We start from the raw sequence: 104,736 nt of genomic DNA on the forward strand, positions 1-104,736 counted from the left end.
TTATATTTAAAAAGTGAAATTGTGGGTGGAACTCCCCTTTAAGTAATGAGAGAAACACAATAAAGCATTAGGAAGCAATTTGGTATGTACACAGCTAGGATCAGAGAGTAATTGGAGGCAGACTACAGATAGAGATACATTTGGAAATGACTCCTGTGGGAGAGGGTCAGTTATGGGAAACGCTGAAATTAGATGAGTTGAAGTGAGTGGTGTCTAATCTCTGAACAACAGACCAGTTAGACTAATTGGGGGTGATAGCCTCTTAGGAAAGAGTGATAAATTTAGGCGCGATAGAAAATAAGTGGGGAGTAGAAGGAAAGAGAAAGTATGGGGGAGAAGGTGTCAGAGATATAGGGAAAGTCGCAGAGAGGAAGGGAGGGAGTAGGGGGAGGGAGGATGCAGGTCCGGTACCTATGAGCGGTCAGGGGTGGAGAGAAGGTGATTTAGGGGAGAAGTAGAGAGTTTTCAAAGTCTGAGGGTAGGAAGTGATCAACCCAGGGTTACCATAAGCGTTCATATTTTTTTTACCTTGTCAAGCAATACAGCTTCAACCTTAGCATGTATCATTGCTCTGGTAATTCTATTCTAGGTTTCCATAGTATTAAGTTGGGTACTTTTCCAGGCCTTTGCAATTGTTTGCTTTGTGACAGTTGTAACCTGCAGGAGCAGTTTGAATTGGGGTCTGGTTCTATCAGGTTTTTTTTTATTGAGTAAGGCAATGAATGGGTCTGGATCTAGAGTGCTGCCAACACGGGTAGAAATAATGCAGAAGATTTTAATCCAGAATGATTGGGCTATTGGGCAATTACACCAAATATGGAGGTGAGAGCCATTGTCTGTACAATCACAAAAGCAGTTAGGAATATAGGATGGGAGATGTTTGTCAATCCAGGTAGGGACCAAGTAGCAGCACATTAATTAGAAATTAGATGAGTTGCAGGGTCTGGTGGTATACAGTGAATGAGTGGTGTCTAATCTCTGAACAACAGACCAGTTAGAATAATCTGTTAATAATATAATATATAATAATTATATAATTTGTTTCAGAGGCCACAACATTCCGGGAAGCCGATTTGGTTGCAATCTTGGTTGCAATCTTTCAGCTGGAAGCCAGAGGCCTTGTCGATTTCCCATTTCACTATGTATTGGAGGAATGAAGGGGGGGGGGGGTGCAACAAATTGTTTATAGAAAGTAGAAATTAAATTCTGTGAATGGGGATCGTTTTTACAGTTGCGTTCAAAGGCAGTCAGATCAGGAAGGAAGGGATTGGTGCGTAGGCATGGGGTATGGAGGTGTTTAAGGTAAAGGTTGTGGAAAATTTGAGAGTCAGGGATTCCGTACTTTGTAAATATTTTTTATCTGTATTTATTATTTTTAAAATAAACTTAATATATTTAGTCAGGTAAAAATGAACTAGTGCAAAACACAAAATTCAGGCTCCAACCAAATAAATATAGTGCATAAATCAATGTGCAAAATAGATATAGTGTAAAATTGAATCAACTTACAAAGAACGAAAACACTAAAAAACAAATATATCATCAACAATCACATTTTAAAGTCCATAAAAAATATGTGTTTTTCCATCCAAGAGCTTTTTTTAAAACCACTGTGAGGAATAAGTAAACACTTCTTTCTTCATACATGTAAAAGTGTTTTTACTGAACACCACTTAGTGATGTTACCCTCAGGCAAACAAATTCTCCTAATTGGAGAAAATAAGAAGGTCAAACAGTGCTTAATTTATTCTCTCCATACCTAATGAAGGTAATATGGTATTCTTTTGCATGTGTGACATTGGGCATGCATCATACAGAGGAAAAAAGAGAGTTTTAAATAACATAAAATTGGGATTTTATTTTAGTTTATTTAAACACAGTGCTCGGCCCAGCTCCATCACTGATGTATACAGCCACACCCCAATGCATGCGGATGTCCCAATGCTTCGCTGCACCCAATGCATTTTGTCTCAGGAAGACTGCATGTAGGAGCGGTCTAAGCATAGTTTCTCCATGGCAACTGAAGCACCTTCTATAATTCCTTTTTTAATCACAAAAAAATTATCAAATATTGTAGAATTTATGGACACAGTAATAATAAAAAGGTGTTTTACTAAATACAGTGTATTGAGACATTTTAAAGAAGTCCACCATATGGATCTGGGTTGTCTTAATAAGGGTACTTTAGTTGCCATAGAGAAATTACATATTAACCGTTTCTGACAAAGTTTTCCTGAGGCAAAACATTTCGGGTGGGAGCTAAGCATCTTGACATCAACACAAATTGAGGGGCAGTCGAGGCAAACTATGAGTTGTGCAGCATCCTGAGAGAGACTGAGCACATCATACCTGGTGCTGGCTTGGGCACTAGATGCACAGGAAGATGGAAGGGAGAAAGTGCAACTTTTTTCTATTATGAACTTTAAGGATGAATTGTAGTGGCTTTAACTATAGAGGTCATTGAGGGTGTATTTCCATGTGTATTTCGTTTTTGATAAGAATATGTAAAGCAGCTTGGTCACTTCCCTGCCTCTAGTTTGTCTTTGGACAAAAAAAGAGCAATAGACTGAGATCAATGCCCTGCCCAGTGTATTTCACCTGTCAGCTAGGGATCTGCCTGGGTTTGGTTTCTGGACAGTTCCATCAATCTTTTTTGAAGTTTGCAAACTTAGCCTCGAACCCCATTAAAGTTGGGGGGCGGGGAGTATCTTTTTAATTCTGCCCATTGTAAGGGGTTAGCTCGGTATCAGGGGTGTGTGACCTCCTGAGTGGGTTCACTACACACTGAATTATACAGAGAGGCAGCCGTGGGTGGTTGAAAAACAAGGGTTATGGTTTATTCTTCCATATTGCTGGAAACAAGTGCAAGCATCCAAACAGCATAAACAAAACATAAAATAAACCCTGGCCACTGGGGCCGTCTACCTTCACAACACAGGAACCTACCTATGGAGTCTGGCACAGCCTACTGCATGGCAGACACTGCTGGTCTTCCAGCAGAAAACAATAGTCATTTTTGATTTTTTATCACACAGCAAAAATATCAACAACCACTTCACTTTCAGAAGTCTTCCTTAGCTCACTGCTCTCCTTAACTCAACAAGCCTCAGGATGCAGCATTCAGTAGTAATCATCTGGACAACTTATAGAGGCCTTAATTTTTCCATTCTGAACAGCTGAAGCTATCCAACGTCCTTAAACCTTTCTGGCTACCTCTGCAGCCGACACCTGATAGTAATTGGTGAATTTTCTAACAAGGCAGAAATGTATCTCCCGTCTGTGACAACACCCCCAGATTTACCTGACTTCCTGTCACACCGTTTATAGGACTAATGAGCAAGCTATTGTCAACAGTGTCATCTTAAGAGCATTATAGGCCCCCGGGCAATACAGTGGACAGGGGCCCTGTCTACACAATCACGCACGAGAATTTACTGACAAAAATCATAACATTTACTGGCAGAACCACATTTTTTACTGCCAGTGCAAAAAAAAGTACCTAAAATTACAGTTTTCAGTGCCGAACAATGCAAATGTCAGTATTTAAACTATAAACATATACGGTAGCTAGTGCTATTAGCAATGTGTTTAAGTTAAACAAAAGTAAAAAAAAAAATCTTCATTGACATGAAGGTCAGGTTACTATAACCCAGCCAGCACAGAGTTTCCTCTTACATCAGAGTCTGCAGGATTCCCCCTTACAGTGAAAGGGAACTCTTATGTAAAGGGGAACACTGCAGATCATAATCTAAGGAGGGAACTCTGATGTAGAGGGGGGCTCTGGTCACCAGTGACCACCTTATATCAGAGTCCACTGCTTTCTCTTTCCCACTTACATCAGGGTCCGCAGACTGAGTTCCCCCTTGCATTGTAAGGGGGAAACCTGCAGACTCTGATGTAAAGGGGAACTCTGATGTGGGGGGCACTCTGGTGAGTAAATACACTAAGGTAATGGGGGTCACTAATATAGGAGGGGGAACCTTTATATCAGTGCCCCCTTACATTTTTTTACATCAGCAACCCCCCACACTCGTGGAGGACCGGATCTTCTCTGTGATTTCCGCAAACTGGGCATGGGCAGTTCTAACCCGTCACTCTCCACAATTTTTTACTGGAGTTGCTGGGCAGCTGGTGGGGCCCCCCAGGCAAGCGGGGCCCCCGGGCAACTGCCCAGCGTGCTTAATGGAAAAGATGGCCCTGATTATCAAACACAAGGAAGCTGGCAACTTATATACATTAAAAAAACATAGAATAAAAAATTATATCAATTTGGCTACAGAGAGTTTTTAACTCTCCCTAACAGCTTCACCATACACTATCAACATTTGCTATACACAGTGCCGGCCCAAGACATTGTGCTGCCTGGGACCAGAAAAAAAATCACGCCAACCAAAAGGCCCCCACATTCATTATTTTATATCATGATAACTAAAGGGGACCCGTCATGGCTCTATACATGTATAAAGGAGTATAAAGAGGACCTGTCATTGCTCTATACATGTATAGGAGTATAAAGAGGACCTGTCATGGCTCTATACATGTATATAGTGGACCTGTCATTACTCTTTACATGTAAAGAAATATCAAGAGGACCTGTCATGGCTCTATAAATGTATATAGGACTATAAAGAGTACTTGACATGGCTCTATACATGTATAAAGGAGTATAACGAGGGCCTGTCATGGCTCTATAGATGTATGAAGAGAACCTGTCATGGCTCTATACATGTATAAAGAAGTATAAAGAGGACCTGTCATGGCTCTATACATGTATATAGAGGACCTGTTGAGACTCTTTACATGTAAAGGAATATAAAGAGGACAAAGAGGACCTGTCATGGCTTTATACATGTATAAATGAGTATAACGAGGGCCTGTCATGGCTCTATAGATGTATAAAAAGGGCCTGTCATGGCTCTATACATGCATATAGGCGTATAAAAGGACCTGCCATGAGCTCTATACATGTATCCAGGAGTATAAAGGGACCTGTGAATTGCCGGCGGCCACAATGTCTTTTGCACAAACTAATCAATGTACGCTAATTGTGGGGTTTTTTTGGTACCAAAAATATGTAGAAGAATACATATTGGCCTAAACTGAAAAAAATTGTTTATTTTTCTAAATTTTGGGGATATTTATTATAGCAAAAAGTTAAAAAATATATATATTTATAGCACAAAAAAAAAAACCGCAGAGGTGATCAAATATCACCAAAAGAAAGCTCTATTTGTGGGAAAAAAAGGACATCAATTTTATTTGGGTAGCGGAGCTGGCGGAACGGGCTGGCGGGCATCAGTATGCTGCCCCCCTAAAAGTGCTGCCTGGTACCCATGGTACCACCCGGTCCCATCATAGGGCCGGCCCTGGCTATACACCACCCGTAATAGAAAGGTGGCTGGGTTGTCTCTTCCTTGAAATTGTTGACTCTTGTGACTTAGCTGACTAGGGGCAATGGATATGATCTGCATTATACGCTGTTCCTTATTTCTGGAGGCACACCTATGAAGTTTTTAGAAAAATGTTTGTGATTTGTAAAATTTGCCAATTCCAAGGATTTGCAGGGATTTTCTACTGTCTGCATGTTTCTTTTCAGTGTGTTGACATGAAGCACACCCTGAATAGCTTCTTGTGCTGCCCCTTCCTTTTACTTACAATAGTACTGTATATATATATTTGTTTACTTATTACAGGTATTTAAATAGTGCTGACAATTTATGTAGCACTTTACATATCGTACATTCACATTAGTTAGTCCCTGCAAACAAGGGGCTTACAATCTAAATAGCTGCATGTTAAAATACATTGTTGTACAACTGTGTTGGTTTGTGGTGGTATTATATCTGCCTGGAGTTCAGTTCATCTAATGGACCGTTTTCATCAGACCAAACCAATCGTGTGTGGGCCCCATCGGTTATTTATCCATAGGTTAAAAAAATAGGAGCTTGTTTTAAAATTATCTGATGGATAAAAAACCTATAAAAAAAACAATCGTCTGTAGGTACGTCCATCGGTTAAAAATCCATGCATGCTCAGAATCAAGTAAACGCATGCTTGGAAGCATTGAACTTCATTTTTTTCAGCACGTCGTTGTGTTTTACGCCACTGCGTTCTGACACGATCGTTTTTTTAACTGATGGTGTGTAGGCACGCCTGATCATCAGTCAGCTTCATCGGATAACTGATGGAAAAATCCATCAGACCGTTTTCATCAGACTAACCTATCGTGTGTACAGGGCATTCGATTATTCAGCTGGATGCAGTGACTTCTGTTGCTTTAGAAAGGATAGTTCTGAATCTAACAATATATTCCTACACCTCCCAGATGCCACATCTCCTACACAGTTGCTCATTGTAGCAGGCAGCAGCTGCATATAGTAAAAGTAGACTCAGCAGTTTTTAAAATGTTAACAGATTTATCTTAAACAAGAGGATTATTTAACCTAGTAATTCATTTCTCGGTACAGAAAACAATTTTCTGCTTTAAAATGAATGAAGCTGAAACGTAGGACACATCAAGGTCACACTGAAAAACAGCCTATTTGTATTAAAAGCTATTACTGCTATTATTAGAAAAATGTGGGTTTTTACACTCACAGACGCTTGTTTTTTAGTAGACCAATTATTTGGCAATGTGCAACCCACATAAAGTTTCATAAAGGAGATGCAGCATTGAATTTGCCTCCAGAATGCACGAATACAACAGCCAAATCTACAAGCCAAGCACAGCACAAACATTCTTCCAGAGATCAAAGAAGCCAATACGAACATGAAGCACGCAGAGGAAATGAGTTGTACATCTCTTTGACAGTTTCTGCATTTATAAACTTCAGTTCTTCTGCTACCGATTTTCTTTTAACCACTTCAGCCCCGGACCATTTTGGTGGTCAAAGACCAGGCCACTTTTTGCGATTCGGCACTGCGTCGCTTTAACTGACAATTGCTCGGCCATACAACGTGGCTCCCAAAGAAAGTTGACGTCCTTTTTTTCACACAAATAGAGCTTTCTTTTGGTGGTATTTGATCACCTCTGCGATTATTATTTTCTGCGCTATAAACAAAACAAGAGCGACAATTATGAAAAAATGCAATATTTTTTACTTTTTGCTATAATAAATATCCCCAAAAATATCTAAATATTTTTTTCCCACAGTTTAGGCCGATACGTATTCTTCTACATATTTTTGGTAAAAAAAATCGCAATAAGCGTTTATTGATTGCTTTGAGCAAAAGTTATAGCTTCTACAAAATAGGCGTTTTATGGCATTTTTATTAATATTTTTTTTTCTAGTTATAGAGGCGATCAGCAATTTTTATCGTGACTGCGACATTATGGCGGAAACATCTGACAATTTTGACACCATTTTGGGACCATTGTCATTTTTACAGCGATCAGTACTGTAAAAATGACACTGGCAGTGAAGGTGTTAACCACTAGGTGGCGCTGTATGGGTTAAGTGTTCCCTAGGGAGTGATTCTTACTGTTAGGGGGCATTGCTACATGTCACTGATGACCGTTCCCGATCACAGGCTGCCTCTTATACACACTGAAGCCCCCCGCTGACAGCTCAGCCTGGAGCCAGACTGGAGAAGCTGCAAAATAGTTAAGTGTAGCAATCTTTTCTTTACAGGGCTAGATAGATTAGGCTTAGAATGCAAGTGGGAGTATGTTTAGACTTTATTGCAGCAGATGAAAGACACATCATGCTTACTTCCCTTTGACATCGGAAGATGTCAAGCAATGCCATCAGCACTGGGAACCAGAAGTCTGACCAAAAGTGGCCTCTGACATGGAAACAAGACTGAGCAACTCAACTATGCACAAACACATTGAAACTGGAGTGCAGAAAATTGGCAGCTTATGCTCTGGACTGATGAGTCAAAATTTTCAATATTTGTCTGTAGCAGAAGGCAGTTGGTTCACTGGGCAGCGGTACAATAATGAGTGTCTGAAGTGAAGTGAACTGCAAATGGAGTTGGAGATTTTGTCAGGATCAATGGTGTCCTCAATGTTGAGAAATACGCACAGATGCCTATCTATCATGCCATAACACCAGGGAGGCATGTGATTGGCCCCAAATGTATTCTTCAGCAAGACAACAACCCCAAACTTACGGCCAATGTCATTAAGAACTATCTTCAGTGTAAATAAGAACAAGGAGTCCCGGAAGTGATGGTTTGACCCCATAGAGCCCGGATATCAACACCATTGAGCCTGTCGAGGATTACATGAAGAGACAGAAGGTTCTAAGGCAACTTACATTTACAGAAGATCTGTGGTTAGTTCTCCAAGATGTTTTAAAACAACCTACTACAAGGTTTGATCAAAAACTGTGTGCAAGTGTACCTAGAAGAATTGATGCTGTTTTGAAGGCAAAAGGGTGGTCACACCAAATTGATTTGATTTAGATTTTGCTTCTATTCATTTATTTTTCATTTTGTTAATTGATAAAAAATAAATTATTACCACTTCTATTTCTGAAAGGTTTCTTAATTCACAGTATTTTTCACACCTGCCTTAAACGTTTGCACACTTGTCAGAGAACCAACCATAGAAGAATTAACAGACCTGTCCTGCACGGACCAACGAGCAGACGCGCACTTGCGCACGCATGCGCAAGTACGCGCATAAGCGCGCACACGAGCAACAACTCTGTGAATTCAGTATTCTTCACTGCACATGCGCGCGCACCAGTACGCACGCAATGCGGGCGGGACTTCTGGCGTCAGTGCCCTATTTAATGCTTGCTGCAGCAGTGACCAACTGCTGCATGATCTTCAGCCTTTGTGTGATCTTGAACTCTTGTTCCTGTTTTCCTGTGTACCTGTTGATGACCCGGCTTGCCTGACCAGACTTCTCCGTGCATGACCCCCGGCTTGTCCCTCGGCTTATCCTTTGTCCTGTTCCTGTCTGCTTGTTCCAGTGTATGACCTTGGCTTGCCTTCTGACCTGCTCCAGTTACTTCCTGCTTCCTGTGTATGACTACCGGCTCGGCTCCTGACTCCGCCCCTGGGTTTTCCTGCCAGTCCACCTCATCTGGTACTTCCGTGGTACCCCTGCCTGACTACGTATCCTGGTCTACAGCTGATCTCCAACATCTACTCAGCAAGTCGCAGCTGGCAACCCCTGCATCTCTGGGCATAGCACCCCCTGTGTCACCTCCAGGGGCGTTCTGCACTTAGTCGCAAGGGAAGCCCTCTCAGCACTTCGGCCTCTGGTAAGGTGTACTAGTGTACTTTTGACCCAAATTGTGTGATTGCATAGCTGGTACCTCTGATTATCTTGTGGGAAATATAAGAAATTAAGTATCAGTCATTCACTTATATATATATATAAATAAATAAAATTCTGCGCATACCCAAAATAATATGTGATAAATTGTGTAAATGTGTGAATGCTGCTACTCGAGAATCTAAATACTAGTTCAAACAATATACACACACACAAATAAGTGCGCAATCACAGACAATGAATAATAACAAGAAAAAGGTGAAAGAAGGCGATTCAGTTCGCATGCGTTGCTTTATACAAGTCATTCATTCATTCATTCATTCAGAAGGTCCACATATACTATTAAAAAGTGTCCTCTGAAAATAATAAAATTAGTCCATAGGCGTCCTAATATGGAATCTTGAAAATCTATGCTATTATACAGTATATAACAAACAAAGCCTCTTACCAGAAAAGATGGATCCCAGATTATAGGGATCAAAAGCACTTTATTTGATTATGATCAGCTGCCGTACTCCTCTCCTTCACCTCCGTCAGGAGACCTGGTAATGTTGGTTTGTCTGGGTATGGAATTACTTCCAATAAATCCCCAAAATGCTCCGAACTCCAACGGTATCCCGGCTGAGTGCTCACCAGCACGAGGAGATATCAAGAAGGGAGAGACTCCATAGTGCAGTACGTTATAAGAACATTTATTGAGCAGTTCCATTGCACTTTATAAATTAAATGAAAGACTTCAGCTAAAAACAGCCGCAGACCTTGTCCTGCAGGTTAGAGCATGATGACGTCACAGAAAGTAGCTCCATCTGACGCATTTCCCTGTAAGAAGTTCCACTGGGACCAGAGACACTCACTTGCATAGACATGATTATTCTTTACAAAGATATATAAGCTCTATTTAGCTAATTTGCTCGGATAGAAATAAAGAGCTGAAAATAACTTGGGGCATTGTATACACAAAACAATTATTGGTAAATTGTTGACTAACTCTTCTTCTTACTCTTTCTCACTGTTAATCAATACATGCACCTTTTGACTTTACCTTTATTGTGCAAATTATAACTTTGCAATATTCTAAAAACCTTAGATATTTGTCATTTCCTACATAAAACCAAGATAAGTTACTTCACACCTCTTAGCAAAGGCAGTGGCCAGATGACAGTGGGTTTCCAGGCCTGACTCATACAACAAAACTCCCTGTTCAGCATTTTTCAGTATGGTGGTTAACACCTGCCTTGTCACAGGAGAAATTGTGAAACCTAGAGACCTAACAAATCACCTAACAAAAACTGTCATGTTTTACTTTTCTAAAGAAAGAATACCAGAATGTTTATTTTAATCCGTTATATAAAGCTTGCTAATTAAATAGTGTTTTACTTTTTTCTAATTGAGAGGAATCACTTTTATCCATCAGGGTAATATATTTTTTTTACAGTTGTAACAGTTGTATTTTGGAGTCAGACCAAGCTAAAATGAATGATAGATAGATAGATAGATAGATAGATAGATAGATAGATAGATAGATAGATAGATAGATAGATAGATAGATAGATAGATAGATAGATATGCATTTTGTAAAGTAGAACTAAAAGTCCTAACTTATTGCAGCAAGTATACCTTGTCTGCCAGACCTGTTGAATCAAGAAATCACATAAATAGAAGCTGTCTGACAAAGTGAAGCAAGCTAACGGATCACAAAAAGCCACACATCATGCCACAATCTAAAAAAAAAAAACGAAAACAGATTAGAAACAAAGTAATATACAAGTATCGGTCTCAGAAGGGTTTCAAAGCCATTTCTAAGACTTTGGAACTCCAGTGAACCATGGGGAGAGCCAGATAATGCAGATAACTTGGAACAGGGGTGAACCTTCCTAGGAGTGGCCAGCCTACAAAAATTACTCCAAGAGCATGACGACAACTCATCCAGGAGGTCATAAAAGAACCCAGAACAACATCTAAAGAACTGCAGACCCCACTTGCCTCAGGTAAGATCAGTGTTCACGATTCAACAATAAGAAAGAGACTGGGCAAAAATGGCATCCATGGGAGAGTTCCAAGGCCAAAGTTACTGCTGACCAGAAAGAACACAAAGGCTCATTTCACATTTACCAAAAAACATCTTGATTATCCCCAAGACTTTGAGGCAAATATTTTGTGAACTGATGAGACAAACATTTAACTTTGGAAGGTGTGCTTACCGTTACATCTGTCATAAAACGAATACAGCATTTCATAACAAGAACATCATACCAACAGTCAGACATGGTGGTGGTAGCGTGATGGTCTGGGGCTGCTTTGCAGCTTCAGGATTTGGACGACTTACCATAATTGATGGAACTATGAATTCTGAGCTCTACCAGAAAATCCTAAAGGGGAATGTCCAGCCATCAGTTTGGGATCTCAAGCTCAAGTGCACTTGGGTTATGCAGCAGGACAATGACCTGAAACGCAAAAGCAAGTTCACATCCAAATGGTTCAAACAAAGCTAAATTTAGGTTTTGGAGTGGCCTAGTCAAAGCCTGGACTTAAATTCAATTGAGATACTGTATCATGACTTTACGCAGGCCGTTCATGCTGGAAAACCCTCCAATGTGGCTGAATTTAAACAGTTCTGCAAAGAACAGTGGGCCAAAATGACTCCACGGCAATGTGAAAGACTAATTTCCAGTCAACGCTTGATTGTAGTTGTTCCCGCCAAGGGTGGTTATTAGGTTTAGGGGGCAATAACTTTTTCACATAAAACTAAGCAGGTTTTGACAGCTTTTTTGCCTTAATAAATGAAACATCATTTAAAAGCTGCATTTTGTATTTACTTGGGTTATCTTTGTATAATAAAAAAAAAAATGATGATCTCAGTCATTTAAGTGTGACAAATACGCAAACAAAAACAAAAATGAGAAAAGGGGCAAATACTTTTTCACACAACTGTATATAGACAGTGGGCCAGATTCACATACAATGGCGCATCTTTAGAACGGCGTAGCGCATCTTTTTTCCGCTACGCCGGTCCAGCGTGGAGAGGCAGGTAGCGTATTCACAAATCTTTTTCTCCCCCAAATGGCCCAGCGGGGCGGATGTTAGATGGCGTAAGGCGGCGTAAATCAAAGTGGGCGTCACCCTATGCAAATCAAGCCCTTTTACCGCGCATGCGCAGTGACCTAGATGGGGGTAAATGCCCCAATCTGCACATGCTCAGAACTGCGCCCCGGCATGACCCTTAAGATACGCCGGCCCATTGCCTCCGCCCAAACCATAAATACGCCCAGACATCTGCCCTACAAGTGCAAAAGTACCCAATCATTTTTGGTTTGTGCTCTTGTTTGTTGGGGGAATAATGGCTGCTGGTGAATCATCAGGTGAGTGGAGGATGAGCAATTTCAGTCCTGAGGAGAGGGCTGTAATCATAGAGGGCCTCTCCCAACATGGGGCCCGCCTCTATGGGGCACAGAGTGGCCACACTGGCAAAACTGACAAAGCCCGCATATATGCGGAAATCACCAACCAGGCGAATGCTTTAGGGGTGGCGGAGAGGGAGCCAAAGCACATCCGCAAGAAAATAAATGACTTGCGGAGACTGGTCAAAGAGAAATTGGTGGCCAGAAAAAAACATGTCAATGGGACAGGTGGAGGACCAGCCACCAGGATCACCCTGACACCGGAGGATATGGTTGTGGCCAGGTTCCTTGATAGAGAGCTTGTGGAGGGCCTGGATGGATTTGATTCTGGTGAACAGCCCTTGAGGACAGGTAAGTGTGTTTTATCTTCTTTCGGGTGTGTTGCATGTGTGTGTGGGGGGGGGGACATGTGACAAGTGTGTGGGTCCACCAACATGTGAATGTTTTGTGTCATCCACAGATGTGCAGGATGGAGCTGGGCCATCATCCTCTGCAGGGCGACCCACCCCATCCATGGTGGAGACCTACCTCTGTGCTGGAGGAAGTGGAGGAGGAGCATGTCGGGGTAGAGGAGGATACTATTTATTTGTTGGTGGAGACCCCCATTCCTGCCCCCTCCCAAACCACCCCCCTCATGAGAGTTATCCCCTCAGGGCTCTCAATCTGGGACACCAGCCCCTCCAGGGACACCAGCCCCTCCAGGGACACCAGCTGTTCAGAGTGAGGCAATTAAAGGCCTCTATAAGAAGTCCAAAGGATTACCACTAATTGGCTGCATCACTCCTAAGGCTGTGTGGGTAGGAGAGCAGTGCCAGAAGGTCTTCTGTGGAGGTGAGGAGAGGATTGATTTTTTCTGTGTGAAACAAAATCAAAAGACTATTGTTTTGTGCTATATGACCAGCACTGTCTACCCAGCAGTAGGCTGCGTTAGACTTCATAGATAGGTTCCTGTGTGGAAGGTAGACTGCCAGAGTGGCTAGGATTTATTTTATGTTTGATTTTGTTTATGCTGTTTGGATGCTTGCAATTGTTTTCCAGCAAGATGGAAAAATAAACCAGAAACTTTGTTTTCAACCGTCTTCGACTGCCAGTCTGTAGAAATTCAGTGTGTGGTGAACCCATCCAAGGGGTCACACACCCCGCTACCGAGCTAACCCCTCACAATAAGTACAAACATATGATATGACAGTGCACACAATACATGTCAATATTATCCAAACAGACATCCTGTTATACATCATCATTAAAAAAAACTTCCAACCTTTAAAGTGTTTGTAAACCTAAAAAAAACAAAAAAATGAAGGTCGTGCTCTTTTAAGGCATGAATAACAGCACAGTGCTTGTGCTGTGCAATTCTTCTCTTCCTAACTGGTAATAAACCTGGTTGATCCTGCCAGTTCCTGAGTCCCCCTGCCTCTGCTGACCACAATAATCATGGCTGCTGAGCCCAGACTACAGTGGTCAGTTTACGTGCCTTGTCATCAGCAGCCCTACTCTCTCTCCTAACAGTCTCTCCCCCCTCCCTCTCTGTTATCATGAGATTGCTTTCCTCCCCACCCCTACTGCCTCTATTTAGGTGCATAATGCAGCACATAGGAAACTAATCCCATGCAGATATGCTGCCATTAACAAAAGTGTAAGTGTTTGCTAGAAATTAACAGGGGAAATACCTTTTCTGACACTGCAGCTGTGTGATCACATGATTTCCCTGTGCTGGCCAGCCTCGCTCTATGGAGGGGCGGAGATTACCCTGTGAGATCAGCCGGCTAGCAGAGGGAAATCTTGGCCCCTCCCATTTTTCTGCAAAGATCGAGGCTGGTCAGCACAGGGGGATCATGTGACTGCACAGCTGCAGTTTCAAAAAAGGTATTTCCCCTGTTCATTTCTAGCAAACAATTACACTTTCATTAAGGCCGGGATATATCTGCATGAAATACATGTAAAGTCACTTTAAGTTTTTCAGAAGAAAACACTGACTAAAAATTTCCCAGTGGGGATCCTGAATGGAATATTAAACTTCTCCAAAAATCACAAATTGTTGTCTAAACTGCTTTGCTTGCTATGCTGCTGAAATGTACTATTTAATTTTATGCCACGCACACACGGTCGGAATTTCCGACAACAAATGTTTGAGAGCTGGTTCTCAATTTTTCCGACAACAAAAGTTCTTATCGGAAATTCCGATCGTCTGTAGCCAATTCCGATACACAAAAATCCTACGCATGCTCGGAAGCAATTTGATGCATGCTCGGATTTTCTGAACTTCATTTTTCTCAGCTCGTCGCAGTGTTGTACGTGACCACGTTCTTGACGTTCAGAATTTCTGACAACATTTGTGTGACCGTGTGTATGCAAGACAAGTTTAAGCGAACAATCTGTCGGGAAAAAATCCACGGTTTTGATGTCGGAATGTCCAATCGTGTGTATGTGACATTACAGTTGTTAGTTTGTTACCACTGGAATAGATGAAGATTCACAACAATGTTATGCAATGCATATTAGCACATTAAAGTATGTTTTCTCCTGCATACAGTAAATCCTGCGGAAGTCGATACACTGTATGATGCCAAGGTATTTATTATTAACAATTTGTCTTGTGTGTCCCTTGAGAGGAAAATAATAAGGCATGCCTTTGACAAACATCAGATATACAGTAATAACAAATCAAAGGTTCTTGCCTTTAGATATGCTGCATTTTACACATCCATGTAACAGCTACCTGCATATTCATATTTTTACTCCGTTTTCAAATGTTAAGGCCCCTTTCACACTGGGGCATTTTTCGAGCGTTATTCAAGCGTTTTCCGAGCGTTTTTCGAGCGTTATTCGAGCGTTATTCGAGCGAAGCCTCATCTGCAATCCCAATGTGCTGGTAAAGCACCGCTAAGACCCTAACATTTTAGGGCGTTTTTGCAGTGCCTCAGTGTGAAAGGATAAGGCCTTGTACACACGGTCGGATAAAACCGATGAGAATGGTCCGACGGGCCATTTCCATCAGGTTCACCGCTGAAGTGGCCTGATGGTCTGATGTGCGTACACACCATCGTTCCAAAAACCGATCGGGTCAGAACGCGGTGACGTCAAACACACAACATGCTGAATAAAACGAAGTTCAATGCTTCATAGCATGCGTCGACTTGATTCTGAGCATGCGCTGGTTTTAAAACGATGCTTTCTGTACTAACCATCGGTTTGGACCGATCAGGCAGCGGGCCATCGGTTCGATTTTTGAAGCATGTTTTAAAATTTTGGACCAAAGGACAACAGACCGATGGGCTATACACACGGTCAGTTTGGACCGATGAAACTGAACCTCGGTCCATTCTCATCGGTTTTGTCCGACCGTGTGTACGCGGCCTAAGGCGTTTTTTTTTACAGCACTTTCAATTCATTTCAATGGAGAGGGGCGTTTTTGGAGTGTTTTTTTCAGCGCCCAAAAGCTGCTCCAAAGATGCTGCTTGCAGGACTCAGTGTGAAAGGGTCCATTGAGATGCATGCAGAGCGTTTTATGAGCGCTTTAATAGCGCTATTTTTAACGCTAAAACGCTGTAAAAACGCTTCAGTGTGAAAGGGGTCTTAAAGTAAATATTCTGCCAAAAAGCAGACACCACACTATGCTGGGTTTTACCCAGAAAAGCTTCACCTGTGCCCCTCTGATTTATTTTTACTCTGTTACTGGGGCCTGACTTCAATTGACTTTATGGTTAAAGGGGTTGTAAAGGTTTGTCTTTTATTTTCTAAATTGGTTACTTTAAGTTAGTGCATTGTTGGTTCACTTACCTTTTCCTTCCATTTCCCTTCTAAATGTTTTTTTTCTTTGTTTGAATTTCTCACTTCCTGTTTCTCCTGAGAAAGCTTTCCACCATCATCCGAGCGAACAGCTAAGGCCACGTACACACGGTCGTTCCAAACCGATGAGAATGGTCCGACGGGCCATTTCCATTGGTTCACCGCTGAAGTGGCCTGATGGTCTGATGTGCGTACACACCATCGTTCCAAAAACTGATCGGGTCAGAACGCGGTGACATCAAACACACGACATGCTGAATAAAACTAAGTTCAATGCTTGATTCTGAGCATGCGTGGGTTTTGAACCGATGCTTTCTGTACTAACCATCGGGCCGATCGGGCAGCAGGCCATCGGTTCGATTTTAAAGCATGATTTACAATTTTGGACTGAAGGACAACAGACCGATGGGCTATACACACGGTCGGTTTGGACCGATGAAACTGAACCTCGGTCCATTCTCATCGGTTTTGTCCGACCGTGTGTACGCGGCCTTACTGAACACCTTACTGAGGAGGAACAGGAAGTGAGAAATTCAGACAAAGAAAAAAAACATTTAGAAGGGAAATCGAAGGAAACGGTAAGTGAACCAACAATGCACTAGCTTAACCTGCCTGGCGGTATCCCCGAGCGTGACTCGGGTGGTTTTTTCATGCTGCGATCGATCACGCTCGGGGTAGCTGTGCAGAGTGTGCAGCGGCGCGGCTTACCTGCTCGCAGCATCCACAGACAAGTTACTCACCTTGTCCCTGGATCCTGCGATGCATCCCCGCTGTGTGAGCGAGCGGGTCCTCCTCGCTCGATTCACAGTGTCCCCGTGTGCCGCCGATCTCCGTTCCCTGCGACGTTACGACGCATGGGGGCGGAGAACGGCGCCAAATTCAAAAAAGTAAACAAACACTATACATACAGTATAATGTAATCTTATAGATTACAGTACTGTATGTAAAAAATACACACCCCTCCTTGTCCCTAGTGGTCTGCCCAGTGCCCTACATGTACTTTTATATAATAAAAACTATTCTTTCTGCCTGGAAACTGTAGATTGTCCAAAAGTGTCCCTTTATGTCAAAAATGGTTTTAGAGCAGCTAGAAAACAGCGATAATAAATTATAATCACTTGCAGAATTGTGCGATAGCGATTTGTGGGGAAATACATAATAAAAAAATAAAAGTAATGACAGCGACAATTCTGCAACTGAGCAAATTTCAGTGATTTCGAGTTGGTTACATTATTGAATAATTTTTATTATAATTATATTATTATTTGTTATAATTATTTATAATTATTTATTATTTTATAATTTATAATTTTGTTTTAAAAAAAAATCATACCCGGGATGCCTACAAGACTCTTGTTTGGTCAGATTTAAGTGAGTTATTCCTAAAAATTACAGACCTACAGTATAAAACGCTAAATTTCCTTGCAAAATAATTGTACCGCTTTTGGTACGTAATTCCAGACAGAATCATACCGCCAGGGAGGTTAAAGGAACCTATTTAGAAAATAAAAAACGAACCTTTACAACCCCTTTAAGCCCAGTCAACTGCCATTGCAGTGTTCAATGCTTCAACAAGGTAACATTAATAAAAAGCATGAGAATTTCCCTTGCCATATAACTACATGTAGCAGTATTGGAGTATAAGTATCTAGGTATCGGCGTGCGCCATAAGGCAAAGAGGGTCAACAACATCTGGTGAGTAGGGATCATTACTTGACCTTCTTTAATGTGCGTACCCATTGGGAAGGAACACCTTGTTTTATCATCAGCTATTGCGGTCACACGCATTAAAGGCTATTTGTGTACCTGAGAGATTTTTTATATACAGGATCACGGAGATTACAATATTTGCTATTTGGACTTCACCTTTTCCATCTTAGTTTTTGTTTTGGTTCACGTCACAATATTTGATATATGGTTTGTCACTTAATTGTTAATCACTATTTTGATGGACACAATTAGCAAGTGCTGTTAAACACGGAGCTTTTCTCTAGTGCAATATATATCACAGTTTAACCCATAGGTTTGCAACAGCAGCTGCTCTTAATCACAGCACGCATTTGAAGATAAATATTTGTAGATTAATATATCATTTTTTGTCGCGGTGTATATATACATTAGTATATATAATTTTTAATAATATTTGTATATTGATATAATTAATGATTTACTAATATATGACGTGCATTGGAATCCGTTTTTTTTTTTTAAATATGAACAATATTAACCCCTTCCCGACCAGCCGCCGCAGTTAAACTGCGGCAGGTTGGCTCCCCTGGTCGTAGCTGTATGTCGGCCCTTTAAGACGCTGCAGCAGGCGCGCACCCGATACGTTTTCCCGCAGCCAATGCGTGTGCCCGGCGGGCACAATCGCTCGTTCACAAGCGAGAACCGGGATCTGTTTGTCTAAACACACAAATCCCGGTTCTGTCAGGGGAGAGGAGACAGATTGTGTATTCCTACTAAGTAGGGAACAAGGATCTGTCTCCTCCTCTAGTCAGCCACATTCTTCCCACAGAACACATCTAGGGAACACAGTTAACCCCTTGGTCGCCCCCTAGTGTTAACCCCTTCCCTGCCAGTGACATTTATACAGTAATCAGTGGCTATTTTTAGCTCTGATCGCTGTATAAATGTCAATGGTCCCAAAAAAGTGTCAAAAGTGTCCGATCTGCCCACCACAATGATTTCAAAAAGAAGAGGGAGGAAAAAGAAAAGGGAAGGGGAGAGTTACGAAAAAAAGAGAGAGGGAGAAAAAAGCAAGTGAAAATAAAAGGGGGAAGAGAAAGTAGAAACGTACGGAAAGCACTCACATGGGCCACATCTGTAATGTGGCCCATGTGTAGACAATAAAGGAGGTAGAATCACTCTCCCTAGTGAAACATACAAACCCAAAGTTTCTAGCTGTGCATAACCAAGCATTAGATACACTGAGTAAAAACTCAGAAGTAATTATCAAACCATCCGATAAGGGTGGAAACATAGTGCTGATGAATGACCTACAGTACAGAAATATGTGCTGGGACATTCTAAAAAAACGCACTTGGTATTTGCCAATCAACAAAGAGATAATTACCAAGTTTAATCAGCAATTTGATGATTTATTACAGCTAGCACTGTTCGTTGGATCTATTACCAGAGCCATCTTTGATGGTATTCAGGTTCCACACCCCAGAATTCCCACTTTTTATGCCCTACCAAAAACGCACAAGAACCTAACACATCCACCGGGCCGCCCTATAATATCAGGAGTTGGCTCCAAAACTGAAAGAGTGAGTGTGTTTATCGATCAATATCTCAGACCTCACGTGACATCATTGCCCTCCTATATCCAAGACACGCCTGATTTACTTAGAACTATTGATGGACTCACAGTACCTACTGGTTGCTTGCTAGTCTCAATAGACGTGGAAGCCCTTTATTCATCAATACCGCATACAAAGGGTCTTCAAATTATTTCTACTTTCCTTGCTGAAAAAGGACCCAAAATGGATAAACTTAATTGCTTCGTATTGAAATCTCTTTCTCATATCCTCACAAAAAATGTGTTTTCTTTTGATGGGTCCCACCTCCTCCAGGTACAGGGAGTCGCTATGGGCACCTCGTGTGCCCCTAGTTACGCGAACCTGTACCTGGGGGGGTGGGAGCGAAAAAAAAATTTCGTCTGATTCTAATGTTTATCTTTTGTCGTTTATATTAAGTTGGTTTTGCTACATCGATGATGTGCTGATGGACGGGTACAGTAGAGGACTTACATGCATTTATGAGATTTCTGAATTGCAATGAATTTAATTTAAACTTCACTATGAATCATAGTGATTCAGCTATTGCCTTTTTAGACATTTTGATTTATGTCGACGAGGCCAATAGCATACAAACATCCTTGTACCGTAAACCCACTGCGGGTAATACCCTCCTACACGCAGCAAGTGCCCATCCGGCTCCACTATTACGGAGCATACCGTACAGCCAATACCTCCGACTACGTCGCAACTGTTCAGACGATAGGAGATTCAAAAGTGAATCGGACAAGCTATACACCAGACTAACCATGAGAGGGTATAGTAGATCCTGCTTGAAAAAAGCATACAATCGGGCTGCAGGACGAGAAAGAGTAAGCACTTTGCTTGAAAGCAATGTCAACAAGAAAAATTCTGAAAATGCTGTGATGCGATTCATCACAACATTCTCGGACCAACATATTCAAATCCGTCAGCTTATTCAAAAACACTGGCACTTAATCACCGCAGATGCAACCTTGTCTAAGTATGTGGCTAAAAATCCCAGTATCACATTCAGACGCTCAGACGCAGAGATCGTCTAGCAAAGAGCAATTACTGCAAACCCACAATGGGTTTACCAGAAATACCAGGCCTTTTTAGATGTGGGCACTGCAATTTTTGTCATTTAATAAAAGAAGGTCAGACTATCCATCTCCCCAATGGGGAAATACATAAATTGCACATACATATTACGTGCCAAACACAAGGGGTCATATACATTATTTTATGCACATGTGGTTGTTTCTATGTGGGTAAAACCATCCGCCCCTTATGGAAACGGGTCAAAGACCACATGTATTACATCACTAATGGTCTGCTTAACAAGACCATGGGATATCATGTCGCCTTTGCACATAAATATGTAATTCCCTTAATAGAGTTTGCGGTTCTTGATTGCGTGACCGAGGACCCTAGAGGTGGGAATTACGACCAGAGGGTCTTACAGCGTGAAACTCAATTGATCTATCGCCTTAAGGCAAATTGTTGGCCAGGGCTTAATGACTCATTGAGTTTTAAATCATTTCTTAATGTATGATAGGTCACTTATTCTGCCATCTGGCAATTTCATTGGCCCTTGCCATGCACTCTGCTGCAAGGTTGACGCAAAGAAACCCTGCATTCACAAAATATCTTTGATAACCTCCCCTACTTATTTTAACTAGGAGAGAGAAAGCTTATATTCGTTGTAGATTGGTGCTAGGCTTAGCCCCAATGTAAACAACGACTGGAAGGACTATAGATAATAATATTAGTGTTTTTGTCTATGTGATAGTCTTCTATTTTTCAATCAATAAAATGTATATTGTCAAATTAACACAACGGAATGGGATTACCATACCAACATAGGAAGTACTGTGTAACCATGTGGTTTTGTACACATATATATACTTTTTGTACTAATATTTTAAATTAAATGATGTTTCTTTTTTGATATTGCCTGACTACATGGCCCTTCACGGATGCATGAGGGGATGATGTGATTAGCACAACCCCCTTTGTAGGGATCCGTCTTTTTAGGGTACATCAATAGACGAGCAAATGGTATATATAAACAACTCTTTCAAGAGCCGTTCCTGTGGAACTATTTTGAATTTATTTTATTTTATTTTCGCATGCAATACCCACTGTTTTCTCTGTGTGGACATACTCCTTCTCTTCCCTTCTTTTCTAGGACTTTTATCTTCTATTTCCCTACCAGATACGTCTATATAAATTATTCTCCTGGATTTGTTTTAAGCCAAATAGATTTATGCTAAACATTAGGACTTATCAATGGATATTTTCCATACATTGGCATAGGATGCATTTCCTCTTTTTGCCCACTAGATGGCAAACCAATGCCAAACTACTGTTGATCTATGTCTGCTTGTGTTTTGTGTTTCTCCATGTACCCGCCCCCTGTTGCACGTGAGGCCTCAAGTTGGGGCTTGTTGTTTTTTATGGGATGTTGCCTTGTGATGGCATAGGGCTCTATTTGCGTCCCTGTTGTCTGGTGTTGGACCTATTTTGATTGTCATTTGCGGGGCGGTATGTCCCGATACACCATCGAGGTCCGGGGTCTGTTTATGCGCCGCCTGATTGACAGGGCGAACACCAATGACGTAACACGTCAGGCGCTGACGCGGCAACGTCGGCCATTTAAGCCAGACGCAGCTGCAGTAACAGTGTGTTACACCGTGTACACCCTGGGACACAGACGTGAGTGACGCATCTTGCCTGATGGTAAGTTAACAATGCCCATCTCCTTTCAGCTTTTCCTATTTGCTTGTTCTGGCTATAATGGGGTCATCTCTACTACATCTTTAATGCTCTGCCATCTACAGGCCTACAGATGGATCTCAACACTGTTGCTTACAGACAGCGCTGTTAATTAAGGCTTCCCTAGTCTGGATCTATATGTCTTTGCTACTCTGCCATTGTCTGCTGTCCCAGTAAGCTCAAGACCATTTAAAATAGGTAAATTCAGCCCCCTATTCTTGGACATTCCTATGTTGGATGGGAATGGTTGTTAATAATTGGTTCTTGTTTTTGTCTTTGTTTTTGTTTATGATTATAGTTCGCCTAAGCTATATAAATTGGTTGGTGTGCTTAATTCTCAAATCCACGGACCAGTGCTTTGACCTTTATTGGCCACTTTAAGGTGACTATTGTGGTGGAATATTACGATCGTTATTTCTCATCAGTATCCCCTGAGCTGACCTATCTGGTCTTTTCTCCCCTTTTTTCTGATCATAAACTAATATGCTTCAATTTTTATTTTATATTTTCTGTCTATTTCCCTCCTTCTTTTCTCTTTTTTCTTGTCCTTACCTGGCTATATGTTTCCACGCATTGATAATAGTGGATACCATGCGATTATGGGCTCACTTAGTGTATGTTTATATATGCTTTTTTCAACTAGATCACTGGCCTTTTTGAAAACTAATATGCAAGCTCGTCGCTGACTTTGCTTCTATTTGCTTCTACTTTTACCATATATGCCTCATGGATGTATCCGTTGAAGGACCATTTGCCATGTAAATATACATCAAGACACTCATTTATTTTAATTTATTTTCTTATATGTTTATGTTATTAATTTTCCACACTGTATCATTACAGATGAATTTCTGTTTCACTGCTAAACATGCTTTCCTCGTCTTCGTCCTGAAGAAGCCCCACGGCGAAACGTGCGTTGGCGACTTCTGAGGAATATACAGTGGTCAATTTTTTGTAAAAATTATATTGTATTATCATTTGTGTATTTATATGCTATTAAATATATTTTTTTAAAACATACTTCCCTGGCCTGAAAGTCTGACCATCAATGTCCACTTGCTAGATATTGCTTCCTTTCTGCCCACCACAATGTCCCAGTCCCGATAAAAAGATCAACACCATTACTAGTAAAAAAAATAATAATAATAAAAATGCCATATTAATCTATCCCTTATTTTGTAGACAATATAACTTATGTACAAACCAATCAATATACGCTAATTGCAATTTTTTTTTTTAAATATAAAATATGTGGAATAATACATATCAGCCTAAACTGAGGAAGAAATTTGTTTTTTTTTTTTAATTTGGAGGATATTTATTATAGTAAAAAGTAAAAAGAATATATATATATTTTTCGAAATTGTCACTTTGTTTTGTTTATAGTGCAAAAAATAAAAATCGTAGAGGTGATCAAATACCACCAAAAGAAAGCTCTATGCGTGAGAAAAAAAGGCCGTCAATTTTGTTTTTGTACAATTTCGAATGACCGCGCGATTGCCAGTAAAAACGATGCAGTGTCGTATCGCAAAAAATGGCCTGGTCATTAAGGGGCCAAATCTTCCGGGACTTTTTCAGTGCAGGAAAATGCAACATGCTCACTCAACTGTCCCTTTCCCTCCAGCTGCATAAACTTACTTTACTGTTTTTTTTCAAAACAATAAATAAGATCCCTAGGCAATTTATTTGGAATACAAAATGTCCTAGAATCTCTCACACAATACTAATTTGACTAGATAATATTATATTGCTTCTCTATTGATTAGACCTATAGATTGGCTGATAAAAAAAAAAAAAAAAAAAACAGGTTACTATGGAGAAATCTCTAATGCCGTGTACACACGATCGGTCAAACCAATGAGAACGGTCTGATGGACCGTTTTCATCGGACCAACCCGATCGTGTGGGCCATCGGTTATTTATCCATAGGTTAAAAAAAAGCAATCTTGTTTTAAATTTAACCGATGGATACCTAACCGATAGAACAAAACCAATCGTTTGTAGGCACGTCCATCGGTTAAAAATCCAGGAATGCTCAGAATCAAGTCGACGCATGCTTGGAAGCATTGAACTTCGTTTTTTTCAGCACGTCGTTGTGTTTTACGTCACCACGTTCTGACACGATCGTTTTTTTAACCGATGGTGTGTAGGCACGACTGACCATCAGTCAGCTTCATCGGTTAACCGATGAAAACGGTCCATCAGACCGTTCTCATCGGTTTGACCGGTCGTGTGTACGCAGCATCAGTTAAATAGACCTCTCAGAACACTTTTAGTTATTTTTTATAGAAAGCTATGCCCCAATCTCTTTCCAGTTACACTTTTGGTCTTACATCAGTGGGATGCCCCCCATAAGAAATTCTTTCTTTTCTTTTCCAAGAATTTTATTAGGTTTTTGTAATGAAATACAAAGAGGTAAAGCAATATCATCATGTATAGAATGGTGCAACATTTCCAAAATTATCTTATTCATTGCGAATAATAAACAAAACTGTTAACTCTGTATGACATTAAACTTGTTTCAGTATCGCCCATAACTGGGCAGGTAAACTAACTGTAAGTCCAGTCGTATAGAATGAAAGAGCCCAGTGAGTATTACATATGTTGTCTGACATCTGTTTCTACAGGTGAATTGATACAGCTCTTGTGCAATTGCATCTCGTTAGGGTATTGGTGTCGAAGTATCAAGTTAAGCGGCCGTAATTAGGTCAAGGTTATCTATACGGAAATAGAGTGAATAGAAAGAGTCGAAGGGAAGGTATGGGAATGGGGAAACTGCAAAGAAGAGATTCAAATTAAATTACATATAGAGTGAACTCTCATGATGGGATCTTTAAGGCACTGGGTCAAAAGTAGGTGAGTAGAAAAGAAAGGGTTGAAAAAGGTTTTAAAAATTTACAAGTTCTTTATTTTTACACAAAAATACAAAACAAATAACAATAAATGTTAAAAATGAACTAGGTACTGGGACTAGATACAATGAGCTAGATTCAGGTAGCTCGGCGCATTTTTTGGCCGGCGTAGCGCATCTCATATGCGCTACGCCGACGTAAAATAGGGAGCCCAGAATAGTATTCACAAAGATCTGGCGCTGTACGTTGCACCAGCGTAGTGTAAATAGGCCGGCGTAAGCCCGCCTAATTCAAAATAGGCAGGTAGGGGGCGTGCTTCATTTAAATTAGCCATGATCCCATATAAATGAATGGCCGTTTGTACGGCGCATGCGCGCGCATGCTCAGAATCACGTTGCATATACTCCCTAAGAAATGTCGGCTCAATGCTTTCGACGTGAACGTAACCTACGCACAGCCCCATTCATGTAACACTTACGTAAACGACGTAAAATTTGACGGCTGTTCCGACGTCCATACCTTAACATTGGCTGCGCCTCATATAGCAGGGGTAACGTTACGCCGGACGTAAGCCTTACGTAAACGGCGTAGCGGGCGCAAGTACGTTTGTGAATCGGCGTATCTAGCTCATTTACATATTCTACGCGTAAATCTACTGAAGGGCCCCTAGTGGCCAGCGTAAATATGCACCCCAGATACGACGGCGTACTAAGACTTACGGATGAAGCAGGAATTCAGGCGTATCTAGTTCCCTGAATAGCACGCATAGATACGACGGCGCATCTTTCAACTTACGCGGCGTATCAATAGATACGCCGACGTAAACTCTTTGTGAATCTAGCTCAATATGTTATAGCAAAATGTCACCAGACAAGAAATGATGATGAAAGACAAATAACAATAACAAATAGGCTGAAAATTGTCCACTGAGTGTCATAAGAAGGCGCCAGGAGTCAGTGATCCAAGGAGGTCGTGTGGTTTGAATAAAAAATAAATATTGTATGTGCAAAATCTGGAGTGTCGATGCGGAGCCAGCAATACTTGGGGGATGCTTCCATTACAGGGTCACCAAAATATAATAAAGATTTTTTATTGTATAACATTTGGATTTTTTGCATTATCTGTATGCTGTTTCCATACAGTTAGAAGTCATGTAGTAATCATGATATATTTGTCCATAAAGATATGAGCTCACATTTATAGGTAGACAGATCAATGGAAGCGGAATCTGTCCCAGGGTAATTTCTCCAAAGACTGGAATCTTGAATTGCATTCATGTATGTGGCTGTATGTGCAGAGGGCAGCTGGTAAATCAAATGAAATTAAAGTTCACCACTAATGCATATTACTGGGCATAGTATGTTTTCTCCATGACTAAAGCATTTTAATTTTTTTAAGATGGACATGGGACCCACACTGTATTTACATTCCTTTTTAATGGTCACTCGCTGCTATCATTAGCAGATTTAAGGGGAAAGTCAGGGAGATAGTGGTTCTAAATCCTGTAAAGGTTCTCTTAGTAGTTCCTGAACATCCTGATCAAGCTCTATCTTGAACGCATCCTGCTATTTTGAAATTAGAGACACCAAGGTTTCCTTTTACCTGGTTATTTAGAAAATGGGAAAGGGATTTAGGCACTACTTTAACTAATTAAACAAACTCAAGATCTTAGTGTTATGTCATACTTTTTATATAAGTGCAACATTTGAGAACCTATTCTTGTTGAGCATGGCATCCATTTCCACAGCTTACTTAACCAAGTGTTGGAAACGATACGATATAGAAGGGGCCATTGCACACACAGTATGAGGTGGTTCAGTCCATTTATTCAAACATATTGGTCCAGAGTAGCAAAGGATAATCTAAGATTTCTGATCGAGCTGTACCCTTAGACCCTTGAGTATATTTATTCAAAGGCTCTAACCTCTCATATAAAAACTACTGTAATAGCTTAATCCCATACTTAATAATTTCTTAAAGAACAATGTGTGTTTGCATTGGAAGTCATTGTTAGTCCTGATTATATCATATTTTCTTTATAAACAAACCAGCTCTATACCCTCACTGTATTCCATAATGCTATAAAACCACTCTATCAAAAATATATCAATAATATCAGTGAACAAAGTGCAATAAATTCCCACATCCCAACCAGTGTGTGCATACCTTATAAACAACATATTCCATCAAACGTATAATAAGTCCATAAACCACTGGGGACAATCTTCAAAGTCCATCATCACTGTGACAAATAGGCAATCTTTCCTCCACGTGTACAGTACATGAACATTCAAAAGGCTCTCCCGTTTTATATGACCTGTTATTTTTAAGTGAGTCATAAAATGCAAGATAAATAACCAAGGCATATGAAGGTCCCTCTCTTCTATCCTGCTTCTCCTTCAATTAAGGGTCAGTGATGTAGCTTCCCTCTCCACTCATCACCATATGCCATGCAATTAAAAACAGACAATCTCCATAGTGCAGTATGTTAAAAGAGATTTTATTTATTTCAAAATGCTCACTCACACAACAACTCCTAATAAATGCTCCTTGTCACAGAACCCCGTCGCACTCCGCTTGAGTGCTTCCATTCCTCCAATCTGGACATCAGAGATCAGATATTACAGCCAAACGTACAACACTAGCTGACACTAGCTTGCAGGAACATTGAAGGATTTATTGGAGAAGTATAAAGCCTTTTGATACACTTGAAAAGTATGTCAGTCCCTACATACACAATAACACAAATATTTACCCAAAACATCACACAATGGTTTAGCTGACGAGGTAGGACTGACCCATGCTAATTCCATCCACCTGGATGACTCGGATGTCACATTGCAGACGAGCGTTGCTTGACTTCAAGCTAACTGCAGACAATACACATTATTATAAGCATAAACACAGCAAGCCTTCAAACAATAGCAGAAGTCCCTGGTAGCAGACTGTCCGGCTCCAGAGGCCAAGGTGACCAGCTCATTCAATTAACATGTATAGTTCAAAATTAAACAAACCAGGAATAGTCTTATATATATTTCCAGGGAGATATTGTGGATAAATATTACTGTTCCATTTTAAGTAATCCAAACCACTTTCTTAATGTCCATTATGTTCTTGGTCACCCTGTGCCCCTAATAGAGACAGGGTGTCTTAGACATAGGAGTTGCATGGGGAGCTGAAGCAAGGGTTTTCCCAACCTCTCCAAGGGATTCTGGGTTCCACCAGCCCCCCGTCCAAAGTGACTCTAGTCACACTCCTGTACCTGACAAGTGTTATCCTATATACAAATCTCTGGGGTACCCTAGCATCTGATGTCACATCAGCCTCAACATGTTTTGTCACAGTGACTTCCTCAGGAGATACTTATATGGTCGATGTTATAGAATTATGGAATAGCAGTGTGGGTATGCATAGCACTGGTTTATTTGTAAAGATTTGTTTGCAATATCTAGGTTAATAATTATTTTTCTACCTGCTTGGATAGAGGGGAGGGAAAAATGTAATGACCTCCGTCCCTTTTTTTTAAATATATTTTCTTAATATACCAATATGTTCTCTGCTTAAAGTTGCTGTGTCATTTTACATTACAGAACTACAGTATAATGTTAAGATTTTAGATGGAAACAGAGAATGATTTTTTTTGGTGATTATTTTGTTGATCTGGGAAATCTTCTCTTCTAATCAAAATGTAATAAAAAATAAGGAGAAATACAAATCTGTTAGCAGGTAAAACAGCTTTTCATTTATGTATATTTAGGATTTAATCAGGGTTTCTTCTCTTCACTTCCACAGACGAAAGGAGCAATGTGATAGTTTTGTTTAGAGAACATGTTGCTTTGTCCAGCATGAGCAAAGCACAAAGCACTTTAACCACTTCAGCCCCGGATCATTTTGCTGGTCAATGACCGGGCCACTTTTTGCAATTCGGGACTGCGTCACTTTAACTGACATTTGCGCGGTCGTGCGACGTGGCTCCCAAACAAAATTGGCGTATTTTTTTCCCACAAATAGAGCTTTCTTTTGGTGGTATTTGATCACCTCTGCGGTTTTTATTTTTTGCACTATAAACAAAAATAGAGCGACAATTTTGAAAAAAAATGAAAATGTTTTACTTTTTGCTGTAATAAATATCCCCCAAAAATATATAAAAAAACAATTTTTTTCCTTAGTTTAGGCCGATACTTATTCTTCTACATATTTCTAAAAAAAAATCGCAATAAGCGTTTATTGATTGGTTTTCTCAAAAGTTATAGCGTCTACAAATAAGGGGATAGTTTTATGGCATTTTTATTAATATATATATTTTTTTTACTAGTAATGGCGGCGATCAGTGATTTTTATCGGTACTGCGACCTTATGGTGGACACTTCTGATACTTTTGACACATTTTTGGGACCATTGGCATTTTTATAGCGATCAGTGCTATAAAAATGCATTGATTACTGTAAAAATTTCACTGGCAGGGAAGGGGTTAACACAAGGGGGTGAGGAAGGGGTTAATTATGTTCCCTAGGTGTGTTCTAACTGAAGGGGTTTGGGACTAACTAGGGGAAATGACAGATCGCTGTTCATACATTGTAGGAACAGACGGACAGTCATTTCTCCCCCTAACAGGACCGGGAGCTGTGTGTTTACACACACAGCTCCCGGTTCTCACTCTGTAATGAGCGATCACGGGTGCCAGGCACGCACGTCGACACCAGGGGCAAGCAGGGGGGCGTGCTCGCGCGCCTCTGGCGGTGCGCACGCTCCCCTAATGGCTGAAATGCAAAATTACGTATAATTACGTGATTTCGCGCAGCCGAGCCGACCTGCCGCCATATAACTGCGGCGGCTGGTCGGCTAGTGGTTAATGTAGACAACAGCAAGTGCATCCTCTTCACTCTCCCACTCTTTCCTTAGTTGTAAAAAAAGAAAATGGAAAGTTCTATGTAAGTTGGTATTTCCTTTGGCCCCCAAGTGCGGAAGAGAGTTTTGCTGTGACCGTGATGTATGTGTACAACCCTGAGATATGGGTACAGCTATTTAAGCTATACATCATCCGTAGGTCACTGGAGTGCAACTCGCCCTGCACTCATGTGACTCATGTCTAGGCTAGGCTAAGGCCTGCTGTGGACAAAAGAAGAGACCAATTTCCTGCATTCAAGAGAAGTGCATGGGCAAGTCAATATATAGTCTTCGGCTAATCCAATATAAACATAGTAAAGTGACGCCAGAAATAGACAGAGTAGTCTATCGAGTCTGCCCATTTTTCTTTTTCTTTTTTGTTGTTTTTATTTTTGTTTTATTGTGTTTTGTTTTTTCCCATAACTTTGTGTTTTGACTATAGAGCTATGTTTATCCCAAGCATGTTTGAAGCCATTTATTGCCGAGTCATCTTTGTTACTGACTTTGCTGCCCCCTAAAGGGTCAGGGAAACCCAGAAGAAATACTGCATAAACAAGGAACAGAGGATGCACCAATCAACCTTTGTGATAGCTTTATTAATGTAAAAAGAGCAGATGTATACTCACAAACATCAGCAGCAATAAGGCACATCAAAGTCCACAATGTAATTAAAGAGGAAGTAAACCCTTTTTTTTTTCTTAAACACCCTGCAAGGCTTGAGATTAAAGCCCCCGCAGCGGTGCTCACCTCCTCCGTTGCCGCCATCTCTGCATGATTCACTTCCGCATTTTGCCACGGGTGCCGCCACTAACGGCATGATCGCCGCTAGTAACGGCACGCTCAGTGTGCCTGCACGCCGTTGTCTACAGCGCATGCACCGTAGACATCGGTGTCTTTCTTTTGCAAATATCTCCTAAACCGTGTAGGTTTAGGAGATATTTGTTGCACCTACAGATAAGCCTTAATCTAGGCTTACCTGTAGGTTAAAGTGGTCTGTAAAAGTTTACAACCACTTTAAAATGGCCTGGTCACCTAGACAAGTCCCAAGTGAGAGAAACCTTTCCTAAAGGCTGAGGTGTTTTGAGTGGGGATCAACTCTGCCTCAGAGCCAATTTTGGATGATGCATAACTGATCTCTAAATAGTGACTGGATGTGTCAGATGATGTCACACGATGCCCCAAATTGGCTCCTTCCATCTATGGGTGGGTATAATAAACAGGAATCTGACCTCAAAATGTAATAATACTTTTAAAACAAGTATAAACATAAATGTTATATCTTTCAACCTATATAATGTGCAACAGGTGTTAGTATAAATATTACCTTAATCGCTCCAGATATCACGGAGTATGATGAAAACAAGGACATATAAAATACATAAAATGTAAACAAAATAACGGTTTGTGACCATAACATACCAATAAAGTTCTGAAGTGTTGGGGCATTGCAAAGCAGGGCTGTCACATACACATATATAAAAAGCAGAAAATCACAGATAGATGCAAATCTGACCCATCTGGCCATGAAGAGAATCCAAAATGGATGGCATTGCTTTGGAACACACGCCAGTCAAAAACCAGCAGTGTGGCTCAGCTGTGCATTCCAGCCGTTGCTTCCAGTAATTCATAAACATCACTTCCAGTATTGCAGGCTGCACATCATTTCTATTGCTGGGTGATAGAAGACACCCAGAAGTGGCTGCTACACAGGGACCCTGGAATATTGCGGATGATATTCAGCTCAATCTTTACTGACAGTGCAATAGCAGGCATCTGGGATCCACCCACATGCCTGGACTGGCAGCTAGATCAGCCTCTCAGTAAACCTCTGAGAACCTGAGACAGAAGCTCCCTCCCCTCCACAGCCGACACTCCAGTGAGTGCTGGAGGGGCAGAGCAGAAAGCAGAAAGCCGATGACTAATAGTCACTGGCTTTCTGATCACTGAAGACTGATTTTAGCAGTCTTTGAATGCTCAGTTCTTGGTCTTGGAATCGGCAGGGGACAGATGTAGCATTGGATTGATGCTGCATCCACCAGTGAATATAAAGGATTTTTTTTCCTGAAACCAGTACTTCTCTTTTAATAGGAGTAAGGCCCCATACACACGAGAGGATCCATCTGCTGGAATTGATCCGGATAGATCCCCTGGTGTGTACAATCCAGCGGATCTGTTTCCGCGTATTTTTATCCCCTAAGATGAATTTCCAGCGGATAAAAATTTGAAGACATGCTTTCAAATCTATCCGCTTGAATCCATCCCAACGGATTGATCCGCTGGTCTGTACAGACTCACCGGATCAATCCGTCCGAATCAATCCCCCACATGCGTCGTAATGATTCGACGCATGCGTGGAATTCCTTATATGACAGCGTCGCGCACGTCGCCGCGTCATCATCGCGGCGACGGGGCGACACGTCATCGCGATGGGATTTCGGCGCGGATTTCGATCCGATGGTGAGTACACTCCATCGGATCAAAATCCTCGAAAATCCTCGAGAGGATTTATCTGCGGAAACGGTCCGGTGGACCGTATCCGCGGATAAATCATCTCGTGTGTATGGGGCCTAAGCTAGAAATAATTCAAATTCAATGTCAAAGTGATTAAAAGATTTAACATTTTGTTCATAGATACACTTTAAGTTTGAGAAGCAAATAGTTCAAGATAGGCTTAAATGGAGATTGGAAAAAAAACATCACCAGCCAGTTTGTTGTCAAATTCTCAGGGCTTCTCTTTTTTATTCAGTGCATGAGCCTTTTGCTCTATTTTCCATAATTGGTGGTTACTTTTTTATACATTGTATAAAAATATGATAATAATTACCATGCAAAGTGTACAAAATACAAAGGCAAAAAAAGTAGAATACAAGGATAATAACTGTGATTGGATTCCAAGTGGGTAACATGTACCAATTGACTGTGCACTGATACGTATCCACATAATTCAAGTAGTGAAAGGGATAGATAATGAGTTATTGACTTAAAATGTGATTTTGTATAAGAACCACAGTAAATTAATGTTTATTTTTATCAGGAGGTTTTGCCATTATCCTTTCTCTATACAGAGGACAAAAGTACAAAAGAAATACAGCTAATTCTAAGGTAAAAGCATATTAAAATACACAGAACACACAGAAGACCCAGAGCATGATGCAGAAAACAGGGGGTATTGAACTTTTGTTTAAATTCACATTATTATTTTAACAAATTTGACTAATTAATTGCTCATAGCTTAATTACCTAGGAAGCCAGTGTCTTTACTTATAGGTTTTAACAGATTAATTAGTATTAGCTGCATGCATTAGGTATATTGCAATTGAAGTCTTCATTTACATAATTCTACACAAATGTTACACGCAACTTCTGTATGTGAGATTTAACCTCATACTGCCAAGTATTTTAACATTGTGAATCAGTTTTGAGAACAGCCCATGGAGTGTAAATATTCAGTGTCACATTATAATAATTGTACAGTCTTACTAATAAAAATTGTATATTTGGCCACTTTCTAGCTTTATACATTTTAGCTCTGAATCTTAAAGTGGTTGTAAACCTCACACATGAAATATGAACAAAGCATAGCCCTCTATAATATGTACTTGTCTCAGTTAAGAGCACCAAGTGTCATTACTGTCTGCTGCCCATTTACTCTGCTATCAGCATGAATCACTCCTGACAAGTATTCCTGACACCAAGAGAAAAAAGTGACAGGGGAGGGAGCTCCAGCTGATTGACACCTTTAGGTTTGTTCTTGTGTGCTGTGTGAATGGGGTGTGTCCATTCCCTCCAATCAGCTTTCATCCCTCCTCACTGAGCCCTGCAGAGTGTAGCTTCAGCTCTCCACCCCTGACAGCTCAGACACACTTTATAAATTCTGCAATTAGAATGGATGTAGAGAAGAGAATACTGCAGATAAACAGGTACAGGTCACTCACTTCACTGGGTATTTGTAAAAGTTTACAACCAGCTTGAGTCAGGAGGCAAGATGTCTCTGATGTCTGGCAATTCCATCTCTGTCACCTGCTTGAACTCAAATTGTTCCCTGACTTTTATTAGTGTACGTTGCGCCAGTCCCATGCACACTTACATAATGACTTCTGCCAGCCAGACCACAGTGTTTCCTGCTTTTATGCTATGTGAATGCTCAGTAATCCTTGAGAGTTTCATGCTTGGCCATGGTTTAGCAATGACACATAACCTAACTGTACTCCAGACCATCCCTTTCAAGCATGCAAACACATCATATGCTGAACCGTACCCACACATGGACACACTGTTCAAATGAACTGCACTTTGGGGGTCAAATGTGCCTAGGGCATGCTAAATACCCTAGACATCATTGACTAAATATGGTCATTTCCATGTACGGTAATGTGGTCATCTTGCCATTCAGTGGCAGGCAAGTGAATGGGCCATAAAACAGGAAGAAGTTCTGGACAGCCGCACTCCAAAAAGTGCTTAGTCACTGTTTATTAGAGTAAAACGCATCAGCTCTTCTGTCCGCTCTGCTGTGGCATGTATTTTTTATTTCATTTTTTGAATAAAAGTCAAAAACTTTTTTGAAGTGTGGCTGTCCAGAACTTCTTCCTGTTTTATTGCTACATGCACCTTTGTTTGACCCACCTAGAGCGGTGATGTCCCCTTCCCTAAGTGAATACACCAGATGTGTCTCTGCAGCAGTGTTTTTTTTTTCTTTTTGCAGGTCGGAGGGCATTGTGATTAACATGAAATTACATGGATGTCATGATTGCCCATGTATTTAATCATGGAAACTTTATTTTCCTATTAAAGAACTTGTCAAAAACTGTATGTATGTTTTTTTTTTACTGTTTACATTTTTCTTTATGTGCATGAGTAGGGTAAAAGTAATTCACATGGGAAGGGGGTGATGTCTGGGTGCCCTCTTATTGTTAAAACAGATTGCAAAAACCCCCTTCCTACAGACCCCCACAACTACTTGGCCAAGGTTGTGGGGAAGAGGCCCTTGTCCTAATCAACATGAGGACAATGTGCTTTGCCAGGGGGGTCATGGATCTTTCATGGAAATAAAAGCTTATTCGTAATTGCAACGTTAAAATGTCACTGTATAATTACATGTTATTGTTATGTGTTTAATTAGTGAGTGAAGTGAGATTTTTCTTTTCTTGAATAGGGTCATTATCTTTTGCAAAAAGGATGATACAGGAAGTTAAATACCAAATTAAAAATAGAAATCAGTACCAACTAACGTAAATAGGTGATTTCTTTTTCTTACTAGTGAGGGATTTCAACTTTCAACTTTCTGACTATCATTAACTGAACATTAATAGCAGTTGCTGCAAATGATGTGACTGCCAACAATTGGTTACATTTCTAAGTAGATAGAGATTAAAATCACCCATGTAGCAATAACCTTGAAATACATTTCTGGATCCAGCTATAGAAAAAATCGAACAAAAGCTGAAGTCTGTAGCTAATACAGATGAGTCTGTGTGACGATTCTCCCATTTTATAGAAGTGTCTCTATTTTAATTTTAAGTTATGTAACTTGTTTTCAAATATATAAACCATTAGGATCCACTTAATTTATTAATACTTAACTTTGCTGAATTAAATTGGCTATTGCAAAAATAACTGACCTCTTAGTATAGTTGATATGCAAAAAATGGTATTTACACATTGTAGACATAGTAGTAGTAACACGTACAGTAAAATAAATATTAACATTTATAGGAAAAAATGTACATTCCCATTTCCTTCTACTTTTTCATTTAGAGCTAATAAGTCATTTAAAAAAATCATATAACTTTGTTATAGATGATTCAATGATGTTGTGGGTGAAATGATAATATTTGCCAACTGTAATGCCGTGTACACACAATTGGAAATTCCGACAAGAAAACCGTGGATTTTTTGTGACGGAATGTTGGCCCAAACTTGTGTTGCATACACACGGTCACACAAATCTTGTCAGAAACTCCAACCGTCAAGAACGCAGTGACGTACAAGACGTACAACAAACCGAGACCAATGAAGTTCAATAGGCAGTTCGGCTCTTCTGCTTGATTTTTGCGTGTCGAAATTGCATACAGACGAGCGGATTTTACGATAGGAACTTCTTCCATTGGAAAAATAGTGAACCTGCTCTCAATCTTTTGTTGGCGGAAATTCCGACAGCAAAAGTTTGATGGAGCATACACACGGTCAGAATTTCTGATCAAAAGCTCACATCGGACTTTTCTTGTCAGAATTTTCTTGTTGGGATTTCAATCCCGCATGTGTGTAAGGGGCATTAGAAATCCACTCAATGAAGACAGAGACCAGAAATAATTTTAAACCATATACCCTCTATCCACAACTAAAATAAGACGGTTTTGGTTGGAGTTCAACTTTAATATGATTTAAGTACAGTTGAATTGATTGAGAATTCTTGTTTTTTTCTAAATCTTGTATGGAAATCAGAAATTCCTCTTCCATTTCTTGACATTCCAGATAATAGAAACTGCAAGCATGTCATATTTGGAAATCTTTATGTAGCCTCTCCCTATTTTAGTCAAAAAGTTAATTTTCAGGTCTTCAACTAGCTGTATGAAGAAACCTATCATTGTTCAGGTATGATCAACATGTTTTGAGATCACAAAGGTCAGACAATATTTTACCAGCTCTGAAATAATCTCTGGTTGACTGTGATTGAAACCTAGTAAATCTCCTAATGTCTGAGACTTTACAAAACAATAACACCAATTCATTCACTGAAATGCCTAGTACACACAAGCGATTTTTCCGTCGGATGAAAATCCGATGGTTTTCCCGACAGAATTTCTCTCAGGCTGCCTTGCATACACACGCTCAGACCAAAAGTCCACCCGTCCAAAGCGCGGTGATATACAACACGTACAACGGGCACTATAAAGGGAAAGTTCAAATGGCGCCACCCTTTGGGCTGCTTTTGCTGCTCTCGTGTTACTGCGTGTTAGTAAAAGTTTGGTGAGAGACGATTCGCGCTTTTCAGTCTTTGTGCTTTTCAGTCCGTTACAGCGTGATGAATGTGCTATCTCCATTACGAACGCTTGTTTTACCAGAAAGAGTGCTCCCGTCTCATACTTGATTCTGAGCAGGCACGGTTTTCTGCCAGTCTGAAAACCATGCAGGCGGACAGTTTTCCCGCTTGGATTTTTGGCCTGACAGAAAAAAGAGATCCTGATCTTTTTTTTTGTCCGGCAGTTTACCCGTCGGAAAAACTGCGATAGAGCATACACACGGCCGGGATTCCCGACGAAAAGCTCTCATAGCAGTTTTCCCATCGGAAAAAACGGTCGTGTGTACGAGGCTGAAGAGTATCCAAATGGTTCAATGTCCAATATTTTATGTATTTTTATTTATTTAAAATCGGTGGAAATTCTGGATTAGGATTTTAGGGAAAAATGCCATGCTTATGTGTGTTTCCTATAGAGGTTCCGTTAAAGCAAACTTGTAACAATGTAATGTAAATCATACTAATGGAAAAAGCCAACATCTTCTGTCATCACAGTTTACCTTTACAATACTTACATCTTCTAACTCCCAACAAGCCCCTACAGCCCTCTATTATAAAATAATCTGTAGAGTATGGGGCAACCATGCTGATTTCTTCCACCATCCTGCAGTGCAATGCTTGTTGCCTGAGAAACCTATCCTTGTGACAATGCACTGTCACATGCGGTAACCTGAAGATCAATCCAATAGGTTTTCTTTGTCATCTTCTGAATAATATTGTTTTTGAGGTCATAGTCTCTTTTCGTTAGTGCACTATAAAGTTATTTAGAACCGCCTAAAATACACAAGCTGCTAAAAAGTTACAGTGTAAAACGAGTTATTTAAATATTTTAATGACTGCTAAGAAAAAAATACTGCCGATATGGACATAAATGGAAATTCCTAAGTGGAAATTACACTTGGTGGATTATTTCAATCACTTTTCATCACACAATCAATTTCCATAGAAAAAATGCACATGGAAAATGTTCTTTGAGAATGTGTGGAATCTAACTGAAATACTCTAAGATGATACAACTTTACATACGTCACACAGTGTAAGATGCAGAACAGTTATTCCAGGAAGTCTGTAGAACTTTGAAGAAGCATCTACCTGCAGTCTTAAAGCATCATCATCTCTATTATTGTACATTGTTTCAGATTGCAAGAAGAAGACATAACTTCCATGTCATAGCATGATCAACACCTTCAACCAGAGCCCTCCAATGTATCCGACACAACAAGGGTCTCCCCTCTCAATCGTTAAACTCACTTTATGGATTTTTGCTGTTTGTGTTCTTGGACAGATTATTGGGACCTGTGTTTTTGGTGTATATTTTCATACAAAACTAGATAAGGTAAGCCAGATGAGCTAAAAGCTCTGAACATTTTTTTTTTTTTTATGGTTCATTTTAAAACAGTGTGAAATGTTATATTCTGTACTCTGTACCTTTAAAAACAAATTTGTTCTGGTAAAATATTTAATTCATATAAGTGAAAATTTTAATTCTGTATGACCTAAGGAAAGTGTTTGAGTTGAAAAAGTTCACATCATTAATTAAATCAAAGGAAACATTTCTAGCGTTTGAACATTACAAATAATATAAAAGTCACATGCAAGACATATAAAAGAAGTTTGAAATGCTGTTAAATGTTGGGAGTACTGTGACAGGTTTTACAATAACTTTAAATTTGAGGTTTTAAATTTAAAAAGAAAGTTATGATTAACATATGTACAACTTTTTCTTAGACTATGTTTGAGAACGATTTTATTTTAATATAGCAACAAAATATTATACAGGATAGTTACAATAAATTTTACATGCAAAAGGCTGGGTCTGGATCTGTGTCAAGGTTAATAGTAAAATAAAAGGTGATGCTTTTCATTAGTATACACTATTTGTTCAATGATTTGTTTACCATTAATTAGCATTTTGGAAAAAAAAAACTTTTTAGTGCCGGTTCACACTACAGCGACTTGGGATCCGACTTGTGTTGTGTAGCCCCATGTCGTGCGATATGAGAAATTCCATTGAAGTGAATGAGAGCCGTCTTAATGTACACTACTGAAGTCGCTCCGACTTCAGAAAAGGTTCCTGTACTACTTCAATTGATTTCAATGGAAGTTGCCTCCAAAGTCGGATTACTGTCTTAACTGAAGCAACTTTACAAGAAGAGAAAATAGTTTTCTCAGGCAAACCCCTCCCTCCCACAGAGCTGATAATTGTTTGATTGGCCACTGGCAAAGTCGCCTGTCCTGGAGGCAACTTGAAGTTGCGTTGTAAGTCGCGCCAAGTCGCTCTGAAGTCACACTGAAGTCGTTTCGCAAAGTCGCGCTGGAAGTCGTGTTGCCCCTGTGTGAACCAGCACTTAGGCTTCTATTTTTGGCAGCTTATTAATTGTATATGAAACTTATTTTGAACCAACCTGATTAAAGTTCCTTAAATGATAGATGATAGTTAATGCCTTTGGACGAAGCCGGGTATGTTTGTTTTTTGTTTAGGTTTTTAGGTTTTAATTATTTTACATGAATGCAATGAATAGGATCTTTTCTAGCACATTTATTTTTTAGTTCATTTGCTGTCAGTTCATCAGATAAATAGATTTAAATGAGCTCCCTGGTAAAGGAAATGCATACATTTCAGGTGCATTGACAATGATTTACCACAAATTTTCCAAGTTACCTTGAGGCTTGGTTCACACTATTGTGAATTGGATGTGGGGTTGCCGCATCCAATTCCCATGACAGCAGAGTATGACTGGCTCTCAATGGAACCGGTTCACACATTTCTGGGGCGGCCGAGTCAGAAGAGTTCTGTGTGTCTTTGGCTCTGTTTCAAATCTGAATTCAGCAAAAAAAATCACACCTAATTGGGACCTGAAACGGTGAATGGTGATGCACCGGACTCCCTGCTATGAGCCGCACGGCACACAGTGTGAACCCAGCCTTAATGACGTTAATGCATTTAATAAAAGGCAGATCTTCTAGAACACATCTTGGTGAAACTCATCTAAAAAAAAAGTATGTATTTAGTATTCCACAGATGGATGTTTGGCCTGTGTCAGATTATTATAGTTGTGTGCACAATCCCAACTTGGAAATCAGAAATGGTTACAGAATGCAGTGACTTCATTATTCATATGCTATGAACTGTGTTTAACTTCCATTATGATATTTGTCTGCCTCCAGAATAAAGAGTCATTCATTTAAAATGCCATAAAAAGAGCTAGTACATTGGTGTTAGAGGTCAGTTTGTGATGTGTTTGAGATATGTTTGCATTACCTTTGCCATATAGTCACAGTAAGGGAGATTTACTAAAACGGGAAAACACAGAATCTGGTGCAGCTGTGCATAGTAACTAATCAGCTTCTAATGGCCCGTACACACGATCCGAATTAAAATCACAAAAATTCTCGTACGACAGAAAAAAAAATTGGAAGTGATGTCATGTTGTGATGTATTTGTATTGTATTTTCAGACGACAACTATACTGACTAAACGAAAATCGTACGATCTGGCATCGTACAAGGAAAATTTTCGTGCTTGTCCGATCGGACTGTCATGATCGGCTCTCGAAAGTAGTGTACACACAATCTGAAAATCGTACGATTCTTCCTCGGATGATCGTTTTCGTCCGATATTCGGATCGTGTGTACGGGCCATGACTTCAATTTGTTCAATAAAATTTTGACAATAAAACCATTAAGCCGATTGGTTACAATGCAGAGCGGCACCATTCTGGGTGCTTCAGTTTTAGTAAATCTCCTCCACTGTGACCAAATGGCAAAGGTGATCAGCTTCCAGGTTTTAGGCAACATGCACACTGGACGTTATAAAAACGTCAGTAGCATTAGCTGTAGAAAGCTGTAGCTGTAGAATGAGTTTTTTCAGTGTTTTTGCAGTAGCGTATTTCAGCATTTTTTAGCTTGGCTTAACAAAATTATACTTCCACAAAAGCTTATGGCTCAAAAGCACTGATAAATGCAGAAGTTTCAAAGTTTTTTGGGCGTTTTCAGTGTTTTTTGGGCGTTTTTAAGCTTGTTTTAGCTTTTTTCAGAGTTGGAGCATTTTTACAGCTGGAAAACTCCTTTCAAAACCCACTAGTTCTGGGTTTTTTTTCCAGCCAGAAAATGCACCTGCCAAAATCTCCTGATAACAGCCTATGTGTGCATGGACAACATAGGAGAACATGCTGGAGAGTTTATTGGCTGCAGAAAAAAAACTTCTAAAGCCAAAAATAGCAGCTGTAAAAACGACCAGTGTGCATTGTCAAAGTTTATTTGAACAAGCTAAAGTTAGAATTTTTAGTGAATCTCCCCCACTAATTTTTATGAAGAAATAAAAGCAAAGCAACAAACTCTTTTCATAATGACCTTGGTTGATCTAAAAAGCCAGATAACATTTAACACATTTGATAGTCTTACTAATAAGTGGACTGTGTAAAGGAAAGCTTGGAGGCTGCCACTGGTGACTTCTTATTCTGGAAATGCCAGTTGCCTGGCTGTAATGCTGACCCTCTGGAGGATGGCGTCAACCTCTGGTTTTACAAATTTTTGTGATCTCCATGCTTGCTCTTGGTTAGTGATTCAAAAATGATTCATGTCAGGGGGTCAGCCTAAGAACCAGAAAACTATGAAAACCCCTATATTTCTCTTGACAAAGGTTTACTTTAAAAGAGCAATCATGTGTTTCTTATACAGAAGATGTTATAATGGCTATAGGTTGTCCTAATCTGTATTGATTGATGATCTGCAGTAATTTATGGGCAAGGGTCAGACTGTAGGATTTTACTGGCCAACAATGTGTGTGCTGCTTATTCTAAATTACCAATTCACAAGCCAGAGTGATGCCGGGAAGTGCCATACGTTAGGCGCATGCGCAGTTCGTTCCGGGCAATATTTGATAGCGTGCACTTCTTGATAGAACACCTGTTCCCCAAGGTTTGGGGACAGGCAGATGTTCCAATGCTCAATGTTGTAGATGAGACATCTTCCTGTCCATTATCAGCCTTTGATCAATATGATTAGACTAAATTAAATCTGACTGTTATTGGTTGTATTAGCTATCATACTACTGCTCTTTGTACCATGTTGATGAATAAAGTAGAACATGTTGTTCCTTTTTTTAACCTAAAGTTTTATTGTTGGCAGAGCAGGGTTTATTTTTTTGCTGGCTTTTAGATCAATTAGTACGTGGTAATATTAATTAACCACAGTGAGTGAAGAAGGGAAGGCTTTGGCTCAGCCTTATACTTGATAGAATGCTAACAGATGCAAAGGCTTACTGTGCTTGTACGAAAATCCAGCCTTGATAAACTATTTTTCTGACTATAAATGTTGCAATAATTTAGATATTTGGACTACTGGCCAAATTTCACAAAGGAATACAAATTATACCAGATTGATAATTATCACATTAAACTAAATTAAACATTATTTGATTTGTTGAAAAGGCGTATACATTTGGCTACAAATACTAGAATGTTGTTTATTTTCATTAGTCTTTCAGCCCTGCAAATACACTATATTGGATATTATGTCCTTGAACACATGGTCTAAACCCGTTGTAGGGCTGGCTGATTGAGAACAAGGATGGTAAGGTGCAGAACTCTGTAACTCCTTACACCCATCAAAGTTAACCGATCAGGAAACCTTTGTAAATTATACAGGACCACATTTGATGATGCCTAGAGGAACAATAAAATTATTATTATTATTATACAGGATTCATATCACGCTAACAGTTTGAGCAGCGCTTTACAACATGAGGGCAGACAGTACAGTTACAATACAATTCAAAACGGGAGGAATCAGAGGGCCCTGCTCATTAGATCTAGAATCTAGAAGGGAGGGTCAAGTGAAAAAACTTTATAAATTGTGTTCACTATATGTGTGCCAAATTTTTAGAGAGGCATACAATTTACATGACCAACTGATAAGTCGAAGTTGAGATAAGGTACAAATTTGAGATAATATTTTTTTTATTCATTATATATCATATATATATATATATATATAAACAAAAACAAAAAAATAAAAACAATTAAGATATATATATATATATATATATATATATATATATATATATATATATATATATATATATATTGTTATTATTATTATTTTTTTAGCCTTTAAAAGTACATTATTGGAAAAAAATGTATTTGATTTTTGAACAGGGTTTCAATCAGAATTTTGAGAAGTCACTATCAAAAGAAAATATTCTCAATTGATTAAACTTTTAAATCAAATTTAAAGAAAAAAAGCAAAGCTGACAGTTTCTCCACTGCTTAAATCATATGTGTCCTGATTAGAGGCATCATCTGGTAGCTCTGCTATTAAGTGATCAGTAGGCACATAGGGCCTGATTTACTAACTAATCAAAAGAGGTGAAAATTGAATAGACAGTAATGTTTAGGGCAATTTGAAAAAAAAAGTCTTCTTTACTTGATTGGATGAACCCAGGTGCACTTCTCTTCACCGCATTTTACACTCTATTAAATCAGAGGATGCTGTACGTGAACAGCCATAGATATATAAAGGCAACTGAAGACAAAGCACACCTACAATGATAAATACTGGGCATGATAAATACCTAAAAAGCTTAGGCTGACATGAGGGGAAAAGATGTGTAAACAAACATCATTTATGCAGATTATTATCCTAGTGTTCTCCCTTATATTTACAATATGTAGTTCCACTTTTCCAGACAAACTTGAGAAGGGTCCAGTATATTGGTGTTATGTCTGTGTTATGTTCTTATGGCCTAGGCCAGGCATGTCCAAAGTCCAACCCGCAGGCCAATCACGGCCCGCGTTCCAGTTTTGAAAGCCCCCCCCCGGTTATTTGGACATATATATCTTTTATGGCCACCATCGATCTCCCAGCGCCGGGGCCACAAAAGATGTATATGCCTTGGAACGGGACAGGGAGGAGGCGGGACAAGTGCAGCCGCCGTACACACACAGGAGATTTTTCAGTTTAAGGGCGGCCTCTGTAATAGGAAGTCCACGCTGCCATTGGACGACTGTTCTGTCCATCAAAAGAGGCGGGACTTTCTATTAAAGAGGCCGCTGTGTAAACAGGAGATTCTCCTGTAATTAATCTTTGGCGCTCGTGAGTGCATTCCTGGCAATGGTGCAGCATTCCTGGCAATGGCGGGTGCATTCCTGGCAATGGTGAGGCTACATTCATGGCAATGATGGGTCTGCAGATGGGGACTTATGAGGCACTGACCCTTATTTTGCTTCACAGTTCTTTATTATTATTTTTTTTTCCTGAAACTTCGCTCTTAAAGTGAAGGTGCGTGTTATACGCCAATAAATACGGTTTATCCAAATAATACGCCCAAGCTCATCTCTTTACTCACACACAAAGGCAAGAGAATTTTTGTTGGGTAGTGTATTAGTTGCTCGGACGAACACACTTAGACAGAATTTTAATGTTTCATGAATGTCAGGCAAAATGGTCGGCCCTCACGCATGTTCACTTTATCAAATCTGGCCCTCTTTGAAAAAAGTTTGGACACCCCTGGCCTAGGCTATCTTTATGTAGAGCAACAGTCAGGATATCTGGTAAGAGGATATCTTTACTTTAATTACCTCTTGGGGAGCATGAGGTTTAACACCTGCAGTTGATTTGGAAGGATATCACTATTTTTCTTTCACAACCAGGACTTTCTGGTGTTTTGGATCATCTTTTTCACTTCAGTTATTACTAAGTTTTGTGAATCACATGAATGAACTTTCATTGTTTATAAATATTGTTTTATTTGCATATTGATTTTATTATCACAATAATGACAGCGCAACATTTTGCTTATTTTATCTGTTTTATGGTGTGTACATACATATGCGTGCAGCTTGTTGGGTCTGAATTTTATTCTTTATACATTATATTAAGCCAGCAGTTGGAGCTGTCTGCTTCTTTATATGTACATATTTTCCAAGGTCTTCTTATCTCATTTGTAGAAAACGTCTGTTGCTTACCAAGCTCAGTAGCTCAAGCAGGTTTTAGTCTTGAGAGAGAAGAGAGAAGAAACTACTTCTACTGTTCACTTTTTTGCTAATGCATAGTGATGAAAGTATTAATAGTCCTAGATGTACTCTGTATTAAATATTTATTTGTATAATAAATTAGATTAGATAGTGATTGTAAATGTTCCCTTTTTTTCATACTTACCTCCACTGTGCAGTTCATTTTGCACAGAGTGGCCCGAACATCCTCTTCTGCGGTCCGTCGGCTGCTCTCGCAGCTCCTCCCCGCATAGACGCCGAGTGTATGACTCAGGCCCGCCCACTGACGCCTGCATCATTGGATTTGACAGCAGTGGGAGCCAATGGCTGCGCTGCTATCAATCTATCAAATGAAGAGACAAGAACCCATGGAGAGAGCGACAAAGGATCGTGCCCACAGAAATTCGTGACTCAGGTAAGTAAAACGGGGGGGGGGGGGGAACGCTGCAAGGTGTTTTTTCACCTTAATACATAGGATGCATTGAGGTGAAAAACACGTAGGTTTACAACCCCTTTAAAACACCAAAAAGCAGTCTAAAATTTACCTAAAACCGTTTGATTTCCTTTGGAGTGGTTCTAAAGGCAGAAGTTGTTTTTCTTCATCTTAATGCATTTTATGCATTAAGATAAAACAATTCTTTCTGTGTGCAGCAGCCCCCCTCAGCCCACCTAATACTTACCTGAGCCCCATCTCAATCCAGTGATGTTGCTCAAAAGTCTCAAAGTACAGGGACTCTCCCTCCTCATTGGATGAGACAGCAGTTGGCGCCATTGGCTCTTGCTGCTGTCAATCAAAGTCACTGAGACAATGAGGAGAGAGGAGGGGCGGGGCCGAACCAAGGCCCTGTGTCTGAATAGACACACAGTCGGGTTCCCCCATAAGCAAGCTGCTTGCTGTGGGGGCATTAGGCAGGAGGGAGGGGCGAGGATCACCTGCAAGGGACCTGAGAAGAGGAGGATCTGGGCTGCTCTGTGCAAAACTACTGCATAGAGCAGGTAAGTATGACATGTTTTTTATTCATAAACAACAACAAAAAAACAAGAAGTTAATATCACTTTAAGTTATTTGTCAGTTGGCTGCAGACACACTTTAATCTAAGACTGGCACCCATATTGGAATCTAAGCTAATTTATTTGCAGGTAGCTAACATGAACTGTTATGCTGTAGAGGGAGCTCCATAATTTATATTTCTTTGTACTCGTGGATATATACAGTATATATAGATACATATAACGTGATCCCTGATCAATAAATATTTCAAATAAATGTTATTATTGGCACATCTAGCATTTTTTTTTTATAGTCTGAAAATATAACAGCCTCTTAATTACAACGTGCTTTCCAAATTGATGAAATCGAAATGTAGCATTGCATGCATGCAATTACAGAGATTAGTTAGTTAGCATGTGTAATTGGTGAGTAACTTTAAGGAGAATACACTAATTAAATTGCAGCTTATAAGAGAAATTCCGGGCAATTGTCATAAGGTCAGTTATAGGACAGCAGATGCTATTTAATGAGAATACATAATCTTATCCACTGCACAACAACCAATATTATTATCAATTTAGGATGATACTGGTTTCATTAGCTGCCCCATTTTGCTGGGTCTATTTGAATGACACTAACTGAAAATGTAGAAATCAATGACATGCAGGCATTTTGTTGTGAAAATTAATTTTCTAAGTGGTATTTTTTCTTTACTTGTCGCTGCCTATTTGTAAATTCACAGATGGTTTAATAGGCTGTCACTTTAGTCCAGGGTTGCTTAAAAGAGAAGTATGGGGCTTGGGGTTTTTGCAGATTTATACTTACCTAGGTGGATGCAACATCCAGTCTCTAATGCCGGGTACACACGACCGTTTTTCATGATGAGAAAAATGCAATTTTTTAAATTGGTCATTAAACACGACCGTTTGTAGGCTCCAGAGCATTTTTCTCAACGTGAAAAATGGGCATTAAAAATGTAGAATGTGCTCTATTTTTTATTGTCGTTTTTCACGTCGTGTGTAGGCTTTAACGACGGGGAAAAAAACGTGCATTGCTCAGAAGCAGGAAAGGGAAATTTGAATAATCAGCCCAAAGGGTGTCGCCAATCAAATGGAACTTCCCCTTTATTGTGCCTTTGTACGTGTTTTGTAGGTCACCGCATTTTTTTTTCACAAAAGGGAATATGCAAGGCAGGCTTGACAAGAATCACGTTGCGAAAAATATTATTTTTTCCATGACATTAAAAACGGTCGTGTGTACGCGGCATAACACTGAGAACCGAGCGATCTAACACCGCAGATGACTCTTCTCGCAGCTCCCCAAGCAGAGAGCTGATGACAGTCAAATCACCACTCTCTGCTCTTCCCTCTCCTCACTGGAGTGCTGGGCTGTAGAGGAGGCAGGAGCGGCCAGCTCAGGCTCTTTTTGGCTTGCCGAGAGGCTGAGCCAGAGGCCGGTCCAGGGATGTGGGCAGATCCTGACCCCAGTGTCACGATCTTGTCCGAGCATTGACCGGCTGTGTGACATCAGCAGACAGCGGACTTCAGCCAGCTGTCTAATGAAAACAGGTCACAGGAGTGCAGAATTACCTACATTCCTGTGATCCACAGGAGAAGTACAGCCTAACCAGCTTTGGCTGTATTTCTCCTTTAAGCGGTGGCCAGTGGAGCCCGATGATGTTCGCCTCCCCTCACATTCTGATCCTCTTAGACGATAGGTTGGTAACCCACAATCTGGGCTTGAGTGTCAGAGTTGATGGAGCTGGCAACAGAGGAAGCAAGTGGTTGCACCGGAAGCAGGATCCGCATAAGCCATTGCTTCCTCTGTAGCACCGGCTCCTGTCCCAAGTGAAGTACATTTGGTATCACTCCGCCCGGGACAGGATTCGTATAACAGTCAGCAATGACAACAGAAGCTGAAAGACAAAAAGGTCAGTTTATTAAATATAGCTTTGCAATGGGCATATTAACACTATTAAAAAAAAGGGTTATTAGGATTCTCTCACACTGATCCACAGGTGCACCTGTGCCTTTTCTGTGGGCTAGCTGCACTGAGCTATAGACTTCTAGTATATCCTGCGGATTTGGTGTTCTTTTTGAAAGCAAACTAAAAGTCCTGTTGGTGCGCTTTCAGCGCCACACCTGCAAGATATAATAGAAGTCTATGGCAAAGCACAGCTAACCGGCAGAAAGATGCAGGTGAACTGAGTAAACCACAGTGCATGAGTGTGAAGGCAGACTTATAGGGTGGTTTAGGGCAGTAAGGGTTTATTTACATTTTCAATCTTCTCCATTTTCCTCCTGCAACTGCTGAAAGCCATCTTCTCCTCCTCTCGTTTCCGCAAGCAGCGGCTGCAGGAGGAAAAAGTTCATTATGCTATTCAAAATAAAAATGTAGAAATTCTGAACCATTTTATGTGGCCCGCTACTGATTACCAAATCACTTAAAGGTTAAGTTCACCTTTTAAAAAATTAAATAAAAAAATTACATTTTTATGCAGGTAAAAAAAAAATATTATTTGTTTTTTAGGAGCCTGGAAATCATTGTATCAGCAATCAGCAGATCGCTGGTGCCATGCAGGTCTCCTGAAGACTGTCAGTGTAAGCTGTCTGCCCGTACATGTTATGGGCAGGCAGTTTCACACTGACAGGAAGAATCAATTAACTACCAGAGTGCTCAACAATGATGTGGCAGTTGATTGAGAAACAATAGCCAACCTGAAAGGGCTGTTGGTACTGGTAGTTGATTCATTCACAGAACCCTGTGAATGAATAATGCGGCCATGTAGGTGTAGCCCCACACAGCCACACTCTTTTTTTTTTAAAGTAACAGCTGGCACAGGGAACTTCTCCCCGTACTGCTATTACACAGAGGGCTAAGATTGCCGATCTGCTGTAAGAGTGGGAACATGTTATGTTCCACCTTAGGGCTCATGCACACAGGACGTTTTTACAGCTGCTGTTTTTTTTTTAACTGTCTCTAAAAGCCCCTCCATGTTAGCCTATGTGTCCATGCACACATAAACTGTCAGAGGCGTTTGGAGGCATAAGCATTTAGTGGCAGTAAAAAAAACAACCAGCCTGTGCTTCCAGGAGCAGTAAAAACAAAAAAATGACAAAACAATTTGGCTAAACGCGTTATGCAGCATTGACGTTTTTACATTGTAGAGAGTGTTCCCAATAAAAAACACTCAAAACCGCTAATGCGAAAAAAAGCGTAAAGAGGCTAATGTAAAAACGCAGCTAAACGCAAAAAAAATAGTTTTTAGCACTGCTGTAGCACAGGTGTTTTTAAAGCGTCCTGTGTGCATGAGCCCTTAAAAACAGATGGAACATGTAACATGTTCCTGAAGGTAAACTATCCTTTAAGTGGCCCTCACTCTTCAAAAGGTTGGGCATCCCTGGTTTAGTCAATGAGATAAAGCGTTCATAAACTTTCACCACCCAATGATATGCAAGTAAACATAGGGGGTTATTTACGAAAGGCAAATCCACTACAAGTGCACTGCAAGTACTTGGAAGTGCAGCCGCTGTAGATCTGAGGGGTAGATCTGAAATGAGGGGAAGCACTGCTGATTTTATCATCTAATCATGTGCAAGCTAAAATGCTGTTTTTAATTTTCCTTGCATGTCCCCCTCAGATCTACAGTGACTGCACTTGCAGTGCACTTGTAGTGCTTAGTGGATTTGCCTTTCGTAAATACAGGTATACCCCACTTTTAAGTACACAATGGTGTTTATTTACTAAAGCTGGAAAGCGCAAAATAAGGCTCATTTCTGCACAGAAACCAATGAGCTTTCAGGTTTTATTACCAGGCTTAATTGAACAAGCTGGGGTTAGAAGCTCATTGGTTTCTATGCAGAAGTGAGCCTGATTTTGCACTTTCCACTTTTAGTAAATAAACCCCATTGTGTACTTAAAAGTGGGGTATGCCTGTAATCCCCTCAGTATTTTTTATTATCCTTCCATTTGACTAGCTATTACTTACAAATCAAATGTTTTACACATTCAGTAAATGAAGGGAATCTTCCAACCTTTTTTGCCTTTCGTAAGTCAAGCCCATAGTCTCATGTCTGTGGGCCTGAGTACTGCTTTTGTCACACGCAATAGATAAATGTTAATACATACTACCATAGTAAATCATTACAAACATATTATGGCTTGGAAACGTAATAAGTAAAAATCATTATGTCTGTGTAGTGCTGCAAGGTCAATGTGCCTATTGAAGGTTAGTTTTTCTGTAATACTTTAGCCTAACAACCCTGACAAACTTGACTTTCAGGTAGTTTAGAAAAAGAAAGGAATTTATTTAACTGGCTGATATATGTAATAAAAGCCCTTTCCTTAGACGTGTTTACAGATCCCTTGATACCTATACACTTCCAGCTCCTTATGTATTCGCAGAACAAAATGGAAGACTGTGCCTGTTGCTATGGTAGCCAGATCCAGCTATTTAGAGGGTTATTATATTGGTAATATTGGTGAACAAAAACTTTTTTTTTTTAAATCCTAGATTGAAGACATCATGGCAATAAACAACGATTACTTGTTCCTCAGAAGAATACAGAAATGTCTGAAGAGAGAAAAAGTGGATCCCACATTACTGAGCTGCAAGAAAGTTATAGATGAGTTCCGCAGCCTAATCTCTGAGGTATACTTTGTGTTGGCGTGTAGAACGACTGCCGCTAGTGTAGTTCTGTGATGTGTGTTTAGTATGATTTGTCTTTTTTTGATCTTTCCAGTTGTAAGATAGAATAAATGTTTCAACTCTCACTTGAAAGGTTATTATATCTGAACATATCTCTGAGACTACCGTTTCTCACAGTTAGCATTTCATTTGAATATTTTTCATTTGAATATTTGCAGACTCAGTTATTACCAGGCAATGGAACGAACAGGCGGAAAGTAGATAAATTGGTTGCACGGTGTCCAGTAGGTTGAACAGATGTTTTAAGCAAGTTGTCCACTTTGGCAGATAAAGAATATATCGATTACTTAGAGAGGATTCCTGTCCACTGTCATGCTACGCCCTAAATAGGGGTTGTAGAGCCAAAGGGAATTACTAACCAAATCTGCTTGTCAAAGTCGTTCTATTATTGTTTGATGGAAAAAAAAAATGTCATGCTAAAACTACTTAATAAAAAGCCTTTTATTCAAATTGAGATTAATCAAATTGGGATGCTGCTGTATCTAGGCAAAACAACTTGTAAAAGAAAACATCAATTCTACAGCCAAATATGTGCAGCCAGTGTATGTTTGAGACTTCCCAAGACAGTGCGAATAAGTGGATAGCAGACCTCAGCTTTACTCTTTACCCAGAATATTGGTTTAATATCTGGATGGCAACCAAATCCTTTTCTCAGAGTGTGGCGGCCCTAGAAACAGCCTTCAAGCTTTTATCGTGATGGTATTTAGTTCCTGCCAGGATCAATACGTTTTATACCTACTTACTCACCATCCTGCTTTCCAGGCTGCAAAGACATGGGTACACACCATCATATTTGGTGGTCTTGACCCATAGTTAGTAAATTCTGGTTAGAAATTTTCCAGATCCTTTCAATTATGTTTAATAAGCCTCTTATTCCTGACTCTACTGTAGCTCTCCTTAACAGGCTACTCCCAGAACTCACCAAGGCACAATTTAAAGGGGTTGTATGGGTTTGTTTTTTTTAAATAACAAACATGCTATACTTACCTCCACTGTGCAGTTTGTTTTTGACCAGAGTGGCCCTGATCCTCCTGTTCTGGGGTCCTTCGGGGGCTGTTCTGGCTCCTCTCCGCAATAGATAACCCCCTCTGGGAAGCTCTATCCCGAGGGTGTTAGCTTGCGGGCAGGCTCCCGGTCATACACGCTGCATCCATACACACAGAGTGTATGACTCGGTCCTGCCCCCCAGTGCGGCCGCGTCATTGGAAGTGATTAACAGTAGCGCGAGCCAATGGCTGCACTGCTATCAATCTATCCAATCAATAGCCAGACTCGGTGGAAAAGAGGACGCCGGGGGACGCGCACAGCAGGTGAACAGCCTCACATAAGTAAACGGGGGGCTGGGGCTGTCATTGCCAGGTGTTTTTTCACCTTTGTTACTTTGACATGTACCACCTATGTAAACATTGTTGCTGACCAAGTACACCCTTTCATGGAAATGCTATTCCCTGATGTCAGTGGCCTCTTTCAGCAGGATAATGCACCCTGTCACACTGCAAAATGATTCAAGAATTGTTTAAGGAACATAACAATGAGTTTGAGGTGTTTACTTGATCTCCAAATTCTCCAGGTCTCAGTCAAATTGAGCATCTGTGGGATGTGTTGGAAAAACAGGCCCAATTCATGCATGCCCTACCCTGCAACTTACAGGACTTGAAGAATCCGCTACTTGCTTCCAGATACCACAGCATATCTTCAGAGGTCCAGTGTCATCCTTTTTGCCACAAAAGGGAACCTATAGGTGGTTTGTCAAAAAGTTATGGCTGATCGATGTATACACCTGTGGCTGTTACATTAAGATAGATAGTGAGAGTTACAGTTGTAAATATATCTACTCTCAATCGTCGTGTCTGTCTTCAAACTGAAAGTGATGGTTTTATGGAAATTCAGTAAGTTTGTGGTTTAAATGTAAAATCACGAACTGTGGTTTGCTTTGTGTTTGTTTTATGCAAAGAATTTAACTTCCCAGAAGCAATCTTCAAAGGTTATACATAAACCATAATGTGTTGTTGCTATGTGTGTAGCTGATGTGTTGCAACTCAGACTTAAAGTGGTTGTAAACCTAGTTACACCACTTTACCTACAGGTAAGCCTATAATTAGGCTTACCTACAGGTACTAGACATGCGTATTTGCTATCGTCCAAATGCATTTTCATCTGAATTTCTGGGATTTTCGTGTTCATTTTAACAAAATGATAACAAAGGCGCAGAATCTGAAATCTGAAAGATCCTAAATAAAAAATGCTTTATTTTCGTATACATTATATTTTCGTAACATTGCGACACCAGTTCGATATAGATAGATAGAAGATTCCACAATATAGAGACAATAGTAAAAGAGCTGTTAGTGGTCACTGCTGGAATGAGTGGGGGAAGTAAAATGATGATGAATGTAATTGGCTGTTTGTAACCAAAGAGGAGCAGTAAAACAGCTAGAACTTAAAGCGGTGGTTCACCCTCATTACCAACATTGCGCGAGCTACAGTATGCCTGTATTTATTTTTTTAGCCCCGTATTTACTGTGCAATCGTATAGATAAGATTCCGACTCCCCGCGGGGAATGGGCGTTCCTCTCCAGAGGGAGGATGATTGACGGCCGGCTATGGCACGTCACGCTCCCCAAAGATAGCCGGAGTAGGTGTCGGCTCTTCACGGCGCCTGCGCACAGACTATGCGCAGGCGCCGTGAAGCGCCAAGTCCTATTTTGGCTATTTCCGGAGAAGCGTGACGTGCCATAGCCGGCCGTCAATCATGCTCCCTCTGGATAGGAACGCCCATTCCCCGCGGGGAGTCGGAATCTTATCTATACGATTGCACAGTGAGTACGGGGCTAAAAAAATAAATACAGGCATACTGTAGCTCGTGCTACTATGCCTAATTTAATGCTAGAAAAAATAAATGTTTTATTAGGGTGAACCCCCTCTTTAAGTACAGCCAAATTCCTTTATGTATAATAACGTTCGACATGAAGATTCGACAAAGAAGCTAAAAACATACGATCGCCGCAAACAGTCAAATGCTCCACCCATAGACTATAGAAGAATTTTAATGTTGTTTGACTAGTAATAATAATTTAAAAATATATTAGAATTCTACTATAGCTTGTGGGCGGAGCATTCAACTGGAAGCTTTCAATTGACAGATTCGACCTTAATTAATTCAGATTTTTGTATGAATGCATTTTTTGACGAAACAAAATAAATAAAAATGAATTTCGGGAGTATCTAAATACATATTTTTTGGACGAAACCAAAATTCTGAAACAAAATATTTCAGTGTGCAGTAGGTACTAGAAATATCACTTAAACCTGCACGGTATAGGAGATATTTACCATATGCGCTTGCGCTGACATCATCGGCGCATGCTCACTGAAGAAAGGGCACAATCGTGTTGTTTCTAAAGGGCCTGTGCCATGACCGGTGGCTCCCGATGTCAAATGACTTCGGACAGTCACAGAGCCGTAGTTCACAGCCCCGGAAGGAAGAGGGGTGAAGATGAATGTGGCCACCAGCAGGGACATCGCGGACTTCGTTTGCAGGTAAGTGCAACATAATGGGCCAGTATGCAATGCAAACTAGCCCATTATGCTTTTACTTTGCATGGTAAAAAAGAGGAAGTAAAACCCATCAGTGTTTACCTCCTCTTTAAGCCGATATACCGTTATCAAAAATGATTTGTTTCTGAGAGAAAAGTAGCAGGTACAGCTATATTTGACAGAAAGCTTTCACAGAAAGCTTATGACAATGCAGAAGAACCCCTTGGCTCAAGCTATATCTCTAGGTCACACAAGTTATAATAAGACATACAACAAACGTAATCCTACAATTTAGTTAATTATCACTCTAAGGGCTAGTTAACACCATAGAAACGCAGTCCGGATGCTTTCCAGATGCTTTTCTGCATACACATTTTTGACATGTTTTTGATGCATTTTTGATGCAGTCCAGTGCATTCCCCCCTCTTTTTTTCTTAATCCTAAATAAGGACATGTGTGTTCCAGAGTGTTTTTAATGCATTTTACAGTGTTCCAGTGCAGGAAAAATGCAGCATGTTCTACTTTTTTTTCTGGATCGCACTGGTGTGAACTATGCCATTGAAAATCATATAACCTACTTTACATGCATTTTTTATGCAGAAAAAAAACCCATAATGGATTGCATGTGGTGTAAACTGGCCCTAAGAGACTCCTAAGTTGGCTGAGTTGTGTTAGTTGGGTGGTCTTGTTGGCACCACTTGACTTGTCAAAATATTTTCCATAATTTTTTTTTAAAGGAGCCAGGTGAAAGATTGTCAGGCGAAAAGCAACTGTGTCCAATCAAATGCAGGCACTGGTCAGGTATTCTGACAGCTGTAGGTGCTGGCGCAGAATACAATAGCTTAGAGTGGATGGGATGATCAAGTGATTTCAAGTGGGAGAAATATGGCCAAGCTTAGGACAAATCTGCTTTTGCAAGTAAGAAGGATGGGCCCTGTCCCCTCCACTCAGCTGCTCTGCAGTCTGTATAAAATCTGATCTCCTTGAGCAGGTTCATTTTACAGCATAAATATGCAGTAGATTGTCTTCCAGTGAGGTGCAGTTCTTCCCATCTGCTGGTTGAAGCTGGTAATAAATGTTCACAGGCAGTATTTAATCGTTACCTCATTAGGATCAAACAAACAAAAAAAATATAAAAAATGTTGTCAGCCCCAAATAAAATAAATGTTATGAAAATATAAAAAAATAATTGGTCTTCAAAAAATATTATTGAAAAAGAATTAGGGCCAGTATATCAGCACATATACCAGCATATCCCAGACAGTGAGTGTGCAAACGGAAAGTTAATGCAGCTGTTTTAATGGAGACATAACCATAATGGAGACATAAGAGGTAAGACCAATACCAAGCCAAAAAAAATTCTAACTTTGGATAACAACTCCTGTAAGGATTTTTACTGCTATCCAGGGCTCTGTTAGAAAGAGTCTCCCTCACTTCCTGTCCTACTGACGTTTTACCAGACAGAAAGTTAGAGAAAATCTACTATAGAGACACTGACAGACAAACTTCACGGGGGTCCTTCCTCTACTCTACCAAAATGAATAAAAAACTATTTTTTTTTCATCTTTGTTGGAGAGTTCCACCCACTTCCTGTCTGGTTCAACGTTTTCAGTAGAACAGGAAGTGAGGAATTCATTCTACTAGAGCTCTGGATAGCAGAAAAAAACAGACAGGGGTTCAACTTTAAACTACATTAAAAAAAAAAAAGTTTTTAACTGGACGTGTTCTCTAAATACTTGTCTGACCTCACAGCTTGTGAAAATTGTAATTGAGTAGGTATATGTTTGAAAAAAATCTGTAACTTATGGTCATTAGCTATGACAGTCGATGAGTTGATGAGTCATTAAAAAAAAGTTTCCTTTAGAAAAACATTTAATAGCACAAAGCCTCATATGTATTCATGTATAATATATGAACCCTGAATTCATTGCAGTAATAAATACTGAGGGGCAGATCCACAAAAGGATTACGCCAGCGTATCTATTGATACGCCGGCGTAATTTAAAATTTCCCACGTCGTATCTTTGTTTTGTATCCACAAAACAAGATACGACGGCATCTGGGATCGATCTGACAGGCGTACGTCTTAGGCCTCGTACAGACGAGAGGATATCCGCTGGAATAAATCCTCTGGCGGATTTGGATCTGATGGCTGTACACACCATCAGATCGAAATCCCCGCAGAAAACATCCGCAGTGACGTGGCCACGCCGTCGCCGCGACGATGACGCGGCGACGTGCGCGATCCTGGAAGGTAAATACTTCCACGCATGCGTCGAATCATTACGACGCATGCGAGGGATGGGAGCGGACAGACTCATACGATGAGTCTGTACAGACGACCGGATCAGTCCGCTGGACTGGATTCCAGCGGATAGATTTCTTAGCATGCCAAGAAATTTTTATCCGCTGGGAATCCGTCGGCTGGATTTTTATCCGCTGGGAAATGTCCTCTAGGCCGTACACACAACCGGATCTATCTGCTGGAACTGATCCGCGGATCAATCCCAGCGGATAGATCCGGTCGTGTGTACGGGGCCTTAGTATGTGGTCGGATCTTAGATGCAATTTTTCGGCGGCCGCTAGGTGGCGTTTCCGTCGAAATCTGCGTAGAGTATGCAAATTAGCTATTTACGGCGATCCACAGACGTACGTCCGGCCGGTGCATTTTTTTACGTCGTTTTCGTTCGGCTTTTTCCGGCATATAGTTAAAGGTGCTGTTATGAGGCGTACTCAATGTTAAGTATGGCCGTCGTTCCCGCGTACAATTTTGAAATGTTTACGTCGTTGGCGTAAGTCGTTGGCGAATAGGGATTTGCGTAGAATGACGTCACCTTCGTAAGCATTGGCTTTTTCCGGGTTAATTTCGAGCATGCGCACTGGGATACCCCCACGGACGGCGCATGCGCAGTTAAAAAAAACGTTGTTTACGTTGGGTCACGATGTATTAACATAAAACACGCCCCCATTACATCCATTTGAATTCCGCGCCCTTACGCCGCCAGAGATGCACTACGCCGCCGTAACTTATGGCGCAAATTCTTTGTGGATTCGGAAAAAAAAAAGTTTCGGCGGCTTAGTGTATCTTAGGCCCCATAAACACCAGCGGACCGTATCCGCGGATAAATCCTCTCAAGGATTTGCGCGGATTTCCATGTGATGGAGTGTACTCACCATCGAATCGAAATCCGCGCCGAAATCCTCTGGCGATGACGTGTCGCGCCATCGCCGCGATTATGACGCGGCGACGTGCGCGATGCTGTCATATAAGGAATTCCACGCATGCGTCGAATCATTACGACGCATGCGGGGGATCCCTTCGGACGGATGGATCCGGTGAGTCTGTACAGACCAGCGGATCCATCCGTTGGGATGGATTCCAGCGGATAGATTTGATAGCATGTCATCAAATATTTATCCGCTGGAAACCCATCCCAGGGGATAAATATCCGCGGAAACAGATCCGCTGGAGTGTACACACCATAGGATCTATCCGCTGAAACCCATTCGCTGGGATTTTTCAGCGGATGGATTCTATCGTGTGTATGGGGCCTTAGATACGCTGCACCCAGCGTATTAATGCGCCCAGGTACGTGGATCTACCCCCAAGTGTTCAATTGCGCTTTAAGAACATATTTTTCTGTTTGTGTCAGTATTGGAGATATTTTACTCACTTTCCCCAATATTCAAAACAAAAAGAACTGTTTTGTCTGGAGTTGAGCTTTACGGTATTTAAGTTAATGCATGCTAAGGAGATCCAGATTCCGAGTTAAGCCAAATAAAATATTCTAAAGGAAAATCATTAGGATATACAATCTACTCTGTACTGCTGCTACCAGCCTTGCTGTACATTAAAATCAGCCAATAAAAGGACTACTAGAAGTTAGAAAATAACTTTACAAGGGCCTGCCTCTAGCCACCAGAAAACTTTCCTAAGAAGCAATAGTTGGTTTCTATATAAAATGTAACTATCAGGAAATACCGTAGCCACAATCATTGTATGGGTGGGAAGCAGAACCATGGCTTTGTGTCTCTACCTATGTTAGACGGGAAACAACTACACTGTGGTGACCCACAGCACAACTGCATTAGCTTAGTGATGACTGCAGGATGATTTCTGACCTAATAATAATGGTAATTAGGAGTAATTCATTTAAATTAATAGGAAATGGTAAAAAAAAAAACACTTACAACACTGGTTATATTGTACACTGGATAAATAAGCAATGTGTGTGTGTTTTGTTTTTTTAGATTACCCAGTATGACCAACCTAGTGAAAGCCATGAAAAATTAACAGGTACGTTAATAATGTATACTTTTATAATCTTGATTTTTACCAGTTATGAGCCAGTTATGATCAGACTGCTATACCAAGCAGCATCACATACATAAACAAGCTTTTTTATTTAAAGTAAAATACTCTGATAGAAGAAGCCGTTCTACGGCTTGCAGTGACTTAACACTCAGTGAAGCTGTGTGTTCTGCTTGACTGCCCCCAATTGTGTGTCCCATGAATTGTGGAAATGTCCGTCTCCATCCGATGAGTCTCTGACATGTATATGTGTTTGGTGAGAAATATAACAAGTAAACTGCAACAGCTGTAAACTAGAATATAATTGACAGAGTGTCATATTAAAGGGCTCCAAAAAGGAATTTTTCGGAAATTCCAGCTTCAAGTCTTCAGGACTAAGTGCACAGGTTGGATAGGGAGATCCAACAATCTAGATTTATGCCTGGCTATCTTTATTCAAATCGAGAAGAGTACCATATGAGCTCTTGCTGTAGACTGTAGTTCTGTTAATATATATATATTTTAAAGGATAACTGTGCTTCAAAAAAGTTTTTTTTTTTTTTTGCCATGCTTTGCACTGACATTGAATAAGAAGCCTGAAATATCTATATTCAAGTTGAATTAAACAACTTTGTATTCAGGGGTGTAACTAGAAATCACAGAGCCCCATAGAAAATAATTTAATGGCCCTCCAAAAGGAAAAAAAACACAATTGTACAGTACCCTAATTGCCATGGCAGATAACAGATCACTGCAGAGGATGCAGCAGTGATACTGATGCAAGTACAAATCTGGAAGTGGGAGAGGGTGGGTCTTATTCAGCCACCGGACTTGAGAAAAAGGATGGCCCGGATTCACATACATCGGCGCATATTTATGCCGGCATAGCGTATCTAATATACGCTACGCCGACGCAGCGCACAGAGGCAAGCACTGGATTCACAAAGCACTCGCTCCCACTCGTTCTTAAAGATACGCTGGGTTTCCTCGGCGTAAGTGGAAGTGGGCGTGAGCCATGCTAATGAGGCGTGACCCCATGCAAATGATGGGCCAAGCGCCATAGTAGTACTTAAAATGAACGGCGCATGCTCCGTCCCGTGGCCGCATCCCTGTGCCCATGCTCAGAATCACATCGGAACTACTCCCTAAGATACGTCGAATCACTGCCTACGATGTGAACGTAACCTACGCCTAGTCATATTCACGTACAACGTAAACGACAAAAGATATGACGGCTTGTGTTCCCTGGTCCATACCTTTGCATGAGTTGCGCCTCCTTTATGGGGAATAACTTTACGCCGGACGTACGACTTATGCAAACCGCTTATATTATGCGCCGGGCGCAATTACGTTCGTGAATCGGCGTATCTCCCTCATTTGCATATGAGCATAGAAAATGAATGGGAGCGGAAAATGCGCCCAACGTAAATATGCGCCCACGATACGACGGCATAGGCAAGTTACGTTGGTCGTAGGAAGCCTATTTTTAGGCGTATCTCAGATTGTGGGCACGGCGCATAGATACGATGGCGCATAGTTACACTTACGCGGCATATCTCGAAATACGTAGGCGTAAGTGCTTTGTGAATCCGGGCCGATAGGTCTACATTGTTCAAAGGTACACTTGTCCTTTAAAGCGTCTCTCTCAATATTTTTAACATAATGACAAACAATAAGAATAGACAAAGAATGAGGAGTGGTGTGGAATAGGTAACATACAGCATGGGATACAAAATTAGGTGTTGTGAAATAAGAAATGTACAGCATGCCATAGGAAATGTACTAGCAGGGCTATTTTGGTACTTGCACTGCAGTGATACACATAATGAGGTGCCCAGCACATTATGTCATATTGCAGAGCCTCAGAATGTACAGTAACACACTATATTGTAGTGCACTGCATTACAAAAAAAATAGTACATGCCAATTTATTGGTGAATTAGACAGCCTATTCAAATAAATAACACAAAGCACACTAACATGCAGCATAATAACCATTAACATGCAGTAGTTAATGCAAATTAAAAAGAGTAGCATCCAGCCCCAGGGGTGAGGAGCAGTGGATGCCTCTGTAAGTTAATTGCGCCCAATTCAGATCTCTATCAGCACAGTCCCACATACAGCATGCATGGAGAGCTCAGCACTTTACGGCTGTCATTTGTAAATACAGATCCGGCAGAGGAAGACTTCCACTACTTGCTGCCTCTAAAGGGCTCTGACTGATGACATCATCCAATGTAGAACCTGGCAGAGGAAGGAAGTATTGGAAGTCTCCCTCTGTCAGATTTCCGTGTAGCTGAGCTGTCACTGCTTCTGTGGATTCATGCTGACATGCTCAATCTGAATGAGAAATAATTTAACTACAGAGGCCCCCACTGCTCCTCATCCCTGGGGTTCAATTTTACTACATAGGCCCCACAGGTGCAGGCCTTATAGCAGCCATTTGGCCTGCTATGGCGGTAGTTTTGCCAAAACACAGAGCTTTGGTATGGTGTGGGCCCCATCGGTTATTTATCCATAGGTAAAAAAAAAGCAATCTTGTTTTAAATTTAACCGATGGATACCTAACCGATAAAAAAAACGATCGTTTGTAGGCACGTCCATCGGTTAAAAATCCACGCATGCTCAGAATCAAGTCGACGCATGCTTGGAAGCATTGAACTTCGTTTTTTTCAGCACGTCGTTGTGTTTTACGTCACCACGTTCTGACACGATGTTTTTTTTAACCGATGGTGTGTAGGCACGACGGACCATCAGTCAGCTTCATCAGTTAACCGATGAAAACGGTCCATCAGACCGTTTTCATCGGATGGACCGATCGGGTGTACAGGGCTTAAGGGGACCCGATTTTGGCCAGTAAGAGTAGAACATGCCCTGCCATTATTGGGAGTAAACAATGCCCCATCACAGATGTTCATGGGATAAATATTGCCCCACTGTTGGTATCGGGAAAGAATAGTGCTCTTATATTGGTTTCAGTGGGAATGATTGTGTCCTGGCCATTGCTGTCAGTGGGAACAATTGTGTGGTATTGTTGGTATTAGTGACAGAAACTATTTCCCGTTGTTGGTGTCAGTGGGAGAAAAAGTGCCCCAAGGGCCAGATAAAGATAAGCAAAGAGACACATCTGGCCCCCCAGGATACAGTTTGGAGACCACTACTTTAGGGCATTGTTTACAGCTAATGGCCATGGACTTCTGCAGAGTTTGAGTGGGGAAATACACTATCTAGAAAGAAATTGAAATTAAGACAGACAATTTCTAATGAATATAGTTGTATTTTAGACCATACAAAATTCATATTAGCTGCCAGACTTGTACTCCATTACTTGGAAATAAATTCTTACAGCAAACTACCATAATTTTATAAAGCTATTTTTAAAAATAATAAAACTGAATCAATTGCTAGGGCATCCCCCTCTGATGCAAGTATGAGATATACAAAAATTTAGGAGAAAGAAAAAGACAGGAGAGAAAAAAGAAAGTAAAAGATTTTGATTTTTGTTTTAATAAGATAAACAGTATTTGATGAAGTGGTCAACAATAATGCAATTCTTAAGAACCGTACTTTATTTTTGCTAACGTTTCTTTCTTTTTTAAATTTTTCTATTTTCATACATGCATTATGAGGAGAAATTCTAACAATTAACATTGATGATTTTTTTTATATATTGAATACAATTGTGATATTGTTTATATTACAATTATTTTCAGATAAATGTTACACTATGTAACCTTATTCATGAACTTTAGTGTCTATTTAAAAGCATTTTTCTTTTCTTATTGCAAGAAATCTACGTTGAACTAAAAATATAGGGTCATTGGTCAAACACTTTAATACTCTACCCACATAATTGTGTTTAGTAGGGAAATTGTAATTGATTTGTGTTATTAAAGCTACTTTTTAACATCTCATGAATATCTGAACCAAGAATTACAATAATTGTGTAACAGCAACTTAGCAAGCGAGACACTTAAAACAGTAATATATATGTATTTTGTTTTAACACAGCTGAAAGAGAAAATTCAGTTCCTGAACCTCGAATTGAAGAAGAACCCAGAACTTCAAAGAAAGGTATTACATACACATAAGTGAGAAATAAAGTTTAATGGTCTGCTGCAATTCCCTTCTTCAAAAGCTTTTGATTAATTATAAAGATAATACACAGAAAATGTTAGATACAGTTCTACATAATCCATGAGTTTTAAAAATCTGAGGTTTCACTGTTCCCCCCACAGCCATTAGTCAGCTTAAGATATGCACTTTGAAAATTACAGTATGAAACTGATATGAATATGTTGATATGAAGTTACACAGATCATTCGTATTACTTAAAATTTGATTTGTAAGGCCTACCCTAAAAAATTTGTGTGTATAGGCAAAACTTTTTTAATGGACATGGTCATGTTCTATTATTCAAAATCCTTTCCTGAAGTCGCCTACGGTCTGTATAAAAGGGTGCACAGTCAATGGTGGCGCTAGATAAATTCCAATTCATGAAAAAGCCAGCACTCCTTAAAGCGGAGGTTCACCCTAAAAAACATCTGTATACCATTCCATCCAGCATACTTCCGACATCTACAGTATGCTGGTATTTTTTTTTTCCGCTGTACATACCGTCTTATAGTTCTTTTTCACCCAGCTTCCGGGTTCTCACTCCCGTGGGGAATAGGCATTCCTATGAAAAGGCGTAGATGATTGACGTGCAGATAAGGCGCGTCACGCGTTTCGAAAATAGCCAAACTGGGACTCGACACTATATGGCGCCTGCGCACAGACTAGGAGCTGTGTAGAGCTGACTGTGCAGGCCCCGTATAGAGCCGCGTCCCAGTTTGGCTATTTTCGGAACGCGTGACGCACCTTATTCGCACATCAATCATCTACGCCTCTTCATAGGAACGCCTACTTTCGGCGGTAGTGAGAACCCGGAAGACGGGTGAAAAAGAACTATAAGACGGTATGTACAGCGAAAAAAAATACCAGCATACTGTACATGTCGGAAGTATGCTGGATGTAATAGTATATAATTATTTTAGGGTAAACACTAAACACTATGGGGTTGATTTACTAAATGTTTTCTTTGCAAGAGAATTTTTTTATAACTTAGTAAAGGTCATGAAAATTCACTATGCAAAGAATACCCAATCATGTGCAAGAAAGATAAAATAAACTTTCACGTTATTTATTAACGTGTTGTGAAAAAAAAAAACACTTTATACTTACCTGCTCTGTGCAATGGGTTGTGATTGACAGCAACAGGAGCCACCTTAAAGGTGCAGAGGAACACTAGAAGCCAAGAACAGCACAAAGGCAACGGAAGATTTCCAGTTTGTATCACGTTTTAGGCCTTGTTTACACAGACATACTTAAGCATACAACTGTGTGAGGGTATTTTGCTTGCATGGGAGGTACAGGTGTTCTATGCATCCTCATACAGGCAGTCCCATTCATGTCAATCGGAACATGGGGCTGCTGCCCCAAATTTGACATTCCTGTGGGTGTGGATGTGAGCTTGAAAACCCCTGGCTAAAGTTAAGTCTAAGGCCGCGTACACACGATTGGTTAAACCGATGAGAACGGTCTGTTGAACCTTTTTTATCGGTCCAACCCGATCGTGTGTGGGCGGCATCGGTTATTTATCCATCGGTTAAAAAAAAGCCAACTTGTTTTAAAATTTAACCGGTTAAAAATCCATGCATGCTCAGAATCAAGTCGACGCATGCTTGGAAGCATTGAACTTCTTTTTTTCAGCACGTCGTTGTGTTTTACGTCACCGTGTTCTGACACGATCGTTTTTTTAACCGATGGTGTGTAGGCACGACTGACCATCAGTCAGCTTCATCGGTTAACCGATGAAAATGGTCCATCAGACCATTTTCATTGGATGGACCGATCGTGTGGGCTTAAGTGTTTCTCAAACTTTTTTTCAGTCAAGACACCCTTTAAAATTATGAACAATCTTGAGGCACCCTCCATAATTATGGACAGTTGAGGCATCCCATTCTAAAGTAAAAACTATTCGGATAGTTTTACATAATGCAGCAACATCAATACACGTAGGACACCCAACATTAAAGGTGATTTCTTCTTCCTCAGCAAATACACTTTTCCAAACAGATACTGGTCCAGTGTTTCTCTTCTCCCTCAGTTTTTCTCCATCACTTAGCTAATGAGACCCCAAAGCTGATGGAGAGGGGAAGGGGAGGGTCAAACAAGGATGATATGCAGGCAACTACCATCCTCCTTATCAACTGATGATGTCATTGGTCGTTAGGAGGCTGGCAGCTAGAAGGTTTTAATGGTGTACAATGAAAACATATGGCTGTGTGTAACTAAAAGGCAGGTTCTATCCACTTTTCGGCTTGCATACAATTTTGGGGTAATTTTTAGGCGTTTTGTCAAGGCACCCCTGAAGGAACCTCAAGACACCCTGGTTGAAAAAGGCTGTTATAAATGATGGGTTTATCCGGTTGCTATGGCATCAAATATCTACTATGCTAAGTGTCAGCACACAAATGTGTCCGGACTAGTAATTGTTTCACTCCAGCTATCTATAGCTATAGCTATAAGGTATATGTCCTAGTATGCCGACACCTCTGGCTACTCTGATTGATGAGTCTGGGTTTTTCCACTACATACTTTACTATTCGATGTTTTTCAAAGTAGTATCCACCTTAACCATACTCAAAGCAGTTATAAAAGTCATGCAAGTAACAGTACTGATTTACATTTTTAAGGGTTCTCAGCTGGCACATTATAGCGACAGACTCCTAAGTCATTATATATCAATGGTTATGGAAAACAGAAAACCGCGCTCCCACAACAGAGTCTATAGGCAGCAGCTGACGTTGGATAAACAGAAAGCAATAAATGGTAAAAAAAAGCCGCGCCAAACTAAATGAAATTTAAAAGTCTATGTCAGTCAACGGATGGAAATTTGCTGAAATCCCCGTAAAAACAAATATTTCAGATGGAGCCTTTGGTGTTGCTTGATAAATGACACTAGGATTGGTCAAAACCTCGAACCACCAGGTGACATGCATGCATTTAGTGCAAATCCTCCACCATAAGAATAAGCAGCTTACCAAACGGCAAGCCTTTATTGCAGTTGGCTATAGCCCAGCCACGGCCTTTCAATCCTCTGGACACTTAGGTTGGAACACTTGTAATGAGCAGCAAGATCCAAGGCTCAGCAATAAGATGGAAAAAGATTGCGGTTCACTCTCATTTACCCCATCAGAAGACAGCAGCAATCAAGCGGTCCAAGCACATATACCGGGAGATAAAGAAGGGGCGCAATAGCGTAATACCGCAGGATAAATTATTTATTAAAAAGTAATGTACTTACATAGGTACGAATAAAAACAGCGTGTGACAATAAGAAATAAAGCCGGCCGGCTTGAGGAGCCCTCCTCCTTGGCGTGGTGACGTCACTGACGCAGCCTCCCAGACGCGTTTCGTCACTAATGGACGTTTTCAATGGGGGTCACCGGCTTTATTTCTTATTGTCACACGCTGTTTTTATTCGTACCTATGTGAGTACATTACTTTTTAATAAATAATTTATCCTGCGGTATTACGCTATTGCGCCCCTTCTTTATCTCCCGGTATATGTGCTTGGACCGCTTGATTGCTGCTGTCTTCTGATGGGGTAAATGAGAGTGAACCGCAATCTTTTTCCATCTTATTGCTGAGCCTTGGATCTTGCTGCTCATTACAAGTGTTCCAACCTAAGTGTCCAGAGGATTGAAAGGCCGTGGCTGGGCTATAGCCAACTGCAATAAAGGCTTGCCGTTTGGTAAGCTGCTTATTCTTATGGTGGAGGATTTGCACTAAATGCATGCATGTCACCTGGTGGTTCGAGGTTTTGACCAATCCTAGTGTCATTTATCAAGCAACACCAAAGGCTCCATCTGAAATATTTGTTTTTACGGGGATTTCAGCAAATTTCCATCCGTTGACTGACATAGACTTTTAAATTTCATTTAGTTTGGCGCGGCTTTTTTTACAATATATCAATGGTTGTTTTTCCCTGCAGTCACAAATCAGACTGAAACTTTCAGATACTAACTTTTATTTCCCATGGTGGGTTAGAATTAATTACTATTATTGGATCTCTTATTGCTACAAAATCGAAAGCATTAATACAAATGATAAATTTAAAGAGAAACTGATCGCTAGAAGATGCGCTACAAAAAGGCAGACAGGGGCAAAGGACTAGTCACCAGTATTGCTCAGGGTCTCACTGCAGCACATCTTTTCTCAATTATTAAAATACTATGCTTTGTTCTGCAGTGTCTGTGTGGTGACAGCCACCTTGGTAGAGGCATGGCTTTCTCATAACAACAACAATTAGCAGCATAATGGCGATATTACCACATCTCACACTGGATCTTTTAACATAGAGCTGTCTGAGGCAGCAGTATCTTCAATCTTACACTACAGGTACACTACAGTTATACAGCTATGAGGACTATAGACACAAAAGTGCCTAACCCCTTAATCAACTTTTAACCTATCATCTTAACCTTCCCCAACACCTAACCTACAGTAATTCCTAACCTTAATACCCCTCTGCATAACCCTAACACTTGATCAAAAATGTAAAACAAGCCCCAACAACTCACACTTTATTCTGTACTCTGTTCCTTTAATAAGCCCAGTTTGTGGGGCTAATTAAACAATTATTGTCAAAAAGGAGGCACTGGAAGCATGCTTGACAACGTTCTCCCTTGCTGGTCTTTAACTTCTCTCCTCCATGGAACCCATGTGTGGTCTGTCACCTCATTCTCCACCACCTCTTCCTCACTGAAGACTACTTTGTACTGACCTCCATCTGCTGAATATTCTCTGTCTGTTGCTGTTCCCTACCTGCTGTCCCCTGTCTCTAACGTCACTGAGCCACCATTTTCCTCTGGTCATCCCACTATCTTCCTCTATGTCTAAAGAGAGTATGACTTGCACATCACACTTGCTGCAAGTCCGCTATGGTGTGGTCAAATAACTTTGCAGACACCTCAATTTGCCAGGCTATGGCAGGATTAGGGAGGGTGAATACGGTGCATTATCAATGCTGACAGACAACTGCTTTCTCAATGCCTGGAATGATCTAGGGGTGTGGACAGTTATTTCAGCCAGTCAACTGTCTGCAGGGTGTGCTATGTATAGCATTGTTTAGCACAGGGAGGACATCACTGTATAGTATTGTATAGTATAGTATAGCACTGCATCTCCATCCCTCCCTACACAGACAGCTTTCCCTATCCACCTCTAATGCACACTGATAATATGGCTGCCAAACCCATAATAGTGAGGGGGCTGGTCATTTTACTAGGTATCTGTTATAAATTTTTCATAGCAAGTATGAACACTTTTCTGTAACAAACACGCTTGACTCATTTTAATACCGAAAATTAAATGTGTCAAAACTAAACATCCTGTTTGCAACTAATTGCAAGCAGACAGATAGATGGAAAGTTAAAAAACAGTATAACTGCAAAAATTGTTTGAGCAATTATAATAAACCTGTGATTTGCATTTTGTAAAATATAAAAAGTTTTAAAGCACTATAATGCCCTTATCAATGTAGGTATCATTTACAATTAAACTCCTAACTCCTTCGTCTGTGAAAACAAAAGCGGATGATTCAGGGTGACTCAGCTGACTCATCATCTTTAAAGTTTAATTTTCTCTTAAAAAAGGTCGGAATTTTTTTTAGCTGGTTAATTACATTCAAAAGCTACTCCAGCTGCCCAATTTATTATTATAAAGCAGGAGTCCTAAAACTTTTTAATAAAAAGGGCTAGTTTACTGCTTTCAGGGCTAATGGGGCCAGACTGTGGATAGTGAGAGAAGAAAATGCCAGAGTAAACAAATCCCCAGGATTGATGAGCTGTGAGTCCTGACCTAATGCTTGTGGTTAGTGGGAGAAGGAATAATGCCCCATTATTGGGCAGTGGAAGGAATAGCCCCACATCAAAAAGTTACTTTCTGATTGGCTCCTGTAGTTTACTGCACATCGCTGGTCTTTGGATTAATTTATAAAATTATACTATCAGTTATCAAAAAGGAAGTGTTTGTATAAACGGCAGTAATCTACATCAGCCAAATAAGAAGAACTCTTGTTGCCATGATTTATCACATACGTTTGAAAATAGCGCATGTGTGTCACAAAAAGGTTAAGTAAACCGCTTATTGTCTTTATGTTTATGAAAAGTTAAATTGAAACATCACTAAGGTATGTCAAAGTTTGGTGCCACCAGGAGAACTGGCATTAGCGGCACTAAATGAAACTGAAGCACAAGTTACTAAGGATATTGGGCAATATCATTGAATAGAGGTATCTCAAGTTCTTAGTTTAGATGTTAGATGGTATTATTCTAAAACACTATGCATACAGTATTCTTCAGAATATCCCACAGATAATCATTTAAAAGTCATTTCATTGTACTGCTTAACCTGTTATTTGTATTAGAAATTCAAAATGCACCCAATTGGCTAGTATAGTATGATGTTTAATTTTGAAGTGTAAGTGAAGTAATATACGGTATCAATGGATTGGGAGTGCAATGTCAGGCTCCTACAGACAAGTCCTACAGCTTTCTCCTCATACCCGTGTAGGCTGTCAGTTCGAAAGCTGCAGGGATTGTGAATGAACTACAAGGGGGCTAATCAGCACCCTCACAGTTTATTGAGAACTACAAGCTGGTACAACATGGTGGTAGACTGGACTTATAGTTTTCTCATTCAGATTGCTATGAATGAATAACACGACTGTGCGGGTTTCATGTCTTAGTATGTGATGCATACTAGCATGTTATGACATTAATTTGCAGTGAGAATTTTTTTTTTTCTTATTTTAATACTAAAGTGAACGGATCCTTTAAATATACATCTGTATCTGCTATAATTAAATGTATATATACAGTACATTGTTTAAAACAATTTCAATAAACAGAAAAAAAAGTTAATATACTTGAAAGCAATTTCAAAATTCTTGTAATGTGTAACTGCTAAAAAAGCTAGTAGAGCCTGGACATTTCCAGTTGGATGGATCTGAAGTATTAATTTTTTTTGTTCATATTTGTTGCCATGGCAATAATGCAAAATTTGAACAGAAATAGGTTCCTAACCCAAAACTCTGTCCTGACTTGCTAATGTGATTGATATTAGAGTATATTTTATATATTACCTTTTCAAATTTTCAAAACTTGAAATATCTGTGTGCAGTTAAATGTTAAATGTCTGAATATAATTTATTGCAGTACCAGTGGCCGCTATACATGTAGTGGGAGACAAAAACAACAGCAGCAATGAAGGTAAGCAGATAGGATGTTTGTTAGTTCAAATATTTGTTTTATAGCTAATTGCCTTTTTCTTTTAAACTTCATAATTGGAAAATGGACTGGCTGCAATGCAAAGTTTCTGTGGGGGTGGGGGGGTCAGTACACAGAGAAGAAATAGTCTCTCTTAAAGTGTATCTCTATAAAGAATATTTTTTAGGAGAGATGTCTTTTTACTTATTGTCCTAAAGACAAAACAGTGTGAGAAAACTTTTCTAAAGTAAAAGGCAGTTGTCACTAAAGGTATTCCCTGTATTCCTTTTTCAGTGACAACTGTATCATTTTGGATTTCCCATCACTGTGTCTCAATAACAATGGTAACCAGGGCATTGACAAGAGTTTTAACTTTTCCCCACCAAAACTTAAAAAAAAATAGTTTGAGCAAGAGATCCATTTTATCCACTAGCATCCATTATCCACTCAGCATCTAAAAAATATATCAGATACAATGAATGTATTTGTAATTAAGAAACCATTTCAAAAAGCTTTAAAAGCATGATTATTTACCACTAAAACAAAAGTACTTACCTTACTGCTGGTTATGCAGGGAGGAAGATAACGTGGTGATATAAAGCAACTCACTACAGGCCGAAATATAAAACCAAAAGGTATACATTTCTAGATAAACATTATATTTAGCAAATATTTGATTATTGTGATGGAATGTGTTTAGGTTATATTTATTAAAGTGGTTCTAAAGGCTTACATTTTTTTTAACAATGCATTTTATGCATTAGGGTAAAAAAAACTTCTGGGTTCAGCTCACCTCCCCAGCCCTGCCCTAAACTTACCTGACCCCCACCTTGATCCAGCAATGTGCATGAGATCCAGCAGCGGCTCTCTGGGGTCTCTCTTTCCTCATTGGCTCACACAGCAGCGGGAGCCATTGGCCCATGCTGGTGTCAATCAGAGGCTTGCTATTGAGGGCACTTGACAGGGGGAAACCCAGACCGTCAGTGGAGGACCAACAAAAAAAAAAAGAGGATCGGGGATGCTCTGTGCAAAACCATTGCACAGAGCAGGTAAGTATAACATGTTTGGTAATTTTTTCTTTTAATTTCCTTTAGAACACCTTTAAGTATAAAGGTTGATTTAATAAGACCAGAATGTGATATTACGTTAAATTTCAAATTTTTTATGTTTAAAAAGATAAATAAAATATAAAAAAAACATGGGGATGTAATACAATCAATAACAGGGCAAAAATGTCAGTAAGATATAACATTTTGAACATTCTCCTAATTGAAAGCAGCCCAGTGTGGGTCTAATGGTAATGCTATGGTTATCTTGTTGGTGATATCAGGAAAACGTTATTTTCTTCTTAATTTCCTAGCAATTGCACCCCATGGGCAGCTGACATTTTGAAAGACAAACACCCATTACCTATTCAAACCTTAAACCTCTGCCATTACCAGTATAGTAGATGTTCTGAAAATTTACAGGGATGGGTGATGAGTGGTCCAGATGTATGTATGGTGTAGATTTATGATGTTTGTTTTGTATTCCGGTTTAGGGGATTTGCCTAAACATGGCTTGTGGGTTTATTTAATAAGGCACTTCAAAGCATATTAAAATGGCAGAAACTCAACAAAATATTTCTTAAAAGCGATGTTAGTTTTTTTTTTTTATTATTCATACTTGCCTAGGTGGATGCAGCATCGGTCACCCGGTCACCTCTAACACTGAGAACCGAGCGAGAACGAGCGATTGAACACCACCGAACGCTTGAATATCACAGCTCTCTGTTCGGCCCCCCCCCCCTACGCTCACCGGAGTGCTGGGCTGTGCAGAGAGGCTGAGCCGGGAGGCGGTCCAGGCATGTGGGCAGGACCCGACTCTATTGTCGCAATCTTGTCAGAGCCTGGACCGGCTCTGTGACATCAACCGACGGTGGGCTTAAGCCTGTTGTCTGTTGAAAACGGGTCACAGGAGTGTAGAACTGGAGAGCTTGGACTGTACTTCTCTTTTAGTGTCAGCGGCTTGCTAAGAGGCTGAGCTGGGTGGCGGTCCAGGCATGTGGGTAGATCCCGACTCCATTGTCGCAATCTTGCCATAGCCTGGACTGGCTCTGTGACCTCAGCCAATGGTGGGCTTTAGCCTGTTGTCTGTTGAAAATGGGTCACAAGAGTGTAGAACTGGAGAGCTTGGACTGTACTTCTCTTTTAGGAAATAACACTACAGTAGACATCATTGGTTGTCAAAGATTGCTACACTTAGCAGCACCTATTTATTTAATTATACTGAAGTGCTTTTATGATCATATTTGTGATCATACAAAATCTGTCTGAAAGAAAAAAAGTCTGTAATGTCTAACCTACACTATGATTTCCTTTTATCAGCTCCTGTATTTTATTACATTACGGTACTATGTAACATTTTGCATTGAACCACTCATCTATCAATGCCATAGAGGGGATTACAGACTAATATCATGTTCACAGCTACATTAGTACCTTCATTAACAATTTAGGGCTAAAATAGAAATTATAAACCAGTTATGTATATTATTTTTGTATTTTTTATTTTGAGTGGAAACCCAGACATTCATTGGAAACTCTTTAAAGGGTGGGGAGGACATGTACTTAACAATTGCCAGGTGGGACTGGATTTGTTAGATTTTTTAAACCTAATTTTCAGTGGGTGAGGCTTGTTATGTAGATAAATAAACATTCATTTGCATACACATAAGCTACACAAAACTACTTTCTTGGTTTAAAATATGAAAGTTTCCCCAATTGTATATTATTACCACACAATGATCGACCCACACCTCAAAATCAAAGGTTAGGTTTTTCTTTTTCAAATTCTAAATGAGTATTATTTCATGATACATCAGTGGGTGGTCTTCGCGTACACATACTTAAAAACAATATCATTGTGGTTTTCTCAGTTTCTCTTTTGTTTCATCAAACCAAAATGTAATATCAGTGCAAGAGGCTAATCAAAAGAAAGATTTCTTTGTCCAGCCTTAATTATTCAGCTTGTTTTAAGGTCCTTTTGGATTTAGATGACCACTCAGATGTAAAAAAAAATAATGCTGAAATCTAGGCAGATATAAGCACGCGGTTAATGCGGCCAAGCATTCCCTAAAATCATTTTTAATGCTATTAGTTTAAGATCCTGAAATTCTTCGGGATATCAGCGGAACCCTTGTTACATGGTCTGATGTCACAGTGACTAAGTACAAGTAACACATGGGAAGGGTCACTATGCTCCGTGCCAACACAAAGAAACTTCTGTGTGGCTCTTCTCTGGACTATGAGTGCTGTTAGGTGTATGGACTCTTCAGGATGACAGAAATGGGACCTAATGATACCCCCAGCATTCAAGGCAGTTTGTAGATGTAGTGGGGCATTGTGTGTCCATCTAGACAGTATAAGAGATTAGGTGTCCGTTTATGAAGCAGTGAAGAGCGGTGATCCCAGGGATCACAGCCCATAAACAGTTTATGAAACAGTGATAATCGGGGGGGAGAAGTGTTTGAATTTGTTCTCCCGCAGATTATCTCTACTCACAGTGAAGTCTCATAGACTGACACAGAAACGGCCAGTTTATGAAGCTGTGATCTGAGCTCTTCACTGGTGATCTGAGTCAGAATTCACACTCCCCGATTCACCATCTCAGAGCTGGTGAAGCAGGGAGTGAAGAGGGAATCCCGGGGGTTCTGAGGAGGAAGGAGGAAGATTTTTAACTTCCTTCTACCTCGTTCTGACCCCCCAACACTGTAACCATGTCCCCCTGTGATTTTTATGTGTATACATATATATATACATAAATATATATAATGTATACATGTACATATATATAGAATGTGTGTGTATATACATGTTTATGCAATGTGTGTGTGTATACATATATATATTATGCAGGGGAACTCGTTGTTTTAATTACATTAACCACGTGTCTTTCAGTGAACTGAGCGGTGATAATTTATCACTGCTCAATAAACTGACATCTCCGTATTTCTGTGAATTTCTGGTCCATTCTCCACTGTTTGAAGCGTTGGAAGATCACTTCACTCCTCCAAGAGTGAAGCGATCTTCTCCGCTTCATAAACTGGCACACAGAGGAGAAAAATCTTCACCGTGAATGCCGGAGAAAGAAGCAGTGAATAGATTTCACTGCTTCATAAACGGACACCTCAGTATGAACAGAACAAATTAAAACTTTGATGAATCTTCCAAAAGCATTATTGGGGTTCAGTAAATAAGATAAACGTGTATGTGGTTCTATTAATGTTGATCTCTTGGCGTTTCTAAATGCTCATACATACGATCAGAAAATCATACGAAAAATACCGCTTTAGAAGAGATCGTACGATAATCCGATCATTAGTACAGAGCTTCCAAGAGCCGATCTTGACATTTCATCCGATATTATCTGATCGGACATGCACGAAAAAATTTCTCGTACGATACCAGATCGTATGATTTTCGTTTAATTAGTATAGTTGTCGTTCGAAAATACAATGCAAATACACTGCAACCAATGATATCACTTCAAAATTGTTATTCTGTCATGCGAGAATTTTCATAACTTTAGTAAACTCTTCATATTCGATATGAAACTAGCATGCAAAAAGAAATGGACAATCATTTGTCCAATAATCTCATTGTGTGTACAAGGCATAACAATTGCTCCCCATTACACTTCTCTAAATTACTGTATATTAGCAGCAACTTTGCTGATCAAGCTTTGAGAGAAAAGTAAGCATTGCAGATGGTGGCAACAAAGGAGGTGTCATTAATTTTAATAATTTAGTAGCATAAGGTTAGCTTCTCAATAACTTTTATACTGCAAAAGAGATAACTGTAAACAAATGATTATTTTTTTTTATTGAAATTATGTAAAATAAAAATAAGAAGAGAAATAAAATATAAACAAAAAAAGGTAGCCACGCAGGGCAGCACAGTTGTAAAACAGAGATCAAGCTGGTACATTTGTCATAACATAGGAACTAAGGCAAAGACTACAAAAACAAGTATGTTGCAAAACGTAATGTAAAGGGTTAAATATTTTAACAGGTTATTTGTTATACCAAGTAAGTAATGGTTGCCATGCTTTTTCAAACAAAGACAGCGAGTTTGCTTTTAGCGCCAGTAGTCTTTTATAGGAGTAGTAGTTATGACTTCATACTGGTTGGGCACCAGCTCCTTCTTTTAGTGTCTAGTGATGGTAAGCTTAGCAGCTAATAATATGAAAGATATTATCTTTCTAGGGGCCGCAGGGAAATTATCTATCCCTTGGTTCAGGATTGCCAACACTGGGTATGGGTTCATAATGAGCCACAAGACACTGGAGAGGAGCTGAAACACACTCCGCCAAAAGCTGCACATACTATTACAAGACCAAGAATATGGTATACATTTTCCATATGGCCACAACTTCTCCAACACAAGGAAGAAGAAGAGAGGAAGAAAATTGGGCTATCTGATAGGGCGTGAGATACCATCTGGTGACAACGTTTTGTGCAATTTCCCAATGATTGGCACAATGGAAAATTGCATATGAGTAACAAAAGGCAGAAAGGCATTGGGAGTCTGCATAGGACTGTTGGAGGCATCTCTCCCAGGCAAGTATGGGGGGAGTTTTTGTAAAGGTAATTAGGCCTGAAGTAAACTTTAATGAAGTGAGATGTCTGAGTTTTTTGGGATTTAGATGGTAGGACTGTCAGACTTTAGAATGGAGATATATTCTGGGTGGAGGGAAGTTAGTCAAAAGGAGTCTGAAGCCTCGTACACACGGCCGGTTTTCTCGGCAAGAAAACTGCTGGCAGAGCTTTTTGCAGAGAAAACCGGTCTTGTGTATGTTTTCTTGTCAAAAAAACTGCAGAGAATCTCGATGAGAAAAATAGAGAACCTGCTCTCTATTTTCTCGTCGGGATTCTCTGTCAGCCTGTTTCCAGACAAAAAAACTGTGTACGTGTATGTGGCTACAAGCTTACCTGTCCTCCGGTAAGCCCGGGTGGTAGATTACAAGGGTAGTATAGGGTGAAGCAAGATGCCGGCAACGGCATTGAATGTGACGAGCGCATGCTCGTCATGTCGATGATGTCACCGCATTCTTGCCATTTAAAAGAATGGCAGTTCTTTTGAATGTGCCGTGTGTACACTCGGCTTTGCAAGAAAAGCTTGCCATGAATCTCGTCTGGAAAACCAACGTTTTTTCCCCCGACGAGATTCCTGGTCGTGTGTACGAGGCTTTACACTAAACAATTTGAATCAAATCAGTTATGGTGAGCCTGTACTCAATCTGTATAGCTTCCATGCTTTTACCTTTATCCCTTGTGTAGAGATCGTCTACCCATTTCAGGTCATAGTGGGACCAGGTGGTCGGATTAAGATGTGGTGACAGAATATTAAGTGTATCCATCAGAATGAGCTGGTCCCCCTTTTTGGCACGAGGTGGAGGTAATCATTGATCTCCAAGCTAGCAATGTGGGGAAGGAATGGGGAAAGAGTTTAACTGAAAAGGTTTTAAGGTATCTAATAGAAAGAGGTGCAAGTAGTGCATGAGAAAATGATTAATTTCTTGATTCTTATCAACTAAAATATAAGGTGTAGTTGAGACCTTAAAAGGGATCTGAAGTTCACTGGTACTGTTCTGAGAGAAGGTTTTGAGAGAGTAAAGTAATTTTAGGTGTATGTCTCATAACAACCCCTTCAACTATTTCACAAATATCTTTTGACATAAGTCATCTGAAAAACACACATATTCTGAAAGGTTCTTTTAGAAGTCTTCTTTTCTGCTGTGAAAAGAAATGTTTAGAACAGGAAGTACATTTTGTATGTGGTGAATACCTCAAATGATTATGTTATATATACTATAGGCAATAAAGAAATATAAATCTGTAGATTAACAGGTTGGCAACAAATATATAAAATTATAGCTCTACACATGATAATAAACAACCGATTTATCATAGATTTATCCCTGTTGATATTTTAGTTTAGGCAGATCATTTGTAAAACGATAGAACAGTTTGATAGATTTGAACAGAATTTTTAATTTGGATTAAATAATAATTTGTTTATAGGATGATACAATCATTTTGGTGAGGCTTTTTATCAATCTATTGTATTTTTTACACATGTAGTCAGTATTTAACAATATAATAGAATGTCCACACTGAGCATTTCTGTCATTTGTAGTCTTTTAATAAACCACCAAAATTCTATGCAAGTTAGGAATACAGGTGTACTTTTGTTTAACCACTTAAGCCCCGGACCAAAATGCAGCTAAAAGACCAGGCCAGGTTTTGCAATTCGGCACTACGTCGCTTTAACTGACAATTGCCCGGTCGTGCGACGTGGCTCCCAAACAAAATTGACGTCCTTTTTTTCCCACAAATAGAGCTTTCTTTTGGGGGTATTTGATCACCAAAAATAGAGCGACAGTTTTTAAAAAAATGCAAATTTTTTAAACTTTTTTCTATAATAAATACCCCCCCCCCCAAAAAATATATAAAAAAATTTACACTCGGCTCTCCCCGTTCTTCAGCTCCGGGGAGCGATCGCGGGGGGTGGCTAGAAATGAATAGCCGCCCCCTCATCCCGGATCGCTCCCAGACAATTACCGACCGCCGCATGTACCGGGGGGGGGGTCCCGATCGGACCCACGTCTAGGCCCATCTGCCTGTACGTGCCCTTCTGTGGACGTATATGTACATGCGGCGGTCGTTAAGTGGTTAAAGTAACTCTGCCAGTACTTAAAACTTTTTTAGAAAGGTGTTCCTGCTAAATATGGTAGTAATCACTCTCCTCTTCAGCTGCCTGGGCTGTCAGACACCACCCTGAAGAGAACGTTTCTCCTGAAATCTGCAGACAAACGGACACTTCCAGGAGTGCCAACAATCTGTGTCCCCTGCTGCTTTCAATGATTATTTCCACTGATCTTCATGTCACAGTAGTGGCATGAAGGTTGAAGACAGGAACCATTGAAAACAACTGGTGGCACATGACAAGTGTTGGTATATCAGAAGTGTTCAACAGCACTTTAAAGCCAGATTACCACTACTTTGTTGAGATAACAACATCTACGTGTTACATTGCAGTCCCACCCATTTACATGGCACGCCAGTAATTCTCCAATGCACACCAGACCACATATACCACAACAATGCACAGGTTTGAACTATTCACATAAAATGTGCATAGGCCACCTGTTACTCTACCTGCACACAATAAATGGTTTAAGAAAAATGCTAAATAAGGTAGTAACAAAACTTTGTACTATGAGTCACTTTAAAAAAAATACATGACTTTCACTGTAAAAGGATTTATTAACTCAGCACAGTTTTATCTTTGGTATTTAGTAGGAATTTTAGGATATGTTGTGTTTGTGAGTGTAAATAACAACTCTAGTATAATTTTTATCATTAATATTGTTGTGATAAAAAATTGCCACAAACTGTATTGGACAAGTACAACTAAAGCAGAATTTGAGTCTGCTTTGCTTGCCTCTTCTTCAGCGATGCAATGTCCATGAGCTCACCTGCCATCACTAACATCTTCACCCCATCTATTTCCATGCTTGCAGTCCTAGGACAACTTAATTGGCAGGGCTAGAATGACAGGGCTGCTGTGCATTGGCACAGGTGGTAATTCATTCTAGTACCAAAGCATGCATATATATATATATATATATATATATATATATACTGTATTTATTGGCGTATAACACTCACTTTTTTAGCCTGAAAATAGAGGGTAAACTGTGCCTGCGTGTTATACGCAGGGGGCTATGGAAAGTTCCTGAAACTTCCCTCTTAAAGTTAGGGTGCGTGTTATACACCTGTGCGTGTTAGATAAATACGGTATATAAATGTTTGAGAAAGGGGGTGTTTTAAGCGAACCTTCAGGTGGAGGTGAAATTAATGGAAAAGCTTCGTTAGATGATGGGTACAAAACAGGAGGTGGCCCAGGCAAGTTCAAAAAGGAAGGAAAAAAAAATATTCTGATCAAAATGTTTTCATAGTTAAAAAAAACTAGCAGATAAGAATAATACAGAAAGAGAAAAACAAATTAAACTGACAATTGGAAAGATTTATAAGTAGGTCACTGCGTCTCATCATGACTCAGATGCAAATATGAATGCTGTGGTCACATATCACTACTTGATCACATGATCATTTATTCCACCCTATTCTGTAAGTTAGTTGCTTGGGAATGATGTACATATCGCAACACTGCAGCTGGCTTGTAAATCATATGTCCGTGATAGCCAAGGACTTCAAAATTCAAACAAGAAAAGCACACTGCAAATGTTGCGCTGGCCAATAAAATATGCAGAGTCATAAATTAAAAGGTAAATCCACACAAATCTTCTTTCTCATTTCTGATCAATGGAAGGTTTATAGATAATTCAGTATCCAGTTCCCAACTATCTTCATGTCAGTTTAACTTAAGTGATAATGTCTAAAGGCTGGAGCCCTATGTCCAGGTCTTAGCTACTAACAGAGCCATTTAAAAAAAAAATTGGTTGCTGTCTATTTCCATTATTATTGAAAATTTACTCTACCATTGAAGGGAGGAGTCATTGCTCAGGCAATCAAGCAATTTTAAGTGCCAAATTTGCATGTGGACAAAGATGACATACAGTAGGTGTTTGTGATATTGTGCTTTTAGCACGACAGCGTCGCGCTGATACTCGGCGACAGGGTGCCGAGATCTCGCCGACATCTCACACTCACTGGAATAGTGACAGCACATCCCAGCAAGCGCGTCATAGAAGCGACGGGAGATCCGACTTGGATTCCCGCCAATTCTACACGTGTGCGGCGTTTGTTATGAATCCTGAGGGGGAAGTCCCCGCCGGATTTTAAATAAAAATCCGGCATGGGTCCCCCCCTCAGGAGCATACCGGGCCCTTAGGTCTGTTATGGGTTGTAAGGAGAGCCCCCCTACGCCGAAAAAAACGGCGTAGGGGGTCCCCCTACAATCCATACCAGACCCGTATCCAAAGCACGCTACCCGGCCAGCCAGGAAGGGAGTGGGGACGAGCGAGCGCCCCCCCCCCTCCTGAGCCGTACCAGGCTGCATGCCCTCAACATGGGGGGGTTGGGTGCTCTGGGGCAGGGGGGCGCACTGCGGCCCCCCACCTCAGAGCACCCTGTCCCCATGTTGATGAGGACAGGGCCCCTTCCCGACAACCCTGGCCGTTGGTTGTCGGGGTATGCGGGCGGGAGGCTTATCGGAATCTGGGAGCCCCCTTTAATAAGGGGGCCCCCAGATACCGGCCCCCCCACCCTAAGTGAATGAGTATGGGGTACATCGTACCCCTACCCATTCACCTGCAAGAAAAGTGGTAAAAACACAAATAAACCACACAGTGTATTAAAATATTTTATTTTTCTGCTCCGGAGGCCGCCCCCTGTCTTCTTTATTAGCTCTTTTACCAGGGGGGGCTTCTTCTTTGACGTCTTCGGGTGGGTGGGGGCCGCCGTCTGGTTCTCTTCCACCGCCGGGGGGGGGTGGCTTTTAAAAAAGCCCCCACCCCCCCGGCGGGTTTCCTCCGGCGTCTTCGGCGGGGCTCTGGGAATGAATACAGAAATCTTTAACCTTCTATAAATAAATACTATGAAACCAGAAATTATCATTTTGATAAAATATTTTATTTGTTGGAAATAATTGGCCGTAGCTCTTTCATTGTTGGTATTTATAATAAACGTATTATCACCAAAACATTACTTGCCAATACTCTTACTTATTCCCATAAATTAGTTTAGCCCTTACAGCTCAAACTATATACCATAAACTTACACACAAATATCCCCTTCTTAGGAAGGGACATAAACAACCACACAACTTAGAGCTACGACAAAGGGAGGGAGGGAGGGCGTGTCTTCTGAGATGTCACCGCCGCTCTGCTAACGGTTTCTAGACGTCCACTTGTATTTATAGGCTCTCCAGGCTTAACAACTGACCAAGGGCTCGTGCTTATTTACTGACCAATCATCTTATTGCCTTATTAACCAATCCTATATAACAATCTATATTATAATTTTTTTTTTTTTTTTTTTTTTTTTTAATTAACTTTATTTTTTTTTTTCATTCAAATTTATGTTTATTTTCAATAAAAGTACATACATTTGTACTAAAACAGCAGTATACAATTTAGTTATACACAGTAAATAATAAATCCAATGTATTGTTTTACATAGAAGATGTTCTTGTCATAGAGACTAACTATCATATACAGCCATATCATATGCTAACACCATACGGTGAGAGTATAACAGATTGTAATAGATAATAGAAAAGCTAGGTATAACCAATAATTTATAATTAAATAAATAAAAGGATATTTCCATATATTATATAATTCCTTAAACTTATTGTCGTCACACAATAAAAAAAAAAAAAAAAAAAAACCCCATGTGTGTACTGGATTTAATTTCATAGAACGAACAAAGGGCAGGACTTCTGTATAACCAAGACCTCTCTGACACCCCCACTGGGAACAGTCTGTGTCCAAGAGGATAAGCAAACCCTTAAATCCCCCTTTCCTCCCTCCAATAACTATCACCAATACCCACCAGTAACTGTAGAAATATATTTTCAATACCCTTAACATACCTAACATCCCCTAAAATTTGGTGGAATCTTTAGATAACTCAAACATATGCTAATACAAATGTTTATATATATCTTTTTTTTTTTTTTTTTTCCTAAACATATCACTCTGAGAGTGAGAAATAACAAGGATGTTATCCTCGTGTAAAAAACAAAATTATCAAATCAAATAACAATCAATGAAAAGAGAAAAAGAGAAGAAAAATAAAAATAAAAAGAAAGTCAGGGGAAAGTAAAAGGAAAAAGAGATGGCAGCCTGCCTGCCAATGAACAACATCGTCTTATGGATATAAATATCACCACAGCCTTTATGGGATATAAGATATTCCCATAAATTTCATCCATGGTTCCCATATTTCATGGAAAAGAGTAGACATATCCAACATGGAACAGACCCTCTTTTCTTGTTCCATAATCCATGTAACCTTTTGTTTCATATACCGGATGGAGACAGTAGATTTTTTCCACGCAGCTGCAATTGTGATCCTGGCACCTGTCAGAATGTATAGGATGAGTTTTCTAGTAACCTTGGAGGTTTGGGGTAACATCCCGTGAAGTAAAGCGATAGTGGGAGATTGATGCAAATTACATCCTGTGACACGTCTTATTATGTTGAACACCTTATTCCAGTATCCACGAATTTTGGGACATTCCCACCATATATGTATCATAGACCCCAATCCCTGACAACCTCTGAAGCAAAGGGGCGAAGTTGACGGATACATGGAAGCCAGTTTAACGGGAACCAGATACCACCTAGTGTAAATTTTAACATTAGCCTCTACAAGGGATATATTCACATATCCTTTAATGGATCTAGAATAATTACTGCACCAATCAGATAAATCCCAGTTGATATTAAGTTCCCTTTCCCAGGCCAGCATATGAGGTAATTTGGTGTAGTTATTAGCAAGCGATTGATATATGATTGAAATATTCCCCTTCCTGATTAAACCCTGATCACAGTTACTTTCATAAGGTGTTAATAGTCCAGATATCGAGCCACTATCCCATAGACTTTGTGCATATTCATGTATTTGAGAAAATCTTAATTTTTCTGAGACAGGAAGACCTAGCTTGTCAATGAAGTGTTGTTCAGGAAGTGGACCCGAGCGCGAAAAAAAACGGCCTATACGATACAACCCTTTGTCATGCCACCATTTGAACGAGTCTACTTCAATTTTAGAAATAAAGAGTGGGTCTAGAAAAATACTCGATAAAGGTCTGCCTTTAGAAATTAGAGAAGGGTTTTTTTTTAGTGAGTCCCATAAAACAAAAGTTTGAGAAAGAGTCGGAGATAAAATAGAAGGTCTATTCTTGGTAGGACTCCACATTAACTCCTCTATCGTTAGATTCGGGGTCGCCTGCTCTTCTATATCTAACCAGTCAGGGCGTTCATGTTTAAGAAAAGTTTCCGATAACTGTGCCAATCTTGCTGATTGATAGTACCATAATAAGTTGGGTACCCCCAGACCCCCCTGTTCAGGTAAGTTATAGAGAGTGCGAGATGAAAGACGTGGACCCTTATTGTTCCAAATAAACTTGATGATCTTTCCTTGAAAGGATTTTAGATGACTTTTAATTATCGGTATGGGTAATGATCTAAAAAGATACAAAAGCCTAGGGAGAAGAGTCATCTTAACCGAATTAATTCTACCAATCCAACCTATATTCTGAGTCCCCCAATCTCTCAAATCTTTCTCAAGTTTTCTATACATAGGTGGATAATTTGCCAAATACAAGTTTTGGATGTTGGGGGTCAAATATATACCTAGGTATTTGATATAAGAGGTGTCCCATTTGAATCCATAATTTTCCTTCAGTAGAGAAACCGTGGATTCAGAGAGAGAAACATTGAGGGCCCTAGACTTGGCCATATTTACAGTTAGACCTGAAACCAAAGAAAATTTGTCCAAAAGAGAATATAATTCCGGAAGGGATGTAACTGGTGTGGTCAAAAACAATAAAAGGTCATCTGCAAACAAGGCACATTTATGCTCCATTTTGGCACATCTAACTCCCCTGATGTTTGTGTTTTCACGAATGGCTATAGCCAAAGATTCCATAACTATTGCAAACACCAGGGGAGACAGAGGACAACCCTGCCTAGTACCCCTATGAATCTCAATAGGTTCCGAAAAAATACCCTGAAAGCGTATATTAGCTTTAGGGTGAGAGTAAAGTGCAGATAAGACTCCAAGAAATTTCGTGCCAAACCCCCAACGTTTCATCACTTCTAACATGAATGGCCATGATACTGAGTCAAATGCTTTCTGTAGATCAATAGAAAGAAGCATTCCCCTTTGATTAGAATCACCAGTCCAACCCGAGTTCAAAATAGAGATCAGATCCACAGCCCTCCTAACCTGATCAGGACCTTGCCTTCCAGCTATGAAGCCTACTTGATCTTTACTAACATATTGGCCAATGAAAGAGGACATTCTATTGGCCATTACCTTAGTGAGTATCTTAAGATCGTTGTTTATGAGGGATATAGGTCTATAGTTTTCCACCAGGCTATGGTCTTTTTCTGGCTTTGGGATAACCGAAATATAAGCTAAATTAAGTTGCCTGCCTATGGGAACTCCATCGGTCATGTGATTGAAAAATTTAACCATATAGGGTGTTAAAATGCTCGAATATGTTTTATAATAAGCACTTGAAAACCCATCAGGTCCCGGGGCTTTATCTAATTTCAGGTTTTTAATTACTAACAACACTTCTTCAGCTGATATGGGAGATTCCATTATTTCTCTATGTATTTCAGTCAATTGAGGTAGGTTCAAATTGTCTAGAAAATCATCCATTCCCTCTGAAGAAGAATCATCAGTGGATGCATAAAGCTTAGAAAAAAAATCATGAAAGGCCTCCATTATCTTCCTAGGATTCAGGGTAAGAGAACCATCAGTCATCCTTATTTTAGGGAGAGATCGTGATTGAAATCTGGGAGAGAGTTTATGAGCTAGCATCGGGCCTATTTTATCTTTAAATTTATAGAAATTAGCTCCAGTCCATTTCATATCTTCCCCAGCTTTAGTGGTAAGTATCAAGTTTAGGGCTGATCTAGCTGCATCAAGTGCCTGAGTAGGAAAGTTAAGAGGATCAGATTTATGTTTTTTACGGAGCTCTATATAGTTGTTTTCCAGCTTCCTTATGTCTATGTTTCTTTGTTTCTTAAGGCCAGCGGCTACTTGTATGATTTTGCCTCTGATAGAAGCCTTGTGGGCAGCCCACAGAGTTTCAGGGGACACATCTCCTGTATCATTATGCTTAAAATATTCTAGAAGAGATTGCTCAATATCCTTCAGTAGGACAGGGTCCTTCAAAATAGACTTATTTAGTGTCCAATGAGACATTTTAGGAGAAGTGTCCTCTCTCCTCAGTGACAATAGAACCATCGAGTGATCTGACCAAGAAACATCAACTATGTGAGACTTAATGGCAGCTGGGACGTGATGGTTAGAGATTAATATATGATCTATACGTGAATAAGAATGGTGGGGGCTAGAATAGTGGGTATAGTCCTTAATTTTGGGGTTCAACTCCCTCCAGATGTCAGTTAATCTAGACTGATGTAGAATGCGTGCTACTTGTAAACTAAGTTTAGTCGGTCTGACGATTCCATTGGCAGAAGGTTTGGATTTATCCAATCCCGTGTCAAAAGCTAGATTAGAGTCTCCACCCATAAGAATGATCCCCTCCATAAATGGTCGGAGGGTGTCAAGCATCTGAGAGAAAAACTTTTTCTGACCTCTGTTAGGAGCATAATAAGAGATAAATGTGTATAGTCTGCCATCAAGGGTACCTTTTATCAATAGAAACCTACCTTCCGGATCTCCAAATTCTTTAGTCAGGTTAAAGTTACAATACCTAGAAAACAAAATGGCCACACCCTTAGTTTTGTTTTCTGCTTTAGCTAGGTAAAACAATGGAAAGTGGGCATGCATAAAGGAAGGGTTGTATCGTCTAGGAAAGTGGGTTTCTTGAAGGAAAACCACATCTACACGGAGAGATTTGTATACTTGAAAGGCTTTGCGCCTCTTAACAGGAGAATTCAACCCCTGAGTGTTGTGAGTAACAACACTAAGGGGTTTAGATACATCATTCGATCCAGCCATAAATCTTGTCGACATCTATGAACATGCAGGACCGTACATATATCCTCAATAGTCTCGTAAATACGAACAATGGCAGGCAGGCTGAAGAAACGAAGAGAGTAAGAAGAAGAAAGAAAAAGAAATGAAAAGGAGAGATAATAAGAAAAAAATAAAAAAACATATAGCACAATAAACTATTAGATCGTGCAAGGTCAATTCGTGACCCAGAATGGGGGAAGAGATTGATTCTCCTTCCCTCATTCAAACAAGAAATTTTTGCATAGTCCCAGAAAGGGACTATATTCTTACCCATTGGGTCGACAAAGTGTCGACACAAGAGGTAAGTTGAGGTTTAATACCTCACCGTCGTCAGTTGCCGACAAATAAAACATAACACCTTAAAACTAATTTTAGAATAAAGGCATTTGTATCATAGGATGACCAAAAAAGAGGAGAAAAATCTAATAAAAATGGCATTAAACTAGATATGTAATCCCAGAGTCTTCCCCTTCTCTTTTTTTTGTAAAGAAAAAGGGAATCCGGGATAAAATTCATCTGAAGTAAAGAATATGAAATACGTCCTGAGTAAGTCTATTCAATATTCAGGGTGTTTGGTCACTTCCAATTTTCCGGTATTTGACCTTGTTCCATGGATTCTGAGTCGGACTAGTAGGAGTGTTTCTCTTGGTAGATTGAACTGGAGGTGGAGTAGTGTCCATAGCAGGTTCAAAAGAAATAATTTTCAGGTCAAACAAAAGTCTTTCACCCTCTTGGAAACTATGGATCACATGGTTCCTACCATTAAAATTGAATTTTAAGGCGAAAGGGAAAGCCCATTTATATTTGATGTTTTTGTTGATGAGGGCAGACAGTAACGGTTTCATTGCTCTTCTTTTCTGAATGGTATATGGAGAAATGTCAGAGAATATTTGTATGGTATTACCTTGGTATTGAAGATTCTCCTGTTGTCTGGACCGTTTCATAATGTCCTCCTTGGTAGAGAAAAAATGAGGCTTGACCACCACATCCCTGGGTAAGCCATCTTTCCTTAGTGGGCCTAATGATCTATGAGCCCTATCAATTTCTAATTTTATATCAGGCATAGATGGAAGAAGGATTTTCATAATGTCTCGTATTGCTGAATGAACGTCCATAATGGACTCAGGTAGACCACTAACCCTAAAGTTTTCTCTTCTTGACCTGTTTTCCAAATCATCAATTTTAGCCTGAGCTGCCTCTAGTTGTTCTTGTAGAAAGTGGATATGGTCATCATGTTGTTCAGTTTTCGAAACGTTAGTGTCCAACTTATGTTCCACCGAGTCAATCCTGTTGCCAAGACATTGGAAGTCTGCCCTAATATCTTTAGTAATTTTCTCAGCCGTAAGAGCTAGACCCCTTTCCATCATCTCAGAGATCCTATTATAGAGATCAGTAACATTGAAAGAAACTTCTGGAGCATTTTCAGTATTAGCCGTCACTTGTACAGGGTCATGTGAGGGAGGTACCACAGAAATCCCATGTTCTGCCATTGCGGGTATTATGCCCTCCCGGACTACAGATGAAAATAATGCTGTAGTTGTAGATGAACCTAATAAAGGAGATGGTGAGGATGGCAGCACATGAGACGAGAACTGTTCTGTTAACTGAGGTTCCACTATAGATGCCTGAGGACCTGTAGTAGGAGGGGTGTCCATATCAAGGAGACACTCTTTGATAATTGAGTTCTTATTTTTTTTTTTAACCTGTTTCCCCTTCATATATAAGAAACGCTGTAAAGAAACCGTATCAGTATGAGTAAAGTTGCTTTATAGTTTAGAATCTACAGTTCACTCCAATATCAGCTCCTATAGGTGTAGTAGACCTACAATTATCATCAGTCAATGGGCGTTAATTATGTGATCAGTCCAAACCCAGTTTCGAGCCTTTATAGCAAGTATTGTAAAAAGACCAGCTTCATAAAAACGCCTCAAATTGCAAATCATGCAGGTTTCATGTTAGTATATAGAATTGCAGCTCATGTCGACTAACATCAGACGGTGCGTTGAAACACCTCAGTAAATTCCCATAGTAGGGATAATCATAGGAAAATCCTCAGTTTATAGAAAAGATAAATGTTTTCCAATGTATTTCATCCAGTTCTGAGGTGATAATTTGACACCCCACAGGGTGTAGGGATCACTGTATATACCTATACCTCTGTTAATATTATTAGTATGAATCCTTGTAGAATTCCGTCATATGACAGTGAATCCCCTATTTATGTGGAAAAAATCAAGGTCTCTGCTAGCCTCAGTACAATATATTTGAATAGTAGTCTCCCACCTCCACGGTGTTGTATATAGTATAGTAATGACCTATATATGGCTCTGGGTAACCTTATTCTGAAGGCTAGTCTTTTATATGCAGATTTAATGAGGGAAAGAATTCAATTGCTGCAATATCTACCACACTTTGAATGTCCTGTGTTGGTATGCTGTTAGGCCACAAGATGGCAACGTTACCTCAGCATCAGTAATACCATCTGCGTCATAAGGCCTCCTACTATGCAGACGAGTCCTTCCCCAGTTTCAAGATGGAGTGTGTGATCCGGATATCACCCGCAGAGTGGAGGGCATCAGGTAAGGGTTTCACTACGATCGGAATGTCAGTAATCCCTATTCCACCCGACCGTGTCTATTTAGGCCATGTTATGGTGATTGTGCACCCGTGAGGTAAAAGGCCTCGGTGTCCGTCACTATAGCGGGTAGCTCCTCCGCTGAAGAACGGGTATTCTCCCAATGGCACCCGCTCTATGAGTCAGGCAGTCTGGAATACCATGGATAGGGGATCTGTCTTGTTTCCCTTTTCCCTTCCGTCCTCCTCTTTTTTTTTTTTTTTACCGCTCCGCCGATCCGTCCTAAATTGAGCTCGGTGATGTCCGAGGCTTTGTAGGCCTCAAAATGGCCGCTGTGACCCTATGAGGGAACAGGCCTCTTCATGTATCAGTGAGCTGGCGAATCATCTGGATCTCCCAAAAAGGAACGATGCGGCCTATGGAGAGTCCCGGGTACCGGATTCTAAGTTTGGGGCAAATAGAATCTTGATTCGGTACCGGATGGCTATCGATTAGTTTAGGACAGGCAGAGCTCCCTCAGAACACGTCCAGCGCCATCGACGTCCAGGCCACGCCCCCTTAATTAACTTTATTACCTGATTCTGTCTCATTCCCATATTGATGGGAAACTAATTGTTTCCCCTCTCCCATGGGAATGAATACAGAAATCTTTAACCTTCTATAAATAAATACTATGAAACCAGAAATTATCATTTTGATAAAATATTTTATTTGTTGGAAATAATTGGCCGTAGCTCTTTCATCGTTGGTATTTATAATAAACGTATTATCACCAAAACATTACTTGCCAATACTCTTACTTATTCCCATAAATTAGTTTAGCCCTTACAGCTCAAACTATATACCATAAACTTACACACAAATATCCCCACCCGCCAGACTTGATTAACAAGTCTGGCACCCCACCCTGGCCACGGCCAATTCCACACTAGTCTGCAAATCCAAATTTAATATATCCAGGGCCACATCAGACAAATGAACATTGTCTGACCGATAAAAACCTGGAATTCTACCTTCCAATTCAACATGTCTAAAAGACATGCCCCCAATTGAAGGCATAAATTTAGCCATGGCCCTATTAATTTTCTTTCTAATTTTCTCCAAGAACAGTAGATCTGGAGATAAAAACCAACAAAGTCTTGGAATAATTTCAGAAAATATTAAAACTGTATTAGGAAGAATTAAATGCAATTGATAGAGGTCAACTTTAATCCTACTTAATAAATCAAGTGTCTTATAATGACCTAAGTCATTACCCCCGAGATGGAAAACTACAGCATTCGGAGGAGGCCATGAAGAATATAATCTATTTAAAGTAGGGCGCAAGTCAAACCAAGACATTCCGCGCCTACCAAACCAACAAATAAAAACATCCTCACCATCCAAACCCAAATTATTACCATACGAACGGATAGAAGCACGTTTCTTAGCCCAGAACACGTAAGAATGTCCTAAAATCCAGACATTATGCTTTGATGCACCTGGAATTCAGAAATGGCAAAGGTTAGGCCTAATATAAGTCTTGAAACAATTGGACTTCCACCCACCCAAGTCCTGGATCGCAGATGCAGACAAACCAAGCCTAGAAGCTTCAGTAGCTGCACCTATTCTAAATGAGTGAGTGGTAATATGCAAATGGTCAAGATTCAGCTTGACTAAACACTTCTTCAGGACTGCAGAAAATTGAAAACAGGTAAGCGGAAGCCCATCAACATGTACAAATAAATGAGATCCACACTTAGGACGAATGGAACAATACTTAAACATAAAGTGACAAGCACAAATAGAACTGTCATAAATCTTAGCAATACTAATAATTCGGCCCTTCCCCAGTTGATCAGTTTTACTATGCCTCAAAAAAAAACTGAACCCCACTGTCAGAAAAAGACAAATCCGAATAGAGAAGGCCATTACAAGCAAAGGAGGAATTGGGCACCAATTCCGAAATCCTAAAAGCTCCAAAAAAACAAACACTAAAAGAAGCTTTGAAAAGAACAGCTTCATAATTAGACGAACATATCGAATCAGTCACTGAGAGTAAGGCTCGCAACAGTTCCACAGTAATCGGAACCCTAGTATCGACAGAAAAGGAACATTTCCGGTAACCCTTCAATACTTGTTGTATAGAAAAAAAACTAGAACAAGGCGGTAAATTCCGCCATTTAACAAAAAAAGAAACCCCAGCCAAAATTTTAACAACATGCGAATATGAATAATTAGAACCCATCAAGGAGTCCAAAAAAGAAAGAACCAGATGCTCACTGTACTCATCCTGATGATGACCCTGCGTAAACAAAAAAGATTGCCAGCTATCCCACGCGGCCTTGTAATTTGCCCACGTGGAAGGAGCCAACGAGTTCAGGACAGCAACTTGAACCTTCTCTAGACGATGGACCACAGATGGATAGGGCACGGAAGACCAAGAAGATCTGCTTCTGGCACCAGTGTCCTGAAACGTTCCTGCTGTAATCGAGACAGTGCGTCAGCAATATCATTAACATGACCAGGTATATATTTAGCCTTAATCCAAACATTCAAAAGGAGACATTTAAAAACAATGTGCCGAAGAACAGCAACCACAGGTGGAGACTTGGAAGACATACAATTGATGGAAAAAACCACACCCTTGTTGTCCGAATGAAAAAGCAATCTCATATTACGAAAACTGTCACCCCACAATTCCAGAGCCACCAAGATGGGAAAGATTTCCAAAAATACAATATTGGAAGTCAAACCCCTCTCCATCCAACCCGCCGGCCAAGGAGCAGCTGACCAATGTCCATCCCAGTATACACCATAACCATAAGATCCCGAAGCATCTGTGAACAGAGAGAGTGCCGAAGCATCACAAAATGGAGACTGCCAAAAACAACAACCGTTAAAATGTAACAAAAAACAATCCCAAACCTTCAAATCATCTCTTAATTCTGAGGAAATCCTGACAAAATGCCGAGGGTCCTTCAATCCTGCCAACGCTCTGTACAACCTCTTCGAAAAAACCCTCCCAACAGCTATGACTCTGGTCGCAAAGGCCAACAGACCCAACAGTGCCTGTAATGTACGCAGTGTAACCTTCTTTTTGCTCAAGACAAAAGAAACCAAAAAGCGCATACGACACACCTTATCAGGAGGCAAACGAAATTCCATTCTCTCAGCATCAATCGTAACACCTAGGAACTCCAACGATTTCGTAGGCCAGACCGATTTCTCTTCCGCTAGAGGCACTCCAAATTTCCTGCAAAGCATCCTAAACATTGTAAACAAAAACAAACAATCTGCAGAAGAAGCCCCGATAAAAAGATAATCATCCAAATAATGCACCAAATTAAGAGAACCCGTGACATGCGAAACCGACCATTCCAAAAATGACGAGAAAGTCTCAAAATAGCAACAAGACATAGAACAGCCCATCGGGAGGCAACGATCGAAATAAAAATTACCATCAAAATAAAAGCCAAGCGAATCAAAAGCAGACGGGTGGATGGGTAACAAACGAAATGCCGATTTAATGTCAGCCTTAGCCAAAAAAAACGAACCACCAACCGAACGAACCAAAGAAATAGCATCGTCAAACGAACTGTAAGATACCGTACAGACTTCAGGATCAATATCATCATTTAAAGAAGAGCCAGCAGGAAATGACAAATGATGAATCAGTCTAAAACTCTTAGTATCCTTCTTAGGAATAATGCCTAATGGAGATATCCTGAAATTGACAAAAGGGGGGTCCTTGAAAGGACCCGCAACCCTGCCAGCCCGTACTTCCTTCTCTATCTTTTTCCTAACTACCTCTTTAAACCTGCTAACAGAGGGCAAATTATTCACAACCGAACAACCCACTCCAGAAAAAGATGGAAGTAAAAAACCCAACGAAAAGATCAGTAGTACCAACTAAAGGATTAAAAACATCACACAAAGCTGTCTGAAAATCTTCTCTGGTCTGAGAAGACTGCACTGAAATAATTTGGGAAGGAGCTTTTTTACCACCCTTACCCTTTTTAGTGTTCTTTGGAGGTGATGGAGAATAACATCTGCGCAGCTTCTGTGTCCTCTTGTAAACCGACCTGCCAGTTCTGCCAGCAACAGGATTTGCATTAACATGCACATCGTCATTCACTTCTGGAGGAGGGAGGGCCGATGACGCAGCAAGTCCAACCTCATTCACACCCATAGGCAGATCAACCTGCCTGTCACCTCGATCTACATGAGGAAGGAATAACCCGGGAACCGGGGGCGGAGCTGTAGCAGGAAGGGACATAGATGCTGAGCACACTGCCTCATCAGCTTCCTGCAAAACCGAGGATGGAGGAGCCAGAGAAAGGCAAAGTTTCATCCATTCTTCTCCGCCTGGTGCTGCGGCCCTGTCCATAAGCTGACGCAGGTAAAATTCCATTGCAGCACAGAGCGGACGTGTCTTCTGAGATGTCACCGCCGCTCTGCTAACGGTTTCTAGACGTCCACTTGTATTTATAGGCTCTCCAGGCTTAACAACTGACCAAGGGCTCGTGCTTATTTACTGACCAATCATCTTATTGCCTTATTAACCAATCCTATATAACAATCTATATTATAATTTTTTTATTTTTTTTTTTAATTAACTTTATTACCCGATTCTGTCTCATTCCCATATTGCTGGGAAACTAATTGTTTCCCCTCTCCCATTCTTCCGCTATCCCGACGGGTCTTCTCAACTCTCCGGGGTTCTCCTTCTGTCTTCGCCGCTCTCCGTTGTTGACTCGGCGCACCCCGGTTCTTCGTCTCGCTGTCCGGTCCCTTCTTCCGTGCTGTACGTCTTCTCCTTCCGTGCTGTGATGAGTTCTTCTTCCGTGCTGTGACGTCATGTTCTTCACTTCTCTCCTTCTCCCGATGTTGACACGCCGGTCCCCCTCGCTGAAATGACGGATGCGCGCCTTGCATCGGACCTATATAGGCCTCACAGTCCCATCATGCTCTGTACCTACCCATGTGATACCTACCCACGGGTATCACATGGGTAGGTACAGAGCATGATGGGACTGTGAGGCCTATATAGGTCCGATGCAAGGCGCGCATCCGTCATTTCAGCGAGGAGGACCGGCGAGTCAACATCGGGAGAAGAAGAGAAGTGAAGAACATGACGTCACAGCACGGAAGAAGAACTCATCACAGCACGGAAGGAGAAGACGTACAGCACGGAAGAAGACACCGGACAGCGAGACGAAGAACCGGGGTGCGCCGAGTCAACAACGGAGAGCGGCGAAGACAGAAGGAGAACCCCGGAGAGTTGAGAAGACCCGTCGGGATAGCGGAAGAAGAAGAGCCCCGCCGAAGACGCCGGAGGAAACCCGCCGGGGGGGTGGGGGCTTTTTTAAAAGCCACCCCCCCCGGCGGTGGAAGAGAACCAGACGGCGGCCCCCACCCACCCGAAGACGTCAAAGAAGAAGCCCCCCCTGGTAAAAGAGCTAATAAAGAAGACAGGGGGCGGCCTCCGGAGCAGAAAAATAAAATATTTTAATACACTGTGTGGTTTATTTGTGTTTTTACCACTTTTCTTGCAGGTGAATGGGTAGGGGTACGATGTACCCCATACTCATTCACTTAGGGTGGGGGGGGCCGGTATCTGGGGGCCCCCTTATTAAAGGGGGCTCCCAGATTCCGATAAGCCTCCCGCCCGCATACCCCGACAACCAACGGCCAGGGTTGTCGGGAAGGGGCCCTGTCCTCATCAACATGGGGACAGGGTGCTCTGAGGTGGGGGGCCGCAGTGCGCCCCCCTGCCCCAGAGCACCCAACCCCCCCATGTTGAGGGCATGCAGCCTGGTACGGCTCAGGAGGGGGGGGGGGCGCTCGCTCGTCCCCACTCCCTTCCTGGCTGGCCGGGTAGCGTGCTTTGGATACGGGTCTGGTATGGATTGTAGGGGGACCCCCTACGCCGTTTTTTTCGGCGTAGGGGGGCTCTCCTTACAACCCATAACAGACCTAAGGGCCCGGTATGCTCCTGAGGGGGGGACCCATGCCGGATTTTTATTTAAAATCCGGCGGGGACTTCCCCCTCAGGATTCATAACAAACGCCGCACACGTGTAGAATTGGCGGGAATCCAAGTCGGATCTCCCGTCGCTTCTATGACGGCTCTGTCTCCATCGCGGCAAGCCAGCTCGGCGCTGGCTCCCGCGATGGGGCTCGTAGGTGCTCAATCTCGCCGAGAAAGAGAGCGAGATTGACACAAAATCGGGTTCACCTACTGTATCATAAGCCATAACAAAAACGTCTGCTGCTCAAAGAAGTGGAGCTTGTTCCTAAACCCTGTATCAACTTGTTATCCCCTCCCAGGTTGCTGAGGTCTGGTTAGAGTAAAAAAGTCCTCTATTCACTGTCACAAAATAATTTAAAAGGGGCATGGGTGCCTTTATGTGGTTCAATAATAGTGGGTAACGAAGCAGATCCAAGCCAAAGAGTCCTTCTGCATTGCAACTGGACAATCTGCAGACCATGTAGGAGCTAGGAATAGTTTCTGGAAAGTCAGAAATCTGGGCATCCATTTGATCTTGGTGAGATATGAGCCTGTCCTTGGGCAATTTTAACTTAGGTACAGCAATGAGTGCCCCATTCACACTTAGCGTATCTGGAATTGTGGGCAAAATCGTGCAATTCTGAAAACAATTCCAGATCGTGCTTAATTCACCATAAAATGCACAAAACAGGTTTGGGTGCCATCATTTTTAATGGCATACCAAATACAGTGTGATTATGCCACGATTGTCGAGTAACAGAAACATGGAAATTGCAAAACGCATGTCGCCAAAATGCGCCTGACTTAGTGCCAAAATTAGATGTGTTAGTTGCACAGAGTGCAGTTCATTTAAGTGATTGCGATGCTTTATGCATGACTTGCAGAAAACCATGCAAAACGCATACTAATTTGTTTGAAAAAAAAAGCGTTTCTGATACTTGAAGTGCGAATGGGCCCATAGCTATCGTTATGGACTTTGTTGCTTAGGTGATCTTTGGAACTCCAGAATGGAGATGGTTCCACCAGAGTTTAACAAGGAAATCAGCTCTGGGCTTGTGCTTAAAAGCTCCAGTGACCATCTGAAAGTGCATTATCCACTTTGAAAGACTTATACGTTATGCACATGAAGGGAAAAAAAAAGTTCTCGGTTTCCAAAACTCAATCCACTAGCAGGTTAGCCTTAGATGGTAATGAGAAAGAAAGCAAATGTTCAGCTTGCTAAGAGATTATATTTAGATAGCAAATGTTATGTGAGATTGTATTCCTTTTGTGGGGGTCACATCTCACTGTGGTTGAAGAGAAAAAAATATTGGTGTTAACACGTTGCTCTTTGTCTCCCTAGGTCTTTGGTGGCGCAAAAGAAGTTACTTTTCAATGCAAAATGAAATTACTTCCACAAACAACAAACTTAAAATTGAAACACCTGGAGTTTATTATATTTACTCTCAAGTCAGTTATTGTGCTAATTTAGCAAAACCTCAAACAGCACCATTTGTACAGTCCATCCATCTGAAGCGATCAAGTGAACCTGAAAAGATTTTACTAAAAGGAGTGAACACAGTTGTCTCATCAACAGAAAACTGTGCACTGCAATCAACCCAAATCGGGGCTGTGTTTACTTTTAAAGAAAATGACCTGTTGTTTGTCAAGGTTACAGATCCAGCCTGTGTCAACTACAGCCCCGAATATACGTACTTCGGGACGTTTAAGGTGGGAGACTCATCCTGATCTATAGACCACAGCTAGCAGCAATGTAAATATATTTTATGATGCAAAAATGTTCATTGCTATTTTTAAATGTGCTACCAGGGATGATTGAGTTGGTACACAGAACAAATCCAATTACTGTAGGGATCTATTAGCTCCATTTGCTATGAATCAATCCACAAAATCTGAATGAGTAAAACAAAAAAAGCAATTTAAACATATGCAGTAAGGATAGGTCAGTTCGTTCTGAAAGCAAGATATTTTTTAAATCTCTGAAATGTAAATGGATGTTCCACTTATGATCCAAACTAGAGTTCTAAATAGCTTAGTACAGATTCAGAATTGTTTAAAAAGATAAGCTTATAAATGTTAATTAATATGATGCATGCATCAAAATTCTACCAATGGATTTCTGTACAACCACCCTATTGCATTTTCCAGCTTTAAAAGCACCACCAGCTACAGCCGTCAGCCCTGATCAATGCATTCTGACATCGGGGAAGTCTACACGCTGACAGAATACAAAGGCTCGGAGGGGAGGATTCCCTTATCTGCGTGTGGATGGAAGAATCCAGTCATTTTTATTTGTTCAACCCGCTGGTTGAACAAAAAAAAAAATCACTTTTCTATGGGCTGCTTAACCTCCCTGGCGGTATGATTATTTCAGATTTTAGGTGCTGAAAGCGGTACCATTATTTTGCAAGGAAATTTGGCGTTTTACATTGTAGGCCTGTAATTCTTAGGAATAACTCACTTAAATCTGTCCAAACAAGAGTCTAGTAGACGTGCGCAACGCTGGAAGGTAAATACTTCCACGCATGCCTCGAATCATTACGACGCATGCAAGGGAGGGGATCAGACGGATTGATCCGGTGAGTCTGTACAGACCACCGGATCAATCCGCTGGACAGGATTCCAGCGGATAGATTTCTTAGCATGCTAAGAAATTTTTATCCGCTGGAAATCCATCGGCCCGAAAAATATCCGCGGATAAATATCCGCTGGGCCGTACACACCACAGGATCTATCCGCTGGAACTGATCTGCGGATAAATACCAGTGGATAGATCCTCTCGTGTGTACAGGGCCTTACTGTTTTAACCATTGATTAATGTGAAAAGTTAGGAATTTAATACAAAAGTGATTTGATGCGCACAAAGTAGATTTAGTAATACCCTAATTTTATTGGCCAACAAGTTAATAAAAACACTCAAAATTTTCTTCTAAATTTTGTACCTGCACATTCATGTTTTTATATATGAATGATGGTTATTCTACAGCTCGAATGGTTCATATCAAAATCTTTATAAAGAAATATAATTTCAGACATTTGTAAACTTGCGGGCAGTAATTTGATTAAAATGCATTTCAGATGCTTTCTTTCTTTGTAGGTAAATGACCTGATGTGCATAATTAAGTTGATTTACTAAAGGCAAATGGAGTGTTCACTTTGCAAGACCTCAGAGCTGAGTGCACGAGGTGCTGCTGACTTACATCATCTAATCATGTTCCAGGAATAATGCTTTTTCTTCCCCCTTGCACATAATTGGGTCATGTTCATAAACTGTGGGGGTAATTCCCATGCAAAGAACAACTTCACTTGCAAAGTGAATATCTACTTAACTTTAGTAAATCAACCCCAATGCGGAAATGGGGTTGATTTACTAAAATAAATGTCTAATTGTACAGATACTATAGCCACAAATTTTTTTTTTTTTACTTATTAAGTAATCTCAGAAAGCTCGTACAATTCACGGCATAAACTGTCAACTAAAACTCAGCCATTTGACTCCTATACAGTTTAGATCTCCTTTACTTTACCTTTATTCAATGTTTTTCAAAATTTCACAACCAGAGAGAGAAAGTCAGAAAAGTAACCCATAGGCTTCATTTCCACTGACGTTTTTACAGCCACCTTTCTGAGCGTTTTTTACAGCTTAAAAACACCTGTCCATGTTATTCTATGGCATCATGCCCACATAGGCATTTTTGAGCTGCAAATGGCATAGGCGTTTTTGAGCTGTAAAAAAAACGCAGGACCAGGGCGTTCTGAAGCTCCAGAGTAGAGCTGTAAAAACGCCAGACGTTAAAAAACGCTCAAAAACGCTACCGTTGCGTTTTTGAGCTCCAAAAAAATAAAATAAAAAATAAACATGGACAGGCGTTTTTAAGCTGTAAAAAAGGCTAAAGAAAGTGGCTGTAAAAATGTCCATGGAAATGAAGCCTTAAACTGCTTTCACACTGAAAGCGCCGGCCGTTAAAATGAGTGGTGCTTTCCCTATTTGGATCATGTCCCTTGAGTAATCTTAAAGACAAAATCTCATGCCGCGTACACACGACCGTTTTTCATGATGAGAAAAATTCTATTTTCTAAATTGGTCGTGAAAAAACGGTCGTGTGTAGGCTCCAGAGCATTTTTCTTGACGTGAAAAATGGCCGTTAAAGATTTAGAACCTGCTCTATTTTTTATCTGCGTTTTTCACGATCGTGTGTAGGCTTTAACAAGGAAGAAAAAACGCGCATTCTCAGAAACAAGTTATGAGATGGGAGCGCTCGTTCTGGTAAAACTAGCATTCGTAATGGAGATAGCACATTTGTCACGCTGTAACAGACTGAAAAGCACAAAGACTGAAAAGCGCGAGTCGTCTCTCACTAAATTTGTACTAACATGCGGTAACACAAAATTCGAATGGAACTTTCCCTTTATAGTGCCGTTGTACGTGTTGTACGTCACTGCACTTTGCTTGAGCATTTTTTTCACGATCGTGTGTATGCAGGGCAGGCTTGAGAGGAATCACGTCGAGAAAAACTTTGTTTTTTTCAATGACATGAATAACGGTCGTGTTTGCCACAGGTGATACTTACCCACTGCCAGAAACTAGGACCTTCAATTCTATAAGGAAGATTAGGGGGAATGCATTTCGTATACAGGGTTACAAAAGAAGGCCACAGGAAAGACCATACTGTACCTTCGTAATTTCAAACTGGTTCTAATATGCTGCCACAACCTATATGAGGATTATGATATGTGTGATAGAATGGGTGTATACATGGTCAGTCTTAATAAATTGATGTATGTGTGAGTTGTACTTGGGTACTGCATCCTTCCACAAAGGACCCCATCTACATTTCACCCTTCCTAGAACTAACAGATCACTTAGTCACTTCTAAAATGTTCTAATTTCTTTTAATATCAGTACCTTTGATAAGTCTTTAAATGTATCATCACTTTTTTTTCACACATCTAGACCTCCCAACATGAAAACTTGCTGCTGATCTGAATTGACTCATTTTCCTTACCACATGTGATTTATCTGTCACATTTGTAGAAGCACTTTTTTTCTAAAAGGATGTCAAGCTTATGATACTGCTATAAGTTACAATAGCATTCTGAGTAACTTATATGCAGAAAACCTTCAAAACGTCAGCCATTTCTGTTTGGTGATAGACTGAGAAAAGGCTTACCGTAGAAAGTGAGCTCTGTGGGAAAAAAACATGCGACCAAAGCTTACCTTCTTATTACGGTACTTTGTTTTTTTCAACCAGGAATTGCTATAGTGCATCAATCCACCTCACTCCTTATTGTTGCCAGTCAGGTAGTCTTTGAACCCAGCTAGTGACAATAGAATAACACACAACTGCATTTTTTGCTAGGTAGAGTTAGTACGTTACAGATGAGCTTCTCTTGTTGCCTGGAATTATTATTTATTTACAGCACTACAATTACTAGATATTAGATGATGGACTATATTAACTTTTCCCTAGCTGTCTGATAGGGAACTTCGATTCACTTTGGAAAGATTTCCCCTTGCGACTCTGGGACAGGAAGGGATGTGAAATCTTCCCAATATAACAAAGATAAAAAAATAAAAAAGTAACAGAGGTTTTCAGGATTTCATACTCCATCTTAAGAAGGAACTTCACCACCCACTGAAATTTTTGTTTTTAAACTCCTCTTACCTTTTATGCAGAGTTGTCCATGATTCATATTCTCACGTACCTAGTAGTTCCAGTGTTGTCCCACTGTGTTCTGCTACTGAGGCGCCACAGCCTGGGTCCCACTCCGCCATCCTGGTCTTTCTTGGCTGGATGCAGCTGGCCCACAATAATGGTGTTGTGTGTCCTACGCCTCCACCTTTTTATGCTTTGTTTACTTTTTTTTGCTGGGCCCTAACCTTTGTAATTATTGTTGCCTAGGCAAAAATAACATGTCCCCGATCCCTCAACCTCAACCTCAAGGGATACTATGTCACCTATCCAAAGAGGGTGAGGGATTGGAGACATGTCACTCTCGCCTAAGAGAGGTCACAAATAGTGGGGGCCAGCAAAAAGAACGTAAAGTATAAAAGTGCACCTCGACTCTAGAGATAGAGAGTCAAGGTCCACTTAAATCTAAAAATAAATCGTTTTGGCTTCTTTTTTTAGTTTAGCTGCTGGTTTGGTGTAGCTCTTGGGACTTCAGTAGAACGATTCTTTCATTGTAGGTCCAAACGGTGCTTCCACTTATCTTGACATCTCATTCCTCCTGCACCTTTTCACTCTTCATATTGCATTATTGATAATATAAAAATTCAGCTTGACACAGAAAGTGGGCGATACAAGTAACTAAAGTGTAGATTTCACGAAAGAAATCACTTGAGAGTCAGTCATGAATCTATGAAAAACATGATCTTGCAATCCAGCAGCTAACAAAACTAACATGATAATTTTTGGGAGAAATAAGACCTAGCAAATGGAGCAAATAACATATTGGTGGTTAAATATTAAAATAAAACATGTAAATACTTGTGTACTGTATATATATATGTATTTATAAAGAAAAATGTTTTATATGCGAAAAAAATCTGTACAGTATTTAAGTTATTAAAATGTATGTACATAATGTTTATCGTGTCTACGTTTTTATTATTTGATTTTCATGCAACATATTTTTTTTTCTTTTATTAAAATTACAGGCTACAGACCAGAAATAGCAACAGGTTTATATATTTTGCAATCAGACAGAAAAATAGTTAAGCTCAAGCGGATTCTGATGAGTCAAATAACATAATGCAAATGCTGGTATAGGAAGCAATAGGGGGGATTTAGTAAAACTGAAGTGTGCAAAATCTGGCGCAGCCCTGCATAGAAACCAATCAGCTTTCAGGTTTTAGGGTGAATTTACGCTACAATAGAGACCCGTTGAAGCGATTCACAGCTATACTGTAGAAGCTCTCCGTTGCTGGCTGCAGTAGGAGGCAGTGTGGAGAGTGATTCAAAGCATCACATGGCTCCCCTTTTTTTGCTATTTTACACAAACTAAGTTACATTTCAGTGTGAATGGGACAAATGTTGTTTTTTGTGTGTCCTTGCGGGATAGGCATTTTACAATGCAGGAAAAAGGACGGTTACCACAGTATGTGTGAAATCACCCCTATTGTCAAAGCTTAATTGAACAAGCTGATGATAGAAGCTAATTGGATACCATGCACACCTGCACCAGATTCTGAGTGCTCCAGTTTTAGTTACTACCCCCGATGATTACAGAGAGACAAGTGGTTGACAAAAAAATAGATAACTAAAAGGGCATTCTAACTACCCGATTTAGGCCTGTTTCACATTGGCTTCAGCTTGTATAAGAGTAGTGTGAACAGGGGCGGACTGACCATTGAGGCCCGAGGGCCCCATGCCACTAGGGGGCCCCATCAGGATTGCCAAGCTCAGTAAAACCAGGGACAGTATGTAAACATCTGTGTTTTTTTTTACATCTGTCCCTGATATGTCTGAAACCGACATGCTTTGATATGAAAATCCTGAGATTTTAGCTGCCCCACCTCTGCACTGCCTCCTAGCGTGGTGGCTATCTGTAAGCCCAGGGGCCCCATAATCTTCTATTGCCCGGGGGCCCCATGAGTTGTCAGTCCGCCCCTGAGTGTGAACAGCATTCATTGACAAAACATTGGAAGAGCTTTCAGCAAGCTTTTGGGCTCCATGTACACTATAAGCTAAACAAAATGCCATAAAAACGCTGGATGAAATACACTCAGAATAGTGTTTCTGTGCCAGTTCAGTGTTTTTTTCTGCCAGCAAATTGCTACAAATTTTTTTTAAAAAAGGATTTTTTTTTCCTAGAAGTTGAAGCTGAAAAAAAAATACTTCTTGACTAAAATAGTGTGCATGGACACATAGGACAACACTATTTGCTTCTAGAAGCAAAAAAAAAATGCTAAAAAACTGCTGCTAGGAGCGTTTTTTTAAGCTAGTGTGCATAAAAGTACAGTTCAACTCCAGTTTGTAAAAGCTGAACACAGAACTTAATTGGGAGTGTTGATTGCTACTTTAACCACATCAATACTGGGCACTTTCGCCCCATTTCTTCGCAGGCCAATTTTTTGTGTTCGTACAAATAGAGCTTTCTTTTGGTGGTATTTATTTACGACTTTTGGGATCCAAGTGAAAAAAGAGCGGAAATTTGGAAAAAAATAATGTATTTATTGTATTTTAAAAGAAATCCAATAAAATCGAATTTTGTCAAAAATTTAAGCCAAAATGTATTCTGCTACATGTCTTTGGTAAAAAAAATCCTGTTAAGTGTATAATAATTGGTTTGTGTGATCACGGACATATGTACGCAAATGATTATGTCCAGATGTGCGCAGGTGATCACAGGCATATGTGTGCAGATAATCATTGGGCCATATGATTTTACTGTTACATATGTGGGAAACGTGTTTTTACTATATGGGGACATGTGTTTTGGGGATATTGTGTGGGGACATGTGTGTTACTAGGCTGGTGATCAGTGTGTAAAAAGCTGTAAAAAACAGCTCATACTCACTGATCACCAGCCCGCTACAGCGATCCGCTCTCCTCACCAACAACGGATGTGTGAGGAGAGGAGAGCCGATCACCTAGCAACCGGCTCCCTGTTTACATCACATAACTGTGATTGGACACGGCCGTCATGTGATCAGGAGTGCCAATCACTGAGGCCTCCTGCCGATCTGCGATGCGCCGTGTCCGGATGACACGAACGCATTGGAATCGCACCGCTGGGGGTTCCCTCTGCGTCTGAGGGACGTTCCTGAATGTCCACTCAGAAGGAGAGAGCGCCCACCCAGCCATACATATGCAGTGGCCAGATGGGAAGTAGTTAAGCAAGCTGTTAGCAGGCTTCAACAGGATTTCAACAACATCAACTACTACAATTATAGCGTCTACAAAATAGGGGATATTTTTATGTAATGTTTATTTATTTTATATTTTTTACTAGTAATGGCGGCGATCAGCAACTTATAGTGGGACTGCGACATAGAAGCGGACAAATCAGACACAATGTTACACTTTATGGGGACCAGTGACAGTGCTAGAAAATATGCAATGTCACTGTAGCAATGACAGCCAGGGAAGGGGTTAACATCAGGGGCGATCGATGGGTTAAACACGTCCCTAGTGAGTTCTATCCAACTGTGTGGGAGGTGCTTGCACTGTGGGCAGATAGAGATCCGTGTTCCTGCTTAGCAGAAACACAAGACCTCTGACTTCCCTTGTCACAGACCGGCGATCTGCCTTGTTTACATAGGCAGACTGATGTTCTGCCTCTGTCGGGAACGATCAGCGGGTCCACTCACAGTGGGAGCTGGTCATCGGTGGTGCGCCACAAACCCAAAAGTAAAGATAACATGCAGGTACGAGATTTCACCTGTAGGAGCAGTCGCCCCATAGTATCAACACTGCAATTAGGATATGTGTTCAACAATTACAAACTGAAGCTTAATGATACTTTAAAAGCTTCAACAAAGCTTGATGAAAGCTCTGCAAATGTTTTTGCAAAGTTTGCGGTTCACACTGCTCTTATGCAACCTGGAGCCTGTGTGAAACTACTGGCTTCTTATTTTCTCCATTTCACAAATATTTTTATAAAATCTCATTCAGGGTTGAAGGTCACTATTTTTATTCATTACTTTTTCACTTTTAGAGTTTACACATGTTTTAGCAATTTTTCTGTGTTTCATGGCATTTAAAGCGGGGGTTCACCCTTAGAGGGCACTTTTCCCCCTTCGCTTCCTGCTCGTTATTACTAGGGGAATCGGCAATTTATTTAAAAATATGTGCAGTACTTACCCGTTTACGAGACGCATCCTCTCCGTCGCTTCCGGGTATGGGCTTCGGGAATGGGCGGTCCTTCTTGATTGACAGGTTTCCGAGAGGCTTCCGACGGTCGCATCCATCGCGTCACGATTTTCCGAAAGAAGCCGAACGTCGGTGCGCAGGCGCAGTATAGAGCCGCACCGACGTTCGGCTTCTTTCGGCTACGAGTGACGCGATGGATGCGACCGTCGGAAGCCTCTCGGAAGGCTGTCACTCAAGAAGGAACGCCGGCTCCCGAAGACCCATACCCGGAAGCGACGGAAGAAGATGCAGCTCGAAAACGGGTAAGTACTGCACCTATTTTAATATAAATAGCCGATTCCCCTAGACCGAACGAGCAGGAAGCTAAGGGGAGATTTTTTTTTTTTTTTTAAATGGGTGAACTCCCGCTTTAACATTTATAGAGATGTTAAGTTTGATTTGTGGTAATGCAGACACCATCTTAAAAATAGAATGAACTGCTTATTCCACCTTTGTAGTGTGTGGAGCTATGCAGATTATAATTTACATAGTTTTACCCACTATCCTAAAAAAGGGGAGGGCGGGCA

General features: G+C 40.4%; 1 protein-coding gene across 1 annotated transcript; it reads left to right on the top strand.

The window, feature by feature from the left end:
- The first annotated feature begins 38,310 nt into the window (after window positions 1-38,310).
- On the top strand, window positions 38,311-96,671 carry CD40LG (CD40 ligand). The gene is made up of 7 exons (XM_040325244.1): window positions 38,311-38,550; window positions 50,713-50,850; window positions 58,696-58,741; window positions 62,747-62,809; window positions 70,000-70,053; window positions 72,607-72,673; window positions 95,651-96,671. Exons 1-7 carry the CDS (start codon window positions 38,389-38,391, stop codon window positions 96,078-96,080), a joined length of 960 nt encoding a protein of 319 aa, XP_040181178.1. The 5' UTR covers window positions 38,311-38,388; the 3' UTR covers window positions 96,081-96,671.
- Window positions 96,672-104,736: the final 8,065 nt, after the last annotated feature.

The sequence above is a fragment of the Rana temporaria genome, chromosome 9 (genome assembly GCF_905171775.1).
Source record: "Rana temporaria chromosome 9, aRanTem1.1, whole genome shotgun sequence".
NCBI classification, from domain to species: domain Eukaryota; kingdom Metazoa; phylum Chordata; class Amphibia; order Anura; family Ranidae; genus Rana; species Rana temporaria.

Excerpts from the sequence above, each read along its gene's own strand:
- CD40LG (XM_040325244.1), top strand. The coding sequence starts at position 38,389 with ATGATCAACACCTTCAACCAGAGCCCTCCAATGTATCCGACACAACAA. Across the intron at positions 58,742-62,746 it reads AAGCCATGAAAAATTAACAG|CTGAAAGAGAAAATTCAGTT; the intron begins GTACGTTAATAA and ends GTTTTAACACAG. Across the intron at positions 62,810-69,999 it reads ACCCAGAACTTCAAAGAAAG|TACCAGTGGCCGCTATACAT; the intron begins GTATTACATACA and ends AATTTATTGCAG.